This window comes from Furipterus horrens, unplaced genomic scaffold (assembly GCF_987537825.1).
Source record: "Furipterus horrens unplaced genomic scaffold, mFurHor1.1.pri manual_scaffold_3, whole genome shotgun sequence".
Lineage (NCBI taxonomy): Eukaryota > Metazoa > Chordata > Mammalia > Chiroptera > Furipteridae > Furipterus > Furipterus horrens.
Genome location: NW_028327173.1, coordinates 78985929 through 79130107, shown reverse-complemented (window position 1 = coordinate 79130107; position 144179 = coordinate 78985929). Strand labels below are relative to the sequence as shown.

At 40.2% G+C, this 144179-nt stretch overlaps 3 protein-coding genes and 1 pseudogene across 4 annotated transcripts; 1 reads left to right on the top strand and 3 right to left on the bottom strand.

The window, feature by feature from the left end:
- Positions 1–19436: 19436 nt before the first annotated feature.
- LOC150015366 (glyceraldehyde-3-phosphate dehydrogenase pseudogene) lies at positions 19437–36744 on the bottom strand (annotated as a pseudogene).
- A 22606-nt stretch (positions 36745–59350) lies between these two features.
- Positions 59351–62152, bottom strand: NHLRC1 (NHL repeat containing E3 ubiquitin protein ligase 1). The gene has a single exon (XM_090271749.1). The coding sequence runs from the start codon at positions 61985–61987 to the stop codon at positions 60800–60802; it is 1188 nt and encodes a 395-aa protein (XP_090127875.1). The 5' UTR covers positions 61988–62152; the 3' UTR covers positions 59351–60799.
- An 8851-nt stretch (positions 62153–71003) lies between these two features.
- On the bottom strand, positions 71004–92703 carry TPMT (thiopurine S-methyltransferase). The gene is made up of 10 exons (XM_090271748.1): positions 92568–92703; positions 91628–91704; positions 90424–90622; positions 89184–89276; positions 84741–84873; positions 77651–77703; positions 76945–77019; positions 74045–74130; positions 72646–72690; positions 71004–71929 (listed from the first exon to the last, which is right to left on the bottom strand). Exons 3-10 carry the CDS (start codon positions 90561–90563, stop codon positions 71817–71819), a joined length of 738 nt encoding a protein of 245 aa, XP_090127874.1. The 5' UTR covers positions 90564–90622; positions 91628–91704; positions 92568–92703; the 3' UTR covers positions 71004–71816.
- A 285-nt stretch (positions 92704–92988) lies between these two features.
- On the top strand, positions 92989–142791 carry KDM1B (lysine demethylase 1B). Of its 2 annotated transcripts, XM_090269779.1 has the most exons (22): positions 92989–93117; positions 93433–93689; positions 96735–96834; positions 97576–97703; positions 98875–98964; positions 99818–99929; positions 102155–102271; positions 115388–115426; positions 118803–119007; positions 120676–120860; positions 123189–123365; positions 123735–123809; positions 125946–126083; positions 126968–127139; positions 129791–129918; positions 130916–131047; positions 131623–131697; positions 134819–134935; positions 135605–135730; positions 136584–136706; positions 138472–138624; positions 142215–142791. In XM_090269779.1, exons 3-22 carry the CDS (start codon positions 96748–96750, stop codon positions 142296–142298), a joined length of 2463 nt encoding a protein of 820 aa, XP_090125905.1. In that variant the 5' UTR covers positions 92989–93117; positions 93433–93689; positions 96735–96747; the 3' UTR covers positions 142299–142791. The 2 variants fall into 2 exon arrangements, with proteins under 2 accessions (XP_090125905.1, XP_090125904.1); XM_090269778.1 differs by lacking the exon at positions 93433–93689.
- Positions 142792–144179: the final 1388 nt, after the last annotated feature.

The following is a 144179-nucleotide window of genomic DNA, read 5'->3' as shown; positions in this document are numbered from 1 at the left end:
ATAAATGGTAATTTTTATGAACTTCTACAGGCTGAGTGTGACTAGTTTGGCAGTGAGAAATCCAAGGGAGCCCAGTCTAGGGAGACCCCATACTTTCAGGGATTTTACCTCCAGGAGCCCCACCAAATTTTTAAGATGAAACTTTGAGAAATGTCCCCTTCTATTTCTGGCAGGGGGAGGGAAAAAGTAACATTTTTGAAAATCACCTAGAATCTTCTCCTTAACAAAGTCTTGCTCTCTGAGGATAACAACTTTACCAGAGCCTGATCAACTTGGGGGGAGGGAAATTAGTCAATTACAACCCCCTCTAGTCTTCCGTTTGACTCAAGGGGAAGAAAAGAGGATAAGAAACATTTCCAAAGGTCACAGCTCAGGGAGTCAGGCCAATTGAAAGACTGAGATTTAATTATAAGAAGATTACAGAGCACCGCCCCTCCCCCACACTTTATCATCAAGCCAGCAGGGCTCCAGCATAGTAACCTTTGGTTATAACTAAAGGAAATGCAAGACACAGACTCTATTTAAATTCTTAGGAAAGCCCCCAAAAAATAGGAGGGAAAGAAAACACAAGACAGCAAAAGAAACTGAAGTCTCTGGCACCTCAATCTACAGAAAACATAAAACATAGCCCAGTTCTTAGTCAAATTAACATAAGCTCTCACAGTAAACTTTACTATATTTCTTATTATGTAAAACATCGTATTTCACTTTAAATAAAAAATATAAGCACACTAAAAGACAAAGGAAAATAGTCTGAAGAGATAAATAATCAAAATCAGACTAAATATGATATAGATTTTGGAATTATCAGAGAGGAAATTTGAAACAACTATGATTAATATAAAATGGATTTAATAATAAAAGTTGACAGCGTGCAAGAATAGATGAGTAATGGAAACAGAGAAATGGAAACCTAAAGAAAGAATAAATAAGAAATGCTAGAAATCAAAAGTGGAACAGAATAAAGCTTTTGATGGGCTCATCAGTAAACTGGACACAGCTGAGAAAAGAATCAGTGAACTTGGCCCTGGCTGTGTTGCTCAATTGGTTAGAATAACATCCTAGTACACTGAAGTTGTGGGTCCAGTCCCTAGTTAGCACATGTAGAAGAATCAACCAATGAATGCATAAATTGATGTTTTTCTCTCCCTTCCTCTTTCTCTCTAAAAATCAATAAGTAAATTAAAAAAAAATTTTTTAAAGTCAGTGAACTTAAAGATATGCATATGTTCATAAAAACGTTCCAAACTAATATAGTAGTCCCTCTCTATATCACGGTTCACTTATCGCGGCCTCACTGTATCGTGGGATTTTTAAAAATATTACATTTAATTATTTATCATGGACTTTTTGCTATATCGCAGGATTCTGTGGTACTGTGTACCTATGTTGTTAAAGTTATGTAGGTTTAAGAGTGTAGAATATGTTTAAGAACATAACTAGTGTTTATAAAAGTGTGGAAAAGTTTAATAAGGAAGTGGGAAAGATTAATAAGGAACTGGGAATGGTTTATAAGTGTGTGGGAAGGGCTTATAAAGCCTTAAAATATATATAAGTACTAAAATAAATGTAAGGTTCCTGCTTCACAAATTTTCACCTATAGCAGAGGGGTCTAGAATGTAATACCTGCGATAAGTGAGGGAATACTGTGTGTCAGAGAACAAAATTTTTTAAAAGCAGAACAGAATATTCAGGAACTGTGGGGAAATTACAAAAGGTATAGCATGTGTTTAATTGGAATAGCAGAAAGTGACAAAAGAGCAAAAAAGGTATAATAAATATTTGAATTAATATGGCTGAAAATTTTTCAAAATCAATGACATACATAAAACGACAGGTTCAGAAAGCTTGGAGAATACCAAGCATGATAAATACCAAAAATCTATACCTAAGAATATCATATTTAAATTGCAGAAAACCAAAGACAAAGAGAAGATCTTAAAATAAGATGGGGGTGGGGCAGATCTTACTCAAAAAGAAGCAAAGATAGCAGTTATATGTTACTTTTATTCAGAAACCATGCAAGCCAGAAGAGAATAAAATGAAACATTTTAAATGTTAAAAGAAAACTCCACTAACATATCATTCCATACACAGTGAAGTTATCCTTCAAGAGTGAAGGAGGAAAAAAAGACTTAGACAAACAAAATGAGGGCATTCACCCTGGCAAGTGTGGCTCAGTTGGTTGGGTGTCATCCCACAAAGTGAAAGATCACTGGTTTGAGCCCTAGTCAGGGCACATGCCTGGGTTGTGGCCCTGGTCCCCAATTGGGGCATATGCGAGAGGCAACAGATCAATGCTTCTCTCTCACATTGATGTTTCTCTTTTTCTTTCTCTCTCTTTCCCTCTCTCTAAAGATAAATAAATAAAATATTTTTAAATACAACAATGAGAGACTTCATCACCAGTAGATCTGCTTGCGGATATGTAGTTCTTCAGAGAAAAGAAAAATTATATAGGTCAGAATCTCAGATCTACATAAATAAAGAAAGTATGTTGGAAAGAAATAAATGAAAGTAAAATGAAATAGTATTTTTTAATTTTTATCTAACAGATAACTTTATTTAAAGTAATAACAGTAACAATGTATTGATAAGTGAAATCAATGACAGAAATTTTGTAAGAAATTTCAGGAAGGAATCAGGTACACTCTATAAAAAGCTACCTGCACTATCTACAGAGCTGTATAACATTATTTGAAAGTGAACTTAGGTGAGTTGCAAATATGTTACTAATTCTAGGTCCCCCACTAAAATTTTTTTAAAGGAAGCATAATTGATATGCTAAGAAAGAAGAGAAAATGGAATCAGAATCCAAGATGGCAGAGGAGTAAGTGGAAGCTACACAACCTCCTCCCAAAATCATTCTGGAATTACAACTTAATTATGGAGAAGTCAGCTGGAATAACCAACTGAACACTAGCTGGAGAGAAGCCTTATAACCATCCAGCTGTGAAAAGCAAAAAGTGGCTTTTTTTTTTTTTCCTGGCCTGAGACAGCTGGAAACACAGAGAGACTCTTAAAGGGAAAACGCACAAAACTGCATTTGCACCCACTTACCCTGGGCTCCAGAAGAGGGAGGACAGAGTGGACTAGAGATGTTTGAGGAGATTTTGGTGTGGTGGCTTTGGGGAGAGAAATGAGGAAGCAGCTGATGGGACCCCAGTGCTGACTCATCCCTCATACTGCAAGAGCCATCTAGCTCAGCAAGAGCAGTCTCTTCCAAGTGGCATCAGCCTGAGGGAAAGCAATAGCCCTGCCTGCAGGAATTACTCTATTTAAGCACCTATCCTGCATGCTTAAATCTGACTGCTGATTACAGATTGACTAGATTAACAATTGAAGGAGACAGACAGAGAAGGTAGATCTCTGGTAGTCTTGAACAGGCTGCCTAGGCTCAGACTGGGACATAATCTGACATCACCAGAGGTAAATCCAGAAAGAGAAGAAATGGGTAAAAACCATATACTATGGAGATGAATTCCACCATGGTCTTCTACATGAGTTATTTTTCTCCTGCCCACCTTTTTAACATTCATTTCTCATCCTCCCAGTCTGTGCGGTTAAGTAACTGTTTTAATACTATAGTTTATTTCAAGGATCATATTTCACTCCTAACCTTCTCCCACTCCATTTTACTATCTGATTTCTTCTTATTTTTGCTTTAAATTCTATCTTCTCTTGCTATGTCTCATTTCCATTCTGCATTCTTCCTATTTCTCCCCTATCTTCTCAAAACCATTTTCTTGTCATTAGTCACCTCACATTCTTTTTCCCATTCATAAAATACACTTATTCTCTCTCCACCTTGATAAATCTTTGCTCATTGATTGTGGATATGGTGGTAGTTGTGGCATTTCTGCAATTTATTCATAGATATTGACTATTTTTGTATTTAAAATCTCAAATCTTATTATCCCCTACCTCTTATTCCATTTAGACCTTTCTCCAAACCCTTTCCTTCTTTCATTTTAAATTTAAATTTTTCCCTGTCTTAGGCTTGTTTTCATTCCTGACTCTTAGTAGTCCTTCTCCTTCTATCATTTCAAAATCACTCCCCTTTCCTCTAGATCTCTCTTAAGCTTTTCTTTCTTTTATACCTCTGACTCACATCCCTCCTGTACTAACCTTAGCTCATTGGTTGTTGACAGTGCTGCGGTGAAACTTTTTCTCTAATTTGGTTCCTATTTTTTCTTCTTCTTCTTCTTTTTTTTTTTTGTATTTGTTCTCTTGCTCACTGCATATATATTTTACAACTTCTGTTTAAATCTAATACTATATGTTTCCTTTTTTTGCTTCATTCTGCCTTCTTTCCTCCCTTTTTAATATACGATGTAAATTTTACTTTCTCTCATTGCCTTGTCCTTACTCTCTCTTATTGCTCCTCCCTCTCCCCCCTCAAAAATCATTTTTATTTCAGTTAGTCAACTCTTCTGTTTTTCCTTTCTTATAATAGTCTTAATCTCTTTACATCTTTATTAATAGAGGTTCATTTGCTGTTGATAGTGTGTTTTGGGTGGCAGTTATCTTTGTGGGGGAGTTATCTTTGTTGTGTGGGTTATCTTTGTGGGTTATCTTTGTGGGTGTAGATTTCTTGCCAGGGTTGTGTGTTTTGTTTTGGCAACAACTCAACAACAGTATACAAGACATGGTGAGTGGAGTGACTCTCAGTCAGCTAACTGGAGGGAAGGACCCACCGAACAGCAATACAACAACCAAAACTCAAATGCAAACAGACAGCCCAAATAAATGGCATAAAGGGCATCCCAAGAGCATCAAGCTCAGGAAATCAAGAGACTGAACCACTTAATCTCACAGGATTCCTTCCACAGAAGGTCACACCAGGAAGGCAGGAAGTCAAAGCAGATCAAGCTAAGAAGGAGAAACAAACAAGAAGAGTCACAAAAATGAGGAGACAAAGAAACCCCCCATGGAAAGGAAAGGAGGAATCTCCAGAAAAAGTGCTAAATGAAAGAGAGGCAAGCAACTATCAGATATGGAATTCAAAATAATGGTTTTAAGGAAGCTCAATGAGCTCAGCAAGCTCAGAGAACACTACAAAGAACTCCAGGGTAACTACAAACAACGCCAAGGAAACTACAAACAACTCCAGGGAGACTACAAAGGACTCCAGGAAAACTATGAGGAACTTATTGCAAACTACACCAGCATTAAAAAAGACAAAGAAACTATCAATAACAGCCAGGAGAAAATGAAGAAACAATTTCTGAATTGAAGAACACAATAGAAAGAATCAAAAGCAGGCAAGATGAAGCAGAGGATCAGATCAGCAAGCTGGAGGACATTATAGAAAAAAATTCCAAGATAGTGCAAGAAAATTTAAAAAGACTGCAAAAGAACGAAGAGGGTTTAAGAGAGCTGAAGTGTCGTCGTCGGCAGCCGTCCGTCTCGAGAGACGATGGCGTAGCTTCCTGAGAGTCTATCTGCACCGCCGATAATGGCTGTGCAGTCCGATTCGGGAGTGACAATCCCTGCCGCACTTGGTACAGGTGAAGGCAGATGGCTGTTGTTGCTGCTGTTGACGCTGCTTCCGCCTCGATCTTTTCTGGACCGCCTCCTCGTTGCGCGCAGCCTCCGCGCGTGACGTACCTTGCCTGACCGCGAGCCTCCAGGCTAGGCGGTCGTCTGCTTGAACTTCCCATGTGTTGAGATTGATGGAGCATTGTGTCATGTCCTTTTTGCAGATGTCTTTGAACCGCAGTTTTGGGCGCCCTGTCATCCTCTTACCTTCTGCTAGCTCGCCGTAGAGGAGGTCTTTGGGGATACGGCCTGCATCCATTCTTTTGACATGGCCGAGCCACCTGAGGCGTCTCTCGCTAAGAACTGCATGCAAACTGCTCATATTGGCTCGCTTCAGCACCTCGGTGTTGGGGACCTTATCCTGCCAGGCGACATGCAGGACGCGTCGCAGGCACCTCATGTGGAAGCTGTTGAGTTTCCTTTCGTGCCTTGCGTAGGTGGTCCACGTCTCGCTGCCATAGAGGAGAGTGCTGAGTACGCAGGCTTGGTAGATGCGCAGTCTGGTTTTCTCAGTGAGGCTGGAATTGTTCCACGCTCGCCGGTTCAGTCTGGCCATAACTGTGGCTGCCCTGGCGATTCTCCGGTTGACCTCCAAGTCGACTGACAGAGAGCTCGAGATGGTGGACCCGAGGTAAGTGAAGTCGTTGACAACCTCCAGGGTGTATCCGTCGATGGTGATGCATGGGGGAGTCCCCGTGCCTTGAGCCATAACATTCGTCTTCGTCAGGCTGATGGCTAGTCCGAACTCCTTGCATGCGTGGGAAAGGCAAGTGACTAGCTGCTGGAGTCCCTCTTCGGAGTGTGATGTCAAAGCTGCGTCGTCGGCGAAGAGCATCTCACGGGTGAGCACCTCTTTGACTTTGGTCTTGGCTCGTAGACGGGCCAGGTTGTAGAGCTTGCCATCGGATCTGGTGTGAATGAAGACACCCTCGCTGCAGTCCTTAAAGGCGTATTGGAGGAGCATGGAGAAGAAGATTCCGAACAGCGTAGGCGCGAGGACGCAGCCCTGCTTTACTCCGCTGCTGACTGGGAAGGCCTCAGAGGTTGCGCCATTGAAGGACACCGTGCTGTGCATGTTGTCGTGAAAGGACATGACCACAGCAAGCAGATGTGGTGGACAGCCAATCTTCCGTAGCAAGCTGAAGAGTCCGCTTCGACTGACCAGATCAAACGCCTTCGTGAGGTCAATAAAGGCGAGGTAGGGTGGTTTATGCTGCTCGTGACACTTCTCCTGCAGCTGGCGTAGGGAGAAGATCGTGTCCACTGTTGAGCGGCCAGCTCTGAAGCCACACTGGGACTCTGGGTAGACGCGGGAAGCAAGGGTCTGCAGGCGGGCAAGAGCGACCCGGGCGAATACTTTGCCGACGACGCTGAGGAGAGAGATGCCCCGGTAGTTGTTGCAGTCGCTGCGGTCTCCTTTGTTCTTGTACATGGTGATAATGTTGGCATCTCTCATATCCTGGGGGATGTAACCCTCCTTCCAGCAGCGACAGAGTAGATGGTGGAGCGGCTGTAGCAGGACTGGTTTCCCGCTCTTTAGGATTTCTGGAGGGATTCCGTCGCTTCCTGGTGCTTTCCCGCAAGCGAGGCGGTCGATGGCTTTGCCGAGCTCTGCCGCAGTAGGTGGGGTGTCTAGCTCCTCCATGACTGGTAGGTCTGGGATGGCGTTAAGAGCAGTGTCTGTTACGGTGTTCTTCGTTGCGTACAGCTCGAGGTAGTGCTCGGTCCACCGCCGCATTTGCTGTTCCTGGTCAGTGCTGACCTCACCTGTCTTGGACTTAAGGGGGGCGATCTTGGAGGGGATTGGGCCTGTTGCCTTCTTGATACCCTCATACATTCCTCGTGCGTTGCCTATATCGGCGGCTTCCTGAATGCTTCTGCACAGGTTTAGCCAATAGGTGTTGGCACAGTGGCGGGCGGTCTTCTGGACTTTGTTCCTGGCAGCCCGTAGAGCTTGAAGTGTACTGGGAGTGGGCGTGACCTTGTAAGCCAGTAGGGCCTTCCTCTTAGCCTCGATCACGGGTTCCATTTCTTCCCAGTGAGCCTCGTACCAGTCAGCGTTCTTCCGCTCTTTCTTCCCGTAAGCAATAATGGCGGAGTTGTATATGGCGTCGCAGAGACGTGGCCAATTGGATTCGATAATGTCATCTGCTGCCACTCCCTCGCCGAGTGCATCTTCCATCTTGTTGATGAATTGCTGGGTCTTAACTGGGTTGCTGGCACAACTGGTGTTGATGCGTGGGCGACCCTTCATCTTGGAGTGCTGCAACCTCTTCGGCATTATGCGCACCTTGCTTACCACGAGGGCATGGTCCGTGTCGCAGTCTGCACTGTGGTAGCTGCGGGTGAGGAGGGTGCTGCCAATATCCGTTCTTCTGGTGATGACGAGGTCAAGCTGGTGCCAATGACGGGAGCGGGGGTGCCTCCATGACACCTGGTGGATCTCTTTGCACTTGAAGAATGTGTTTGTCACGCACAGGCCGTGGTGACACAAAAGCTCAAGCAGTCGCTGACCATTCTTATTGATCTTTCCTCTCCCAAAGTTTCCAAGGCAGGTGGACCAGGCCATGTGGTCGGCTCCTACTCTTGCGTTGAAGTCTCCAAGGAGATAGAGAGCGTTACTTCTGGGAATCTTGGATAACGCTTCGTCCAGTGCATGGTAGAACTGTTCTTTCTCTTCGGTGGTGGCGCAGAGGGTTGGGGCATACGCGCTAAGAATGCTGACTGGGCCGAAAGTTGTTGACAATCGGAGGGTAAGTAATCTCTCTGTGCCTCCTGTGGGTGGCTCTATGGAGTTAACAAGCGTGTTCTTCACAGCGAACCCAACACCGTGCTGTCTTGGTTGGTCCGGAGACTTCCCTTGCCAGTAGAAGGTGTAGTTGGTTTCTCTGATAGTTCCGTTGTCGGCCAACCGGGTCTCCTGTAGAGCCGCAATGTCGATGTTTAGTCGTGCCAGTTCCCTATCGATGACAGCGGTTTTCCTGGCACCCTTGATCCACGGAAGGTCTGCAGTAAGTCCGGGGCACATGGTCCTGATGTTCCAGCTAGCGAGGCGAAGAGCCGGAGGCTTCTTTCTTGTTGAGCTGAAGTGTAATAATATCCATATCATAGGGACACCAAAAGGAGAAGAGGAGGAATAAGGGATAGAAAACCTGTTTGAAAAAGTAATGACAGAAAACTTCTTAAACAGAGGAGAGAAAAAGTCATGCATGTCCAGGAAGCATAGAAGATCCCAATGAAGATGAACCCTACAGGTACACTTCAAGATACATCATAATTAAAATGGCAACATTGAAAGACAAAGAGAGAATCATAAAAGCAGCAAGAGAGAAACAGCTAATAACATACAAGGGAGCTCCAATGAGGCTATCATCAGATTTCTCAACAGAAACACTAAAAGCCAGAAGGGAATGGCAAAAAATATTTCAAGCAATGAAAAACAAAGGCCTACAACCAAGGCTATTCTACCCAGCAAGGCTCTCATTTAAAATGAAAGGTGAAATAAGGAAGTTTCCCAGAGAAAACAAGGCTAACAGAACACATCTCCACCAAACCAGCATTGCAAGATATGCTACAGAGACTATTTTAAGAAGATGAAAATGAGAGAGAGAAATGAACACATGTACAAAGGGGGAAAATGACAATGAATAAGTACCTATCAATGATAACATTAAATGTAAATGGATTAAGTGTGCCAATCAAAAGACATAGGGTAGCTGAATGAATAAGAAAAAATGACCCACATATATGCTGTCTACAAGAGACCCACTTCAGAACAAAAGATCTACATAGACTGAAAGTGAAGGGATGGAAAAAAATATTTCAAGCAAACGGACATGAAAAGAAGCAGGGGTAGAAATGCTTTTATCAGACAAAACAGATTTCACAGCAAAGGCCATAAAAAGACACAAAGAAGGATATTTCATAATACTTAAGAAAACAATCCACCAAGAAAATATAACCCTGGTAAACATATATGCACCCAACATAGGAGCACCTAAATATATAAGGAAAATTTTGAAGGACTTCAAGAAGTGCATTGACAGCAATATACTTACAGTAGGAGTTTTTTAACACCCCATTGTCAACAATGGACAGATCTTCAAAGCAAAGAAACATAAAAAATATTGTGACACTGAACAACATTCTAGATCAAATGGACTTAATTGATATATACAGAACCTTTCACCCAAAGAGGCAAAATGTACAATCTTTTCAAATACACACGGAACATTTACAAAGATAGACCACATGGTAGGACACAAAACAAGCCTCAACAAATTCAAGAAAATTTAAATTATATCAAATATCTTCTCAGATCACAATGGCTTGAAACTAGAAACCAACCTCATGGAAAAAACTCAAAAACATTCAAATTCATGGAAAATGAATAACATGCTATTAAATAATGAATGGGTTAACAATGACATCAAAGAAGAAACCAAAAAGTTTCTGCAAACAAATGAAAACGAACACACAATAGTCCAAAACCTATGGGACACAGCAAAGGCAGTCCTGAGAGGGAACTTCATAGCAATACAGACCTACCTAAGAAATATAGAAGAATTTCAATAAATAACCTAACCCTATATCTACAGGAACTAGAGGAACAAGAACAAAGCCCAGAGTGAGTGGAAGGAAGGAAATAATCAACTTCAGAGCAGAATTAAATGACATAGAGACTAAAAGAACAATTGAAAGGATCAATAAATCCAGGAGCTGGTTCTTTGAAAAGATAAACAAAATCAATAAGCCTTTAACCAGACTCATCAAGAAAAACAGAGAGAGGACCCAAATAAATAAAATCAGAAATGAAAGAGGAGAAATCATAGCTGATATGACAGAAATACAAAGGATTGTAAGAAATTACTATGAACAAATATATGACAATAAATTTGACCACTTGGATGAGATGGACAGATTTTTGGAGACATATAATCTTCCATAACTGAATCAAGAAGAAGCAGAAAACCTGAATAAACTGATAACAACTAGTGAAATTGAAGCAGTAATAAAAATAACTCCCAGCACACTAAAGCCCCATACCAGTAGGCCTCATAGGTGAATTTTACAAAACGTTTAGGGAAGAAATAACTCCTATCCTTTTCAAAGTATTCCAAAAAATCCAAGAAGAGAGAAGACTCCCAAATTCTTTCTAACAGGCCACTATTATCCTAATTCCAAAACCAGGTCAAGACACAACAAAGAAAGAAAACTACAGGCCAATATTGCTGTTGAACATAGATACTAAAATCCTCAACCAAACATTGGCAAACTGGATCCAACAATGCATTAAAAAGATCATATAACATGACCAAGTGGGCTTCATCCCAGGGATGCAAGGATGGTATAATATTCTCTAATCAATAAATGTAATACACCACATAAACAAAACGAAAGACAAAAATCACATGCTCATAATAGATGTTGATAAAGCATTTGATAAAGTACAGCACCCATTTATGACAAAAATGCTCAGCAAAGTGGGAATAGAAGGAGCATACTTCAACATAATGAAGGCCATATACAAGAAATATGCTGCCAACATCATACTCAATGGACAAAAACTGAAAGCATTCCCCCTGAGATCAGGAACAAGACAAGGATGTCCACTCTATCCACTCCTATTCCACATAGTATTGGAAGTTCTAGCCAGAGCAATCAGACAAGAAAGAGAAATAAAAGGTATCCAAATTGGAAAGGAGGAAGTAAAATTGTCATTGTTTGCAGATGACATGATAGTGTACACAGAAAACCCTATAGACTCCACCAAAAAACTACTCACCCTAGTAAGTGAATTTAGCAAAATAGCAGGATACAAAATCAATATTCAGAAATCTAAGGCATTTTTTTACACCAACAATGAAATAGCAGAGACAGAAACTAGAAAAAAAATCCCATTTACTATAGCAACAGGAAAAATAAAGTACTTAGGAATAAACTTAACCAAGGAGGTAAAAGACCTGTACAAAGAAAACTACAGAACAGTGAAGAAAGAAATTCAAGAAAATACATACAAATCAATTGTAGCATATACCATGTTCATGGATGGGAAGAGTTATCATTAAAATGCCCATACCACCCAAAGCAATTTATAGATTGGATGCAATCTCTATTAAAATACCAGTGACATATTTCACAGAGCTAGGAAACATATTTCACAAATTTATATGGAACCAAAAAATGACCCTGAATAGCCTCAGCAATATTTAGAAAGAAGAACAAAGTAGAAGGAATCACAATAGCTGATATCAAACTATGTTACAAAACTACTATAATCAAAACAGCCTGATACTGGCATAAGAACAGACATATAAATCAATGGAACAGAATAGAGAGCCCAGAAATAAACCCAGATCTCTATGGTCAATTAATATTTGACAAAGGGGGCAGTTGCATAAAATGGAGTAAAAATAGCCTCTTCAACAAGTCGTGTTGGGAGAATTGAACAGGGACATGCAAAAAAAATGAAATTAGACCACCAACTTACACCATACAGCAGGATAAATTCAAGATGGATAAAAGACTTAAATGTAAGCAGTGACACCATAAAAGTCCTAGAGGAAAATATAGACAGGAAAATTTCAGATATCCCACGCAGCAATATTTTCACCAATATATCTCCTAAGGCAAGGGAAATAAAGGAAAGAATAAACAAACTACATCAAACTAAAGAGTTTCTGCTCAGCTAAAGAAAACATCACCAAGATGAAAAGGGAACCAACCGTATGGGAAAACATATTTGACAATGATACCGCAGAAAAGGATTTGATCTCCAAAATATGTACAGAACTTATATGACTCAACGCCAGGAAGACAGAGAATCCAATTAAAAATGAGCAAAGGACCTGAAGAGGCACTTCTCCAAGAAAGACATACAGAGGGCCCATAGGCATATGAAAGAATGCTCAACATCACTAGCCATCAGAGAAATGCAGATTAAAACCACAGTGAGATACCACCTACACCAGTCAGAATGGCCATCATTAACAAATCAACAAACAACAAGTGCTGGCAAGGATATGAAGAAAAGGAAACCCTAGTGCAGTGTTGGTGGGAATGCAGACTGGTGCAGCCACAGTGGAAATCAATATGGAATTTCCTCAAAAAACTAAAAATGTAATTGTCTTTTGATCCAGCAATTCCACTCCTGGGATTATACCCAAAGAATACTGAAACACCAGTTCAAAAGAACCTATGCACCCCTATGTTCACAGCAGCGCTATTCACAATAGCCAAGTGCTGGAAACAGCCTAAGTGCCCATGAGAAGATGAATGGATAAAAATACTGTGGTACATTTACACAATGGAATACCACACAGCAGAAAGAAAGAAGGAACTCCTTTTCAGACAGCATGGATAGAACTGGAGAGTATTATGCTTAGTGAAATAAGCCAGGAAGCAAAAGACCAATACCACATGATCTCACTTAATACAGGAATCTAATGAGCAAAACAAACAGAGGAGCAAAATAGAATCAGAGGCATGGAAATGAAGAACAGACAGACAGTGACCAGAGGTGGGGGGAGGGGGAGACAGTGGGGAAAGACACTGAAGGGTTTAGTCAAGGAACTAAGATAAATGACACATGGACATGGACAACAGGATGGGGATTGACTGGGAGAGGGGCTGGGGTGGGCAGGGCAGGGGAGAGCAATGTGGGGAAAATAGTACAACTGTAATAGAACAACAATAAAAATAATAAAAATAAAAATGAAAACAAAAGAAAGTAGAATTACATAAAATGCTCAATTAAAATTTTAAAAGGCAGGAAAAAAAGATAACATTTACAAAGAAACAAGGAACAAGTGTAATGAGTAAAAAATAGTTACAAACATGGTAGATAGTAATCTATCACTTTATATGTGAATGGTCCAAGTAACACTAATTGAAGAGACTGTTAGAGTGAATTAAATAAAAAGGCCCAATTATATGTTGTCTATAAGAAAGCCACTTTTTAAAAAAAGGAAAAAGAAACCCACTTTATATATAAAGAGAGGTATAGGTAAAAAATAAAAGAGTGGAGAAAGCTATACCATGTCAGTAGGAAGCTGAAGTATCATATTAATTTCAAACTTCAGAATAAGTAAAATTATCATGGATAAAGAGAGACATTACATAATAAGGGGGTCGGTTCCTTAAGAACCCATAACAATCCATAATACTTATGTGCCTGACAACAGAATCAAAATACAAGAAGCAGAATCTGAAAGACCTGAGAGGAGAAACAGATGACTCTACTATGATAGTTGAAGGGTTCAACACACCTCCATCAGTAATAAATAGGTCCAGCACCCAGAAAATCAGTAAGGACATTGTTCAACTGAACAGCACCATTAATCAACTGGACCTAAGTGACATTTGCAAAATATAGGTTAGCTTTACTTAAAAGAAATTGGAAATATGAAAATACACACTTAGGAAACCAATACATTTAGGTGTGATAATTCAGTATACAAAATAATTCTTTAGTTAACTGAAGTATACCTATTTTTATTCTACCTAATAATTTTTACAGATTTCCTTTAAACATTTGAATTGTGAATTCATTTACAAGTTTCCAGTTTACCTTATCAGAAATGTAATTGTGAAAGAAATCATCATAAACTCCTATATATATTTGGAAAAGTGAACTCCAGAAGCAGCCTCAGATGTCACTGCTGATGTAACCAGCATACAAGCCTCTAAAGAACTCTTGGCAAGGGATTTACCTTGTAATTTGTGGAGGCTTTTTTCTTCATCAAGTTAAAGAAGAGGATGACAGACAAGTAGTGCTTCTTCAAGTCAAAAGGCTCACTTTCTTCTAGTGGCAGTTAGGGAAGAGAGTGCACAGGACAGCTCCTTCTCCAAGGCCTCTCTGCCTGCCAGGCTGCTCTTGCCTGCCCTTTGTTAATCCCTGACACTCATTCATTCCTTTAATAACACTTACTGAGCACCTGCTGTGGACCAGGCACTGCCCCAGATGACTATAGACATTCAGATCAATTGGGGGGTTATTAACATCGCTATGTACATCAAAACAATGATGACAGATTGGAAAAGTGGAAATTCTCACCATAAGTGATCACCCAATTCTGCATCTATTATCAACCATATGATCCTCAGGTGGATGGAACAAGAGTCATAGCAAACCAAGGCTCTTCCTGTTCTCTAGCCACAGAGAAGCAAAAGTACCAGTTAGCTAGTTAGGACTTTTTATTTTTTTCCTGGGAGAATGTCATGAAAGATTCATTAAACTTTTTATTAAAAACTCTGTTTTCATTACACTTGATTAAGTTCTCCTACTGAACCCTTGACAAGCTTCCTCTAGGACTCCAAGTAATTGTACTCATTCATTTGGTACTCACTAAGTGCAAGATGCTAAACGGGAATCATCCAAAATGCAAAAACGAATAAACCTCAGTCATTGTCCTCTAGTAGTTTGCATTCTATCATCTATTATATTTCTTCTAAACAGTTCCTGTAAGGTTTTTACCTGTGTCTTGCACTTCATAAATTTTGTTGGTTACACTGAATTATATTTTGTTCCTCACTTTTCATACCATACATGGTACAGGAATAATATCATAATCTATCTTTATATGTGTATTTATAATTCCATAATCATCAAAAACAAAACAAAACCCTTCATAGACCAGATTTAAGAGTCAGAAGATCTCGGTTTGAGTCCCATCTGTGCCTGCGTAGCCTTGGACCAGCCCCTCAACCTTCTGAGTCTCAGTTACTTTTCCTAGAAAGTAGGACTAAATATTCCTACCATATCTATTGCACAGTTTGTGTATCAAATGTTCAAATGTACAAATAATTATTTTATATACTATAAAATAATTTACAGATGTAAGTTCTTATTAAAAGTTTGTAACAGAATCAAATTCAGAGTTTGCTTATGTGTAAAATACAAATACCATAGATATAGAAACTAAGGGCAGAATTTGGCCCAGGGCACTTAACTACAGAAATTTTTATTGAGGGCAGAAGGAAAAAAATCAAAGACTTTTTATTCAAAGCAGAAAAATTTCAAACAAGAGACAAAACTTGGCAAGGACACAGTTACTAAATGGATCTCCCTGAGATAAATTCGCAAGATGAAGACAATCTCCAGAGAGCAGGAACTGAAGGAGAAAAGTCTTTAATGTTATCATCTTCCTCCTGTACCCTTGCTTAGAATTCCTTATCTAATCAACTGGAGACACATCTTAACAGTCAAACAATAAAAATGGAATGTGGTTTAAGCAGAGATTATTACGGAGCCCAAAAGACATGCATGTCAGGCTGCCCAGAGGGCACCAGTCTCCACTTTCACTTTTAGGGGAACCACAAATAAAATGCCTCTCTCCTGGGTTTCTAAAGTGTTTTGTGGTTAAATCTGGTTAAAATGTAGTGCTAAAAATTACATTATGTTCACAGAACCTAGCAAAAAAGCAAAGTTTATGCTTAGTTCCCCTGAGACAAATCAGCAAGTAAAAGGGAATGCAGTGACGTGAATGGGAAGGAAAGGCTTCAGCCACTCTGAATTTTTTCAGCCTGGACTCCTGTAGAGTAAGAGGTTGTTGGAAGGCTGCTAAGAGATTGGGATAGTTAAAATGAGAAGGGGTGAAGGATATTGCAGAGTACAGTTTCAATTAAAAACAAAGAATATAATCTCACACCCATTAGAAATGGATACAATTAAAAAACAAAACAAACAGAAAATAACAAGTATTGGTAAGGATGTGGAGAAACTAGAGTCCTTATGCCTTGTTGGTAAATTGTGAAATGGTGCAGCTGCTATTAAAACAATATGGTGATTCCTCAAATCATTAAAAAAAGAATTACCACATGATCCAGGAGTGCCACTTCTGGGCATATATCCAAAGTGAAAACAGGATCTAAAAGAGGTATCTGCAGACCCACATTCATAGCAGTATTATTCACAAGTGTCCAGCAACAGATGAATGGATGAGCAAAATGTGAAATTATTCAGCCTGAAAAAGGAAGGAAATTTTGCCACATGCTACAACATGGATGAACCTTGAAGACATTATGCTAAGTAAAATAAGCCATTCACAGAAAGATAAATACTGCATGATTCCACGTATATAAAATACATAGAATGGTCAAATTCATAGAAGTAGAACGGTGATTGAGAAGAACTGGGGAAGTAATGGGGAATTGTTTAATAGGTATAGTTTTAGTTTGGCAAGATGAAAATGTTTTGAAGATTTATTGCACACAATGTGAATATACTTAACCCTACTGAACTGTACACTTGAAATGGTTAAGGTGGTAAATTTTATGTTATGTGTTTTGTTTTTTGCCACAATTAAAAATTAATAGCTGTGGGGGGAAGAAGGTTTGGGGTGGAGGGATTGAGCAAAAAGGAAAAAGTACTCATGGACATGGGCAACAGAGTGGTGATTGTTGGAGGGGAAGGGGGTAAAAAGGGACTAAATGGTAATGGGGAAAAATACAATAAAATATTTAAAATGCTAAAAAAAATTTAAAGTTATTTTAACAATTGAAGACAAAAGAAAGAAAACTCGCTGCCCAGTTAACTTTACAGCTAATGACCAAGTTCTGTGCTTATAGATTCTGATGGTTTCCTATGACTATAAGGTCTGAGCCCTTTACAACAGCATTCAAAAGGACTAAGACCTTCCTGGAGGTGGCCCCCATGGCATATGTCCTCTACCTTCCCTTCTGCCACTTCTCACAAGCTCCATGTTTCACAGTCCCTGCCATGGTTTGCATTCTCATCTCAAAGAAGGTGTCCCTTCTTTGTAGTGCCCTCCCTTCCTCTTTGCAAAAGTCTTATCCACCTGCTAGGTGCAATCACGTCCTGCTGCACGCTCCCTCATCGCCTTGGAGGCAGGGAGTTCCCCCCAGCTGGGTTTGTGGTTTTTAATTTGTCACAAACAGGCAGGGCTTTAGTTGTCTGTGGTTGAAGCCTTAGTCATTTGGCATCTTCATAGCACCTGTAGTCAAAAAATGTTTAATGTGAGTCAAATCATGTCACTCAATTGGCCATAGTGACTTATACAAGTGTTACTGAACAACACTTTGGGGTCCTGCTGCCCGCTGCCACCCTCTAGGCAAAATTCCAGAGGCAAAGGTTTCATTGAAAAAGGAAAGGAGTCCTTAATCAAAAGCAGTTACTTAAGCCTATCAAGCCACAGCTTTACTCACTTAAGCCCATCAATTAAGGCTAAACTCTTAACACCTGAGTTCTCCTAGCATTCCTGTTAGTTTCTGCAGGATTAATTTACAAACTAAAATAACATAACATACAAAATCTACACAATTTTGGCAGAATAACAGGCTTCTGCCTCAGAGCCTGTTCCCTCTAGAGACTCAAAAAATAAACCTGCCGCCCTATACTGTGCCTGGGGTTCCTTCCCATCCAAAATACCATCCATTAGGAAATGCAGGCAGCTGCAGCATGGTCATCCAGGCGTCCTCAAGGAAGAAGAGCCTGAGAGCTTGAGCCAGAGTGAGAGAATGCCAGCTCAGGAGCCAGAGAAGCTGTTGAGCCAAAGCGCCAGCCCTCTTTTTATTTCCATTGGCTCTGGAGGCATTCAGCTTCTCAGCCAATTCTGTCCTAGACTGCTCTCCATTGTCTAGGCAAACTCCTCCTATGGCCCCTCCTACTTCTCCCCAGTGATCCTTCAGATATCTCTGTATTACCAGGGCTGCAAAGACTGACAGAACTTCCCCAAGCCTGCATCCGCACTTCCCTGCTCTCATCTCCTACCACTTTCCCCTCGTTTACTCTGTTCCAGCCTCCTGGTCCCCTTGCTGTTCTCAATTTAAGGCCTTTGCAGGGGTTGATTTCTCTGCCTAGAATGTTCCTCCCTCATATTTCTACCTGGCTCACTTGTTTTTCTCCTTCAGGTCTTTGCTCAAAAGTTACTTTCTGGAAATGTCTTTTCCTAACTGTCTTTCCTACTTAGAATTACAACCCAGTCTCGTCTCTCTACCCCAGCACACCCGACCCCCTTTTTTGTCCTTATTTTTCTCCACTGAACTTACCACCAGGTGACATATATTTTGCTTATTTCTTTGGTCTTTGTCTCTTCACTGGAATGTAGGCCCCATGAGGGCTGGTATTATTTTACTTTCTTACTCACAGCTTAAAAAAAAAAAAAAAAAAAAATCCTCAGCACCTTGTAGAGTGCCAGCAAATAGTAAACTTCCAATAAGTAGTTGTCCAATTAATTAAATGATTGAATGTCAGAAAGCACTTGCAGTATTAGATTATCAAATACTTTCTAATTGTTTGTAGTCCATTTCTTTTTTCTGTGAGCACTCATCCTGGGCTTGGGAAAGGAATTGCAGTACAAGACCTTCTTTGTCTTCAATGCACAGGATTTAACCTGTGCTAGGTAGCAATTGATTGATGTTTTTCTGTTGGCACACTCTTTAATCATTTCCCGTCAGTAATTAAAGCAAAGGTCATGTTGGATAAGCACTCAATTAAGTCTTTAGATGATGGTGATGTGTAAACAGACTTAGTCCATATGTGTAATTAATTCTCACATTACCTTGCAGTTTCCTTTAACACTGTAGAAACTTGATTCCCACTAACTTGCTACCTGTATTCCATTATGAATCCCAGTCTTTTAGTAAGTTCTACTCCCAACACTTTAGTTTGAAAATTTTCAAACATAGAAAAATGAAATATTTTACAGTTAATTTTTATATACCCTAGAATCTATCCCCTAGATTCTTCTAGTAACATTTTAGCATAACTGCTTAACACCTATCTATCTATCCCTAAATAAGTCTCTCTTTTGTGGGTGGCAAGGGGTGGGGCTGAGAAAAGGGCACTTCACTGATGGCACATGATAAGACAGAGCTCCCTAACCCATCCTCTTCTTCAAGGGTCTGGGATGGGAACTGTGGAGGACAGGAGACTCTCAGTGTGTCGGGGCATTGAGCTGTGGCAGGGACTTCCCAGCAGCTTCTCTCTTCCTCTTGTGCTCTTGCTGAGGCTGGTGGTCCAGGGAGCCTTTACTGCTTACTGCCCTGTTGTCATAGCCAAATTCATTGTAAGAACAGGAAATGAGCTTGACAACGTGGTGGTTGAGAGCAATGCCAACCCCATCTTTAAAGGTGGAAGAGTGGATGTCACTGTTAAAGTTGCAGGAGGCAATTTGGTCCTCAGTGTAGCCCAGGGAGCCTTTTAGGAGGCTCTCTGATGCCTGCTTCACCACCTTCTTGATGTCATATTTGGTGGCTTTCTCCAGATGGCAGGTCAGATCCATGACCAACACCCCAGGGGCAGAGAGACAGGGAAAGTCATGCCAGTGAGCTTCCCATTCAGCTCAGGGATTCCCACGGCTTGGCAGCACCAATGGACACAAGGTTCATGTACTGGGCAGCCCCTTTGGCCATTATACCACAGCTTCCCCGAGGGGCCAATCAGTCTTCTTGGTGGCAGTGAGCGCATGGACTGGCATCATGTGTCCTTCCACAATGCCAAAGTCATCATGGATGAAGCTGGTCACTCTTTCTAAACTACATATTTATCCATCCCTACTTTTTTCTCTCTCTTTCAAAGTGTGGCTTTGATTTCAACGTAAATTTTGCAGGGGACCACAAACATTTGGTTCATATCAACTATTACTTAATTCAAAATGTTTTCTGTTTTTTGTTGTAACCTCTTCTTGACCTGTGGGGTTATTTAGAATTACACTGCTTCATCTTCAAGCACTTTGGGATATCCTAGTTATCATTTTGTTAATGAATTATAGCTTAATTGTACTAGAATGAGAGGAATATGTATAATTTTAGTCCTTTGAAATTGTAAAGACTTGGTTTTTAGCCCAGAATATTATCCATTTTGTTAAATATATCATGTGTTCTATAAAAGTTTGTATATATTGCAGGTATTGAGCATAGTGTTTTTTTTAATACCAATTAACTTAGGTTTTTCAGTTTTGTTAAATTGTGTTATTTACATCTAACTTGACTTGTTTATATGCTTGTTCTATCAGTTTCTGAGAGAGTTATGCTTAAATTCCTTATTATATTTGTAGATCTGTTCATTTCTCTTTTTCATTCTGTCAGTTTTTCTTTTACATATGTTGAAGCCATGCTTGTAAAGTAAATACAAACTTTAGGTTATTATATCTTCTTATTGATCTGGCCATTTTATCAGTTTATGAAATGTCCCTCTTTATCTCTAGAAATAGTTCTTGCTTTAAAATCTGCTTTGTCTGGTTTAGTAGAGCTATTCTAGATTTATTTTGGTTAGTGTATGCATAGTATAACTTTTCCATCATTTTTTTTCAATCTTTCTATCTTCTTATAAAGTGAGTCTTATTTTTTTATCAGCATATACCTGTTTTTTAAATTCAGACTGAAATAATTGCATTTTAATTTGAGTATTTAATCCATTTACACTTAATATAATTACTGCCATATATGAGTACTGGTGTGGGGTTCATAGAGCTTCTTGAATCTATTGCTTGATGCCTTTATTATTATTATTTTTTTAAGATTTTATTTATTTATTTTGAGAGAGAGGGGAAAAGGGGAAAAAGGGAAGGAGAGAAACAGCAATATAGAGAGAAATATCAATTGGTTGCCTCTCAAATGCACCCCATCCAGGGACCAAGCTTGTGACCTAGGCGTGTGCCATGACTGGGAATTGAACCAGCAACATTTCATTTTGTAGGACAATGCCCACACCAATCAGGGCTATTGTTTGATGCCATTAATTAGCTTAAATTCACAACCATTATTTCTGTAAATATTGCTTCTGCTTATTCTCTTTCTCCTCTCCTTCTAGAACTTTGAATATATATATATATATATATATATGTGTGTGTGTGTGTGTGTGTGTGTGTGTGTTAGATTTGCACGTTTCACATGTCTCTTATGCTCCTTTTTTTTCCCATTATTGTTTTTCCTTGTACTTCAGTTTGAATATTTTATACTTATATATCTTCTAGTTCATGATTGTTCTCGTTTGCTATGTTTATTCAGTTTGTTTCAGTTTATAATTACAATTTGATTTTTCTATAGATTTCATTTTTTAAGCAAATTTCTCCCTGTTTTAATTAATTTCTTGATCATGTTAATTATGTTTACTTTAGAGTCATTCTCTGATAACTCCAATATCTAGTTGTATGTAGGTCTTTTTCTGTTTTGTTTTGTTTTGTTTTTTTCTCTTGGCTTTGGGTCATTTGTCACTCACTGTCTCGTAGAATGATTGCTGAATATTAATTAAATTCAAAATACTGTGGGTGAAAAATTATAGAGGATCTGGATGTCACTAAATCTTAATTTTATTTCTAGCATACAATTAGACTAAGAGTCATGTACCTTTGTTCAATCAGAAAATGAAATGATTAAAGCTGAATTTCGAGCTTTGGGAAGGCCATTCTATTTCTGGTTTTCTTTAACTCCAGGGCAGTAGTTGTCAGCTGAAGATAATTTTGGTCCTCAGGGGACATTTGGCAATGTCTGGGGACATTATTGATTATCACAAGTTGGGGATGGGAGCTGCTGACATCTGGGAGAGGACAGATATGTTGTACACATTGTGCAATACACAAAATGGCCCACACCCCCAACACACACAAATTACCTAGCCCAATAAGTCAATAGTGCCAAGGTTAAGAAACCCTGCCCTGGATCATAGTTCTTTAAGATTCTCAACTGAAAACTCTTCGGCATGTCTTGATCTCCAGCTTTTCTCTCCCCAGCACTTTAAGACTGCCAATCCTTTGTTTACTTTTATAGCTTCCCAGTAGTTGCTTTCTGCTTGGTGTTTCATACACAGTTTTGGAATTAGCCAGTGCTTTAGTTGAAATAAGCAGTGTTGAATGTTGGTATCACCTATCCAGAGTCTGGGCCCCCTCAGAGCCTGGCTACTTTTGTTGATTTCTGATGCCTTAAAAAAGAGCTGTGATTATTTGCTTGTTTATTCATTTTGTTGTTGGAAATGTTTAAGGACCTTGTAAAAGTAGATGCCCTGAAGCATTTGTTAATCAAAAGTTGATTGAATGTCTATTGAGTGCCAAGCACACTGTGTCTGTAGTAATTGCTAGGGTAACAGTTGTGAACCAGACAAACACTGCTACCCTCAAAACCACATAGAGAATATGCTGTCAGCCCAGGGGGGTATGAGTCTATGAAAGCTGATAGGACAGATGCCTAACCATATCTTTAAAATAATCCCCCAGAGATGACCCTGGAGCTAGGTGACTACTGTCCTAGAATGAGTAGGAGGTAGCCAGGAAAATAATACAGGGAAGGGCACTTCAGAAAGATAAACTAGTATGTGCAAAGACATGAGTGATCATGGTGCGTTTGCACAAAGGGGGAAAAGATGTGAGTGGAGGAGGGGAAATGAAGCAGAGAGAGAGAAATGGCTTAGAACCTAAAGGGTGTTCATGCTGCCCTAAATATTTTAGACTTATCCAAAAGAAAGTGGTGTCCAAAGGGGAGTATAGAGTAAATGTTAGAAATTTTATTTATATTTATTTACGTCATCCTTTTTCATTTCTTTCTGTTTTTTTTTCAGGTTGCATAAGTTATTTTTTTATTTCTGAATCAACTGTTTCTTTGGCTGTTGGGGACAGGGAGGCTGAAGTTGGATTCTTTGATTCCTAGGCATTGAAGTTCGGGGAAAAAATTTCAACTTCATGGATCTTGATATGTGAGTCGTCATAATGGCCCTGATCTAGGCTGCAGGTTTGGTCACAGGTCAGGATGCATATGGGAGGCAGCTGATTGATGTTTCTCTCTCTCTCTCTCTACCTTCCTCACCCTCTAAAATTGTATACATTGAGCAGTCCAGTTGCTACTTCACTCCATAAATATTCATTTATGGCTTTTACAGTGTAGTATCCATTGTCCTTCAGTGTGACATTCTAGAACAGCAGGGATCCATTGGATATATTGTCTCTTAACTGCTGTATGCAGGCCTGGAGGAAATCTTTTGAGTTTTTATATAATGCAATTTGATGCTTTCTGTCCACATTTTCTCCTTTGTACCAGACAGCCTAGAAGATTTTCAGGCAGATTGTGGACAAGGAGAAGAGCATCCTCCCTTTCAGCAGCACTGGTTGGCACAATAATGAGTTGGGCAGCGATGGGCAGGTTCCACAACATTAAAAGTGAGACAGTCTGCATAGATATGGTTTCCATAATTCCATAGTTATCAGACTTCCATTCAACTCAATTTATGACAGTTCTGCGTGATGGTTATTCTATATTTTAGTAGTAATGTTGATGTAGTTGTGTGAAGGGGCAAGCTATATCTACCTATGCCACCATCTAGACTGGAGGCCTTTTTCTTTTCATTTCTAATATTATGTTTTATAATGTTCATATACATTATTTGCATACTAGACCATGTGTGTAAATATATATGGTATATACATTTGGGGCATGCTCAGACATTTTTCTTCAGGGGAGTTGGAGTCTACTGTTATGGTTAGTGAAGAGCAGGAGAAGGACCTTAAGCAGAGGAATGATGTAATCAGGACAACATTTTGGAAATATCCCTTGGTGTGGGACATCACCAGACTAGGAAGGGGTTTCTCAAATTGTGTTTTTTGATTAAGGTAAATTGAAGTTTTCTTTTCCTCATTTTTCTAGCAGGTTGCATTTCTCCCCTTGTTTAGCCTGTAGTTCCCAGTGAACTCTGTTTTCCTGCTTTTTCTCGTGAGCTCCTACAGAAGGGCTAAGGGAAGGCAAGCAAGAGGAGGTGCTTTTGGAAGGGAAAGGTTGGGGACAGGCCCACAGTCTGTCACCTGGTGTGGCAGTGTGGAGATGCACCATTCAGGTCTCCCTTTAAAAGAACATGTGGGAGCTGCTGCTTGCGCCAATGACAGAGTATGCAGGATTTCACAACAGGCAGCATTTGCTTGGGGACTCCCCACACACTTGCTGTAGTCTGAGGCTCTTCCTACCCAATTCTTCCTTTTCTGTCTTACTCCACAGATGTCAGACCTGCATTGTAGTTTGAGGCTCTATACCTTCTTCTGTTTCCTCTCCCATTTTTCCTTCACAGGCACTTCCCTCAGTAAAGTTCTTGCTCATTTTCTCAGGCTGACATAACAAATATCACAGGCTGCATGGTTTAAACAACAGAAATGTATTCCCTCACAGTTCTGAAGGCTAGAAATCCAAGATCAAAGTGTTGCCAGGATCAATTTTTCCTAAAGCCTCTCTCCTTGGCTGGTAGATGGCCATCTTATCCCTGGGTCCTTACCTGCTCTTCCCTCTGTACCTGTCTGGGTTCTAATGTCCTCTTCTCTTATAAGGACACCAATGATACTGGATTAGGGTCCACCCTAATGACCGTATTTAACTTAATTACAACTTCTAAGTCCCTATCCCCAAATATAGTCACATTTTGGGGTAATAGGGGTTATGACTTCAACATATGAATTTGGGGGGGGACATAATTCAGCTCCTAACACTCATTCAATTGTCTTAGCACCTTACTTCTTGAATGCCAGGCTAAACTAATAGATGTAACCATGTGAAGTACTCAACTTGACCAGTGAATCTCCAGCTCAGCCTGACTCCTAAAGAATAATAAATATACAAAAGCATTGAAAAATATGTCTCAGATATTAAATAAATCTCTGGTTTCTTGGGTAAGCCCTAAGTCCTCAGAAATCCATGAAAAGGATATCGTAACATGGAAAGCAGAAGTGACAAGAAATAAATAAGGCTCTTCCTATCAGTGGCCAATGTAAGTAGAGCACGTGGCCCTCAAGTCAGTAGTACCTCATGTGTGGTTGACATGAGGAAAGCCACAGGCCTGTCCCTTTGAGCATCATACCACATTCAATCACCAGCATGAGAACGGTGCTCCCTAGCCAAGATGGCAGATACAAAGTTTTAAAAGCTTGGGTTGGCAAGAATGTGAGTGAAAAATAAAGTAGCAGAGATTTGGTGATGATGGCATTTTTTGGCTGACATCCAAAATTATTAGCAGTGTTGTAGGGCATATTTTGCTTTAACAAATAAGGAAAATGCTTTAATTGGTGCCCTTTATTTGTAGTTTTCATCATTCATGCTCATGGAAAATGCCAACATCTTCCAGGTTCATTATTTCTAGGGGTTTTGGCAGCATACCAGCTCAGCAACTGCTTCAAAAGAAAGAAATCTCTTCTCTCACTCAGCAAAGATGATTTATTGCTTAGAATATTGCTCTCCATTAATACTACCTGGTAAATCTTAGTATAATCCTTATAATTGCTTTTTCTATCATGCCACCTTTTTAAGGGTTAGTCAATCCTTAATAAGTGAGTGTTCGTGGATGTCAGATTCCATATGAGACAGGACCAGGTTTGCTCAAGGGTGATAGAAAACAGATAACAGTCTTTGTACATAGTCTGTTATTACTATATTTTTTTTAATAAGAAATTCTTAACTGTACCAGAATAACCTGGTTGCTTTTATTTTATATTTTATTGTGGTAAATATGTATAACATAAGATATGCCATTTTAACCATTTTCAAGGGTACAGTTCTGTGATATTTAATTACATTCACAATGTTGGGCAGCTATCACCACCATCTATTTCAAACTTTTCTTTTTATCAACCCAGCAAAAATTCTGTAACCATTAAACTTCCCATTTCCCTCTCCTCCTGTCCCTGGCAACCACCATTCTACTTTCTGCCTCTATGAATTCTCCTAGTCTAGATATTTCATATAAGTGGAATTATGCAACATTCTTCTGTGACTGACTTATTTCACTTAGTGCAATGTGTTCAAGGCTCATCCATGTTGTGTCATGTATCAGAACTTCATCTCTTTTTATGGATGAATAATATTCCACAACTACATTTTGTTCATCTATCCTCTGTTGATGGGCATTTGAGTGGTTCATATTTTTCAGCTATTGTGAATAATGCTGCAATAAACACTGGTATATAAATATCTTTTTGGGCCTCTGCTTTCAATTGTTTGGGGCATATACCTAGGAGTGAAATTGCTGAGCCTATGGTAATTCCATGTTTTGTTTTTTGAAAAACCTTCAAATTATTTTCCATAGAAGCTGTACCATTTTTCTTTCTCACCAGCAATGTATGATAATCTCAATTCTTTTTATTTTTTTAAGCAATATGTTGTAGTTTTCAGAGCACAAATCTTACACTTTATTAGTTTAATTTATTCCTAAGTATTTTATGCTTTCTGGTGCTATTGTAAATAGAATTTAAAAAATGTATCCCTATTAATGTACAATTTGATAAATTTCAGTAACTTTATACTGTTGTGCAACCCTGATCACAATCCAGATTTAGAATACTTACATCACAACACTTATTTATGATAAAAACACTCCACTAAACAAAATGGGAATAGAGGAAGCATACCTCAACATAATAAAGGCTATATATGAGTAACCTGAAGCCAACATCATACTCAATGGACAAAAACTGAAAGCATTCCCCCTGAGATCAGGAACAAGACAAGGATGTCCACTCTCTTCACTCCTATTCAACATAGTATTGGAAGTTCTAGCCACAGCAATCAGACAAGAAAAAGAAATAAAAAGCATTCAAATTGGAAAAGAGGAAGTAAAACTGTCATTATTTGCAGATGACATGATAGTGTACATAGAAAACCCCATAGACTCCACTAAAAAACTACTCAACATAATAAGTGAATTTGGCAAAATAGCAGGGTACAAAGTCAATATTCAGAAATCAAAGGCATTTGTGTACACCAACAATAAAATATCAGAGATAGAAACTAGAAAAAAAATCCCATCTACTATAGCAATAAGAAAAATAAAGTACTTGTGGATAAACTTAACCAGGGAGTTAAAAGATCTGTACTCGTAAAACTACATAACACTGAAGAAAGAAATTAAGGAAGATACAAATAAATGGAAGCATATACCATGTTCATGGGTGGGAAGAATCAACATCATTAAAATGTCCACACTACCCAAAGCAACTTATAGAGTCAACGCAATCCCTATTAAAATACCAGTGACATATTTCACAGACCTAGAAGAAATACTTCAAAAAATTTAAATGGAACCAAAACAGACCCCAAACAGCCACAGCAATCTTGAGAAAGAAGAACACAGTAGGAGGAATCACAATACCTGACATCAAACTATACTACAAAGCCACTGTAATCAAAGCAACCTGGTACTGGCATAAGAACAGACATATAAATCAATGGAACAGAATAGAGAGCACAGAAATAAACCCTGGTCTATATGGTCAACTAATATTTGACAAAGGGGGAAAGAGCATAAAATGGAGTGAGAAGAGCCTCTTCACCAAATGGGGCTGGGGCAACTGGACAGGGATGTGCAAAAAAAAATGAAAACTAGACCACCAACTAACACCATACACCTGAATAAACTCAAGATGAATCAAAAACTTAAATGTAAGCTGTGACACCATAAAAGTCCTAGAGGAAAACATAGGCAGGAAAATTTCAGATATCTGACATAGCAGTATTTTCACCAATACATCTCCTAAGGCAAGGCAAATAAAAGAAAGAATAAATAAATGGGACTACATCAAAGCAAAGAGTTTCTGCTCAGCAAAAGAAAACATCACCAAGATGAAAAGGGAACCAACCATATGGAAAAACATATTTGCCAATGATACCTCAGAAAAGGGATTGATCTCCAAAATATATAAAGAACTTACACATCTCAACACCAAGAAGACAGACAGCCCAATTAAAAAATGGACAAAGAGACTTCCGGCCAAGATGGAGGCATACACAGAGACGCTGCATCACCCTCCACAACTAAGAAGGAATACAACTACCTCAAAACAAGAAACAACCATAAATTCCAGAAAATCAAACTGCATGGAAGTCCAGCAAACAAAGATATAAAGAAGAAATACTCATCCAGGCAGGTAGGAGGGGCAGAGCCAGGGTGGAGAGGATTCGGTGTGGTGGCAGCAGCAGCAGCAGCAACTGCAGGCTGGCAGAAAGTGCAGTTACACGTTTTAAATAGTCAGGAGGGACACCTGGGGAGCATTCCCAGCTCCTCACCGGACCTTGAAGCTCACAATCCCAGCACTGGGGAAAATCAAGCCTCATTGCTTCTGACTGTGAAAACCAGTGGGGTTGGGGTGAAGGAAGAAACTGCCAGTCTCTCAGCAGAGTCTGCTTGTTTAAAGGGCCCCACAGTCCGAGAGCGTCCACAGACCCACCCACTCTGGGAATGATGGCCGGGCAGCAGCTAGAGGGGCACCAGTCTGGTGTGGAAGTGGGAGAGGTGCCTGGAAAAAGGGCAAGTGTTGGGCAGACAGCATTGTTCCCTCTTGGACCCCTCCCCCACATACAGCGCCACAACATGGTGAAACAGGTCGCCCTGTACTGACTAATCCCTAAGGCTACGCCCCTTACAATGTAATAGGAGGGACAGCTCTACCTGGGACGTGGAGGCAAACAAACACAGGAGCCTGTCAGAATGAGGAGACAGAGAAGTATGGCCCAAAAGGGGGAATGGATCAAGGTTCCAGTGAGAGAACTAAGTGACGAGGAGATAGCCAACCTAACAGATGAGGAAATAGACAACCTAACAGATGCAGAATTCAAAACACTGGTGATAAAGGTGCTCACAGGCTTGACAGATACACTTGAGTGTGGCAAGTGCGTAAGAGAAGAAGTGAAGTTTATGCTAAGTGAAACAAAGGAAAATCCACACAAAACCAATGGTGAAAGGAAGGAAACTAGGGTTCAAATCAATGATTTGGAAAATAAGGAAGAAAAAAACAGTCATCCAGTGCAGAATGAGGAAGCAAGGATTAAAAAAAATGAGGAAAACTTCCCAAATTTTGTGAAGGAGATGGACATACAGGTCTGGGAAGCACAAAGGGTCCCAGGCGAGCTGGATCCAGAGGGAACCACACCAGATTGCATCATGATTGAAATGCCAAAGGTGAAAGATAAGGACAGAGTCCTGGGGGCAGCGAGACAGAGGTGGAGAGTTGCGTACAGCAGGGTGCCTATAGGACTATCAGCTGATTTCTCAGAGGACATTTTGCAGATAGGAAGGGACTGGCAAGCCGTATTCAATGTGATGAAAAGCAACCTACAACCAAGATTACTCTATCCAGCAAAGCTATCATTTAGAATGGAAGGACAGATTAATTGCTTCCCAGACAAGGTGAAGCTAAAGGAGTTCATTATCACCAAGCCATTATTTATGAAATGTCAACAGAACTTAAGAAAAAAAAGATCAAAACTATGAACACTAAAATGACAACAAACTCACAACTATCAACAACTGGATCTAAAAAATTAAAACAAAATCCAACTGAGCAAACAAGAATAGGAACAGAATCATAGGTATGGGGATCATTTGGAGGGTTATCAGCTAGGAGAGGGGAGGGGGAGAAATGGGGAAATGGTGCAGGGACTAAGAAGCTTAATCGGTTGGTACAAAATAGACAGGGGGAAGTTAAGAATAATATAGGAAAGGGTGAAGCCAAAGAACTTATATGCACCCATGGACATGAACTAAGGGTGTGGCATTGCTGGAGGGAAGGTGGTACTGGGCAGAGGGGAGCAAAGGGGAAAAAATTGGAACTACTGTAACAATATAATCAATAAAATATACTTTTTAAAGAAGTGCTCAAAGGATCTGAACAAACACTACTCCAAGGAAGATATTCAGAGGGTCTATAGGTATATGAAAGAATACTTGACATTACTAGCCATCAGAGAGATGCAAATAAAAACTACAATGAGATACCACTTTACACCAGTCAGAATGGCCATCATCAACAAATCAACAAACAACAAGTGATGGCGAGGATGTGGAGAAATGGGAATCCTACTGCACTGTTGGTAGGAATGCAGACTGGTGCAGCCACTGTGGAAAGCAGTATGGGATTACCTCAAAAAACTAAAAATGGAACTGCCTTTTGAACCAGCAATTCCACTGCTAGGATTATACCTGAAGAATCCTGAAACATCAGTTCAAAAGAACGTATGCACCCTTATGTTCATAGCAGTGCTATTTACAATTGCAAAGTGCTGGAAACAGCCTAAATGCCCATCTGTAGATGAGTGGGTTAAAAAACTGTGGTACATTTACACAATGGAATACTATGCAGCAGAAAGAAAGAAGGAACTCCTGCCATTTGTGATAACATGGATGGAACTATAGATAATTATGCTTAGCGAAATAAGCCAGGCAATGAAAGAAAAATACCATATGATATCACCTAATATGGGAGACTAATTAACAACAAAAACAAATGAACAAGATTGAGCCAGAAGCATGTAAACAAGGTACAGAATAACAGTTACCATGGGGGAGGGAGGAAGGGAGAGAAGGGGGTAAGTAGGGGCAGGGTGTAGTAAAGGAATTCATATGAATAACCCTGGTCATGGACAACGGGGTGGGGATTGACTGTGTGAGAAGAGGTGGGCTGGGTTGGGGGGAGCAATGGAGGAAAAAGTGGGACAACTGTAATAGAAAAGCAATAAAAGTAAATTAAAAAAAAAAAGAACACTTGCATCACCCCCAAAATTTCCCTTGTGCCTATTTACATTCAATCCTTGCTGTCTCCTCCCTGTCCCAGGCAACCTCTGATCTGTTCTTTGTCTCTATAGTTTCTCCTTTTCTAGACTTGTCATATAAGTTGGTGCTTACATTTATGTAATATGCATTTATAAACAACACACCATCTCCTTCTCTTTTTCCATTTTCCTTCTCTCTCACCCAGGACAAAAACACATTTTAATTTGTCTAAATCCTGGCCACCATTGAGCATCCACTAGTTACACAAAGTTAAGGATAAAAACCACGTGATCATATCAATAGATGCAGAAAAAGCATTTGATAAAATAAAAAGATACATGGAATGGGGAGAAATAGGACATTTTAAATTAGGAAATATGAAATCTCTAGGGTACTGTTATCTATATAGTATCTGGCATATTATCACTACATTGTGCCTGTATCAAATTGCAATGATATTGCAAACTTTAAAACATTCAGAGGGAGAAAATTGTAAATAACAGGATGTTAAAATGAGACTCCCGCTGGCTCAGTTTCAGCTGAGCTCCCTAAAGCTGAAGGCAATACACAAGTGCCAAGTGTCACCCAGATGGTTGAAGAAGTGCTCTGGTCCTCTCATGCAGGACATGTTAAGAGAATCAGAAACCAGATTGCCAGCATTAGCTGATCACCTGGACTTACTGTTTCAAGATTGAATTTGAATAATCTATACTAGAATAATTTTTTGGTGAGAATTTTCGGTGTGCTCCATATATCAACCCCAGAAGCAGGAAAAGAATGGATTTCAAGTCAAGGAAAGGGAGTTTGAAGAGAACCCCTTGCAGAGCTTGTGGTTTGGGGTCACACACACTGGTGTCTGACTTGCCAGGGCACATCTAGAGGTGAAAGAACATCCTGGAACTGCTCTGGTCTTGGAGTGCAGTGAAGACAGAATGTCTTGAGGAGAAGCTGTCGTGGAATTTGTTTAATAGTTTTGTAACTCTTCCCAAAGTCCTGCCGACAGGGAGAATGTGACCCAGCCAGAGGGTATAGACACCAGAGTCCCAAAGATCATGAGCAGCCAGGGGGAGGCACTTCATCTGCATTAAGGGGTGGGTGGGCAGATCTCTGAGGAGTCTGCAAAAGTTCTCCATGATAGAAAGCACCTGCCATGCAGAGGGACCAGAGGCAGGATCACAGCAGTCTAGCTGATCGAGGCTGTGTCCATGTCCTTAATCCCTTCTCCCCAGCACCCCACACTGCAGAGGCTATAAACAGCAGGTCATAAGTGGGGAAGAAGAGGAAACAGGGAAAGAGACAAGAGACAAATTCTACCCTCAAGCCTGTCTCCTGGCTGGGGTCATGTCCAAACCAGAGAAGGAAAGAAGACTTAATTGAATAAAATCTAAATTTCTGATTTTTATACTGGACTAGATGAGAATTATAAAGTTATCAAACTGGCTTTATTTATTAATGCCAAAACAAGGGGCTTTTCATTTATTTTCTAAGGATGATTGGGAAAGACATGGAACAAGCCCATGGTTTCTTCCTCAGGCAAGGAAAAATCAGACCATGGAGTGATGTGAACAGACAGTGGAAGAAACAATAAAGTTATTTTATGCTTATACTCCATCAAGTCCAGCTCGTTCAACAAATGACTGCAAGTGTTTGTGGGAAAAGGAAGGGAGGGTCCTGTTGCCAGGAACCTGCCTCAGCTACAAAGGATACATGGATCACTAAAGATAAGAGTTTTCTAGTGAAGCGTTAGACATTTAACACGTGACTGGAAATGATGCTGACCCCAAGATTCAGGTCCAACAGAGAACACTGGGCACACAAACTCCTGGCCCCACTCAGCAGCTGCTAAGGAAATTTTACCTCAGGTAAGGAGAAGGATTCCTGTTCCAGGAGGGCCGGCATCTCTCCACCGAATCCAGGACCTTATTGGTCTACAGCCAACATCACTGTTTTCAACAGTGATTCCACAAAGCGTGACATCCATGGGATATGAATAGGTATTACCAAGGCAAAGGGGTTCTGTGGTCAAAAAGTTTGAAACATGCCAATTCAAACAAAGCGAAAGTTATCTTTCGTGCAGGACTTCTCAGAGCCTTTAATAAGCTCAAGCATGCTCATCATGTTTCTCTAAGGTGAGACCACATTGTACAGTATTTCTTGTGGCTTCTTTTGCTGTAGAACACTTTGCTTAATTTCCAGGAGCACACTTTAGGAAACACTGATTTAGAGAGTTGTACCCAAAAATGGTACTAACCAGATGACCCACAGCTGCTGGAGAGTAGATTACAGTCCTGAGGTAACAAGGCAACAGTTTTCTTGGCACCCTCCTTGGTTTGTGGACCAGGTTCCCTGAGGGATTTGCTCTTCCCACCCAGCCTCTGATGTTGTCCTGCTGTCCTCCCTCAGTTTCATGACTTACCTCTGATTTTGTCCCTTACTGCATACCTACCCAAGATCGAGGCCTGTTCACTGATCCAAGCCTTGCGTCGTTGTGTCTTGGACATCCACTTCAGCCTGCTGGGCTGGCAAAGCTTTGAATAAAGAAGAAATCTTACCTCCCCAAATATCATGTTTATGCAACATGTATCGCTAGAAATTTAACCTTCAGGTGATAATCTAAGATTTTATGTTAAATCGCTGCTTAAATGTTTCCATGCCGCCGACCTTGTTCTCATGCCAGACTCTAGCCAGCAAGGTCTGGCTCTGATTACCTCCTAATCCTCCCAGCTTTTTGCCCCTCCAACCCTGTTCTCTAAGCCCTGGCCACATTAGTCTATTTCAGCTCTTTGTAAGCACTTCCTCTTTCTTGTCCTCTTTTTCTCTCTCAGTCTCACTCACACCCCTTAGGACACTGGTGCATTTCCCTCTTTTGGATACCTCCTACCTATTCTTCGTGTTTTACTTTGGCCTATTCTAACCAAATTAGGTGCCTGGTTTTGTGCCACGAGCCACTCTGTGATTACTCTTGTCTCATGTCTCTTATCCCTCTGAGTTAGGATTGCCTGTTTTCTTGAAGGTATCTTTCTTTAGAATATAAGCTTTTTGAAGGCAGGAATCATGTCTTACTCATTGCCGCATTGTGTCTGGCACATTGTAGGTATACGGTAAATAAATGAATGTGAACCGTTTTATTTTCCCTGGCTGGTTTGGCTCAGTGGATTGAGCGTCGGCCTGCGAGCTAAGTGTCGCTGGTTCGATCTTCCAGTCAGGGCACATCAGAGAAGGAAAACTCTGACTCCAAAAAACCTCCGCTGCCTTGCGGCATACCTCTTCAGGGGAAAGGCTAAGGGAGTAAACCCTGACAGAAAATCCGGAGCCGGAGTCCCTAAGGCGGTTTGACGTTGTAGTCAACACCGGCAACTCCTGCGGCGCACCTGAAGCCAAGCTGTATTGACTCCGTCTTTCCCTTGGATCCTTCAGCTGCGAAGAGAGGGGGGGTCTGCTGCATGGGCAACAGCAGACCCTCCATATCACCCTGCCCAGGCTCTGTAGCTTCATCGCAAGATGTCGATTCAACACGGGAGGAGACAGATACCGTGTCACTCCCGAGTCGGACTGCACAGCCATTCTCGGCGGTGCAGATAGACTCTTAAGAAGCTACACCATCGTCTCTCGAGACGGACGGCTGCCGACGACGACGACCGTTTTATTGGATAGATGTAAGCAGAAAGCAACGTTATTCCCTCTTTATTCCACTCCATTAAAAGTTGACTGTAGAGCCATCCCTAAGTGAAATTCCCAGGAAATAACAAAATTTTTTTGTCATTTGTTTGAATAATAAGAGGTCCACAAGTCACTGGCCTAGAAGGCAATCCAGTCGAATAACCATACAACTTCAGTCTAATACAGTTTAATATCAAAACTCTAAAATCATTTAATGTTCAAATCTCCCCCGTTTTCCACTGATGCCTCCTTAGCTTGAAAGCCTAAAGTAGGAAATAAAGAGATGTGCCTGTCTCCTGTTCTCCTCACTTACTTCCTTACTAAAGAGATGATGTTTCTGAATGTGCTTCTATTCCAATCTCCCCCTCCCCCCTCCTCCTGCTGCCCTGTCCACCCCCACCCCCAACCCCAAGATCTGGCCCAGACCTAGGGGAAGAGGAGATGAGTGGGAGAGGCCATGGTTTTATGTAGCTGCTCGAGTTGCGCCTGGCACTGGGGCCCCTTCAGAGCGGTGCACATCTAAGGCTGCAGCTGTGGGCACGATTCCGGGTTCCTGTCAGATTTTCCTACTGGTGAACCTCTAACATAGACTAGTTCTCTATTGCTGCATAATATATTACTCCAAAGCCTAGTAGCTTAAAACTATAAACGTTTATTATCTCACACAGTTACTGCTTAACTAATTGGTTCTGACTCAGGGTCTCTTATGAGGCTGCAGTCAGATGTTGGTAGGAACTATAGTCATCTGAGGGCTAGACTGGCGCTGGAGGATCACCTTCTAAGATGGTTCTCTCACATGCCTGGCAAGTTAGTTCTAGTTTTTGACAGAAGGCCTTAGTTTCTCACCACTTGGACCTCTCTGTATAGTTGTTTGCTCCAGAGTGAGTGATCCATGAGAAAGAGTAAGGAGGAAGCCATGATGCCTCTTATTAACCCTGGCCTTAGAAGTTACACACCATCACTTAAATTAGTGACTGCCTTTGTCAGAGCAAGCTGTCATACACCATACCATAGACTAGATGGCTTAAACAATAGAACCTTATTTATCACAATGTTAGATGCTGGGAAGTCCAAGAGCAGGGTGCCTGCAAGGTCAGTTTCTGGTGAGAGCTCTCTTCCTGAATTATAGTTGGCTACCTTCTCACTCATGGCGCAGAGAGTGTCCTCTCCTAGTGGAAAGAGAGCAAGTTTTCTGGTATCTTTTCTTATAAGGGCATTAATCCCATCATGAGGGTCGCATCCACATGACTTCATCTAAACCTAGTTACGTCCCACAGGCCCCTCTCCAAACACCATTTCATTGTGAGTTAGGCCTTCAGCATATGAATTTGGGGGAGATACAATCAATCAGTCCATAGCAGTCACACAAACCAACCCTGATATGATATGGGAGGGGACTGCATGGGAGTATAAACACTGGGAGATCATGGGGGGCTATCTTGGAGGTTGGCTACCACACAGGCAAATCCTCTCCTCCAGCTGGCCCCTTATGACTCCCAACTCAGTCCCTGGGCTTTCCCTTAAATCCCACTGACCTCCAAAATCCACTGTCCACTGGAGGCTCTCTGGTCTTCTAGGTGACCTCTTGGTGAGATTCATTACTGCAAGCTGGCTCCCTTCTACAAAATGACAGGTCCCCATATCATCCCTGGGAAACATGCATCTTTGCCCTGTAGTGGTTAGAAATGCAACTCATTCCCTGTGCAGTGCCCTCCTCCCGGTCTGTCAGCATCAGCCAGACTCTTGCTTTTAGCTTTCTCAGTTGTGTTTTAGAAACCAACTCTGTGATCTCTAACTCCAAAGAAAGTTGTCAGGTTCTTTGAGTGCTCCTCTTGAACTCCCATTCTCACTTAGTTTAAGGTGAAAGATAGAACCCCTTTGTCCTCCAGTTTGGAGAGGAAATTGGAAATTTGCTGCACACTGAAAATTTCTCCAAAATGTCCCATTTTCCTCCAGCTTCCTCTCCCATGACTCTTGTATAACATGGGTATGACTAATACCCATTTTTAAATCTCTCCACATACCCTGAAGAGGTGGCTGTAGCAGACGCTTTTGGTGTCCTGTCCCTTGGCCCTCATGGTTGCCCACCTATGGTTGCCTACTGTTAGGGCCTGTGACTGCCTGGGGAACATGGTCAGCCTGGGGAACATCAGAATGGGAAAAGGCAGAATGCCCGGAAGTTAACACCCTCTGGAGTAGCCATTGTCCAAATACGAGTGGGAGTTCGAGATTGTATTACCCAGCTTCCTCAGATGGGACAACTGAGGTATATTCTACGCTGTCTCCCAGAAGTTCCCAGTGGGATCAATCTGTAGCTGAAGACAGTGGAAACATGCCTATTAATGCACTCTAAATTGGCTTCCTACCTTTCTCAGATCCACTTTCCCACACTCCTATGGATGTTTCCTGAAATCACCTCTCAAATAAACTACATTCTTAGGGTCTGCAACAGGAAGAACCCAGTTAGATGAGAGTGTGACCTGTTAGGGGACCTATTTCTGGCTTAATTCTCTGCTGTTGCCATCTTGAAATTATTAATAATTTTTAAACAAGGAACATCACATTTTGATTTTTGACTAGGCCCTGCAAATTGTGTCATTAATGCTGAACTCAACCTAAGACAGTGGCCTAGCCCCTCCAGTTAGGATTGAGGTACTTCATAACTATTTTATTATTCCTGGTCTTTGATATTATAGTTCGCTATTCTATTGCAAATCATGATTGAGAATTCATAAAACCACTGGGTTTTACACTTTTGGAAGGAACTACATTTGATTTTGTTCTATATGATTTTCATTGGTAATCACATAGCATGGATTGTGATTATTCTTTAAAGTTCAAAAGAAACCTTATTATATTTGTAATGTGTTATTATTAATCCTTCACCAGGCCTGTGTTCACTATTGCAATTTCACAGGCTTTTACTTCCATGACTTCTTATCACTTTCCTCAGATTTTTCAATGAATTACTAAACATGGGAATAGTCAATAGGCTCAGATTTCTCTGTTTCTCATAATATTTGTAATAATATAGACTCTAAATCCACAGAAATCTGTTCTCATGAGGAAGTGATTAAAAGAAATATGGGAGAATGTTTCTGTGGAGCTGGGCATGATCTAAAAGACAAATTATGTAGCTTAAAATTCCGACTTAGACAAAAAGAGGGAATACTTCTTACTTGTTATTGATTGGCTATGCCACCGCATTTCATACCTCAACAGGGTTGTTTTGCATTAAAGGGAATTTCCTTCATCAGAGAGCCAATACACCTATTCAAGAAATCTCTCTACTTTCCAGATATAATATCACCCCATAATAATCAAATAAGAGAGTTTTGGTCTTTTCAACTAAAAATATCCTTCCAACAGAATGGCTAAATATCAAGAAATTATTGAATGCAGGTGGAACGTGGAATGTTAACTCCTAAGCCTGAAATGGAAAAGACAAAATTTCTGCATGGGAAGGAAAGGTGGACCAGATGACTCTGACCTCCCTCTTAACTCTAACATTCCAGTTTTTGTTCTAGGTAGTGAATCAATTGTGTGTTACATGAATTCCATTTTCATTCACACTTGACCTTGTTGTGTAATGATAATTTAATGGGAAAGCATATGGGTAAGTATAAGAATAACAATTACCATTCACTGAGTGTTTAATATGTGCCAGTCATCTGCCACAAGCATTCTCTCATCTATTTAAAGTGGATACTAATGCTCCCATGCTATATTTGAGGAAAGTGAGGCTCAGAAAGTTTAAATAACACCACTGGGTGAGTATCTAGATTTAACTATCCATGCTCTAAGTTATAATACTTGCTTGCAGAAAAAATACTTCTAATGTCTGTGGTATTATTTAAAAGCCTTGTTACAATAATCTTCCCACAGCTTGATTTCTTAGGAGTCCAATCTAGTTTCCATTGTGTCTTAAGTTTCTACTAATTTTAGAGTTAATATTCTGGTTAGGAGAAGTACAAACAGCAACAACCAAAAGACCTTTGGGAAAATAATATCTTTGGGAAAAATTTGCTGAAAAATAACATGCTGCTTTAGCCATATGGAAATAGTTGCTGGAGGTCTCTGTGGTAGATGCAGCTGAATACTGTTTTATTTTTCTTCCTTGCCCTTGCTCATGCTGTCTCCTCTGCCAACCCCCTTCCTCTGCCCTCTCCTACTCACCCCTCTCAGTCTCTGAGTGGTCATAATTTTCTCCAGGAAGCCTACCTTGTCCTTTCCCCACTGCCCAGTCCTGGCTTGTGCCACTATGAGTAATCATTGCTCCACAGTGCTCCCCAAACTCATTGTGCATATTTATGACTTTTGATCTGCTTTCCCCACTGAATTGTAAGCTCCTTGGGTGCAGATGTGATAACTTATTTACCTTTACCCTTTGCATATAGTTGCAACTTCTTTTTCTTGACTTTTAATTTTTTTATAGTTTATTTTTTATTGTATTTTTTTCATTACCATTTATCCCTCCCCCTACCCTCCTCCATCTCCACTCAACCCATCCATTGCAGTTTCTTACAGACCTTTGTGGAATGAACTATGTGACTGGCTCACTTCCTGATAGAACACAGGATCTTCCAAGGAGCTTAACTGCCAGAGCTTTGTGCAGGGGCAGAGTTTGTAATGGAAGAGGCATTGACTGCACAAAGAGTTCAGAAAGCAGAACTCTTCCTCATGAATGAAAACAGCAGCTGGTCTAAGCCAACTCTGATCTGAAAGGGAACATTTGCTATCAGACCACACCCTTGCACTTGGGAAGGTCTTCCGTATTTGAGGGTGTGTCGCTCCCTTTTGTCAGATGTCACACCCCAGAAAGAGGAGTTATTTGCTTCTATTTTAAATGAGGAAAGAAATAGTACCCTGCGGGTCTCTTAGCCTCTTATTGAATGAAAGATCTTCATTACAGGTATAGTGGCTTCTCTGAATAATGGACTTAAATGAATACAGGGCCTGAAGTTAGATATGAGACAGTCCTTCAACTTTCATCAGTTCATCCTCTAAGCTCTGCTGAGAGACGCAAAGTAGACAGATTCAGGGAGTTGACATCATATTCACTTTCAGTTAGACCTGATTTCAAGTTCCAGTTCTTGGAGTTCTTAAAGAAGTCACCTAACCTGGCTCAGTCCCTTACTGAGCAACTTTAAAGTAGAGATTATAACATACCTAATTTTGTACAATATAAGAGTGGACAATAAAGGAAGGGTGTGTAAAAGAACCGCTGGGCTGCTCCGATTGAAACAGAACCCACTGGCCGTTTAGTTAGGTGCCCGATTGCCCGCCGCCAGAATTACAACTCTCAGTACTAGAGTTTAGTGAAAAGAAAAAGAACTGTTTATTTAACAGTTAAATAGATATAGATTATTTGTGGATTTCTGCTCTTGAGTCTTATGTTCTTTAAAATACCCACAAACACATAGTTCTGCCTCCCCGTACCAAACCAGGCCAGCCTTAGAAAAGGTGGAAACACCGTTTCCCTACTTCCTAGGCACAGTTCAGCTTTACCAGTAGCTGCCAATCACTCAAATCTGATTGGGGAGGTCCTTTCTGTGCTGTGGTGCCCCCCGCAGCTCTCAATGCAGAACCGCCTGGATTCTCAGCCTCCTTGTAAACTGTCTTCTTCCTGCAAACCGTGTGGATCTCCTCTCCTTCTCAAAACTGCATGGTGAGAGCTTCATAAAGCAGCCTGGAGAGAACTCTCAAAACCGCATGGAGAACTCAGCTTCTTTAATCCACATGGAGAAGGCCCCTTCACCAAGCTGCATGGAGGGGGCGCAAGAGAGAGAGCGAGCTAGAGCGAGAGCGAGCGAGAGAGAGAGAGAGAGAGAGAGAGAGAGAGAGAGAGGGAGAGTGCGAGACCCAGTAAGAGAGAGAGAGACCCAGAGAGTGTGAGACCCGAGACCCAAGACCCAGCTAAAATGTCCACAGCTGCTTATATATCCCTGACTGCATCCTCTGATGCAGTGGGTGTTGCCACCAGTTCTGACCATTCACAGAACCCTAAGCAGGCTCCGTAGGCTCCTTCCGCACCATCCCACAGTTCAAGACTCCTCCCATTTTCTTGGGCCTTGAAAGTATCAAGCTATTTTGCATAACAAAGACACTAGCAACTAGCCCCAGGCATGCAAAGGCGTCTTAAAAGCTGCTTCCTTTCCCCATCCCGCAGCCGCAAACTCTGGGGTTTGTTTTTGGACACCCCTGTTTCTGTAACAGGTGGGCACGTACTAAACCTGACAAGCTCAGGGGAGGCCAGCATGGTGGCCTTACAAGCTCAGAGACTGAAAGTATCCACCTAGGATGATCAGAACATAAAAATTCCTCACTAAAAGCGGGTCATGATGGGTAGTCATGTCCTAGGCCTGAAGCTTCTTTGACAGAAGTCAGTCTTTACCTTAAGGGAGCCCATCTACTGTCTCTTTGCATCTACCATAACATACCTTTGAAATGTCAGAGTAATCTTCTTTTCCAGACCCTCAGGGCACAACCTCCACCAGAGGGGGAGACCACAGAACCCCTACGCATACCATCTCCATGCGCTGTAAATGTTCATTGTTAACTGTTCGGTACTCACCGATGTAAAAGAAGTCATGTGTTTCTTCTTTTCGCCTTTTTATACAATCCCAGAGATTTCCCTGCTTTACTTTCTCTCACTCCTTAATCTACCACCAATGGATTTCATGAGCCCTTCTTAGGTCTCCCCTTTTGATTCCAATGTATAAAATAAGCCAAAAAACTGCCATTCTCTAGAGCATTTTTTCAATCTGTTGAGATTTTGCTTCCCGGCAATTGTTGTTAGTTTGGCTCAAATAAACTACAAAATTTCCTGCAGGTTTGGATATTTCTTATGTTGACACAAGGTACTAAAAGGAGGTCATCAATAAATATTTCTTCCTTTGCTTCTATACTTGTTTAGCTCAAGTTCATTCACCTGGCTGCTTATCTTGCTTGGGCAACCTTCCTTTGAAGACTGCTTCTCAGTCCTAAGTGGTTTAAGAATAACCTGAGATCCTTGTTAAAATGCAGCCTCCTGGCCCTACCCCAGAGAGTCAAGTGCTCTAGGTCAGGGTTACCGCCCAGGAAATTTCATTTTTAACAGTTGTTCCAGGTAATTCAGAGTCACTTCCGGAACATGATTTGAAAACCGAAAAGTGTTTATCTTAGACTAAGATGACTTTCCTTTCATCAGCAGCAGGCCAAAGAAAAACACCTTTAAGCTAAAATATTTAATTGCATACTCTGACCTGGAAGGTGTGTAGAAAAACAGACAGTAAGCTGAGGAAGTGGTGGAGGTGATGGTATAAAACAGGGAAAGTTGGCGTTTTTCTTAGGCCTGCAGGGCATACTCCTTGGGGAGCGATGAAGGGGAAAACCAGCAGATGGCCTGTATTGGAAGTGGGGATGCAGGAGGGCAAACTGGTGGGATTGGAGAGCTTCCAGTTTGTACCAAGTCAGCACTTGGAAGTACAGCTTTATTATCTTACTTTAAGGGCTCTAAATTCCCTCTACATCAGACCCATTCAAATTTGTAAGCATCAGTACTCATATATACCCCTAAGCCAAATATAAGAAACTTTGCTGTCACCAGTGGTTTGGGGTGGCCCGGTCTTGCAGCTTCATTAGAAAAGAAAAGGGAGAGGTGAGTAGCCATCTGCTCAAACTGCCTCTTGCAAAATCCCCGCTGAGGCCTGACATAGTCAGAGCCTTAGTCTCCCTCACCTTCCCTGGCACTCGGCAGGGCATTTTGCCAAAGAATACTTGGCAGGGGCTCCCCCAAGAGGCTGATAACTGAGCAGGTGTGGGCTATTCCTGGAATTTTTCTCCCAATTCTTATTTTCCACACTTCCGTCTTGTTTAAAACATCACTGGAATTTGGAATTCATGGATCTTTAAAGAAGTGCAGTATGTTGCCTTCGGGATTCTCCTGTCCTCTATAGTGCCCTTGCTTTTGTCCTGTCACCACCTAGTCACTGGAATGGAAGACAAGTGGTTTTCCCAGCTCTGCATCTATTCAACAAAGATTTTTTATTTTTAATTGTGCATGCTCAATGAAAGAAGCCATTTCTTACCACACATAACATCAAATTTACTATCTTAACCATTTTTAAGTGTACAGTTTAGAGGTATTGTTATTCATCATTGTGCAATTGTAAGAGAACCCCTGGGCTGCTCTGATTGAAACAGAACCCACGGGCTGTTTAGTTAGGGGCCCAATTGCCCGCCCCCGGAATTATAACTCTCAATACTAGAGTTTAGTTAAAAGAAAAAGAATTGTTTATTTCACATAGTCCTGCCTCCCCCTCCCAGACCTGGTCAGTCTTAGGAAAGTCAGAAACACCATTTCCCTACTTCTAGGCACAGTTCAGCTTTACCAGTAGCTGCCAATCACTCAGTTCTGATTGGGGAGGTCCTTTCTGTGCTGTGGTGCCCTCCAGCTCTCAATGCAGAACCACCTGGATTCTCAGCCTCCTTGTAAACTGTCTTCTTCTTACAAACTGCATGGATCTCTCCTTCTCAAAACCGCATGGCCCAGAGCCTCTTCTTAAAGCAGCCTGGAGACCCCCTCCTCCAAGCCACCTGGAGAAAGCCCACCAGCTAAAATGTCCGCAGCTGCTTATATATCCCTGACTGCATCCTCTGATGCAGTGGGTGTAGCCACCAGTTCTGACCATTCACAGAACCCTACGCAGGCTCTGTAGGCTCCTTCTGTACCATCCCATTGTCCAAGACCCCTCCCATCTTCCTGAGCCTTGCAAGTTTCAAAGAGGATCTTTGTGCAACAAAGTTTTCAGCCACTAGCCCCAGGCACGAAAAGGCATCCTGAAAGCTGCTTCCTTTTCCCTATCTCCCAGCGCAAACTCTGGGGTTTGTTTTTGGACTCCCCTGTTTCTGTAACACAATTAATCTCCAGAACTCCTCATCTTGTAAGACTGAAACTTCGTATCTATTAAATAACAACTCCTCGTTACCCGCTCCCTCCTAGATCTCGGGAATCAATCCTCATTCTACCTTCTGAGGCGATGGATTTGATTCCTCTAGCTACTTGGGAGTCAAGTGGAATTGTACAATATTTGTCTTTCTGTGATTGGCTTATTTCACTTAACATAATGTCCTCAAGGTTCATCCATATTGTATCATGTGTCAGGATTTCATTTCCTGTTAAGGCTGAATCATATTCCATTGCATGCATATACCACATTGTGTTTATCCATTCATCTGTCAGCAGACACTTGAGTTGCTTCCACCTCTTGGTTATTGTAAATAATGCTGCTATAAAAATCAGTGAACAAATATCTTCAAGACTCTGCTTTTAATTCTTTAAGGTATGTACCCAGAGATGGGATTGCTGGATCGTATAGTAATTCTACTTCTCATTTTTTAAGGAACCTCTGTACTGTTTTCCACAGTGGCTGTACCATTTTATATTCCTACCAGCAGCACACAAGAGTTCTAATTTCTACCCATTCCAAGAACGTTTCTGTTATTCTTTGATTTTTTTTTTTATTGTAGCCATCCTAATGGGTGTGAGGTAGTTTTGATTTTTGTTTTTCTAATTATTAGTAATGTTGAATATCTCTTATGTGCTTGTTGGCTATTTGTATATCTTCTTTGTAGAAATTCAACATTTTTTGGTTGTCTGTGGGTTGCCTATCCAATGGCCATTCTCTCTCATCCTCGTGGCTGACCGCTGATATCATTTCTCCCTGATGTGGCTCAGGGATACGTCCTAATTAATCTAAGTCAGTGGTTTTTAGTTCTGGCTGCACATTAGAGTTACCAAGGACAGCTTTTTTAAAAAAATCCCCATGCTTGGGCCCCATCCCCAGACCAATTAAAAATCAGGATATCTGGAGCTGGTCTTGGACATTGGTATTTTTAGAAGTCTCCTACTCAGCCCCAGATAGTCACATATGCTGCCAGGAGTATCAGCCATGACTCAAAACTAACCATGCTGGTCCCATTCCTCTTGCAGTGAGAGGGTTAGGGTTGGTTATATGCCTTGATTCTAAGCAATGTGATATGATGGCTCCTAGGAGTTACATTTTCCTAAAATGAGACATGGGACAGGGTAAGAGGTGGAAAAATTATTTCTTTTCTTCCATTGAGTATGACTCTTAAAACTAAGACAGTCAGTCCTCTTGATACTTTGAGAGGCACTAGCCTGAGAATGTCAGAACAGGCAGATGTGACAGGACATGGGTTCCTGATGATGTCACTGAGCTGCTGACTTGACCCACTGTGGAGCTAGTCTACTTCTGATAAGTGTCCTTCTACTTTAAGCTATTTTTGAGTTGGGTTTTCTGTTATTTACAGCAGAAAATTCTCTAACATTTTACTTACTATGTGCTGGGAATTTCAGAAAGACATAGGGCTAATCTTTATGGAGTACCTGTTATGACAGAAGAAAGGAACAGAGACACTGTCTTGAATAGACTTAAACCCTGGATTCTCACATTGAGAGTCTGAAGCTCTGCTGTCCAAGGATTTTTAAGGCTTTATTCGTAACCCAGGGCAGACAGGAATCCAGGAACGCAGGGTGTACTGTGCAGCCAATAGCCAGACAAAAGTGAAGGCATTCTGAACTTAAATCCTGCCTCTGCCTTAACTTGCCCTGTGTCCCACAGCAAGTCCTTAAATCTGGGTCAGTCATACAGTCATGCAGTTTGAATGTAACATGAAAAGGAAAAGAAATCATATACTTATGAACATTCTGAGTCCAAATCACATAAGTCTTTAGAGATTATATTTAACACCCTGGTGTGATACCTGAGCCCACAGAAGTAACTTATTTAAATTAATGGTCAGGTTACATGATTCTCAGGTTTATAGCAGGAGTAACCTTCATTCGCATCTTCTTTCCTGGACCCAGGTGTTATCAGATCAGGCCTCCCTTCTGCCAGTTTCCTTCAGTTGTACCTGTGAGAGTGGCTTACGGATACCACCGCTTAGTGAGTCCCAAAGGCAAGGCTGGATAAGAGAGGACATGGGCTATTCTGCTGGCTGGTCAGTTTTCTGCCTATGTGCTGAATCCCAAGGTCCACCAACATGTTTTAAAATGGCAAATGATTAGCTCTAGCTAACAGCACTGTGTGACAAGAATCAGCCATTGGAAGGTTTGGTTCCATTAAAAATAGTGAAAGGGTATGTATGTCTCTAAGAAAGCCATTAAAGTGGAAAATAGTGAAGACATACTTATCATCAACTGTTCTTGTAAATAGTATTAAATTTTGAAATGAACATTGATGAGTATAAAGTGTGTCCAGATCTTTACCTATCAATAATTCACAATTGGCCTTTGAACTGGCTTGTTTGACATTGTGGTCTCTATAGTGAAGGCAAAGGCCTGATTAGTATTCCTGAAACTGCCCAGATGAGATATTTATATAAAATGCATCTCAGTTTCTAAATGAATGTGGAAAATGTTGGGGAAAAAGAGTGTGAGAAGGAGAAAAGTCGGGGGTGGGGTGTTCATTTAATTGGATCGGCATTAATGCTGCTTCAAGATGGTTTTGCCTGTGAAAGATGCACAGTAATAGTCCCAACTCTGCCATTAGGTCTGAGAAAATAAGGGGATTTTGAGTGTGAAAACTATAAATGAAGATAAATCTTACTCATGTGTAAAATGTATCAAAATTCCTGCTAGAAATTCGAGTACACAGCAAGGCAAAAGTAGAAAACACAGAAGAACCCTTTAGAAAGATAAAGACAGCACCATACTCAGTGAAGTAGCTGTGAATCTTAATAGAGGAGGCTGATTCTCCCAGTCAAAACACAAATGCCATCCTGGACAGACTGTCAGCTCCTCAGGAGAGAAAAGGCTAATGCTGAGCTGGGAACTGACTTGCTTGAGAAACCGGAAGTTAGATGAGAGGCTTCTGAAGACTAGGTAAGTTGCAGAGGTCTTCTGCTGCTGGCCTTGTCCCTGGAAAGATGGGTAGACTCAACGAGAGGAGCTGTGGCTTTCATGGCACTTCTGGGCACGTTCTTGAAGGCATCTGCATGTACTACTCTTCCCCAAAGCCCACACTGGGGTGTGGGGATACTGAGATGCAGTTAAGTCAAGGCCGACCTTGCCCTTCTGAGATCCCAAGCTGTCCATTCTGCCTGACAGCTGCTGGGGACACTGTCCCACCTCCTCTTTACCTTCAAAATAAAGGCCACACATAAAGAGACCAAGCATGAGCACCACAATCAGAAAAACAACAAAATACAGAGACTTGAAGAAACAGAAGGATGAAAGGGGGTATGAGGATGGAGGGAAAGAATTTAAAAATAAAGACCCAAAAGAAGGACATTCAAAAAAGGGACAGAACTAAACCACTGAGAAAAGTGGCTCTTGAAAAAATGTGAAAATTCAGCCCTCCAACATCTCATTCTCCAGAATACTAGACCTGGGGGGAAATAAGTTTGGAAAACACTATATCCTATATCTAACCACCATAGTTTGCAATTTGTAATGCAAAATGTTCTAGCATTCCCGAGAACACTAGAAAACATTGTATCTTATACCTAGTGATTTATAATGCAAAATAGCTTATTAATGGCTCTGAGAAATACTGCAATACAGAAGCCCATTTAACTTATAAATTTATTTAAATACAGAAACTCTTTTCCACATTCCTCCATTTTAATAACAGCCCGCAGGGCTAGAGTTTTACACATTTGCTATATGCTGCTATAGTATATTAAGTCAATATAGCAGCCACAGGAAATTGGATAGTTAGAGGAGTCAGGAGAGCTGACACCAGCAGCTGACACTCTTCAAGTCTGCATATCTATGTAGGAAAAAAAAAATGGTATGTGCAGCTTATATTGCTGAAAATCCAAAATCAGAGAGAATTCAAGTGACAGCAAGGTTAGAATCCTGGTTTTTCTCCTAAGAAGATTAATCACTTGTCCAAGTTACTTTACCTCTCCAGGCTTCAATTTACTTGGAAAGTAAAGGAGTTAGACATCAAGATCTCTATGGTCCTGCCAAACTTTAAAATCTTACGTAACAAAGGAGCTCTGATAATCCACAAACCTCCTTTCAGCTGGTACCAGGCAACTTTCCTCCCACTTGTTAAAAAAGTCAAACAACTTATTAGCAGTTTGATGTCCCACTCAAAACTCAAGGGAACCAAATGATTTTCTTCTATTGCAGAACTCTGGGCACAGACTGAAAACCAGCTTCGTGCTGCCTTGACATAAGGTGTAAAGCAAAGTCCTTGTAATGTGTGATGTTTTCTAGAAGTTTCTACTTTGGACTTTCTTAAGGCTTTTTTAGGTGACAGTCACAGACACTCAACTCAAATTTATTTAAGAAGAGTGGAATTTATCAGCTCAGATAACTAGGACCTCCACGGTTACATCCAGCTTTGGGAACAGAAAAATTTGGAGACCCACACAATGTTAAGTGGACATGGTCTTCTTCAGTCTCTCAACTCTGCTTTCTTTTCTGTGGGATTCATTGTCAGGCAGGCTGTATTCATTCGCATGGGAACAAGGGTGGTTTCCTGTAAGTCTAAGCTTCCTGGTCTTCACCTTCTTGCTTAAAAATAGAGATATTGCTTATCTCCAAATCATTCAGGTAAAACGGTGATTGCTAAGAATTACTGAGCACTTACCAGGTACTGATCCAATACACATGTGTAAACTTATTTAGGCCTTGCAACAACTCTAGAAAGTGGGTGCTATTCAAGTTCCATTTCACAGATGAGGAAACTAAGGCTCAGAGAGGCTAAATAGTTGGCCTACCTTCTGTGTGCCAGACCTTGGGCAAATGACTTAAGCCCTCTGTGTCTCAGCTTCCTCATCTGTGAAAATGCCCATCACGAGTATTTCCTAGGCTTCAGTGAGAATTAGATTAGAATATATAAGAATTGAGTCACTGTATTCAACAAGAAGCCGATCATTCTTGGTGCCATTTCCACTTGCTATTCTCTCGTTCCTTTGTTGGTTCACAAACTGGCTCCTGTACACAAAGGGCAAGGAGGGCCTGAAGAAAGAGGAAGACCACTCCAGATTTGTAGGTGGCAGCTTTAATAAGCAGCCACAAAAGATATCATTATCTGAAACCTGCCCACTAGAATCTTCAGAGTTTATATAGAGGATTTTACCAGGTTTAGTCACGCATTAGTCCAGATGATATCAACAACACATTGCTCTCTCAAAGCTGCATCCTTGAAAACAGTTTTCACTGTGGGAAGAGTGAGCAGAATGTACACTCCAAGGACAGGGGAGGGGATGAGGCGCCTCTGATTGCTCAGGTCCAGCTCCCAGGTCAACTTGTGATCATGTCCTCTCGATGACCTCCAACACCCCTGCCTCTTCCCTGGATTGGTGCAAAAAATTCAACTGTATATAGTCCATGGTCTCTAAGAGTATTAGATCAGATAGACAGTTTCACAATGGATCACAGCTATTGATAGAGGAAAGAAAGCCCAAAACAGCAGACCTAAGGCAAAGTTGGGACCTAGGTGTTGCATCCATATCAGAACAATGAAGTTGAGGGTAAGAACAAGGTCAAGGCTGCCAATCTAGCCTAGGTGGCAGTGAGTAACAAGGCCTATACCCTAGGTGGCAACCCCCGGGCACCAGATAGGAAATCCTTTAACTGGAAGCCTCTTACACTTGTCCTGTTGGGGCAGGAGCCAGATACAGAGTGTGACAGCAAGAGAGCTGCAGGTAGGAGCCCATTCTCCCCATGAAGGAGATGATAATGAGGTAACTTAGCTGGAAGAGAGAGTGTGAAACCCAAGTGAAGGTCATATCCTGACAGGTAGCCTTTCATTGATGGCGATTACATGAAGACAGAGTGCTAAATATTATTTATAGATTATTTGACAAGTTTCACAACAGAGACAAAAATCTCACAGAGAAAATCTTAATTTAACACACATCCTGACAAAAAACACTTTTTAATTCAGTTGTAAAATATCTTGTCAAAGCAACACATTATTGAGGGTGGTTTCTATTGGAACTAGAGAAGCTATTCTGGATTCCCTGACCAAGTAATGTGTGTTGGGAGTCAAACTATTCCAAGACTCAATATTTATTCTACATTGTTCTTTGAAATTAGATCGTGTTTCTGACATCTTTAAACATACACTTTCTAATCATTAAACAGAGCTACCAGATGAAATCTTGCAATCTCTTTATCTTGAATATTGTGCCTCTCCTTGGGCCTTTGGTTAGTGTGCGGGAGCTATGCCACCTGAATAGCTGAAGATGGTAAGGGAAGGACTCAGGGCAACCTGTCAGTGCAAGGTCTTGATTCTGCAGTGCCCGTTGGCATGAAGGGAGCATCAACAGATGTCAGAGCGTAGAAGACCAAAACACACCTTCAATGACACAGCTCTGAACTAGGGAGGTATTTGTTGTATCCATTTTACTCCTCCTTCCACAAAATTTGTGGTTGCCATGATGATGGAAAAGGGGTACACACAGGAGAAGATTATAAAATATATCACTGTGGGAACTATTTTATTGAAATATCAATAAACTTTATTCAAAAGGAGTACATTTGACCTGGGCCAATATTAATAAATTTAATACTGCGGTGCTTAGCTAAATGTGAAAATACCAGTAAAATGCCCTTCAATGTTCTGGAACACAGCTGTCATCCTGACTGTCCATACGGTTACAGAAAACTAGCTCCTGATATTGGTAACACAAAGAATCAATGCAGGCTTAAACAAAACTTTTTTTCCCCTAGCTTGTTTTGGATGAAGCAACCAGTATTACAACATGCACATTCTGTAATTCTAGGGTGACATCATCTTCTCCAGTGTTTCTTTTCTGTTGTGGCCATTTGGGGTTACCTCTCCCAGTCTGTAGTGCCTTGAGCACACCTGTGCAGAGCACTTACTGCTCTATTCTGTAGTCTTCTGATCATCTTGCCCATCTCCACACCAGACCATTAGTGTCTTGAGAATATCTTTGTATTTCCACTGCTTAGCAAATTGCTTAAAAGATAATGAGCACATAAGAACCGTTACTGGATAAACACTTACCAAAAAAATCAAAGGAATTTTAAAAAAATCTTTTTTAAGTGATAAACTTCCTTTTCCAGTACAGTAGAGTAAGTTCCAACTGGCCAATCTTTCTACAGAAAACAACTATAAACTCTGGACACACACTAACACATCCTGGACCAGAAAATTTCCCTGTGAACTTTATCAAACATTTAAGAAGTAGCATCAATATTACACAAATTGTTTCAGAAAATAAGGGAGAAAGAAACATTTTCCAACCCACAACACAACTCTACTGCCAAAACTGGACAAAGGCATTACCAAAAATAGTCGTCGTCGTCATCATCGGCAGCCGTCCGTCTCGAGAGACGATGGTGTAGCTTCTTAAGAGTCTATCTGCACCGCCGAGAATGGCTGTGCAGTCCGACTCGGGAGTGACACGGTATCTGTCTCCTCCCGTGTTGAATCGACATCTTGTGATGACGCTGGAGTGTCCTCTCCAGTGAAGCTGAAGCTACAGAGCCTGGGCAGGGTGATATGGAGGGTCTGCTGTTGCCCATGCAGCAGACCCCCCCTCTCTTCGCAGCTGAAGGGCCCAAGGAAAAGACGGAGTCAATACAGCTTGGCTTCAGGTGCGCCGCAGGAGTTGCCGGTGTTGACTACAACGTCAAACCGCCTTAGGGACTCCGGCTCCGGATTTTCTGTCGGGGTTTACTCCCTTAGCCTTTCCCCTGAAGAGGTATGCCACAAGGCAGCGGAGGTTTTTTGGAGTCAGAGTTTTCCTTCTCTGATGTACCCTGACTGGAAGATCGAACCAGCGACACTTAGCTCGCAGGCCGACGCTCAATCCACTGAGCCAAACCAGCCAGGGACACCAAAAATAGTAAATTGATATATTTTCTACATGTTTAAAATATATTTGGATATTCTCATGTGTTTCACTTGTGCAGAGAATGAGTCTAGCAAATTTAGCAAATTCATACAAAGTGGTTCTTATTGATTTGCCAAAAAAAAAAAAAATTACCAATTTTAAGATAAATTTATTTATTTATTTTGGTGTTAACTAGGGGGTTGGGGGTGGGGGCTGGAAATTAACTCCAAATGTAACAAAATCACCCTCCTGTATCATCAATTTCATAGCCAGTCTACATATTTCAATCAGTGGTTTGAAAATGGAAATAGACTGGGAAGGAAAGTCGTTACACTGAAGTCTATTTTGGAATAACTTGCTCATCAGAATGCAGACTGGGTAGAGAGCTCAAAGGGCTGACACGAAGAAACTGGAGCAGAAGCTTTCTCTGATTTTACCACAGATCCCTGTGCAACCGACTACACAGTACCCCACGCAGCGCATGGCCCTGCTGCTAACCTTTGATTTCACATATTTACTGGAACTCTTCTCCCTTTGGACAGCAATAGGGGCATGTCACCCTCATGGTTGGTGGAAAAAACATCCTGCAAGCATACATTAAACGGAATATACATCATGACCTGGTTATAACGCTAACTTTGGTATGATTGAAAAGACTAGAAGCTAAATTAGACTCAGCCTAAATTTTACTTTATAAAATCTAAGTACAATATTTTATTTCTATAAATTATGATACTTTCACTATGAAACTCGAGGCCTCTGTTTCACCTCAGAAAAGCCTGTATTTTCACTTTTTCAGTCTGCTTATGTCACACAAATTGTACTGCTTCATCCTGGGTTCTGTTCACAGCTAGAGCTTGTCACATGGCTGTGAGAACCGCAGGAGGCTGGGAAGCCTGGAGGGCAGATGGGATATGGTGAATACCTCTCTCTGCCATGGAGTTCCTTCTTTTTAAAATCATCTTTTTATTGTTATTCTATTATAGTTGTCCCAATTTTTCCCCCTTTGCCTTCCTCTGCCTATCACCCCCCCCACACACACACACAATCAATTCCCACACTTGTCCATGTCCGTGGGTCCTTCATACATATTCTTTGTCTAGTTAGTCCCTTCCCCTTCTTTCCACCGTTATCTCCCTGCCCACTCTGGTCACTCTCAGTCTGTTCCTTGTTTCCATGTCTTGGTTCTGTTTTGTTTGTTAGTTTATTTTGTTCATTAGATTTCTTTTTAGAGGTGAGATCTTATAGTACTTGTCTTTTACTGAATGGCTTATTTCACTCAGCATAATATTCTCCCATTCCATCCATGCTGTCGCGAAAGGTTGGAGTTCCTTCTTTCCTTCTTCTGTGTAGTACTCCATTGTGTAAATGTACCACGGTTTTTTGATCCACTCATCCACTGAGGAGCACTTAGGCTGTAAATAGTGCTGCTATGAACATAGGGGTGCATAAGTTCTTTTGAATTGGTGTTTCAGAATTCTTAGGGTATATTTCCAGCAGTGGAATCACTGGATCAAAAGGCAGTTTCATTTTTAGTTTTCTGAGGAAATTCCATACTGTTTTCCACAGTGGCTGCACCAGTCTGCATTCCCACCACCAGTGCACTAGGGTTCCCTTTTCTCCACATCCTCACCAGCACTTGTTGTTTGTTGATTTATTAATGATGGCCATTTGAACTGTGTGAGGTGGTACCTCATTGTGGTTTTAATTTGCATTTCTCTGATAGCTAGTGATGTTGAGCATCTTTTCATATGTTTACAGGCTATCTTTATGAACAAAGAGGGTCACTCCTTAGTACTTAAGGGAATAGTCCAACAAGAAGATATAACCCTTGTAAACATATTTGTCATGGAACTTCTGCTGCTCGTGTTTTGGGATCTCCAAAATTGAACTTCAGCTGAATGCTACTAAAATTTACTTTACAGAAGAGCTGCCAATTTATGTGATTCATTCACCATTTTACAAAATTTAGATTGATAAAGTGATTTCCAGGAATACTGATTACACAGTGATGAGTCAACTCAATTCAAAATGATAAAAATAGTTTTCTCTAATTAAAGGTGATTAAATAGCTTCATGCTTATTTCTGTTTTTCAATTCTACTATGAATATATGTTATTTCTACAATTCGGGGATCTGGAGGAATGACAAAGAAACTAGCAAGGCAAGGGCACATAACAGGAGAGAGGGATGGCAGAGAACATCCAGGCCTTGGTTTTGAAATACATGGCCTTTCACAGGCAGGCTTCTGCCACTTGCCACTTGGTTCTTGAAGTCTCTCCCCGCCTTCCTTGTGAAGCCTTTGCAACACTCTGGATGTCGGATCGCAGAGCTACAGAGCACAGTGCACCAGGCAGCTAAAGAGTTACATCCTCTCACTTTGGAAAATAATGGGCATATTCTTTCTTTTTTTTTTTTTTAACAAAAGCATTTAGTTTAAGGGAAACAGAGCTTGAATCCCATCACTCTGAGCCCTCCTAAGACCTAGTCACAGCATTTGCTGTTGTCATGGAAACAGGCCTCTCTCCACAGCACCTCCAAGAAGCCACTATGTGTGGAGCAGGTGGCACTCAGAAACTGATAGGAACGGTCTATGTTATACATGGAAGTTCTGAAATCTGAGGAGAGTGGCAACGTTTCTTCCCAAAGGACATTTCCTAGTGCTGAGATCAACTGATGTGAAGGATCGATGTAATGAAGATACCACCACAGAGGAGTAGCTGGCATTTGTTTGTTCTCTAGAGCAGTGGGACCCAACCCTGGATGCACATATTGTCACCTGGAGGAGATTTTTTTAGAAAGACCTGCTCTCCCCCTACCCAAAACACAACTGGATTTGGTTATATAATCTTGGGTTCTGCTCCATCTCTGTCAGTCTCAGTGTCTTCACCTGTAAAGTCACCCTAATAAAATCTGCCTTATCTCAGAGACAGTGTAAGGATAAAATAAATAAACATCTCTGTGAAACAATGTTCAAGTTTCGTGAAAGCCTTAGTTATGTTTAAGTTTTATTCATGCTCCTTTGCAACCAGAGTCTCCTTTTTATAATGGACAGGTGCTGCTAGAGTACATTTGATGGTCATGGCATAGAATGAAGCTATCTGGCCCCTATAGGGACAGAGCTTCATGACTTTGGACTTATTAGGGCTTACTTATGACTAAAGAGACTGGCCTCATGGTTATAGTCTAATTGGTTAATTTGGGAATACTATGATGTTATTTGAGAAAGAAATAGTAAGACATTCCAGTAGATGCTGTGAAACAATAAAATAAAAGTTGACCTAGGAAAGTTGGGGCAAAGATCTATTTGTAAAGAATGTAAGAAATTTACCAGTAAAAGATCTAGTGCCAGCACATATGTGTGCACATATGTGTGCATGTGTGTGTGTGTGTGTGTGTGTATCCCCAGCCTTTGATCTTCAAATCCTATCCCACTAGAGGGATCAGTGTAGAACATGGAAAAGTCCAGATTCTAGTCCTGGTTCTACCCTTAACTACCTGTGTGACATAAATTCATCCTTTTACAACTCTGAAGGCCTTAGTTTTCCTTTGAGTGCATGGTAATTAGAAATTTCGAAGTTTCCTTCCAGTTCTACCGGAGGCTGATTTACTGGCGGGTGCACCGGGTGTGCGCCCTGGGCCCCAACTTCTGAAGGGCCCTGCAAAAACCCAACTTTACACTTTTTTCTAATGACACCAAGTTTGGTTTCACATGTGCAATTTTAATTACGTACAAGTTCACAATCGGCAGTAAAACCTGATAGTATGTTTATATTCGCTTATTTTCATTATTTCATTACTATGCTGCTTACTATACACATACTACGCTGCATAGGCCCCCCGCGGCTGCGCTATTGCTCATCAGAGCAGTAGAATCATATTTGTTGCTTTGTACTTACAAAGGTTCTCCTGCAGTGCAGACTTACGGTAAACACAAATACGCAGGGATGTAAATTAGTTTGTGGATATGTATTTGTTTCATTTATGGTTTTAAAAATAGTTTTCTGTGCATATAAATAAATATTCAGGTAAGTTGAAGTTATATTAAAATAAAATTAATTCCTATTGTTGAAATTATATTAAGATAAAATTAATTCCTGTTGTTATATAAGCAAGAAAAAATTTATTTAAATATTTTAATATTTGTAATTTTAATTTCAAGCAAAATTCTATGATTTTTTTGTTCAAATTTCTGATACTCCTATTATACGTATACTATCATTAATTATAATTATACTTTTACATATGTTCAACTATTAGTTCAAAACTTTGTAATTATTATTATGCTATCATTAATTATATTATACATATATTATATTCAAATTTTATTGGACATAAAACATTAATAGTACATAATATTTTTTATTTATTTTTAAATATGGTTAATATGAATTTTTATTTTCCCTGTCTCTCTCTTTTTTTTAAGAGGCCCAATATTTTCTTCTGTGCCCGGGGCCTCAACCAACCTTAATCCACCTCTGAGTCCTACAATTTATGGCTTGAAGCACAGTTTCATATTATCATTCTACATGGTCTGACAAAAGAGATGACTCATGAAAACTCAGGCAATGCTCCTACCTCAAAGCCCCGTCTGCTTGGCAAATTGGGAATGTAGCGACTAAGAACATGAAGTTCTTCACCCAATCCCAGCCCTGAATATCACTAAGTCACCATAATGCTTTTGTGTTGTCTCTGAGTCACTCAGCAAACCCATCACAAATTGTTTTCATTCTAGACCAGCTTCCCAAACTACCTAGCTACCGACAGCATTTTCCTTTTGGTGAAAGAAATATACAGTCTAGAAAAGTTCCTTGGAAAAAAGCATATAGGAATCCAACAAGTATTTCTGAATGCCTACAACATGTCAGGCAGTGTTCTGGATGCTACGGATATAGCTGTCAACAACACAAACATCTTTGCCTTCATGGATTTTACATTCTAGTTGTTAGAGGTTGACAAAAAAACATACTTTTTAGGTTCCTTTTCAGGCCTTTTAAACATATTCCAAATTATCATGAACTTTTTTAAAACTTTGGCACCCCAAAGTTGAGCAAAAACTCCATCCAAGTATTCTAAGTGGAACCTGGCCTTCCAGATTGTAATGAAAACATATTTTTAACTTTGGGATTTACCTTCATCAGGGTGGAAGGATTGAATATATTTTATTTAACAGTTTGGTGGCTTGACTTATTATTTAAATATTTAGATCTTTGGTATGTGGGCCTTTGCTTTGACTCTGGTCTCTGGTCTCTGGCCCCACCGGGGTTAGGGGTGGATGTGTTGATGGGAATGTGCTGAAACTCTCAGAATTAGTTTCTTACTCATGGCATCAAAATCCATAGGTTTAAGTTTAAATTTCTCCAAACAAATCAGCAACATAGTATAATTTTTATTAGGCACTTCCTGCTGCAAAATACCAAACCCGCACAGATAAGCTTCTGCATTTTCACCTCCCATTTTCACCTGGGTTCTTCATAGTGGTATCTTCTCCCTGCTGCACAGCTTCTTCTCATTCATAACTTTGGTTTGCTCACCGCTGCTCCGTGCTCCTCTAACTGAGTATATGCTTTCAACAATCCCCCAGGTTGCCATCTGCCTGATTTGCTCCATATTTCTCAATTCAAAATTTCAGGGACAAGAATCTGCAGTATTGCACTGCATCACGATGTTTTTGTCAAGGATGGACCGCATGTATGACAACAGTCCCTTAAGATTATAGTGAAGCTAAAAAGCCCAGTCACTTCATGATGCTATTATAACTGATATAACATGCTACTCACATGATTGTGGTATTGTTGGTATAAACAAACCTGCACTGCCAGTCATATAAAAGTATAGCACATACAATTACAGTGATAGGCTATACCATCTAGGTTTGTGTAAGTGCACTCTATGATGTTTGCACAATGACGGAATCACCTACCAATGCATTTCTTAGAATTGGATACTATGGCTGTGATTTGATCTCCTTGTCCCTGTGTGGGAAGCCTGTTTACCCCAGGCCAATTCATAGGCCCGTCCTGTTTTAATTAATGCATTTGATGTGACATTGATGAGTAGGCTGTTATTTAGTTAGGTGTGTACCCTTATCAGTTATTTCTAGAGAGGATCGTGTGAGAGAAAATATGGTGGCTTGGGGCAGGCTTGTCAGTAGGACCTGTGCGCCAGTTTTCCTCGGAAGTATCTAAGGGCACCGCGGACTCCATGAATGTGTAGTGTGGTAGTTGTGGGGAGTGTTGGAAGCCTCCCTGACATATTTTATACATACTCTTCAAGAAAAGAGTTCCTCTCCTTATTAACCATGATACACCACCATAGTGTACTACTATTAACAGAGCACTAACCATCAATATACGTATCTTCTTTTTGTGGCAGGTATAAGGATGTTTAATCAGCTATCATCAGTGGTTCTTCTTCATTTTGTGAGGTGCATGGATATACTGCTTGTTCCTCTAAAGGTGCATAACTCACCTTGCGTGAGGGTTGCACCCACTTAATAAGGGGCCAGGAAAGGTCTAGATAAGGCCCTAGCAAAATGGTAATGGTTGGGTCCTGGCTGAGACTTGCAAGAAGGAAGATTTATGAATCTGAAGCAAAGTCCTTAGAAAATGTCAAGAAAAAAAATTGAGAAAACCAAGTCCAAGTGGCAAATCCAGAGGGCAGGACAAGGGCAAAAAACAGGAGACAATCCGAGCACCAGGAATTGGGCAAAACTAGAGCAGATGGAAGGTGAGGGACTGCTGAGAGGGAGCCCAAGTGCCTGCACTGGCTCTCATGGACTCACTAGGCGGCGTGGGTTGGGTGGTGTTGGCCTAGAGGCACATGATTGAGGGAGACATTCAGGAAGAGCCTTTCTTCTCCTCCATTTACTCCCAGTCACATTCTTTTGTCTCTTGTCTCTGGAGAATCATTCCAACTCTCCTCTATCACCTTGAAACCTTTCACATTCTGCTGCAATTTTCTCTTCCTGCCAATCTCAGGAGATCAAGAACTGCCACCACTGCATCTTCCCCAGGGAAACCCTGCCTGTTCCCCGCTGCCCCTCAGTATGCCATTCCTGGGAAGAGCTGCTTTCTCTTTATATTGCATATCCTGCCCCACCGACTTCCAAGCTGATAATGACCAAGGAGAAGTAGCAGTTAACAAGGTCACTTGTTATGACCTCTTTGATATGCTGTCACATCATCTCAGGGACCCACACCACATTCTTCTGGTGGGGAAATCCACAAGAAAGAGGTAATACCATGGTCACATACTTTCATACATGCTGCAGGTTCCACACCTTTCCTCCCAGTGCTGCCTGAAAAAGACATACGCACAGCTCTATGGCCAATAATTACAAATCGAGAAAGTCCCTTGAATTGCTCAACTGACCCTGAGGCCAATAAAATGTCATTATTCCTAAGGCAAGCTTTTTAAAGGTCAATGGACAGCGGGCCTATGTGCAAATGACCAAGTGTGAACCTGTATGTTCACCTGAGATTTATCTAGTTACACAAGGCAGAATACCTGTGAAGTCACTGACCTAAGGGTGACTTCTATGGGTGGGGTGAGTTTGGGGAAGGGGGTTGTCCCCAGAATCCCTATTTGGAATGCACTGACAAAGTTGATCCAGGGTTCCTGAAAGCTTGCTATTAGTGCTATATGATGAGAACATTGAAGCAAAATGGGCTTTTGTGGACTGGCATAGGAACCAAGCTCTGGACAAACTTATAATCTTTTGGAACATATTTTACTAATAATTTTGGGGCTGTCTCTAGTGTGTACATTATGTCTATTAAACCTCTTGGTATAATAGAATTCTGTTGTTGATAAAGCATCAGCTACTACCTGAAGCAAACATTCACCTTTTTAAAAAAATATTTTATTGATTTATTTTTAGAGCAAGGGGAAAGGAGGGAGAAAAACATGATATGTGAGAGAAACAGTGATTGGTTGCCTCTCTCATACCCCCAACTGGGGACCTGGCCCACAACTCAGGCATGTGCCCTTACTGGGAACCGAACTGGCAACCCATCACTCTGCAGGCCAATGTTCAATCCACTGAGCCACACCAGCAGTGGCAAACATTCACCTTTCAAAACCATTATTTTCTCCCTGAGAAAAATTTTTGCTGCTTCTGAGGTGCCAGTTATTTGGAACTATTTCAACAACCCTAATCTCTGAGATGTTTATACTAGTTAAACAATTTATAAAGAACTGACTACTTCGCCTGAAATTTCCATTCATTGACTCAATTGCAACATTAAGCAGGTGTTATCTTGGTCAAGGCTATACTTCAACTCAAGAAGTATTTCAGTGTTTACCAGTGGCCTAAATGATGACTTAGGATCAAGGGAAGTATTTATTGAGTATAGTGTTTGCAAACACATGGAACAAATTCAGATTGCACAGAGAAAAACCCCATCAGAAGGTGTTCCAGGTTACCACTGATTATGAAAAGGCCAGCAAAATCATTTTTGCCACAAACTGATTGTGGTGACTTATCTCTGAGTTAACATAAACATATAACAGGAATATTATCCAGCCCTCTAAAACTTGTATAAATGTAGTGTGTTCAACAGTACTTTAGAACTTACACCAGCATAGGTCTTTCTCAACCAATCAAGCACTATTTCCTGAGTGCCTAGACAGTGGGGGAGATACAGGTACTAAAAGGCATGTCTCCCTTCTGAACAAGCAGTCCATGTTTTTCTTAGTCAAGTAACTCAGGATCCATAGTAACTGCATCCAGAGTGCCATCAGAGGAGCTGCAGGTTGAACTAAACTGATGTCCACCACAAAACCCTTTTTCTCTTGAACTCTCTACAAAGTCTCCTATCTCTGTGCATCCAAGTAAAATAAAACGCTACTTATAAATAGTGTACACTTAGCAACAATATACATTCACATGTTTTTTCCTACCTTTATTATCTTAATTAAGAGAAAGGGGACTGGGAGCCAAAATAGAATTTTTGTGGTGATTGTCACAATAAGGAAGTGTCACTTTGGGTAAGTCACTTTAGCTCTCTGGGTCTCAGTTTTCTCATATCTAAAATGGGATCAATAATAGAAATTACCTTACTGAGTAGTTGTTAAGGATTAAATGAGCTATTATTCACAAATTTCTTAGCACAGGGAGTACATACTCAATACCTGATAAGTTCATTATTTCTCTTTAATAATTACCTCAACTTTTGTAAGTCTGCCAGGCAGTTATATTGACCCCTGTTGGACAGAGATTAAGTAATTCATCCAGGGCTAAACAATTCATTAGTGCCAGCTCCGAGGTTTCTGATCCAAGCCCCAGGACCCTCACCATGCCCATCATCCCCAGTCAACCTTAAAGACTTTTATAGAATGGGCTGCGCTGTCCAGCACAAGAAGAGAATTCTCCTTGGTGAAGGTCAGTGCCACAGGATGGGAAAGACCATGGGTGATGATGGGCTTCAGTACTGGAAACTCCTCGGGTTTGCCTAAGCATAGGACAGCCTGACTGGAAGTATCGGCGACAATCACATTCCCCTTGTGATCAAAGGTCACAGCAGAGGCAGTTATTTCGTAGGGGAAGAAGAGGCTCAGCCCGAAGGTATCCACCTGGCCGATGAGCTGCATGCTTGCGCTGAACACTTTCACCGTGGTGCTGCAGGTCCCGGTCCCCATGGCCAGGGGGCGCTCTAGGACAGCAATGGCCCCAGTGCCCCAAGACACTGCCACCCCTCTGGGACTACGCAGATGCGCCCGCAACCTTTCTGTTTTCCGAAGGATTCCTTCTGGAAAGTCCACTTCCAAAAGGTGCAATGACCCTGCCTCCGCATCAGTTACCACGACCCCATTCTGAGGGGTGGTCTCCACACCCCAAGGCAAGGAGAACTGGCCTCCTATGACAACCTTGATCTGGCCAAAAAAATCAAACACTTTGATGGAGCGGTCGCCGGCGTCGGTGACAACCACATGGCAGTCGTTGGTGACGGTGACATCGAGTGGGTACCTAATTTCCTGGGCAGCGTCCCCCTTCTGTCCAAACTGATGAACACATCCTCCTCCGGAATCAAATATCTTGACTCGCCTTTTGCCGTCGTGCACCACTACGACCCGCCCTGTCTTAGGACATAGAGCCAGCCCGGTGGGGTTAACCAGGGTTCCCCAGCCCCCAAAGGCGTGGTGGCAGGTGACGGTCCCAGGGCCGCAGGGGGCAACGCCGTGGGCGGCCGGGGCCGGACGCAGCGCGGAGCCCAGGAGCTCCAGGAAGTGCAGTACCGGCAGGCAGTCGCTAGTGTCGCATCCGCGGCAGGCTCGCCGGCAGAAGGGGCACTCGAGGGCAAGCGTCCGCGGGTGCGCGAGGGCGGCCACACAGGCCAGGCAGACCACGTGGCCGCAGGGCAGGTTGCGTGGACGCCGCTGCTGGCGAGGGCCGAACCTCTCAAAGCACACCTTGCACTCGAGCAAGCTGGTCTCGGCCTCGCGCATGAGCTCCCGAAGCGCTGGCCCGCTCTCCGAGGCCTCGGCACCCATCGCGCAGCCACGGGCGCTCCGGCCCACCCACCAGCCCGGGGCAGGACACGGCGCCGCGCGCCGCCCCGGGTCGCGGTCAACGGGCGGGGCGCTGGTCTTGACGTCGACCGCGGCGGGTTGCTCGGCCGAGACCTGCTGCTCCCTGGTGGACGTGTGTGGCACTACTTGCTGAAAACCTGGTAGTGGGCATTTGCAAGCTGTATACACAGCGCGTGGTCAGAGGTGTCATCTCTACATAACGCTTGAGGAAATACACTCATTGAGAACAAGAGAGTTCCTCCCTATTGCCCAGTCTGTTAACAGCAAAGCAAGAATTAGAACAACCCAAGCTTCCAACTCTGTTGCCCTGCAGTTTCCAATCCGCGGTGCTGCGTGCTTGGTGCTAGGGCTGGCCTGTCTCATGGTTCATGCCGCTTATGATCAGACTGAGAAAACACAGACACAAGAGGAAAGTTAAACTTCAAGGGGGTGAGGCAGGTGTGTGTCTTCTATCACACTCACAGTTAAAGTTGATAATGAATACATGTAAAATAAGTTCATGTATGAACAAAGGAATGTTATAGGACAATATGTACAAGAAACCCACTAGGTGAAAGAGTGTCGGATGCGGGAACCATGGCTGGTTATGTCTTCCAGAGGAATTAATATGAAACACATGAACTGTTAATCATAATTGCTACAGAACATATGCCATGCCTGTTTTCTATTAAGTGCTTTACCTAGATTGTTGTATTTAAACCTCATGACAATCCTATAAGAATGTTATTTTCATCATCCCTTTTCTACAATAGAGTCCATAGAGGTTAAGCATCTTGTCAAGGGTCACATGGCTAGGCAGTGGCTGTGCTTGGATTTGAAGCCAGGCATTTTGACTGCAGAGCCCACACTCCTAACTATGCCAGTGTTTTTCCAACCTGTGTCTCATTCCTAAGGTTTAATTGGTCTGGGGTGTGGTCTGGGCAGCTGGAATTTTTAAAGCTACCTGGATGATTAACGTGCAGCCAAGTCTGACAAACACTAACAACTGGACTATGACAATTCCTTCAAATGGTACCAGGTTAAATAATTCCAACCTCAGTCAAGATTGAAAACACAGAGAATCTACCCAATGTTCAAAAATCTTCAAGTAGGTGATAGCATAATCTCTCTCAGGAATCTCTCATTTTCAGGAGTCCTACCTTCCTCCACCCCTCAATACCTTACATGAACATTCTCTTTATAAAACCAGGTATCAACTCGCTTATCTTCATTTAGAGATCATAATCATTATCATTCACCCTCTTACTTGCCAGACTTCTGGGAAAACAGAGAATTTTTATTCTGTGTTAAAACCCCTGGAGGAGCTTTAATGTAAGACAAGAAAGAACATTTTTAATGTGTTATATAATTCAAAGATTATCTGTGTGTTGGGAAATAATAACCAATTTAATATTATAATTTCAGGCTATAATGCATCTTCATTGCAAATAAAAAGCTAAGTAAAGCCTAATAAAATAGAAATTACTTTCTGAAGTAATCTTTAAGTCAAGAAATACATTCAGGAAACCAAAAAATGTAATATTTTTAGAACTAGTGTCTATTAGTAATATAATAAGAGCCACATATATTAGATTTTTTAGTACCCACATTTTAAAAATTGAAAAGAAATTGGTGCTATTATTTCCATTATATATTTTATTTAACCCCAAATATACAAAATAGCATTTGGACATGAAAGCACTATAAAAATTATTTATGAGATATTTTACACTTTTTTAGTACTAAAATTCAGTGTGTGTTTTACATACACAGTACATCCCGACTCAGACCGGCCCCTCCCTCATCAAGCGCTCAGTAACCACATGAGACCGTTGGCTGTGGCATAAACAGTTCAGGTCTAGATCAAGTCTGTGCTATGAAATGTTGCCTTCTCAAGGTGCTTTCTGGACTGATTTTATTGATTCTTGACTTGCTTCTAACTTGCCTCTGCTCCAACATTGTTTTAAAATGTACCCAAAGACCCCAACTCATTGTTGATTGTCGGGGAGCTCAGACCTTTTTACGACCTTCGTTGGTTAGTCTGTCAGGAGAGATGAGAGTTGCAGGGCTCCCGCCCCCTTGCTCCGCCCCCTGGTACAGTATTCCCTCAATTATCGCTTGTATTACGGTCTAGACCCACCCCCGATAGGTAAAAATCCGAAAAACCTTACATTTATTTTAGTATTTATGTATATTTTAAGGCTTTATAAACCCTTCCCACACACATAAACTGTTCCCAGTCCCTTATTAACCTTTTCCACACTTATATAAACACTACTTATGTTCTTAAACATATTCTATACTCTTAAACCTACATAACTTTAACAACATACGTATACAGTACCGCAAAATCCCATGATAGAGCAAATAATCCGCAATAAATAATTTAATATTTCTTAAAAATCCCGCAATTCAGTGAGGCCATGATAAGCGAACCGTGATATAGAGAGGGACTACTGTAATCCTACCACCTTCTTCTTGATCCTTTGCTGCCCCTGTGGGGCAACTAGTAGTAGTGCACCAAGAGGTGAAGTAAACCAGAAACAGCTGCAATAAACGTGACGTTTTTTTAAGGATGATCATAATAATTGCTCTACCTCTTGGTAGATAGCATAGTAGTTCTGGAAAGCCTTGTGGCACATACACAATCACCCTCGTGAATTCTTGTCAAGACTCTAATGGTAAATTTAAAGTATGAAAATATTTTTGGGCACATGACTGGGAGTTAAGGTTTTCTTAATTAAACAAAACTCCAGAACTAAAGACATGCAAGTTTGAGTCTTTCGCAATTCAGGATCCCCACATTCTTGCTCAGCATCCACAGCAATCATTTTCTTCACTGTTTGCTGACTCTACAGGAAGTGAACACAGATTCTGTTCCAGCATTCTTGTCAACCCAACCCAGCCACTCCCTTTCTTCACATTTTGTCCTTTTTGTACTTTATCAAGTATATGGAGTTCAATTTCACTTTTTATCCAATCTTTTTTTAATGTTATTAAATTTATTGAAGTGACATTGATGAATAGGTTCATGTAGGTTTCAAGTGCATATTTCTGTGATACATGTATTATTGTGTGCCCACCACCCAAAGTCAAATAGTTTTAAAAGTGTTCTTTATCTTGATCCCTCCTTTCTTTTGCTCCTGTCTCTGGAGAGAGAAACTAAGTTCCAGAAGAGCAGGAATCACATCTAGGGAACCATGTCCCCAGAGCCTAGCATGTGCTTGATGAACAAGTAGTTGCCAATAGCAGTTTTTAAATGGATAAATGAATAAATACATGGAAGGACACTACTTACAAGTAGTAAATCCAAATGTTATACCTATTCTTTGATGATTCTGTGGGATTTATGAGACTAGGAAAGTAACATTTAGCCAGGAACAGTGATAAGCATTTTGCCTATCTCTAGAGTCAATGCTAATGGGCTTCTCAGATACCTTGTAGAGTATAATCCTCAACACATATATACACACATTGATTAATAAAAGAAATGCCCTGAATCCAACTCTTAACATTTTGAATTTTTGATGGTGAATCTTTCCATGGCAGAGTCTCCATGGATTTCTTCTGTTTCCCTCCAGCACACCTCTCTTGGAGGGTCCTGGAATCACCTGCCGATCTCGTCATGCTTCCACCAAGAAGGTTATGGGGGGCACAGGGCTTGAAGAATAGAACCTTTGACTAGTGGCTAGACCTAAGTCCAAAGTACCACCCAGCAGAGGAACGAAAATGGAGATCCAGCTCTCGTGGTTACAGCAAAGAAGAGGGAGCTCAGGGGACAGGCTAAGGAACTTGGGGAGGGTATTAGCACTTAGGTTTTGCAAACATGGCAAGACATGCAATGTCCATGCAGTTTAAAAGGCATCCCAAAACAAATCCAATGACACAGTTACCTCCCAGACTGTACCTGACAGTGATGGAAGAGAAAAGAGAGGGGCAAGCCACACAGAATGAAACCATCTCAATTAGGGAGGAGAGTATGTCCTGGCTGGTTTGGCTCAGTGGATTGAGCGTCGGCCTGCGAGCTAAGTGTCGCTGGTTCGATCTTCCAGTCAGGGCACATCAGAGAAGGAAAACTCTGACTCCAAAAAACCTCCGCTGCCTTGCGGCATACCTCTTCAGGGGAAAGGCTAAGGGAGTAAACCCTGACAGAAAATCCGGAGCCGGAGTCCCTAAGGCGGTTTGACATTGTAGTCAACACCGGCAACTCCTGCGGCGCACCTGAAGCCAAGCTGTATTGACTCCGTCTTTCCCTTGGACCCTTCAGCTGCGAAGAGAGGGGAGGTCTGCTGCATGGGCAACAGCAGACCCTCCATATCACCCTGCCCAGGCTCTGTAGCTTCAGCTTCACTGGAGAGGACACTCCAGCGTCATCGCAAGATGTCAATTCAACGCGGGAGGAGACAGATACCGTGTCACTCCCGAGTCGGACTGCACAGCCATTCTCGGCGGTGCAGATAGACTCTTAAGAAGCTACACCATCGTCTCTCGAGACGGACGGCTGCCGACGACGACGGTGCAGCTTCTTGAAAGAGAAAGAGCAAAGACAGTAGGTGCTTTAGCATGAGCTTATGAGTTTGCAGAGCAAAAAAATCTGCTTCCTTTGCTAAACTGAATTCTTCTTGGGTTGGTCAGTTTTGAGTTTCTTTTTCTTCTTTTTGTAAATTAACTTTTAGAGAGAGTGAGGGAGAGATGGGAGGAGGAGGGAGAGAGAAAAAATATTGATTTGTTGTTCCACTCATTCACTGGTTGATTCTTGTATGTGCCCTGACCGGGGATGGAACCTACAACTTTAGGGTATTGGGATGATGCTCTAACCAAATGAGTTACACAGCCAGGGCAGTTGTGAGTTTCAGGCTAGCTTCCAGGCACCTCCTCAACAGGTGAATCTGTAGCCTGTGTGGTTCCTTGGACTCTGCCCTGGGCTCTGGTGACATCTCTAGCTTTGCCCTTCCCCCGGGGCATCTTGTTTCCTCAGTGCTCTCTCTGACCATTTATCTCATTTTGTAACATCCATATGCTTGGCTTCCCAGGGATGAGGGCTTTAGTGGAGAGGGGAGTAGTGGTTCGGGCCTGAATGTTTTGATTGCCCACAGAAAAATGAGCTGGAGTGTACGGCTGGAAATGGGAACCTGGAGATTTTAACATTTCTTGAATTTAAAAAAATTAGAGTGTTGCTCAGGGTGCCACCCTTGGTCTTTTTCTCTTCTCTTCCCACCTGATCTCACTGAACAATGCCATCCTCACTTGTTGATGCATTAAGTGGCCACTTACAAGCTGACAGCTCCCTGTGTGTTCCCCTAATGCAGTCTTACCACCCTATATAATAATGGTCAATGTCCAGTCTCTGTCACTAGAGTCTAAGATTCCTCAGAGTGGGACTGTCTTCAACCATCACTGAATCCTCACTCAGCACTTTTAAGAGTACTACTTAACATTTGCTGAATGACTCTAAATAACAGGAGAAAGATAAAATGATTATAGCATGGCCATATGACAGAACATTAAACAGCTTTAAAAAATCTTGTTTCTAAAAAATATAACATGTGGCCCTGACCAGTGTGGATCAGTTGGTTGGGTGTCGTCCCACAAAGTGAAGGGTTACTGTTTTGACTCCTGGTCAGGGTACATGCCTGTGTTGCGGGTTTGGTCCCTGTATGGGGTGTGTGCAAGAGGCAACTGATCAATGTTTCTCTCCCACATCAGTGTTTCTCTCCTCTTTCTCCCTCCCTTCCCCTCTAACAATTAAAGGAAGGAAGGAAGGAAGGAAGGAAGGAAGGAAGGAAGGAAGGAAGGAAGGAAGGAAGGAAGGAAGGAAGGAAAGAAAGAAAGAAAAGAAAGAAAGAAAGAAAGAAAGAAAGAAAGAAAGAAAGAAAGAAAGAAAAAAGAAAGAAAATAATAGTGACATGAGAAAGGGCTGATGAAATACTAGGGAAGATAGTAGATAATGTTGTACACATAATATAATCTTAACTTTGCAAAAACACACGTGTATGAGCAGACAGAAAGATAAGAAAACACATCATTGGTTTAGCCGTAATTTTCTCTGGTGATAGGACTTGGCTGCTTTTGTGTTTCTCTTTTAGACTTTCCTGTACTTCCAAAATTTTCAGTGAGAATCTATTATTTTATTATTTAAATATAAACATTAATACTTTGGGGTATGTTTGATTCTTAAATACGTCCCTTCATTATCCTATTTGCTGTTGAGAGTTAACACCAATATTGACACAAGTTTCTATTAATACCCAGTGGTCAGGTATAACAGATTTTCAGACATATGTTTTCAGTTCATATGTTACAGGTGCACACAATAAACAAACCTGGGACATGATTAATTGCCACAAACCAGCAATGTGACTGTGTTTAATGTATATACATGGAATTCTACCCTATCCCTGTCACCTTTGCCACTTCAGTGAATTTGTGATATAATGTTTTATAAGAATTAAAGCACATCGGTTAAGAAGTGATTGATTAATGTCAGGGTCACCCTGGGAAAGTATCAAGACTTGGAGTCACACGCAGGCCAGGAGAAGGAAACGAAGCCACTAAGACCTGACCAGAAAACCAGGAAAGCTGGGTGCATACGTGCCTTGATGCTACAGCCAGTGGGCCCTGGTGGGAATTGGGCCATGAGAAAATCTTTATGTCCTTTGAAACTTGCCCTGTTCTTTCACTTTGCTTGACTGCTTTATTGTACCAGCGGCAAAGGTTTTAACCTTAACACAAAATGGACTTATACTCCCTATTTTATGGCCATTGGAAGTCTTTGTGTCCAACACATCTTGACCTGAGGGAGATCTCAAAATTCCTTCAATTGTTATCCCAGAACAATATCTGTGTTCTGTAATCAGCACTGTTTAACATTGGTTAATAAGCTTTACATGCATGCTATATGCCCTTAAGCTTACTGCACTCAATAAAAAACCTTGGAGGAAGGCAATCTAGGCATTTGTCTCTCAGACATTTGCCGGCCTTCTCTCCCCTAGCACAAGCTGCCTGGGAAGTCTTCATTTCATCTGCAACATTAGGGGCTCTCTGCGGGTTGGGGGCCCCAACAGATTAAAGATAATTTTGATTTTTTTAAAAAAGTAGTCAGAAGAAATCTTTTTTTAAAAAAGATCTTTGAGTGTATGTCGCCTGGCTGGTGTGGTTCAGTGGAATGAGCACCGGCCTGGAAACCGAAAGGTCTCCTGTTCAATTCTCAGGGCACATGACTGGATTGTGGGACAGGTCCCCAGTTGGGGGTATCTAAGAGGAGACCAACTGATGTTTTTCTCACACATCAGTGTTTCTCTCCCTCTCATTCTCCCTCCCTTCCCTTCTCTAAAAAGTAAATAAAAATATTTTAAAAATAAACGTGTGTCGTATATTCATATATATATACACATATATGTGTGTGTGTATATATATATATATATATATATATATATATATATATATATATATATATATATAAAGTACACATCTATATCACAACCTGTCATTAAAATAAAATGACAGCTATGCACTATAGTTGTGATCAGGAAAAATTATTTGGATTAATTTCTCTGTGGAAGGTTTATTTTTGTCACTTCATTCTTCTTCCCAGGAATCCCCTTTCATCTGATAGTATGTCTCACAAGGTACAACCTCCAGGCTACTTTCTGTGGTCCCTAAACCATTAACTGGTTAGAGAACCAAATCTTTAGCTTATCAGGGAAGGCATTAAAGCTTTGGTTGTATTCCTTTGCAGGTTTTCTCTTCACATTCACCTGAATAGACTATTATTACACACTTCTTGTTTCATCCTGACCCTGAAATCATTAAGTGTCCCATACACTAGGGGATGCATGCCTGTGTTCAGGCAGGGCAAGACATTTCATAAACCACTGTGTCAGAGGCTCAGGTAATCCGTTACTTAAATTACAAAGCTGAATAAGAGGCATTTCTAGGAAATTCTGAAAATAATAAAATTGCTCTGAAATAATTTATATGTAGTATATCTTCCATCTTGAGACATTTTAAAAGATCAGTATTCCCCCAAGGAGGACACATAATATGTAAGACCAACTACATAAGCTACAGAAGCTAACTCCAGCCAGCAAAAGAGAACAGAGTTCTCTCTCACAGGTGCTCCCCCTCCAGAGCAGCTGGGCTTCAGGAAGGATGAAAACGGAAACCAAAAATATCCAGGGTTCTCTCCAGCGCTCCTCTCGGCCCTTTGCAGACAGCATTCTCTTTTTCTCAGTTCTTTAGAGTACAATGTGGCTGCCTCGCTGCTCATGGGCTCACCTGTTAGTTTCATCCCCTCTAAGCCGCTAACTTGCTTTTCTCACCCCAATTCTTAAAATCTATGAAGAGAATCAGATTGGCCCAGCTCAGGTCAGCTGTCCCTTCTGGGTCCACTGAAATGGTGACAAAGGTAGAGCCAGATAGTCACGGCTTCTGAAAGCCCACACCATGAACTGGGGACAGATCTCAGAGAAGCAAAAACCATTATGAGCTAGGAGACACTCCAAATTCATAACCTTATAAGTGTAATAGAATAAGACCAGCATCAGAGAGCATCTACAGAAGCAGTTCCTAACTGGTGGCAGAAAAGGTGGAAAGGTCCACAACTCTGAACCCTAAGAAAGTTTTCACTGTATCCTGCTTCTGATATACTTCTAAGGACAGTATCTATAGTTTTCATTGATATGCAAGGGGTCTAGAAACATCTCCCCTTTAATCCAGCATACACATACACAATTAAGTAACTTATTACTTAATAATAAACACATACCATCCTATTAACATACTAAACAATCTAAATTATTGAGGTATTAGGTAGTGCAGTGTTAATAAAACTCTGAAAAATATTGAATCTAAACTTGTAGAGAACGAGTAGTCCTGCGTCCAGCATTGAGTATACCGCACTTCATGAGACTGTAATTTAGACAAGATTAAAAATTTTTTTAAAAAACTGCCAAACTCAGAAAAAAGAGCTTTAAAAAATTTTTTATTTTTACAGATTTGGAACAATATTTTGTTGCATATAGATTGGTTTATTTAATTAGTTTTAAAATTTGTTTCTTGATTTTGTTACATACAAAATTATATAAGAGAAAAATGTGAAAAGGAGTGCCAGAACTTAAGAATAACATGAAAGTTTATAGGAAAAGCTAATATCATATATAATTTCTTAGACAACTTTCTTTTACCTTGAATCCTATTAAAGTGTTCAATGGTTTTAAATTTCATAGATGAAAATTTTTCTATGTCTACTGTATTTGTTATATTCATTGCATTTCTCTTTTATGTTTTTAAAGTATTTTTTAAAAGATTTTATTTATTTTTAGAGAGAGGGAGAGAGAAGGCGAAGACGAGAGAGTGAAACATCGATGTGTAAGAGAAATACTGACTGGCTGCTTCTCGCACATGCCATGACTGGGGACCAAGCCCACCACCTAGGCATGTGCCCTGACTGGGAATCAAACCAGGGACCCTCCACTTCGTGGTTCAGCACCCAACCAATTGAGCCACATTGATCAGGGCTCTTTTATTTTTTAATTATAGAAATAATACATGCTGATTGTAAAAAATTCTTGCAATTTTTAAGTAAAACACAAAGGGTATAATCTTTTGCCCTTAATTATACTCTTCTTCCCAAAGGTAGCTACTTTAACATGTTAGTATGTTTTTTTCCCTTAAACATTATACACATTTCTGTGATATAATACATGAACAATTTTTTCCAAAGTTCACCCATTATATTTTCATGCCTTAGCATAATTTTCATTTGCTCAAGAGCTCAAAACTTGATGTTACTTGCTTTTACTTGTCTCATTTACTTTTCTGTAAGTAGATATAACTTTTCAACAAGGTAATCAATTCCCCAACTTTTATGTCGTTCTTCAAACGCATCTACCTGCTCAAGACACTGACTATTGCATACCGAACCTGAAACAAGAAGAAAGGGTAACAAGTTAAAACTTTAGGAAGAATGCAATCAGAAGTTCTTCTTAAAACATATCAAATGTCTTTAAATACTGTGTACTGGAGAATTTTGACTTCTTTTAACGAACACGGGAAAATACTGAGGCAAATTTTCTGATTAATCATCATTTGTAACTCCTAAGAGCCAAAATAAACATACCATCTCTCCAGAAGAATTCAAGTGGTTTCAAGATAAGAATGCCACTTAACTAAAAAGACAAATTATAAAGATCTGTCCCTTTTCTTTCTTTAAAATTTTCACCGAGGATGTTTTTTCCTTGTTTTTTTAGAGACAGAAGAAGGGGGTTGGGGAAGAGAGAGTGTGAGAGAGAGAGAGACAGAGAGAGAGAGAGAGAGAGAGAGGAGAGAGACATCAATGTGAGAGAGAAACAGTTATTGGTTTCCTTGTTGTATGCACCCCAACTAGGGATTGAACCCACAAGCTGGGTATGTGCCCTGATGGGAATTGAACCTGCGACCTTTTAGTCCATGAGACAGCACTCCAACCGAGTCACACAAACCAGGGTGAGATCTGACCCTTTTCTAGGATAAAATAGTCTTCAATAAAATGGTTTTTAATCTTTAAATTTTATATTTCTAGATAGTAATAGTTTTGTAACAGCTCAAAATAGTTAACTATGGACTTTATTTTAAAAGTTAAGCACACATCCATAACTTACCAAACAATCTTTTAATTTCAGCATCTGAAACATAAAATGGTGGGCCTAGGTAAAAAAGAAACATGGTTAGATCTAATTCTAAAGAAAAACAAATACTCAGGGCCCACGTCTCAGCTTATTTCTAGTGACCTAGGTATACCTGTTCTACATACAACTTGATTAGCTAAACAAGTGAGGATGTGACAGGTTCTTCTGCTTTTTCTTTTCTGCCATCTCAGACCAAAGACTGACCCATTGTGGGGAAAGCAAAGGTAGGTCCTCATCTCCTGCAGAGATGAGATGGCTGAGCAGCCATGAGATTTGAGAACATGAATCAGAATGGATTTCATTAACAAATTCCCTTGGGGTTTCCTTCATCTTCCAGGGTACTGATTTTCTACTCCTACAGCACACACCTACATTCTATACACCCTCCTACTTTGCTGAGGGCCGTTAAAGGAAACATAACTTCTGACCCTTTCTAAAGCTCTCCCTTCTGGGCTCCACCCTCAGACAGAGTTCGCTGTTCTTCCCACAGGCCTGTCCCTAAGCCTGCTGTTCAGGAATGAAATTGATATCAGATTAGCAGAGCTGTTGTCTGTCTCCATTAACTTCTATTTCCATCTGATTGTCCCAGACTTAATTAGGAACAGTAGATCTCATCTTTTTATGAATTTTTAAGATGATTTATTAAAACAAAAAAAATACTAACATATGTAGATGTTTATAAAACACAGTACTTTAAAAAAAATTAAATTAAAAATCAAAAAGGGCCTTTTTACAAATTAAGAATCTACATATGTGATTTTCAAATCTTCCTGAAAATGAAAGTTCAGCCATGACAAAGGTTAATCTTTAATGTTCAAATACATCAAAATGGGCCCAGAAGAAAATAACACTTTCATAAATTCAAAACAAAGATAGTTATAAAATAATGCAATTATTAAATTATAAAATTTCAGAAGTTAAAAAACAGCAATAGTTGGATTTTCCCACACACCTCCTACCACCCCACTGCCACATCTCCCCCATCATCCTGAGAGGGTGACTGTATTCGTAGGCATCCGCCCAAATCACCCGGACACTATTGATGACAGAGGTATGCTCTGTCTACAGCAGAGCAGCCAAATCTCTCTTCCTCCTGATCACAAGATTTCTCTTTTATATTAGGGCCATCCATGTCCCCTCTCTTTTATATTTTGAGCTATGTGTGAACAAAATGGAAATAGAATATGAGAAATATATGTGTCAAGTGGGAAGATTAAAAAATGTTTATTGTTTCCATTAGCCAAAACTAGATTTATCTTCATGCACGTGTATAAGCAGTATACTTCCTATGGGATTAATCAGGAGAAAATTAATGCTATTCATGTCATAGAATTAAATTATGAAACAATTAGGAAAACAAAAAAGACTTTACCTGCATGTTTAGTTGGATCATAAGACAAAACGCACAAGAAATACTGAAACCCTTTTCTGATTAGGGACAGTATTATATCTGCGTAACTAAAAGAGAAACACACAAAAAACCTATGTGTTAGATTTCTCTACAAAGGCAAAGCCTGGAGGGGATAAAAGGCAGGAAGGTAAAGTAACTTTTACTTTTATCTACATTACCAGTTAATTTCTCCTAACCCTGTGAAGTCGATTTTCATTCTTAAAGCAAAAATGGGTTCAACAAATTCTGTCACCTGCCTAAACTGGGAAATAAAGATGGGAGTCAAAATGAGACCTAATTCCGGAGCCACTCAGACCAGAACAGTTCACAAAAAGACGAGCAGAAGCTCCTTCCCTGTGATGTACTCAGAGGCCTGGCCACTGGGAACACATTCTTCCCAAAGGGCCACCGCACTTCCCCATGCTCTGGTGCAGTGACATCTCCTGCTCAAAGAAAAGGTGCTTGAACTCACAGACCGATTCAGTAGGTTTACTGTGGGGCATGGGATGCTGCACTGTAACAAATTATCTTGGGTGAGTGAGACCTCTCCAGGGGCATAAGTAAGGGGTACAAAACACAACCTCTTCCCTCTATTTAGCTGGACAGAGACAAGACTAACAGGAAAAAATTCAAAGTGGAATGAAATTTAAGTTCTGCAAGTATGGCATAGACTGAGTGCACTGGAACAGTTCTTTGTAGTAGATGGCTTGGGGAGCAGGCGACACCACCTCCCAGCCATGTCTGACTGGTTCAGAGTGAGGACCTGACCCGGACGGGGCCCATCAGTAGACTGACTAGGAGCCAGGACTGGGCCCAGTACAGAATGATGAGTTACACCAGTCAGATTACTCCACTGGGGAATTGAGTTAAGAGACCCAACGAGTCCCTAGTTAGCTGTGGTCATTGCTGAGAGCTGGAGCTGGGTGCTGTGTGGTGGGTGGAGCTGTGGAGTCTGAGGGTGATGAGCAAGTCAGATATGTGGGAGCAGAATGGAGCAAGCAGAGGAAGCTGAATGGTCAGGGTGGGAGGGCAGAGGACACCCACACAGGGAGGTAGAGGGTCCATGAGAGACAGACAGATAGAGATGGACAGACTGCCCAGCTCTGAGGGAAGAGCTTTGGCGCTTGGCCAAGGGCATGGTCTGCCCTTATAGTGAGCTTTGTGACTTCTAGTTTGTTCCCCATCGCCTTGTGGATTTTAATCATGCAAACCAAACCCCTAGGAGGGACTAATCTCAAAACAGGTGAGCATCCTCAGGGAGTGAAAGACACCTACAAAGTTAGACATTTAGCAGAACTGAGTTTAGTATACAAACATGGTGTTTTATGGATACAAAAGGGTCTCAGGTGAATCTCTGAGTGGATCAAGAACACTGACGTCACATGGGAAATGTCAGTAAGACCCTGGAAATGTGATGTGCATGTTTGGGACAAAAACAGAGCTAGAAATATAAAAATGGTAAGAGCAAATAACATGTACAATTTGTCCAGTTATTTCCCCAATATCTGGTGTAGAATATATTCAGAGCTTCATAGGAACTTGATATGTATTTAATAACTGAATGAAAGTAACAGGAGAACTAAAGTGTCATTCAAGGAGCAAATATAAGAAAAAAGCAAAGGGCTAGGAGGGTCCCTTTGGGAATGACACCTTACGCATGGGAGGAAGGTGAAGATTTCAGAAAAGAAATAAAGAAGGAGTGATGAGAGAAGAGGAGGGAAGACAGGAGCATGAATTATCACCAAAGAAAAAATATATATTAAGAAGATGTGGTATGGCCTAATTTTAAAAGATGAGATTTGACAATAAACCTCACTTATGAAACCATTTTAAAAAATTTTAATTTCTCTGATGTGAAGTCTAACATTTTTTGCCATGTGTTAAGAGTCTGTCTCCATACAACTAAATAATTCAATATTTATGTGCCATATCCAAATAAGTATGTGAATGATATTTGAACTGGAAAGTACATAGGTGTGGTCACATTTTACACAGTATGCTTTGTCATGTTATAATTTTATTTCCTAATAAGGCTAGATACAATAAGCATGGTCACCAAAACATCATTACAAAAGCTTTAATATAATAGCAGCAAATTTTTATACAGTGATTTAGAGTTGACAAGGCCCTTCTAACACATATCATTTCTTTCAATTCCCATAACAACCCTATAAGGTAGCATAATGTAGGGATCATGAGTGTGGGCTTTGAAGCCAAACTCACTGGTTTGAATCTCAGTTCTGTCATGTACTAGATGTATAACTGTGGACAAGTAACTTAATCTCTTTGACCTTAGTTTCTTCATCTGTACAATGGGAATAATGACAGCATCTATCTCATAGGGTTGTTTTGTGGATGAAATGTGTTGATCCATATAAAGTATTTCAAACAATGCCGGGTACATGGCAAATGGCTAACAAGTGCCACCTGGTAATATTAGTGGACGTGGTAATGGCAGTATTAGATGGTATCAGACAGTATTACAATTTCCAGAGGAGTAAACTGAGACTCCAAGAAGGTAAGTACTTTGATCAAGGCAACACACCTTAGAAGTGAGTCACAAGCCTTGTACCAGGTTCCTATGGCCAAACACTATACTTTTTAGAAAAAGATGGTATTGGATTTAGGTCTTCTAATTCCAAATACAAAAAGCTATGTCAACTCAGTAATATTCTAGCCAATTTTCTAGAATCCAGAACAAGCACAGCACCCTAAATTAGGAAGGAAGGAAGGAAGGAAGGAAGGAAGGAAGGAAGGAAGGAACAAAAGAAAGAAAGAAAGAGAAAGAAAGAAAGAAAGAAAGAAAGAAAGAAAGAAAGAAAGAAAGAAAGAAAGAAAGGAAGGAAGAAAGAGAAAGAAATGAAAGACACCAAATTACTAACCATTTACGATCACCTGGGTTAACAGCAACTAATGCGCCTCTATCCCAAATCCTGTCAAATTTGCCAATATTTGCTCTATCGGAAAGAAAAAGAAAAATGTACATTTTATGTAAGAAAAATAAAAATTTTTAAATATTTTATTTATTTTTAGAGAGAGGGGAAGGGAGGGAGAAAAAGAGGGTGAGAAACATCAATGTGAGAGAGAAACGTTGACTGGTGGCCTCTCGTGTGCACCCCGACTAGGGACCAAACCCGCCATCCAGGCATGTGCCTTGATGCAGAATCGAACCAGCGACCTTTGGCTTGTGGTTCGACACCCAACCGACTGAGCCACACTAGTGAGGGAAGAAAAAGTAAAAATTTTAAGACAGTGTTCCCCATGGTACATGCTGGTACTTCACCAGGTGTTACAGACCCAGGTGTGAAGGTGACACCTGTCTTGCTCTTGCTTTCTTTTCCTTACCTCTCTAGGGTCATAATAATGCTTTCCATAGTTTGGAATTTAACGAAGAACAAATATATTGGGAGGTAAAATGTGTTCAATGACTGCTGGCCTCACTAATTTTTTGTGAGACATATAGCCTGAAGTAAAAATAACTACAGAACAGACTCAAACCAGTGCTTCGTGGATGCTACTACAAATTGATGGGAGGGAGGAAAGTCACTGCTCCCACCCCCAGTACTGCCAGCAAGCACTCAGTCCTACCTGGGAAGATCAAAAAGGTTGCAACAGTACAATGAGATGTTCCCCGAAGAACTCTGTAATTAAAAAAATCAAGAAAAAAAAAACCTACTTAATTAGGAGATACCTGAGTAGTCAAGGAAAGAAAAGATGGGCAAAGCAAAGGTGATGAAAAGAATGCATAATTAAATATAAATGATACAATTTTACTGCAAATAATTTTTTACTGCAAATAATTTTTAAATGGCATTACATTTTTTTAAACCTGTTCTTTTTGATCAACTCAAAGAGTAAAATAATAAGAGGTTAATCTCATTAACTTATTAAAAAATTTAAACTTATTTAACTTATTAAGTCCTGATTTAGACTCTACTAAAGTTAAATACAGAGGTCAATCAATACCAGGCAGGCTGATAGAGAAAGGTCAGATATGCTAAAAGTTACTCATGAAAAGTGTAGTTGGGTTGACTTCCTCTTTTCTCTTTCATGCATTAATCTAATGTGCATTTATTTTCTGAGCACCTCGTCAACAGGACTACCCTGGTTCTAGATAGTGGATGTCAATTTGCCATGGTCTCTGACCACAGTGGGGATGGCCTGGTAGAGTGGAGATGCATGGGTACAAACGTTACAATGCAGAACGGCCTGTACTGTTCTGGTTGTGTGCCCGAGAACTATGGGAACAGAGGACAGAAGAGGGAACTGCCTGGGGAAAGGCTGAACAAGAGGCGGCCTCTGAAAGGGTGTTGATGCATCTGCTAACATTACAGGGGTTGGGCTGGGGGTGCAGTCCAGGGGGAGTACCATAACATGGACTCTATCATGTCCCAGGATGTGAGAAGTCTGGGAGGTGGGGTGGGGGTGGGGTGAAGGGCAAATTAGGAAAAGTACATCAGGATGCGAAACTCTTCAGATTTTATTCTGAAATGAGACACCAACAGAGGTGTACAGAGGAGGGGAGGGTCTTTGAAGACCAGTTCGGAAGTAACCTGGATACAACCCAGAGAAAGCTGGGCCTGGAGGCAGGGAGAACAGATAGTAAATTTTAATTTTAGTTGCAGACTGGAATCACTGGGGAACTTTCAATAATACTAATGCCAGCCCCACCCCTAGAGATTCTGATTTAATTGGTCTGAAGTGAGACCTCACACTGGGAACTTTACAAGATCCACAGGTGAATAACTTCCAGGCAAGACGGTGGCATAGGTAAACACAGTACTCGCCTCCTTCTACACCACATCAAAATTACAACTAAACTACGGGATAACCATCATTCAGAATGCCTGAAATCTAGCTGAATGGAAGTCCTAAAACTAAAGAATTTAAAAAGCCACACTGAAACTGGAGGAGCAGGAATGAGAAATGGACTGGTTCCATACCCACTTGTGGCAGATATTTTGACTACAGAGGACCATCCTGAGGAGTGAGGTCTCTCAGCGCAGGATTCCAGAGTCAGGAAGTGAAATCCCCATAACTTTTGGCTGTGATAACCAGTGGGGGTTGAGGCTGAGGAGACAGGGCTTCTAGAGTCCCAGGTAGTTCCTCTTAAAGGACCCACGCATGGACTTACTCAAGACTCACTCCCTCTGAGCTCCAGTGCTGGGGCAGTAACTTGAAAGGCATCAGAGAAATACAGGAAGAAACTGAATTGTCTGGCAACAGGGTGAGAGCTGGGGAGGGGCAGCTTTCTCCCAGACAGAAGTGCTGGTGAGGCCACTGTTCCTTTTGCGAGCCCTCCTCCACAGAGCTGGCAGTCAGGCACCATATCTGAGTCTCCATCAGCCTGGCTCACACTGTTTGCCCCACCCTGGTGATTCCCTGCGAGTATTCCCCACCAGACTTTCAGGCCTGCCCAAGCTATTTCCATTGGCTTTTCTATTAAGTGGACTGACCTGGCTCATGTTTCAACTTTTTCTAAAATGTCTCAAACAAGCAGCATCTGGCTTCAGCGTGCCCCTACCTCTCACTACATGTACCCAGGCCTGTTACTTACCAGCAGCCAGCCTTGGTTTGCAATTGGCCTTGTCTGTGCACCTCCAAGCCTAGCACAAGTAGCAGCCATTTGCAGACTGCTTTGTTGCTCATGCCTGGTGGCCCTGGACAGAACACCGGTGGTAGCTGAACTTGGCCTACTCCTCACTGGAGGCCCCACAATCAGTGCACCAAGTGGACAGCTTCAGACCATGTCAAAGCACCACCACCTAACCACCTCCACAAGCAACACACTCAAGCGGCAGACTCAGCAAGCACCAGAGCCCTGCTAAGTCCTGTTCTGTGGAGTGGGTGCCTACACAGCTTATCCTCCATGATGGTCAGAGCTCCGTTGTGACAGCCAGTCCTTACAGCTGATTAGCATGGAGATAAATCCCTCCCACTGATGTATCAACAGCAATCAAAGCTCAACTACAATAGGAGGGTGTACACAGCCTCCCCTTGCCAAAGTGGGGTACATCAAGTGCCCAGCTTGAGTGATCAGGGAGGCTGTGCCACTGGGCCCTACAGAACACCTGCTGCATTAGACCACACTATCAAGCCTGGGAGTCATAACAGCTCTACTTCATATATAGAAACAAACACAGGGAGGCAGCCAAAATGAGGAAACAAACATGTCCCCAATAAAATAGTACAAAACTTCAGAAGACTAAATAAAATGGAGACAATTTACTAGATGCCGAGTTCAAAACACTGGTTAAAGGATGCCCAAAGAAATTAGTGAGAACCTCAACAGCATAAAAAAGGACCAGTCAGAAATGAAGGCTACACTAACTGAAATGAAGAATAATTTACAGGGAACCAACAGTAGAGTAGATGAAGCTGAGAATCAAATCAGCAATTTAGAATGTAAGGAAGCAAAAAGCTCTATCTGAACAGCAAAAAGAAAAACAGATCCAAAAAAATGAATGAGATACTTCTGGTCAAGATGGCAGTGTAGGCAGATATGGCTCGCCTCTTTGCACAACCACATCAAAATTACAACTAAAATATAGAACAACTATCACTCAGAACCACCAGAAATCAAGTTGAATGGAAGTCTGACAACTACGGAATTAAAGAAACTGCATCAATCCAGACTGGTGGGAGGGGCACAGACACAGAATGGGCTGGTCTCTCACCCACATGAGAGATAAAAATTTGGGAGGGTTATCTTGGGAGCTATGATTCCCAGTCCCACACCAGGCCCCCCAGCCCAGGGTGCCACTGTCAGGAAGATAAGTCCCCACAACTTCTGGTTGCAAAAATCAGTGGGGATTCAGTTGGTGGAAGAAATTGCTGAGGCCCCAAGCAGTTCCTCTTAAAGAACCCACACATGGCCTCACCCACTCAGACTCACACCCTCTGGGCTCCAGCACTGGGGTAGCAGCTTGAAAGGCACCAGTGGTTTACAGGGAGGAACTGAAGTATCCAGCATCAAGGTGAGCAGAGGCCATTGTCCCTTTTCTAAACCCTCCCCACCACAGAGCCTGCTAGCTGGTGCTATATCTTAGACTCCCTCAACCTGGCTAACACTGTTTGACCCACCTTGGAGATCCCCAGAGACTCCACCCAACCCAGTTTATAGCCTACCCAAGCTGCTTTTCCATATGAATGGTTAGTCTTGGCTCTTGCTTCACAACTTCCTAAATCCAATCAAACAACAGCTGGCCTTAGTGAGCCCAAGGCCCTGCACTAACAGCAGCCAGCCTAGATTCACAGCTTGGCTTCGCCTGGTAATCTCCAAGCCCAGCACAAGTAGCAGCCATCTCAGATTGCGTTATAGCTCATGCAGGGTAGCCCTGGGCAGAACACAGGTAGGGGCTGACCGTGGTCTGCACCGCCCAGGAAACCCCAAGGGCAGTGCACCCAGCGGACAGCTACAGACCACATCAGAGTGCCACCACCTTGCCCCTTGCAGAGCTGATCCTCCACAGAGGGCTGAGTTCGGTGGTCAGTGGTCACAGCCAGTCCTTGCAGCTGACTGGCATGGGTAAATCCCTCCCATTGATCTGCCAATAGCAACCAAGGTTCAACTACAAGAGGAGGGTGTACTCAGCCTACATGAAGGGTGCACCTCAAGTTCCCAGCTTGGGTGACAGGGGAGGCTGTGCCACTGGACCCTACAGGCCACCTACTACATTAGGTCACACTACAAAAACACAGAGTCAAAGAAGATCTACCTGATACATAGAAACAAACACAGGGAGGCTGCCAAAATGAGAAGACAAAAGAAATATGGACTAAATGAAAGAACAGATCAAAATTCCAGAAAAAGAACTAAACAAAACGGAGATAAGCAATCTAGCAGATGCAGAGTTCAAAACACTGGTTATAGTGTGATCATTATTCTATATTTTGGTTACAAGGATGCTCAAGGAAGTTAGCGAGGACCTCAGCAGCATAAAAAAGGTCCAGTCAGAAACGAAGGATACACTAATTGAAATAAAGAACAATTTACAGGGAAATAACAGGAGAGTGGACAAAGCTGAGAATCAAGTCAATGATTTGGAACACAGAGAAGCAAAAAACAACCAATCAGAACAAGAAGAGGAAAAAAGAATCCAAAAAAATTAGGATAGTATAAGCAGCCTCTGGGACAACTCCAAGTGGCCCAACATTTATATCATAGGTGTGCCAGAAGGAGGAAAGAAAGAGAAAGAAATTGGAAATATATTTGAAAAAATAATGAAAGAATATGCCCCTAATTTGGTGAAGGAAATAGACATGCAAGTCCAGGAAGCACAGCAAGTTCCAACCAAGATGGATGTAAAGAGGCCCACTCCAAGACACATCATAATTAAAACGCCAAAGATTAAAGATAAAGAGAGAATCTTAAAAGCAGCAAGAGAAAAGCAATTGGTTACCTACAACAGAACTTCCATAAGAATGTCAGCTGATTTCTCAACAGAAACTCTGCAGGCAAGAAGGGACTGGCAAGAAGTATTCAACGTGATGGAGAGAAAGGGCCTACAACTGAGATTACACTATGCAGCAAAGCTATCATTTAGAACTGAAGGACAGACAAAGAGCTTCCCAGGCAAGAAATAGCTCTTTAAGAAGAAGAAGAAGGAAAAAAAGATAAAAAATATGAACAAGAAAATGGCAATAAATACATATCTGTCACCAATTGAATCTAAATACAAAAATAAATGAACAAGCAGAACAAAAACAGACTCATAGATACTGAGAACATTTTGACAGTTGCTAAATGGAAGAGGGTTGGGGGGATTGGTGAAAATGGTGAAGGGATTAAGAAGTAGAAATTGGTAAAGAAGTACAGAAAAGTCATGGGGATATAAAGTACAGCACAGCGAATACAGTCAATAATATTCTAATAACTATGTATGGTGTCAGATGTGTGCAAGACTTATAAGGATGATTACTTAGTAAGATATGTAATGTCTAATCTCTGGGGTTTACAACTGAAGCTAATATAATAATGTATGTCAACTGTAATTAAAAAATAAAAATGATTTAAAAATGAAAAAAAAAAAAAGATCCATAAGTGATTTCAAATGTGCCACTAGGGCTGAGAACCATTGCTCCAAGAGGAGTCTGGAAGCCAGACAAGCCTCTTTGGATTGAGTAATCTGTTGGGATTCTTAGATGATTGTGAACAGGGTAGGAGGAAGCTGTAAAATAAAGTACTATCAAGCCTTGCAATGACTGAACAATTAATTTCAATAGTTAGAAAAGAGAGTACTCTGTGAGAGACTCAATGTATAAACAGATAATGGCTAGACCATGTAAGACAAGACCTCTGCAGCAACCACCCTGGAATTCCAAACCATAGCCTCTGTGGCCAATGCATGCCAGCCTCCCTAATTTTTACCCCTTACTCAAGACCAACCTGAGAAAGTTAAAGATACACACCAAACCCATCACATAGTATGCTCTCCTCTAGGCTCACTCTGGCTTCCCCAGGCCAACAGCCCCCAATCAGGTCATATCTGAATGAAGCCTTTGTGTTTTTCACTAGAAAGCTTTCCCACTCTCCTGTCTTTGAGCCTCTGCCAAATGCAAGTAGCTGACTCCCTCTGAATAAATAGCCTCTGCTTGTTCACGCTTGAGTGGTCTTCATCATTCCCACACTATTACTCCAAGCTGGTGAAGCAGTTCCGCGGATCATTCTGGTCATAGGATGACAACTCCCAAACCTATTATTTCCAGCCCAAGTACTGTCCCATGCTTCAGAGACATAAAACCATGTGCCGGCTACACCTCTGCCATTCTGTAGGTCCCTTAAACTCATCTCCAGAACAAAACTCATTTTCTCTGCTTGTTTTCAGCTTGCTTTATTCTCTGCCATTCAACCTAAGCTGGAAAGGTAAACTCATTATTACCTTCATCTCTCAGTTAATCGCTAAATCCTCCCAGTTTGGCATTCTAAACATTACTTTAACCTACCTGTGTTCCTCTAAGCACCCCTATCATGCTCCTAGTTCAGGTCTTCAAGATCTCTTTCTTAGACCACTGCTCACAGCCTCCATCTGGTCTCTTTGCTAGGAGGTTCCTTCCCTTCACATTTACTGCCTGTGAGGCCACAAGGGTCTTTGGCTCAAAAGAAAATCTGGCAGTTTCATGTTCCCACTTAAAACTTTGCTGCACAGGCTGAAGTATCAGCTTCCTAGGGCATCTGAGACCATGAACCTGACTCCCTGCCTGCCCCAGCCCTATCAGTCACCATGCTTCAGGAAGCTCCCCAAGGTTGGGTTAGGTAATTTTTCTCTCTGTTCCCTTAATACCCCATGCCATTATATTTAGTTCCGTGTATGACAAACAGCTTTCTCTGCATTTCTCTTTTCTCTCATAAGCTAAAGGATTCTTTAGGGCAGGGACTGTGTTATATCTTCCATGTCTCATGCAGGGTGTGGCACAAGACAGGTTTTCAGAAATGCTGATTTATAACTTTAAAAAATTACACAAACCCACACCAAAAACATGAGTATAGACAGGCCTTGACCTCAGCTTTTATATGTATTTCCATATCTAGCTGTCCATCTATCTTTTTAAGCTCTAGTTCCTTACACTATTAATATCTTGGTGAATCTTATATACTCTTGCATAATATCCTCCTTCATGCTAAGAAAAACTTTTTGTGGGGGCATGCAAATCATTATTTACCAAAAACAAAACAAACCTTGAATACTTTGGCTCCAGGAATTGCCACAACTGGTTCTTCTGTGTAAGAAAGATTCTGCTCTGTAAAAAATTCTCGTATCCCAAGTTCACTGATTTCCACACCAATTACACTGTGTCCTCGATCTGCAAACCTGCATAAAGCAGATATTTATATGTAAATTTTTATTTCAAATACAATACTCAATAAAAAGATATGTCCCAATAAGCATATATTTTTCCTTAACTTTAAAGGATTTATATAAATTTAGGTTCATAGGGTTTCACAGAACATGTAGATTCATAGAAAGTGAATCTCTGTATTCTCAAACCTTTATAGTATATGGAATTCTGAAAAACTGATTTATATGACCTTAGGAGAAAATTTTAAATTCTGATTTACTACAAATGGATTTGACTAGAGGAGTTTCTAATTTAAAAGCATCCTAGAGGATTAAAACTGCTTTTCAATTTCTCTAAATCAGCTCTGTCCATTACAGCCCCCAGCGATGATGGAAGCGCCCACACCTATGCTGTCCAAACCAGCAGCCACTGATCACACTGGCTTTTGAGCACCTGAGACGTGGCTAATATGACTTAGTTTAAATAGCCACATGCGGCTAGCAGCTACGGTACTGGAGCATACGGCTCTGGAACACTAGCATCAATTTTTATAAAAATCTTATAATTTTCATTTACTTACAGTACACACTATCCAGAAACTTCTTTAATTACTATATACAAATAACTAGTATTTTCCTAGTAAGTTTTATAATTACAGAATTCACACACTTGGATTTTTGAACTCCAAACACTACTAGTAGCACAGTATTGATTTTATATGAAATTAAATAAACACATACAGTCAGTTCTGCTATAATGCAACATGTGGCTACCTAAAAATCACTGCACTATGCAAAATCATGCAATAAATAAGGCTCCTGGAGAAGGATTGGGGCACAACATTAAAAACTTTGTCAAAATGGAATATTATTCAGTCATAAAAGAACAAAATGTTGCCATTTGTGACAACTTGGATGAACCTTGAGGGCTTTTGCTAATTGAAATAAATCAGAAGAGAAAGACAAATACCTTATGATCTCATTTATATGTTGAATCTAAGAAAAAAAACTAAACAAATACATTCAAAGATACAGAGAAGAGATTGATGGTTGCCACAGGCTGGGGTAGCGGGTTGGACAAAATGGGTGAAGGGGGTCAAAAATATAAACTTCCAATTATAAAACAAATAAGTCATGGGGATGTAATGTACAGTACGAGGGCTGGAAGTAATCATCTGTGTTGCATACAAGGTGGGGCAAATGTAGGTTTACAGTCTGTATGGAAATTAATAAAATACAAAAATAAACTGTTTCACATACTCACAAGTGTAAACCTACTTTTGCCCCACCCTGTATTTGAAAATTGCTATAAAAAGGTCTTAAACGTTCTCATTACAAGAAAAATAAATTGTATAATTTTGTATTTTGATGGATGTTAAGACTTATTGTGGTGATAATTTTGCAGTACAGATAAATATCAAATCATTATGTTGTACACCTGAAACTAACATATGTCAATCATACATATTAATTAAGAGTTCCAGTGGGCTTTAATTGAGATAACAAAAATCAAGATTTTATCTACCATCTTTTCAGATATAAACTCAGCAGAGACTCTGGTCCATATGTGCACCAACAACATAACATATCCCAACAAAAACAAAGCCCCATTGGAACATCTGCCAATTAATAGAAAGCCAATTTTTCCTTTCCCCAAATGTTTTCAGTTTTGAGTTCCCACTGTTCACTTCTCAGTGGAACCAGTCTCTGGGGCTAGGGACAGTAAAATTCTATCCAATTTTTAATGAATAAAATTATTTTTTCAAGTTTTAGTTTTATTTCAAAAAAGGGAACAGTGATTTTGTTTTCTCCAGGTACCCCTCCCCCATAACCATTTGTTAAAATACAGCGGTCTGAATCTTAATAACCCAACCCTACACCCTCCCCTGCCCAGTATTGTACGCTTCCTGCTGGAACCTCTCAGCTGAGGAGGGGCAGAGTGCAGGTGCCAAGCTAGCTCCCTCTGACCTCACGAACTGTTATAACCTTGATTTGGACCCTTAATTCTTTACCCCAAGGTGACTTTTTAGAACTGGAGAGTGGATTTTCTTTGGGCATTTAATTTTTTTATTTTTTTAAAAAGATTTTATTTATATATTTTTAGAGAGGGGAAGGGAGGAAGAAAGAGACAGAGAGAAACATCGATGTGAGAGAGAAACATCAATTGGTTGTCTCTCACATCCACACTGACTGGGGACCAAACCCCAAAACCCAGGCATGTGCCCTGACCAGGGATTGAACTGGCGATCTTTTACTTTGTGGGATGATGCCCAGCCAACTGAGCCACACCAGTCAGGGCTTCATTCTGTGTTTTAAAAAACTATCTTTAAGGATATACAGTAGAACTACAAGCTCACCAAAGTCCACTGAAATTCACCAAAAGGTTGACTGACTTCAGCTCCCACAAGGCCAATAATTTTGTTTGACAAAGATGTTTTGCCAGAAAATGATTTCACAATAACAATTTTTAAAACACATAGAACACTGACAAAGTAGCAAATTAAAATAACATGGCTTAATTTCATCTTTTTGTTACTCATCTATAAGGTCAGGAGTGTGGATACAGGCAGATTCTGATGAGGTATGAGCTTTCCAAGTGTTTCTAAATCCTTAGTACAGACACCCTCCCTTTTGGGGCAGTCACCTCTCTCCCACCCCTATTTTCAAAAAGAAAGAAAAAAAATGAAACAAAGTGATCAGAGTGAGATGTTTTGATTCTAACACTTTACACTCAAGCTTTCTACTGCGTTGCCTGGTTCTAACCGAAGCCATGAGGGCATCCAACATGAAGCACGTAGCAAAGGAAGGATGCTCCCATCTCATGCTGAAAACAAATATTGATAACCAGTTCCCTCCCCATCCTCCCCCTAGAATTATACTTTAGTTTAAACATAATGTTTAAAAAAAAGCTGTTACACATTGGCTGTAACTTATCTCTGTGAACTGAAATTTTCTCAATAATATACAATTAAACAAAATTTAGAAATAAACTGGTTAAAAATTACATTAAAAAAATAAAACTTTGTCAGTGTCACATTAAAAAGAAAAAGACCGGAACTTAAACAAAATGGTGGCAGTTTTACACATGTTAAATCATTATATAATATACAAATACAACAACATGGCACTGACCATGAGAAAGACCAGATGCTTACTTGTAGAACTGGGTGTTGGCAGGGCTGCAGCTTTCAAGTTATTGTGAAGTGATGGACAGAGGATTATTGGGAATCAAATTTAAAGTCCTAACTCTGACTGTGGATGGGAGTGTCTCACAGCACACTGGGTGAACTGAGGCATCTGAGAGAGGTTTGAGGTGTGTGCCTGTGTTTTTTGTCTGTTCATGCACAGCTTAGTCCCACTGGGCAAAGTTATTTGTTTTTCACTGCATGTTTCTTGCAGGCTAAACAAATGTAAAATTCACATCGTGCTCAAATTATTCCTTAACATATCAATAAACTTAGAATGAAGTTCGCATTTTTAAAACAAGAGGTAGAGCAGAAGTGATTATACCTATTACCACACAAGACTACACACTTTCAATGTGGTCAGAGCATAAACTGTTTATAGTTCTAAAATATCCATATTAATAACTTGTCTTTCATTTTCTAGGAATTTTGTAAGTTAACATGAAGGGATTTTTTTATTTTTTTAATTCTTCATTCGTTTTTTAAAGTTACAAAGCATACATTAAAAAAAAAGTCTAAACCAGCTACATGAATTTTTATTTCCATTCAACATATGGAAAAATGAAACAGCCCACTATAAAGTGGTATAAGCTGGGTAATGGAATATATTGCCCTTTAAGAAAAACCTAAGGAAATGTCTAAAACATTTTATTTTATTGCTCTTGGGCCTCAGCTCATAGTTTATTCACATCTGATATCTATATAGACCTCAATATACAAATTAGTTGCATAAATGAAAAATTCCCTAATACAACAGCTTATATGCAATTATATATAACAGTTTAGTTCTGGTATTTTTTTTAAATTAGAAATGACTTTCAATCCCAAATATTTAATAATCACATTTAATTGGTTGTTTCATCATACTATTTCCTAATCTTGTCTCAAAACCTCTGCTAAATTGCTATTATCACTATGACAAGGCAGTAAGACAATCTAGTTATATAGTTAATTATTTTCTTACAGGTAGTTTCCAAATTAATTCTTTCTTCTGGTTCAGACAGTTGGTTAGGATAAACTCCAATAACATAGTTTAAATGTCCTCAATTTCATGACCACACCAAAATCTTAAGCTATAGCAACCATTTCACAAACGCTCTCAGCTACAAGTATTTTTCATCAAGACAATAAAGTATATTAATGCTTATCTGCTCATACCATTTCATCTCAACTGCTTTTCCACAAAGAGGGAAAAATACTCTTAGTTCACTCTCGCCTTTAAGGAAATTATCCAAATGTTTCTTTAAGAGCCTGGGGACAAAAAAAATGTATTGTTTTCATAAGCCAATGTATAGAGGAAAGGACTACAATTGTATAATGCTAACTACTTGTCATGCATTATTTCACTTACTATTCCCAACAAGTTTACAAAACAGATAACATTAAGTATTATAATCTCCAATTGACATAGGAAGAAACAGGAAGATTAAGCAACTTGCTCAGTAATATAGCTAGTGAATGGTTAATCTGACTCAAATCTGGTCTTTCTTGGTGGGTAATTAAAAATAAAATTTTTTTTCCTTAATTGATATGTTTTAAAAATTCTTCATTAATCTCCCAAATATATATGTATGTGTATGTGCATATGTGTGTGTGTGAGATGTGGGGGAGCCTCCGGATGCACTGAGTTTTTCCACATTCATTTTATGGCTAACTCTAAATGTGTACTCAGGTCTCAGAAAAGTTGTAGTTATATTTGTAATTTATTCCTCTGTAGGGATATGGCTCTTCTAAGGCCATCCACATAACAGAGATAACCCATAGAATGATTCTGGGATGATGCCCCAACTGCTATTCGGTGTGCATATGCAATAATAATAATAATGTATCCTGGGAAGGTAGGGTGGCTGCCTGGAACGAGGAACATCTGACGTGACCACTTTATGCAGCACTGGCCCATGATTTATTATTGCTGCTTCAAAGCCCACTATTGCTACTAATAATGTGGCTCAATATCTTGGCTCATTTGCTAATTTATTTCATTTTCCCTTCTTCTACCACATAGATAACACTTTAACATTCGAATGTTTAACAATAATATTTACTATTTGAAAGCAAAGTCAGGACAACACCACTTTTTAGTTTAAAGAGTTATAAGCATTAATGTCGCTCAAGCACGTACCATGTGTATAAGCATAGCCATTACATAGATGCTACAGGGACTTTCCCATTTCATAAATCTAAGATGCCTTCAATTGTAAGTCGTACAATTATTTATACTCCATGGAAAGAAAGAACATGTCACAGATGCAATCTGATTTCAGAAATTCTAAAATGTAAAAAGCTAAAAATGTGCATCTTAAAACCTGTCAGATAATGTGTACCTATTTCATTATTTCTATCTCCAAAGTCAGTTTCTGATAGATCTTTTCTCTGTTATATACCAAACATTTCTTACTTGTGTCCTTGCTCCTGATGAAATGTAATTTTGCGGTCCACCCACTTTTCTTGCCATTCCTCCAGAGTTAGTACTCGGTTCTTCTGTACCTCAGCGTCGGGGTACTCTTTAACATCAAGTGAAGTTCTTGTATCAGCCATTGCTTCGTAAATACCTTTGCCTCACAAGCAGATGTCTCCAATGCCTTAATGGAAAATACCTGCAAAGTTTACATTTAAGGGCACTGCAATTCTATTGAGGAATGAAATAAAAACCATTATCCTCAGGAGTATGGCTTTAAAAAAATATTTCAACATCCCAGAAAAGTCATACAAAAATTACTTTTCAATGAGTTTGACGATAGAGGCAACCTCATATTATACATTAGGAAAAATCTTTAAATAAATCGAATTAGTGTATTTTTTAACATTAGAGTAAAAGGATTTGTTTTTTTTTAAAGGAGAAAAAACAAACAGGAATGTCACACTTTATAACTTCCGTAAACTTAGATTTTTCTAGCATCTGTTACTTTAATTTTAAAATTTTCTTTTAATGTTTACTTCATATTCTTTTAATCAATGTTATAATGCACACAATTTAAAGAGTTTAACAGCACTATAAAAATAACAATTTCCTTTCCATAAGAGGCAACCATCTTTTAACTTTTTTAACTGAGTCTTGAAATCTAACTCTGTATATCAAAATAACAAGCTTATTTTGTATCTTCTTGATTTTTCATTTCTAGGTAGCTTCTAGAGAAGATAAGCACTTACCTATCTTTCAACTTCCCAACACACACACACACACACACACAAACATACACACATCCTTCTCATTTTTTTATCCTTTAAATAGAGGCATAGTAGATTTTTGATTAAATATGTGGAGTACATGTTGTTGTGACTCAGTAAATACTACTCACAGCTAAGCCACATAGCCTTCTAAGATTAACTTTCCTTTGCTGTACACGATTTTTATTCTGTAGTTAATAACTGTCTTGCCTTTTTGTAAAATAAAGTTTCTATATAGTAGTTTGGAGTATACTAGTATGTTACTATTGCTGGTTCTAATTTAATGATTTACTCATGAGAATAGCAAACAATGCATAAAAGCAGGCATTTCAGGAAAAGTTTCCTTCATTGCAAAATTTGGCTTTGGTGTGCTTAGGTTTTAAGGATTTGGAAATATAAATTTACTTCTCAGCAAATACTTGTTAATAACTTACTTTTGCAAGGCCCCTGATGATGTCAGGAGGTGACTCTCAGAGTTTTCGGAGAGGTTAGCGGGAAGTACCTGATGATACTGGGTACAAAAAAGCAAAAGAGAGTTACTTTTTCCCCGTGTCCATATCTAACTGAAATTTTGGAACGTGGGCTTAAGACTTCATTAAGTATATCTCTACTTAAAACAAAGGAGAAGCATAATTTTATCATAGAGGCAGGGCAACCTGGGTCATACAATTCTATCCCTCTCACACAAACTTGAAATGTTACTTAGTACTACAGATATAACTTAATCACTTCAAAGATGTTCTAACAACTTCTTAACGTGTTCATGACCTTTTCTGGAGAAATAAAAGTTTCGTTCTAAACCAAGATAAAAGTGCAAATTATAAGAATCAGGAAAGGGAAGTTTCACCAGCATTCCTGCCCATACACAGAAAAGGTGTGCTAGTTTGGCCTCTTAAGTCCTCCGCGGGTAGACCTCCCACTTTAAGAAAAACAAAACAAAACATATTTCTGCTTTATATTTATTTTTAAATGCTGCTAAATTGAAAAATAACTTCCCTAAAGTGCACAAATTTTAAGAGTATGCTCAGTGAATTTTTACGTAGACATACACCTGTGTAACTACCACGGAGCAAGATAGTATTTAAAGCACCCCGGTTGCTTCGCCCTCCGCCGCTCCTAGTGCATCATTCACTATTCTGGCAAGTACTTCTTTTAACAACCACTAATACACAACAATGTTTGGGTTTCTCTTTAAATCATGGACTCACAGAAAGGTCATTCACTTTCCGACCTGGTTATTCCTAGATGCCACTCCACTCTGCTCCCTGAACTCAATTTCAGGGCGCGAATTGCTGGGCTGTTCACCCTTGTTAGGCTGTCCGATTCTGGAATCCTATCACGGGTTCACACCTAGCGAATCATTCCATTTCTCACCTGTACGGTCTCTGCGTCCAGGGGAACGTACCTCGGGAGCCGCCGGCTGCCTCTGGGCCTAGCTCCTCACCGTGGGCGGGAAAGTAATGGACGGCTTGCTTGCCACCTCCCGCGCTCCGCCCCCGGGGCCAGCCCCCTCTTCGGCTTCCAGACTCCGCCACTCCCCAGGTACCCCGCCTTCGTCCCCGCCCCTTGCCAGCCCCCCTCCTTAGACGCCCCGCCTCAGTTCCTACCCTAGGTTCCACCCCCGTACCAGCGTCCAGACCCCGCCCCTCCAGGCGCTCCGGCTCACGCAGCGGCGGAAATGGCAAAGGCGGGGCGAGCGCTGCGGCGAAGGCTAGGGCGGGGACCCTACTCCTGCCTGCTCCCACCGGCTCCTCCCACTCCGGGTCACGCCGTCACAGGGGCGGAAGCCGCGGCGGCGGCGGCGACTGGAGAGCAAGGGCTGCGGTTCGCGGCGCGGATCCTGCAGTCCTGTGCGCGCGGCGCGCGGCTCGGGAGAGGCGCCCGCGGCCGGGGGCGGCGCGCACCGTCTCGCACGCGCTCTGAGGTGAGGCGCACGCGGCTCCGGGGGCTACAGTAGGTGCTGCGGCGAATTTCGGGTGACAGCTTTGCACAAAGCAGCTTGGCAGGGGTGCAAACCCTTCTTGTCCCCCAGTGCAGCGCCCTTCGCCCGGTTGGGAGGTGGACGGATGCCCTGAGGACTGATGATACCTCTCTCTCCGGTTTGGAAGCGGGCTGCGCGGTGGGATCCCTGTCTAAGGAAGAGAAATTCCCGGGCCGGGGTGATGCGGCGACGGGGTTCCCCGATTCCTCGTGGTGTTGCGAGTCTCCTAAGCCCCTACAATATTTCCTTTCTGTGCAGTGCTGCCTTCTCCCCGCGACTGCTTGCACCTTTTCGGCGCTCAGGTGAGCCCCAGAGGCTGTTGCTTCTCCGACTTCGGAGAAGAGACTGAAAAGCCTTTCGGAAAGTGGGGCGGCTGCAGCTGGCTCAGAGAACGTTGGAGCTCCCGTCTGGGGACTGTTAAAGCCCTATCACCTGGGGAATGTGTGCTACGTGGGGGAAAACCCACAGCCCGGAGTAGGAACTGCCTCTCTTGTTCTTTTCAGCGGAGTGTGGCGGTGAGAAGCCCGTACAGCTCGCAGGTGTCGTAGTAATGCTTTGAAGCACGATAGGCATCGCCAGGTTGCTGGGGTAACTCCTCCGGGGCTGGGAACCCGGAGCGGGCGGCCGGATTACGATAGCTGTTAGTCAACAACAGCGTGGCAGCGGGCAGGTGAAACAGGAAGGAAGAGGAAGGCCCAGCTGTAGAAAGTTGGGGTTCGGTGGTATGGAACCTAGCCAGATAGGGGCCCAGCCTTCTCTTGGGTGAGAGAGCAGGAATCCACAGACCACTCCATTTGGGAAGATCCATCACCCTACATTCACGCGTAACTCCAGGCTTTTGCACTTTGTTTGTTTATTTTTAATCTATTTTAGTGGGAAGAAAGGCTAGTGGGAGAGAAGGTTTCTTAAGGAGGTACATCAGAAAATGACCATCAATAATTAGCAGTCTTCCAGGCAGGGAAAGTAATCAACAAAACATTCAGGCAATTGAACTGGGTCCATATTTTGGGAAATTTTATTAGTGTGGGTGCGATAAGGTGCTAGTCCTTACTTATTGTAAGTGTCCCAGAGAAAAATTCCTATTTCTGTTGTCTAAAGAAATTTCTAGTAGTTTGTCTTATAAATGTTGATACCACTATACATTTTTATTCCAATCTGGAGTCATTTTGATTCATGTTTTTATGAAAATTGTGTTTTAAAAGAATATCTTTTTGAATAAGCTATTTCAGAAAAATTCTGGGAATCGTTAAAATAGAAATCTAGGCACTGCTTTATCCACTTACTTATTTACCCACCCCAAACCAACTTTTTTTTCTTTTGTCACATTAAAAGAAAACCAAAGCTATGAATTTAAAATTAGGGAGATATGTGCTTATAAAATTGTATTGCACGTGAAACAAATTGATTATATTTAAAATTAGGTGTGTTTATTAATGAAGAATCATGTAGGAAAGCATTTTCAGTATATTTGTTTTAATGACACTTTTCATCAGTATTTCTGAGAATATATTTAAAAGCACAAAACTATAATTCTTTAACTTAAATTTTTTCCTCCATTTTAAACCCCAAGAACCCAGCAACAGCAAAAATACAGAAATTACAGCATGTGTCAAAAAAGGATGAGGGTACATAAATATTTATTATATAATTAAATGTGCAAATGTACTACCATAAAAATCCTTAATCGTATTTTTTCCAAGCAACACAAATTTAATAATGGCTTTTATAGCTTGTGTATTTATTTCCTCATAATTATTTCTTGATTTACATCATTCTCTATGGCAATTAAATACATATTTTCCAGTATACAGTTAGACTCAAACGTTTGATGAAATTTTTGGAATTTGTGTATGTTTGTCTGTTTGTTTGAGAGTGCTGGCATTCCTAGGGTCAAATGTTGCATGATCATATTTATGTTCCTAAACCCCACTTTAGACTCAAATATTTTTGCTGCAATACTGTTACATACTATACAATTACAGATCTGTATTTATATATGCCTTATTTGTGGTTCATTTTATGAATAATGTGAGATATACGTTTTATATAAAGAGATTTGTTAGGTTGGACAGTCTTTTGAAAATATAAATGTCATCTAGAAAGTCTTCTTTTGGTTTAACGATTATAGGTAGACAGTAGTACTTTTAACATTATTAGTGTTTTATCCATCTGTATTCAGAATATATAGAACTAAATAACTTATTTAATTCTTAAAGAACTATAATGCATTTCAAAATTTGTGTAGAGTTTATGTGTTCATAACTAGCATAATGGTTTTGAGAAACTGAAGAGTGAGTTAAAGGAAAATCATTACATTGGTGTCAAGATTTCTTAAAGTTGATGTAGCTAGAAAACTGGAAGTTTTCACATGTGATGTCAATAATCCATTAAAAGTGCTCTTAGGAGTGTTAGTAGAATTTATAGATAGGAAACAATAGGATAACAAGCCCCTCAAAGCTTTTCTTCGAGATTAAGATTATGTACAGGCATACCTTGCTTTACTGCACTTCACAGATGTTGCAATTTTTTTTCCCAATTGAAGTTAAGACCCCCACCAGAAAAAGATTACAACTTGTTTTGTTGCATACTCACTTCATTATGGTGGTCTGTAACCAAACCCACAACATCTCCCGTATGTGGAATTTGTATCTTATGGTAACACTTTTCCACTTCAAAATTCCTCATCTATTGGTATGTCCTATTTATTTTGCACGCTATTTTGTGTGAATGTATGTGTATGTAGTAAATACAATGGATCGGGGAAGGGGGTGTGGTAATTGTAGAACACATATATTGAGTACTTCTGCTAAGCATTTCTTATTCTTTATCTAACCTAACTGAAAAAATACTAATTTGATAACTCAATCTTTCATGGTTACTATGCATTATTTTTCTTGTAGACTTTTGGTTCTTAATGTTTAACCATGCTGTTATTAGACTCGTTTGAGAACGTATAAAATTTTCCAGTAGAAGATGCAGTATCTAACCCAGATTCCTATATTTGGTAGTGACTAGATGGTGTGCCTGAAGTTTATTTGTTGGGTTTTACTGAGAAAGTGTGAGTTTTCTTTTTAAAGTGTGATAGAGATAAAAATTCAGGAACTGCTAAGAAGACACAGTAAGATGGACAGAAACAGACAAAAACTAGGTGTTTTTATTCATTGAATTTTACAAACAGTGTTATTTGTTTATTGGTCACTTGTGTGGTGTTTTTCTCGATTTTATATTTTTAAATGTCCATACTACTAATGGATAACATTTATTGCATATTTATAACATGCCATGCCTGGTGCTTCAAATAGGTTGTTTTACTTAATGCTCACACTGATGCTGTGGTATAATGGTGCACTCTTGCTTTGCTCACTTTATGTATTAGAACGCTGAGGTTTTAAAGATGTTAAGTAACTTGAAAGCAATAGCTTCACATGCAGGCAATCTAACTGCAGGGAATATATATTTTACCTAGTATTGCATAATAACTTTGCTCCAGAATATTGAAAGTACTAGCAAATGCTAACATTTAATGGTTTAATTTTTTTTTATTTTTTTTTTTTTTTCAGATTATCTGATACAATGGCAACCCCACGGGGGAGAACAAAGAAAAAAGCATCTTTTGATCATTCTCCAGATAGCCTTCCTTTGAGGAGTTCCGGTAGGCAGGTATTACTCTTTTGTTCATTCTCTGCACCTGTTTTGAGCACACAGAATTATTCTGATTGGGACTAAAGAATTAGAAATAAAAAAAAATTAATTCTGGTCCTCAAGGAACTTGCAGTCTAGTAGAGAAATTAACCCTGGAACAATTACAGGACAGGGTGATGAAGTGACAAAATGTAGACAAAAGCATATGACAGGGGGAATTGCAAAGATAAAGACATGAGGCATGAATCAACATGGGGTGCTCAGAGAATTGCAGCTGTGTGATTGCCTCCAGGATGTGAGCTGGGGCCAGATCATGCTTGGCTTGCTGTCATTCATAGGAGTTTGATGTCATCTTGTAGCTGGCTGAGTGCTGTTGATGGGTTACTTGCTGCCATCTCTTTTGTAGGGGTTTTTTTGTTTGTTTTTCATAAAGAAACATCTTGAATGATGTAATTCTTTTTCTAGAATTTTTCTAGGTCTTTTAAAATATGCAATACTGAAAGGATATAACTGCTCTAAGAAAAAAATATCCTAATTTGAGAGTAGCCTTTATTGTTTTTGATGCAGCTTTTTCCCAAGAAAGGTTTGCATGCATTTTAGTTCTCTGGAAAGGGCTGATATTCGCACAATACAGTTTCAAGGAAATTGCTGTACTGTCCAGGTGTTGTTGATCTTCACGTTTAGAACTTTTCCTAACGTGGAAGTCATTCATCCTTGGCCATTCTGGTGAAATCTTAACCTCAGCTGGTTCTTCCTCAGGCAAAGAAAAAAGCAACAGAGATGACAGATGAGGATGAAGACGGTGGGTCAGAGAAGAAGTACAGGAAATGTGAAAAGGCAGGCTGTACAGCAACGTGTCCCGTGTGCTTTGCAAGTACTTCTGAAAGGTCTGTTTAGATGACATGTCTTGGCCTCACATTCTTGCCTGTGACAACATCATCCTCAAAGATAGTTTTACTAAAGATGGATATAGATAATGTAAGTCATCTAATACTAGAGACATTGCCTGTGCATTCTGTACACACCACACTCTCCCATATGCTCCCCCGTTGGACATAGCCATATCAGCTCTGCAATGTGGCCAATCAGTGTCCTCAGATCCCACCCACCATAGCTGTACTTCTCTTGGGGATTGAGCGTGGGATAGGGTCGGGGATGGGGACACAGCAGAGAGAAACATGGAGCTCCCTGTGGACCAGCAGATGGTTACTTTCCCTAGGCTTCTTTTCTTCCTCATATAACATATGTCCTCTTCCAGTAGACATAAATAGGTCTCATTGAGACTATGAGGCTAAGTGCACTTGCTGTTTTTATTGGGATGACACAGGCATGACCTTTTTACTTCCAGAGAAAAATCTTCAGTGAAGGCTTAACACTCAGTACAACCTGGAACACAAATCCCTTTTTTTTTTTTAATCACGAAGAGTGCTGGTTGTTAGTTTTCTTTGTGGCATTAGAGTTCATTCTTTTACTACATTATTGCCTGTTTGGCAGGTTTTATTTGCCAGATTGCCTGCTCAAGGGTCAGATTCCAGCTGGCCAGATTCATTTACTGTTTAGTATTGGGCCGGTTGTTATTACTAGAGACCACACTTCTGTCCTTCACCCATGTGCAGCTTGTGGCAAGCACAGTGACATCCTTTGCTTCATGTCATTAGACCCTATCATGGCTCCAGGGAATCTTGATAAAACTCCTAAGCCCCAGGCCTATTGATATGCAACAAGCTAGGTTAAGTCCTCTGGCCTAAGTCCCTGTGTCCTCACCATGTGTTATCACCCATCAATCATCCATTCCACTTCCCCTGTTATTAGCTCCTGGTTATTAGGATTCTAAGTGGAGGGAATGGAACATTGGCTCATAGGAGGTGCTTGAAAGATGTTTGCTTGTTTTTTTTTAAGTGAAGGAGGTGGGGAAGGAAGGGGGAAATTTTATTTTTTGTGAAACAGAGGGAAGGCTTTATTGTTATTTTTGGTAAAATAAAGGAGTCAAACTTAAAAAAAAAAAGGTGAGAAGGAATGTGATTTATTACCAAAGCTACACGTTTTTGCTGTTTTCAGATGTGCCAAGAATGGCTATACCTCTCGCTGGTATCACCTCTCCTGTGGGGAGCATTTCTGTAATGAATGCTTTGACCATTACTACAGAAGGTCTGTTCTCTTAATTGTTGGAGGTTTTCGTTGTGTGTGGTGGGGGGAGGGGGGCAGGGGCGGGGCAGTGGAGTGGGTCAGATGGTTAAAGCTGAGCTCACAGGCTTACTGAATTATGCCACTGCTGCAGTCATGCCTGTGTTGACTACAACTGTGTCAGTCCTTCATGATGTAGTTTGTGTGTGCATGCTTATATGTGTGCACTTAGGGTTCAAAAATACCTGCTATGAGACAGTAGTTCTCTTTAGTCTACAAGTTTGGAAAACTCTAGGGGCTGCTTTACTGTTCTGTGACAGTGCATAGGAGGATGAATGCCAAGATTTGGGGGAAGATGGCTGAAAACTAGAAGGAGCTTGAACAGATCACAGCTGTCCCTTCCTAACAGTTTTAGATAGTAAAACTGATAGGAGCCCTTGCTGGGTGGCTCAGTTGGTTGGAGCTAGACCAAAAGGTAGTGGGTTTGATTCCCAGTCAGGGCATATACCTAGGTTGCAGGTTTGATCCCCGATTGGGGCGCATACGGGAGGCAACAGATAAATGTTTCTCTTGCATCGGTGCTTCTCTCTTTCTCCCTCTATCCCTCTATCCTTCTCTTCCTCTCTTTCTCCCTCTCTCCCTACCTCTCTCTCTAAAAATCAATAGAACTCATATCCTTGGGAGGGTTAAAAAAAAAAAAAAAAAACCAATAGGGATACACCCTTTCTGACAGCGTCTTTTATGGGTACCATAATAACTTCCTCCTCCTTATGATATGGCTAGTTAAGTCCTTTGATATAAGATTTTCTAAACTGCTACCTGTTTTCAAAACCCAGTTAACTTATAGCTTAATATATTTATTTTTATTCTTTTTCAGCCATAAGGATGGATATGACAAATATACTATGTGGAAGAAAGTATGGACTAGCAATGGAAAAACTGAACCTAGTCCCAAAGCTTTCATGGCAGACCAGCAGCTCCCCTACTGGGTAAAGAGGGTGCTTTATTTTCTGTAAGGCAAGAACAATGGATGAAAATACCCATTTTTAGGAAATTTTTCTTTTATTAATTTAAAGCAAATCATATTTTTTATTTCTGTAGGAAACTCAGATAATTGAACATACTATAAATAAGGAACTAAAGACTTATCACCAGCTGGTGATAGCCATTGCTAAGCTTATATATAGTTCATCTTTTCTTCTGTTAATTTTTTAAGTGTATCTTTAAACACAATTTCTTGCTTCATATACAAATCCTAATAAGGTTTAACATTATACTTTGAATATAAATTTTGTTAATTATTTTTTCATTTAGCGATTCTTTGAAAATAAATTGTGGTGTTGCATATATTAAATAAATATCCTGTCATTTAATAAGTGATTTGCTAAATTTGAGCGTCTCTTGCATACTTCAAGATTTTTATTTACGTGAAACTCATAATATAGAATTAACCATTTTAAAGTACACAATTCAATGGCACTTAATACATTGACAGTGTTATGTAACCACCACCTCTTATCTAATTCCAAAGCATTGTCATAATTTACAGAGTATAAACTTGTGTCCATTAAGCAATCACCTCTCATTTTTCTCTCCCCTTAGTCCCTGGCAAGCATTAATCTGATTTCTGTCTTTATGAATTTATGTATATTTGATGTTTTATATAAAGGAATCATGTAGTATGTGACTTTACACAACCGGCTTTGTTCATTTAGCATAATGTTTTTGAGGTTCATCTATGGCACAGCATATATTAGTTCTACATTCCTTTTAATGGGAGAATAATATTTCAGTATGTGGATCGCCAGATTTAAGTTATCCAGTCATTTGTTCATGGAGAGTTAGTTTGCTTCCACCTTTTAGTTATCGCAAATAGTGCTGCTTTGAACATTTGTGTACAAATATTTATTTGAATACGTGTTTTCCATTCTTTTCAGTATGCACCTAAGAATAAAATTGTTGGTTCACAGTCTATATTTATCTTTTTGAGGGACTACCAAATTATTTAGCTTAGCAACTGCTGTAGCATCTTTCATTTCTACCAGCAGTGTATAAGGGTTTAAATTTCTCCACATCCTCATCAATTTATATCTATGTCCACCTTTTGTTTTTTGTTCTAGCTATCCTAGTGGGCATGAAGTGGTATATCACTGTGGTTTCGATTTGCATGTCCCAACTAATGCATCTTTGTGTTTATTGGCCATTTATATATCTTCTTTGGAGAAATATCTGTTCAAGTCTTTGCCTGTTTTTAAATTGGGTTGTTTGTCTTTTTCTTTTGTTGTTGAGTTGTAAGAGTTCATGTATTCTGGATACTAAACCATTATCAGGTATATAATTGCAAATATTTTCTCCTATAGGTTGACTATTCACTTTATTGATAGTGTTCTTCACACAAAAGTTTTTAATTTTGAAGTTCAACTTATCTAGTTTTTCTTTTGTTGCATGTGCTTTTGGTGTCATATCTAAGAATCCATTGTGAAATCTGAGGTCATGAAGATCGACTCCTATTTTTTAAATAAAATGTCTGTCATTTTAGCTCTTATATTACAGTGTTTGATCCATTTTGAGTTAATTTTTTGATATGTGAAATAGGGATCCACTTTATTCTTTTACATATGGATATCTGCATGCTTTTTTAAGAAATTTTTTATTTTGGAATAATTTTAAATTTATAGAAGAGTTGTAAGAATAATACAGATTTCCCATATATCCTTCACCTAGTTTACCTTAATGTTATCTAAAACACCATGATTTTTTGTTAAACTAAGAGAGTAACATTAATACAGTACTGATAACTATACTACAGACTTTGTTTGGATTTCAAAGTAATTTTTACTAGTATCTTTTTGCTATTCCAGGATTCTATTCAGGACCCACATTACATTTAGTGTGCATAGTTTATTACTAACTGTAACTAAATTAAACTCTGATTATTTCTTTAGGTTAAAGCTAGAAAACCTTTTTAACAAAAGTAAGTCAGATCCTGTTTGCACCTCTTGATGCCTGAGCTATTATTAAATCAGAAATTACCCTAATGGGGTAAAAGTGGACTATACGAGTGGTGGTCTTGCAAGGGAGAGAAAAAGTAATTAGAGGTACTAAATGGTTGGTCAAATCGTATGGCAAAGATGGCGAAGTGAGTGGTGGAGGAGACAAGTGCATGCTCAAGAACAGCCAACTGACTGACCTTGACTTGTTACTTTCCATCTAGGTTCAATGTACAAAACCAGAGTGTAGAAAATGGAGGCAGCTTACCAAGGAAATCCAGCTTACTCCACAAATAGCAAAGATCTACCGCTGTGGTATGAAACCAAATACTGCTGCTAAGGTAAGACCTCTGCTTTTTTTGCTGTTGAGGTCCTCACTAAGTTCCTTGAGCATCCTTATAACCAGTGTTTTGACCTCTGCGTGTGATAGATTGCTCATCTCCATTATGTTTAGTTCTTTTTCTGGAGTTTTGATCTGTTTTTTCATTTGGGTCATGTTTCTTTGTCTCCTCATTTTGGCAGCCTCCCTGTGTTTATTTCTATGTATTAGGCAGAGCTGCTATGACACCCCGTCTTGGTAATATGATATAATGTAGTAGGTTTCCTATAGGGTCCAGTGGCACAGCCTCCCCTATCACCTAAGCTGGGTACTTGAGGTGCCCTTTGTGTGGGCTAAGTATACCCTCCTCTTGTAGTTGAGCCTTGATAGCTGTTGATCAATGGGAGGGATTTACCCAGGCAATCCAGCTGCAAGGACTGGCTGTGACCACTGACCACCATCCTCCACCCTCTATGGAGGATCTTCTGTGCAGGCAGGATGGTGGTGCTCCCACATGGTCTGTTGCTTTCCACGGGTGTGCAGGCTCTGGGTTTTCCCAGGTGGTGCAAGCCAAGGTTATACACGACCTGTGTTCTGCTCAGGGCTACCCTGCATGAACTATAAAGCAACCTGAGTTTGTTGCTACTTGTTCTGGGCAAAGCCAAGCTATGAATCTAGGCTGGCTGCTGCTAGTGCCTGGCCTGGGGCCATTTAGCTAGAGGTATGGGGGATAAGGGGTTACTGAGGCTGGCTACTGCTTGTTTGATAGAATTTAGGAAGTTGTGAAACATGAGCCAAGACCGGCCATTCATATGGAAAAGTCACTTTTAACAGCTTGGGTGGGCCAGTGAGTTGAGTGGGATGGAGTCTCAGGGGAATTCCAGGGCATGGCAAACAGTGTTAGCCAGGTTGATAGAGTCTCAGATATGGCACCCACCTGCCAGCTCTGTGGCTCTGTGGAGGGAGGGTTCAGAAAAGGGACAATGGCTTCTGCCTATCTTTCTTTCTGGGAGAAAGCTGTCCCCCGGCTCTTGTCTTGATGCCAGAGACTTCAGTTCCTCCCTATGTGCCACTGTGCCTTTCAAGCTGCTATCCCAGTGCTGGTGCTCAGAGGGAGTGAGTCTGAGTAAGTCTGTGTGTGGGTTCTTTAAGGGGACCTACTTGGGACTCCATAAGTTTCTCCCACTGACTCAATCCTTGCTGGTTTTTGCAGCTGGAAGTTATAGGGACTTATCTTCCTGGCACTGGAACTCTGGGCTGGGGGCCTCATTCTTGAGAAATCTCTCCTGAATTTTTATCCACCACATGTGGATGTGGGACCCGCCACTCCACATCACCACCCCTCCTATCTGTCTGGATGATTGTGGTTTCTTTAATTCTGTAGTTGTCAGACTTTCATTCAACTCGATTTCTTATGGTTCTGAGTAATGGTTCTATATTTTTTTGTAATTTTGATGTGGTTGTGTAAGGCAAGCTGTCTTGATACACATTTCTACTACCCTAAAAATACTAGTTATTTCCTTCCCTACCACTATTCTGATTCCTGTGCCTTAGAGTTTTGCCTGCTCTTGAACTTCATAAAAATGGAATCAGCCAATGTATACTGTTTTGTGTTTAGTTCCTTTCACTGAGTATAATTTTTTTGAGATTCATCCATGTTGTCGCATGGATCAGTAATTTTTCCTTTTTATTGCTGTAAATAGTATTCCATTATATGGATATACCATGATTTATTTAACCATTTTCCCTTTGAAGGGCTTTTATGATGTTTTAAATTTTTTGCTATTATGAATAAAACTGTAGTGAACATTGTGTGCAAGTGTTTTTGTGGAGCTGTGGTTTCATTTCTTAAGGGTAAGTACATAGGATTGGAATAACTAAATTATGTGATAAATTTGTTTCATAAACTGCCATATGGTTTTACAAAGTTGTAGCCTATTGCAACATTTGGTGGTGGTATTCTTTATTTATTTATTTATTTAAATGTATTCTAGTGGGCATGTACTGGTATGTCATTGTGGTTTTAATTTTCATTTCACTGATGACTAGTGATGTTAAGTATCATTTCATATGCTTATTGGCCATTCCTACCTCATCTTGGAATAATATCTGTCCAAATATTTTTTAAAAATTCATTTGATAATTGAACAACAGTAAAAAATAAAAAAATAAAATTTGGTTTGTCTTGTAGGCATTTCTGTGTAATCTGGATATGAGATGTGATCTTGAATATTTTTCCCAGCCTTTGTCTTACCCTTTCATTTTCTTAATGTCTTTCGATGAGAAGGTTTTAATTTTGAAGCCTAGTTTATTAATTTTTTTATGTTTAGAATTTTTTGTATCTTCCCTGAGAAATCCCTGACTACCTCTCAATTTACACAGAGTCTCATAGTTTTCTTTGAGGAGCTTTTTAGTTTTAGCTTTCACATTGAGGTCACTTGTCTATCTCATGTTAATTTTTGTTTTGGATGTGAGGTATAGGCCAAGATTCCATTTTATTTAATATAAAAATTTAGTTGTCCAGTACCATTTATGGAAAATACTTTTTTTCCCATTAAATTATCTTGGCTCTCTTAACAAAAATCAGTTGGCCATACATGTTGGTCTGTTTCTGGACTGTTCCATTGATTTCTTTATTTATTCTTACTCTGATACTTTGCTGGCTTGATTATTGTATCTTTATAATAAGTCTTAAAATCAGGTAGTGCAAATGGCTCTGTGTTTTTGTTTTTCAAGATTATCTTGGCTATTCTAGGTCCTTTACATTACCATATTAATTTATTACCAGCCTATCAATATTTATCTACAGAGTAGCCTCTGGGATTTTTTTTTTTTTTTTTTGTATGTGTGTATGTGTGTGTGTATAATGCATTGAACCTACAGATAATTTTAAGAAGAATTGACATCCTTACATTTTGTCTTTTAATCCATGGGTCAGAAAACTGGGTCAAACTGGCCCCCAACCTGTTTTTGAAAATAAAGTTTTATTGGAACATAGCCATGCTCATTTATTATGTATTGTCTATGGCTGCTCTCATTATACAGTGGGGGAGTGGATTTGACAGAGACAATACCATCCACAGAACCTAGTACTTACTATCTGGCTCTATATAGAAAATATTTCCCAATGCATGTTTTGACCCATGAGCATGGTGTATCTCTCCATCTTTTCAGGGTCTTTAATTTCTCCCAACAATGTTTTCTAATTTTCACTGAGGATGTCTTTTGTTAAATACATTTTTAGATATTTTGGATTTTTTCTGTGATTGTAAGTAGAATTTATTTTTAACTACATTTTCAGGTTGTTTGTTGCAATTATACAGAAATCCAGTTTTTTAAAAATGTTTATTTTATACGTAGGGGCTTTGTTAAATTATTAAATTTCATAGATCTTTCTGTAGATTTCTTTGGGTTTTCTGTAGTTGTATCAGCTGTGAATGCTTTTTTTACATTGTAAAAGCATTCGTGTAAAATAAAAATTCCAAAGTTTGTCTGTTATTACCTTAGGGATCTAAAAATTGTTTTTTTCAATACCTGAGAGTTTTCCTGGGAAAGGTCTTGCGTGGAGTTGTTGGGTTCTGCTGGAGTCATTCATAAGGAGTTACTCAGTAGAGAAATTCAAATTGTGGAAATAGAAAGAGACAAAATTTATCATCTGATTGCCTTCCTGTTAGAATCTAGTGAAGAAATGTATGGGTGGTTTGTAGTTCGTTTTAATACTGCCAACATGTACCTTTGTCTTTCCTTATCTAGGGAATTTCTGTTAAAATTTTTTAGGCAGGATGGGTGAGAATTTCAGGAAAGTTTTAGTACAGTACTTCCTAATCAAATAAAAACAGTTGAAGTGATTTCAAAGGCACATTCAGAAATATACAGGGAGTAGGATGAATCTTTCTTACTATTTATTTTATCAGAGATATTAGACAATGGATACTTTTTTTGAGGGATAGAGTTGCCCTGAAAAATGATCAATAGTATTTTCTAATTAGAGCAAGAGTGCTGTCTTAAATTTTTTGAAAATGCAAACTGCCTTTTAAAAACTGATTTGTTCCAAGTATTAGGACCTCCTCCCCTTCAAATAATAGCTGTCACTTCACTGAGCTGCTATATGGTAGGTGATTTACCTACAAATTCTCATTTTATATTTCACAGGTTTTAGAGAGGTTAAGTAACAAGTGTTAAGAGTTGATATTTGAACTCTGCTGGGTGGTACTCCAAAACCATATCTTTTACATTATGTCAAGGAGGTAGCTTTATGATCTATAAGATAGAACCTGGGAAATATATAGCACAAAATTGCATATGCCTAGTTTTTGAAGTAACTCTTGGAGCTATCTGGTGAACATAATTGCTTCAGTTTACTTTCAACCTCTGGAGCTGGCATAGTGTGGCAGGTTGGAGGGAAGGAGTGCTGCTTAAATTGGGCAGTAGAGATGGAGGTAGGAGGTGGTGACTGAATTCTGATAATAGACTCTGGCCACCCTCTTAACGGTTTGACCCTTGAAGCAGAGCAGCAGTCTGAGGAGAGGTGGGTTAAATTAAATATTGGCAAAGGAGAAAGGTGCTCTTCTGGTCTCTAGAAGGGCTCCATTTCCTGGGATGTCAGGCCCCTGATGTGCCTATTCATGTTTCCCAAAGCTCCCATCCCTCAGAGCTATCATTCCCTAGAGTATTCTTGCTGTAAATTAATCTTTCTCATTACCCCCTCCAAAAAAACTCCAGAAAAATAAAAACTTTTTTCCCCTAATGCAGCACTCTCAGCTAGGTGTGAAAAGGGATAGTAGATGTTACTAAATTATACTGAAGTGGATATCTGATAGCTTCCTTTCCAAGTATTCTTGTTTCACTCTAGTGAACTTTCAGGTAAGGTAGAGTGAGACAATTTTCAGATTGCAAGTCTTCATAACACAAACTGGACCATTTACTTTTCTTCTCAGACTAAAACTGGAAAGAGAGAAAAGGGAAAAGGAGAGTCTTTAAAATTTTTACTTATTGATTTAAAAAATATATATATATAGAGAGAGAAACATCGACTTGTTCCACTCATTTATGCACTCATTTATGCTTTTTGCATCTGCCCCCAACTGGAGATCAAAATCATAACCTTGGCATCAGAATGTCACTCTTAACCAACTGAGCTACCTGGCCAGGACAAAAGGAGAGTCTTTTAGACTAACTGGAGATTACTGCCATTTTACGGCCTCAGTGAAATGTAGAAATCTTTACTAGAGAGGATGTGTCTGCTTTATATAAAACTTTGTAAACCTCATGTGACTCAAATTCCAGGGTTCATCTAGATCAGGCTGCCACTTTCTAGGTGTCTGTCAGATGAACTTGATGCCATAGCCTTCATTAGGGATCCAATATCTGAAAGTCCCTAAATTGAAGGTCTCAGGAAACATAGAGGGTTGTTCCTATTCTGCTGGATTCCTACCCAATTGCTTTATTCCTTCAGGGTTAGAGCTAATCATTGGCTCTTACGGAACTCCCCTTTTTTTGAGTATAAGGCAGCAATTTTCAACCAGTGTGCCACAAGAATTTTTAAAACATGCAGTACCTGACTAATTAGTCAGGGGCACTTGCCCCTGGCTAGTTTGGCTCAGTGGATTGAGCGTTGGCCTGCGAGCTAAGTGTCGCTGGTTCGATCTTCCAGTCAGGGCACATCAGAGAAGGAAAACTCTGACTCCAAAAAACCTCCGCTGCCTTGCGGCATACCTCTTCAGGGGAAAGGCTAAGGGAGTAAACCCCGACAGAAAATCCAGAGCCGGAGTCCCTAAGGCGGTTTGACGTAGTCAACACCGGCAACTCCTGCGGCGCACCTGAAGCCAAGCTGTATTGACTCCGTCTTTCCCTTGGACCCTTCAGCTGCGAAGAGAGGGGGGGTCTGCTGCATGGGCAACAGCAGACCCTCCATATCACCCTGCCCAGGCTCTGTAGCTTCAGCTTCACTGGAGAGGACACTCCAGCGTCATCGCAAGATGTCGATTCAACACGGGAGGAGACAGATACCGTGTCACTCCCGAGTCGGACTGCACAGCCATTCTCGGCGGTGCAGATAGACTCTTAAGAAGCTACACCATCGTCTCTCGAGACGGACGGCTGCCGACGACGGGATCAGCTGTGAATAAAGACTGTTTTGCTATTTAAAAAAACTAGATCTTTTTACTCTTTCTTTCTCCTACCTTATTACATTGGCCAGGAACCACCTGTACCAAGTTGGAGAACAGACATCCTTGTCTTGTTCCTGACCATAGGAGGCCTGTGTTTAGTATCTTATCATTATATAAAATGCTGGCTGTAGTTTTTCACAGATGCCTTTTACCAGATTGAAGAAGTTCCTTTCAATTCCTAGACTGCTGAGAACTTTTTATTATGAATGGATGTTGGATTTTGTCACATACTTTTTCTACATCTTTTATGATGATCTTGTGGTTTTATTTTCCCTTTCATCTGTGAATGTGGTGATTCTGGGATGTTGAAACAACCTTGTATTTCCTGGGGGAAAAAATCTCTTTGTTCTTCATTTATCATCCTTTTGATGAATTGTTAGATTTATTTTGCTAATATTTTGTTAAGGATTGTTACATCTGTGTTCATGATGGATACTACCTGTCATTTTCTGTTTCTTGTAATGTTCTTAATTGGGTTCTGCTGAGTTAGACTGGCTCCATAAAATGAATTTAGAAGTGTATCCTCTATTTTGTTAAAGAATTTAAGTAATATTATTTCTTCTTCAGTGTTTGGTATAATTCACTGGTGAAGTCACTTGGGCCAGTTTTCTTTGTGAGAAGTTTTAAAATTACAAATTCAGCTTCTTTAACAGATACATGGCAAGTTAGGTGGTTTATTCTACCAGTTTTAGAGAGTTGATTTTATCCTAAGAAATTTCCCCATTTCATTTACATTGTCAAATTTGTTAATGTTGTTTGCACAGGTTCCCTTATTCTCCTTTTAATGTCAGCTCAATGGTAATATCTTTGTTTTTATTTTTGATGTTGGTAATTTGAGAGTGAAGGGTGGAAAACACAGATCTAAGCCTGGGACCCTGTAATTAATGCCTTGCTCTGAAACGTTTCAGTTTAGCCCTTAATTGATTCTTGAGCTCAATCTTGGGAGTAGGAAGTCTCTCTGAGGGGTAAAAGAGAAAACAATGGGAAGGACTGACATTGAGAGGGTGGGTAATTCATTTTCCAGTTTGAGGTTTGAGTAATTAAGGTACATGAGCTTGTGTGGCAAAAGGGAAGCTAGTGGAAACAATGTCATGACTATGCTGAACTTACCTAGCACCTGTGCCCTAGATTGCTTTTCAAGTCAAAAGGAGACTCAGTGGCATTTCATTATAATATTTAAAGGAGGGTTCAGCCAAGAGCAGTCAAAAATAGCAGACTATATTAATAGTTACTAGCCTTTGGGCCATTTTCATTCAACCTATTTCTGTAAAGTTTCTTTTCTTTTTTTTTTTTTTTTGTTACTTTATTTTTTATTTTAAAATTATATTTAATTGTACATAATATTACAGTTGTCCCAGTTTTTCTCCCTTTGTCCTCTTATACCCAGTCCCCTTCCACTCCCTCAGGCAATCCCCACACCATTGTTAATGTCCGTGGGTTGCGCTTATATGTGCTTTGGCTACTCTATTCCCTATGCTGTACTTTTCATCCCTGTGGCTCTTCTGTAACAACCAATTTGTACTTCTTAATCCTTTCACACTTATTGCCCATCCCCCAAACCCTCTCTCATCTGGCAACCTTCAAAGCATTCTCTGTATCTGTGAGTCTGTTTCTGTTGTGCTTTGTTCATTTATTTTGTTTTTTAGATTCAGTTGTCAGTAAATATGCATTTATTGCCTTTTTATTGTTCATATTTTTGATCTTCTTCTTAAAGAAGATGAAGATCGTAACATTTCATATAATACTGGTTTGGTGCTTTTAACTCCTTTAGCTTTTTCTTGTCTGGGGAGCTCTTCATCTGTCCTTCCATTAGAAATGATAGCTTTGCTGGATAGAGTAATCTTGGTTGTAGGTCCTTGCTTTTCATCACTTTGAATATTTCTTGCCAGTGCCTTCTTGCCTGCAAAGTTTCTTTTGAGAAATCAGCTGACAGTCTTATGGGAGCTCCCTTGTAGATAAGTAACTGCTTTTCTTTTGCTGCTTTTAAGATTCTCTCTTTGTCTTTAACCTTTGGCATTTTAATTATGATGTGTCTTGATGTAGGCCTCTTTGGGTTCATTTTGTTTGGGACTCCCTGTGCTTCCTGGACTTGCATGTCTATTTTCTTCACCAAGTTAGGGAAATCTGTCATTTTTTTCAAACAGGTTTCCAGTTTCTTGCTCTCTTTTCTTCCAGCACCCCCATGATGTGAATGTTGGCATGCTTGAAGTTGTCCTAGAGTCTCCTTATACTGTCCTCATTTTTTTGGATTCTTTTTATCTTCTTGCTGTTCTGACTGTTTTTTTGCTTCCTTTTATTCCAAATTGCTGATTTGATTCTCAGCTTCATCCACTCTACTGTTGATTCCCTGTAAATTGTTCTTTATTTCAATTAGTGTATTCTTCATTTCTGATTGGATCTTTTCTATGCTAAGTTCATTGAGCATTCTTATAACCAGTGTTTTGAACTCTGCATCTAGTGGATTGCTTGTCTCCATTTTGTTTAGTTCTTTTTCTGGAGTTTTGTTTTGTTCTTTCACTTGGGCCATGTTTCTTTGTCTCCTCATTTCGGCTGCCCCCCTGTGTTTGTTTCTGTGTATTAGGTACAGTTGCTATATCTCCCAGGCTTGGTCGAGTGGCCTAATGTTGTAGGTGTTATAGGGTCCAGTGGTACAATGTACCCTATCATCGAAGCTGTGTACTCGAGGTGCATGCACATTTGGGTTGTGTACACCTTTTTCTTGTAGTTGAGCCTTGATTGCTGTTGGCATGTCAATGGGACGCATCTACCCAGTCTGATCAGTTGCAAGAACTGGCAGTGACCACTGACCACCAACCTCTGACTACTGACCACCAACCTCTGACCACTGTGGAGTATCAGCTGTGCAAGGAGCCCACTCCACAGAACAGGACTTACTCCAGCAGGGCTCTGGTGCCTGCTGAGTCCACCCCTTGAGTGTGTTGTTTATGAAGGTGTTTCAGTGGTGGTATTCCTATGTGGTCTGAAATTGTCCACTAATGTGCTGGCTCTGGAGCCTCCCAGGAGGTGCAGGCCAAGGTCAGCCATTGCTTTTGTTTTGTCCAGGGCCACCTGGCATAAGTTACAAAGTGATCTGCAGGTGGCTGATACTTGTGCTGGGCTTAGAGATATCCAGGCAAAGCCAGGCTGTGAACCTAGGTCAGCTGCTGCTAATGCCAGTCCTGAGACCAGTTAGACAAGTCATTCATATTGAAAGACCACTGGAAATAGCTTGAGTGGGCCCAAAAGTTGAGTGTGGCAGGGCCTCAGGGGATGATTAGTGTGGGGCAAACAGATGAGCCAGGTTGATAGAGTCTCGGTTATGGCACCCACCAGCCAGCTCTGTAGGGGGACAGCTCAGAAAAGGAACAGTGGCCTCTGCCAGCACTTCTCTCTGGGAGAAAGCTGCCCCCTAGCTTTTACCCTGATGCCAGACACTTCATTTCCTCCCCATGTATCTCTAATGCCTGTCAAGCTGCTGTCCTTGCGCTGGAGCTCAGAGGGAGTGAATCTGAGTAAGTCTGTGTGGACCCTTTAAGATGAACTGCCTGAGACTCCAGAAGTTTCTGTCTTCCATAGCCTCAATCCCCCCGGATTTTATGACACTGGATCCCTGGGCTAGGGAGTCATATGTGAGGCTGAGACCTTTGTTCCTGAGATACCCCTCCCAATTTTTATCTGCAACATGGTGTGCGTCCTGCCCATCCTGCATCTCCGTCCCTTCTACCAGTCTTGATGTGATTTCTTATTTAATTTCACAGTTGTAGGACTTCCATTCAGCTCGATTTCTGGTGGTCCTGAATGACGGTTTATGTAGTTTAATTGTAATTTTGATGTGGTTTGCAAGGAGGCGAGTGCCACGTCTACTTGCTCTGCCATCTTGACTGGAAGTCTGTGTGAAGTTTCTAAACAATTGTTCTAAGTAATTAAATATTTTGGATGATTTGACTACTGATATATGTTACTAAAAACTAGGTATGATTTTACATAAAAACGTTTATATTAAAATCATTTGCTACTGTGCTTTGACTAGCTTTAGTTTAATTATAATTTGGAATTATACCTAATCCCTCCTCTCTTTTTATCTGCCAACAATGGAATGTACAGCTTTGAATTAATTCTAATTGTTCAAATTATTCATGTCCCTTTTTTTCGTTTATTTGATTTTCCTTGGATGTTAATTGTCCGTTTCAATTTTTTCAGTTTGAGTAGTTTTTGAAATGTCTAAGGTTTTCTTTAGAATGACTTTATTTTTAGACAACTGACATATATTCATTTCCAAAAAATTCAAGCAATATAGACAAGAACAAGATGATAACAAAAAAAATTCATAGTCATCAGCATGAAATAACCATCATTAATTGAGGTTTATTCAAGAGTATTTCTGCATCTGTTTCAAGAAGAAGACCTGACTGATAACTTCATGTTAGGAAATAGTACTATGCAGGCTGGTTTTATGCAAAATAATTGAGTTCTATACAATAAAATTTTCAGAAAAAGAAGCCAAAATGAAATAAGAAATTGTTGAATATAGGATAATCTTTTTCTTCATCTTCAGAAATAGTAGTTTCTAAAAACTCCCTGAAAGGTTATGAAAATATGCCATGAGAATGGTATGAGGTTAGAATCACTTTTTTTAGTTGCATGTTTTAATTTTAAATATTAAAATGAAAGTGGAAGAAGGAAATAATGTCACACTTTATCTCACCACCCCTTTTCCCTCTCTCAATTTTTGTTAATGTTTTGTTGTTTTTTAGTTTAGGGAACTCTGTCCGAGTAAATGTATCATTTATTTTCTATAACCACAGTCCCTCCATTGCTTACTCTTGCTTCTGTTTACATGGGTTTACTGCTGCCCACAGTTTCTCTTACCACAGTTTCTTCTATCCTAAGTTCTTCCATATTTTGATTCATCACATGGTTAAATGTACTTGAACATCAAGAACATTTTTCCAGGAGGAGTGAGAGGTATCAGATTCCTTAAGCTTTTGAAAACTTAATTGCCTTTCTCTCCTTCCCTCCATATTCAAGTTGAAGTCTTTATGGTCTTCTTAAATTCCAGCTTCTAAGTAGCATATCACATGTTTTACACTTCTTCCCCCACCTCCCACAATCCTTCTTTGATTTGCCACTGCTCCAGTCTATTACTGTCTATAGTCTGAAGTTTTGAAATATTTAAATGGTGTTTATTGATTCAAAGTCCCTTTAGTTTTCAGCTTGGTATTCTGTCAAGGACAAAGTCTGGAAAGGTTTATTTGTGCAACAACATGAAAAAGAATGGTGGCAAACTAGCACACTGTTTTGGAGCTTGCTTTTGTCATTTAATATATCTTAAAGATGTTCCCATCACAGGACCCAAAGATCTCTTTCTCTTTAAAGACTGTATAATAAATGGTCTACTGAATGGGTGTATTATGATGAACTTTGCATGACTGAGAGCATTTAGGTGACTTTTAAGTGTTTGCTGTTAGGGACAGTGCTGCAATGAATAGCTTTATATTTTTGCCATTTTTCAGTATATTTTTAGGATCACTTTCTTGCAATAAAATGTCTGTCTCAAAGAGAATATACCATTGTTTTAATATGAAATAAATCTTAGACACAGAAGGGGATTTATAACTTGTGTATAAAGAGTAAAGAATTAGAGCAAACACTCATGTATCCAGCACTCAGTTTTAGAAACAAAGCATTACTAGTGCCTCTGTCATTTCCTGTGTGCCCTGGTACTTACCTTTCTCCTTCGCCCCTGTGAGGACAAACGGTACTCCAGATTTTGTATTTATTATTCCCCTGCTTTTTGTTACAGTTAATACATATTTGCAAAACCCTAAACAACATGTCAAGTATTTTGCATATTTTTGTACTGGTTATAAATGATATCATATTGCTTGTATTCTCCTGCAACTTGCTCTTCTCACTGAGCATGACGTTTTCTACATGTATCCATGTTGATGCCTAGAGCTCTGAGCCCTTCATTTCCCTGCCGTATGGTGTTGCATTGTGTGACGTACCACAATGTATCTGTTTTCCTGTTCACGGGCATGATGGTTTTTTTGGGTTTGGGGCTGTTGCACACAGTGCTCCTGTGAGCATTCCTGCATGTCTCTTCTAGTGCACACATGCAAGGGTTTCTCCGGAGTATATTCCGAGGACCAGATCTGTCAGGCTGTATGGTATGCCAATCAACAGAAAATGCACAAATCAAAATGCATAGCCCAGTGGATTTTCACAAAGTCCACATTTAGCTAGCTTCCAGTAAAGAAATGTAACGCTTACCAGCCCCCGAGAATCCCCCAGGACTCCCTTTCACTCAAAGCCCCCATCCTTTGCTCCCCCACTTAATTGTTCTGACTTACAACACTGGATGTTTTGCTTGATTTTGAACTTTATGGGAATGGAATCACACAGCCTGTTTTCTTTTGGGTCTGACTGCTTTCTCTCATCATCATGTTTGTGAGATGTATACATGTTGTAGTGTGTGGTTGTAGTTTGTTCATTCTCACTGCTGTGTAGTGACCGCTGTTTGACTCTGATACAGTTTATCCATTCTACTCTTGATTTACTTCTGAGTTGTATTTAGTTTTTGCTATTTCAAAGAATCCTTCTTAGAACATTTTCTACTTCTGTTGGTGGATATGTATGAGGGCCTTTCTCGAAAATATAACAAAGGTTAGAATTGCTGGGCGTATAGTTTGTACGTCTTCAGTTAAACAAGATAATGCCAAATTATCGTTCTTTTAAAACTTTCATATTTTCACTTGTTCTCCAGGATTGGTACTCCTTTAGAGTTCCACCTGGGACGTCCCTGTGAAAGTAGCTGTCCTCCCCACACCTTCACGCATACAGTGTGTATCATGTTTTTTTCTCTTCATCAGTCTCATAGGTGAAAAGAGCTATCTTCTTGAGGGGAATTGATACCGAAGACAATATTTTATAATTAAAGCTAATTAACACTTGGTTTTCCTTTGCAGCCCGAGACTCCAGATCAGTGTTCCCTCCCAGAAGATCTAGTGAGTATTTCTGAATGTTCTAGATTGGAGTTCATTGCACCTGCAATGATAAGTACTATGCTTAAATGACAGTAACAGTTTTGTGAGTTTCTGTCTCTCTCTGGTTGCTGATCAGAGGCTTTTTAATCTAACGTGATAATGATATGATAAAAATGCTAGCAATAGTGGTGTTATAGGTAATCCCCCCTGACGTAAAAAAGAAAAGTTATATTGCTTTACATTAAAAGGAAATAAAAAGGAAGAATCAGCTACCTTGCTTTACTGTAAGGATCAGGCTTGTAATACTTGTTTCCCACGGGTGGCTTTATGACCTTATCTCTAGCTTGAATCCTTCGAAGAAAAATAATAAGAGGCCCATAATTTGATGGTCTTGGCCCGGATTCAGCTGTGGGGGTGTTCTTGTGTGTTCTGACCTCGATGTCACTACTTTGTCCTGACCCAGCCGGGAAAGCAGCAGCTTCAGCTGGCAAAGCCTACAAAGCTTTGCTACCTGAGCTGGCCAAGTCCATGGGCTGTATAACAAGATCCAATGGCTGCTTCAGAAAATGACTTTTTAAAATTCTTGAGTTTTTGAAATTCTGAAGTTCTGAGTTATTCTGCATTTCAGTAATTCAGCATTGTTAACCTGCAGTTTTTCTAGTTCTCTGAAACTCAGGGACTGGGGTTGATTTTTAGACAAAGGGAGAATTGACATCTAGCAAATCTATGTTAAAACCATTCTGTTACATAAAGGGGTGTGTGAGACATACATATGTACACATTTTTAATAATTAGTTGGATCCTAAAACATTTCCATGGTAAACTAGTGGCCCAAATAATATCTGGATTAGAGTAGACAGGATGATATAGAAATTAAGGAAAAAATAACTTAAATACAGTTATAATACCTTATGAAGCTATCCACTAACATTTAGACCATTTTGCATTCAGAAGAATTTGAGCTTAGAACAAAGGCCATATTCTTGGGATATATGAAGTTTTAAAAGTTTGAGGGATCCCTGGATGTTCATCTGCCAGTTATTTATTTTTGCACTTCATTAAGGAAGGGTCAGGAGCAGGCTTATAGCCATATTACCTACCTACCCTTTTTCTATTCCTATGGATTCTAGGGTCACTTTTAAAGCAATTTCTAAATTTTGAGTGCCTGTAATAGTTTCCTAGGGCTGCTGTAATAAATTACCACGAACTGGGTGGCTCAAAGCAACAGAAGCTTATCAAGGAGTTAGAAGGGCCATCCTCCCTCTGAAGGCTCTAGGGGAGGGTCCTTCCTGCTTCTTCCAGCTTCTGGTATTGCCAGCAATTCTTTTTCTTTTTTTTTCCAGTATTTTTTTTTTTTAAGTTTTATTTATTTACTTTTAGAGAGAAGGGAAAGGAGGGAAAAGGAGAGGGAGAAAAACATTGACGTGCAAGAGACACTTAGATTGGTTGCCTCTTGCACGCCCACAACCGGGGACCTGGCCCACAACCTGGACATGTGCTCTGACCAGGAATCAGACCAGTGGTCTTTCAGTTAACAGGAAGACACCCAACCCACTGAGCCATGTCAGTCAGAGCTGTTGGCAGCAATTCTTGGCATTCCTTGGCTTGTAGATGCATCACTCCAATCTCTGCCTCTGTCATCACATGACCCTCTCCCTGTGTGTTGCCTCTGTCTCTCTGTCTTTTCTCCTCTCATAAGGATGCTAGTCATAGTGAATTTAGGGCTTGGTCTCTCCAGTATGACAAGATATCCAAAAAAGGTCACATTCTGAGGTTCTGGGGGAATACTATTTAACCTAGTATAGTAGGATATTTTATTAAATTAATAGACTGACTATATCAAGTACATTTTCTTTATTGGTATGTATATTCAAGGTGAGAGTGGAATTTTTGATAGCATATGGGCAAAATTATAGCCAGGTGTCCAGTAATGGTGTGTTAAGAGAACGCACTTGGAATAGCAAGATCAAATGCTAGTTTATTAGTCACTGTTTAAGTTTCTCATGTTCCAATGCAGAGGCTGGTTGGAGCACTCTCAAGAGGACTTCTACGGGAGGGAAAGACTAGGGGGAGGTATTGGGATGGCAAGCGCTGTCTTTTGGGCCCAGACTCAATTTACCAACACAACTGCAAGACCCAGGAGGTAGAAGAGAATGGAAGAGCTTGGGTTCATGTTTTCTGAGGTGCCTACATTCTGCCCTCTCTATCTATGGTTTATTTGGAGTGTCAGGATCTGAATATTCAGTTTGCTCTCCCCTTGGGGTGAGCTCAAAGGGCGTCCATGGAGGCAGCCCTGGTATGTTGGGGAAGGGACTGAAACTTCCCTTCTTTTCGGTACAGCACAAGCTGGTCAAGGGTAGCCAAACCTAAAATAAGCCTTGAGAACAAAGATAGCACCCTGAAATGCCTTCGGGGCAAGGCACATACAGTAAATGTGGGAAGCCCCAGGAGTGATTTATAGGGGGCGTTGGGACTTTTAGCAAACTGAAAACTGCTTGTCCCAGAATTGGATTCTGTGAAATATGAAGGGCAAACAAAATACATCTCCAAGCTAGATTAACCCCGTGAACCTGTTCACAAACCCCTGCTTAATGGCAGGTGGTATTTACTGGGAGCCTAGAGAACGAACATCAGAGGGGCCCTGAGCTCAAGGTTCTCCTGTATCAGATTCTTAGAATTCTCAGAGCATACATTCAAGTTCACTTTTAGAAAAGGCTATTTAACATAGGATTTGTGGACTGTTGCTTTAGAAGCCAACGAAATTTTATTTTTATTGCAAGAGTTAGTCATCATGGGGATGCTTTGATCCAATGAGTCCATATGTTAAATCAACTCTGCAATGTAATCACATATTTTAAGACTGAAGAAAGCTTTTCTGCATTTAGCATCTGTTTTGATGGTTGTGTTGTACTTTTCCCTTTGAAAAAATTTCAGTAGCTTCTGACAAAAAGCAGTAACGCTTGCCTACTACTTAGGATAATTATCTTTTTCTGCCCTGTTTTGCAGTTTCAACTTAGTTTAGATTCTAAGTAAAAAGGGGGGATTCATGATAAATACTGAAAAGAAAAATTTGTCATGTCACACTTAAACCTAGGCTTGCAGTGCAACCAATGCCTGCAGCTTTATGACTGACTTGGAGTAGGTAGGGTTGCTTAGGAGGGGATGCGAGGGAGAGAGGCAGAAGCTGTTGCTGTCTATCTGAAATGCCTCTGCCTTGGAAACATGCTCTCTAGGTTTTGCCAGCAACTCTGGTATAGGACTGTTGAGTAGGAGAAGGCAGAGAGAGTAGCAGGGTTAAGGGTGAATACCGTGAAGAGAATCATCTGTGCTTGGCTAAATCTGCATGTACATTTCTTGTCTGCCATTGTCCCTCTCAGTCTTGCTCTGCCCATTTCAGAGAGTGTCGGAAGTTTCCAACCATTGGTGGTACTCCATGCTCATTCTACCTCCTTTGCTGAAAGACAGCGTGGCAGCACCCCTGCTCTCTGCCTACTACCCCGACTGCGTTGGCATGAGCCCCTCCTGCACCAGCACAAACCGCGCAGCCAGCGAAGCCAGCCCGGGGAAGCTGGAGCACCCCAAGGCAGCCCCCTCTGTGCTGGGTGAGAGCTGGTCCTGGCACTCCCCGCTTTCCCCTCCCCCTCAGTCCCTGGAGTCCCTGGAAATGTGTGGGTGAGCAGAACGGAAAAGACTTTTTTAATGTGTGCAACGTGTGGTATAAAGCATCTCGTTATATCACGGACTTGGTGATACTGTGGACATCATGCCGTTGTGTATATTGTGCAGTTACTGTTTCCCTCAGTAATTGGAAAGCCTGTAACACTGTCCAGGAATCATGTCTACAGAGTTTAATGAGTATTTATTTGAAAGCTGGATAAGTGGACAATAATGCAAACTCTTAACATTCCGGAAGAACATGTGACTATATGAGCAGCCCTTTTATTTTCTGTGAGTCTTTCTCTTCTAATTATGCCATTGAGAATCTCAGCAAAATGATCCACTCTTGAATTCAAAACTTCAGGGCAGAGCGGGCATGCTGTTGATCATATCTTTAAAATTGCACATCAAAATTCTTTGAGTAGAAATTTGGACAACTAACAGCATAATCAATAAAGCATATTAAAACAAAACGAAAAAAATTCTTTGCGTACAAGCAAGAAATCTAGATCTGCCTGAACACTAACAAACTTCATTTTTTTAATGTTATTTTTCAAATACAAACATTATTTTTGATAGTGCTAATAGATTTTGACATTATGGCCCTATCTTAAGGTTTTTAACTTGTAACACTGGGTCCTCTAAAAATCTAGCTATGGTAGAAATCAGAGCAGAAGTGAAAAATCCCAGTGTTAGTTCAAGGAACTCAAAGTAGTGGTTTTGTACATTTACAAAAGACAATTTGGCAGTGTGAATCAAAAACCTTAAAGTTAATACCTGTTGACCCTATGAATTTATCCAAAGTAAATTATAAAAGTAAGTCCAAAGATTTATGTGCAAAGAAGGTTGTGTGGCGTTGCTTATAATAGTGAATAATTGGATGAAGTTTAAATGCCTAGCATTAGTGGAATGATTAAATGATAAAATATTATATGTCCATTGAAGTCCTATTTAATGACATAGAAATATGTTTTTTATGTCATGAATTTTAAAAAACAGGTTAGAAAATATTAGAAAATGGCAATTTTCTGGCTTTGTAAAAACACGTATCTATAATATTGAAATTCTCCATTCATAGAAACAGCACTGGTAGTCTGTGAACCCCCACTTAAGAATTATCAGGAGTTAGTGATTGCTGTTTACTTCTGTGAACCTGTTCATTTTATAATTAGAAAAGTTCCAATAAGAGATACTTATATATTTCATGGGGAGTTGGTGTTCAATAGCTACAGAGTTTGAGTCTTGCCAGTTGTAGAAGTTCTGGAGATCAGTTGCACAATATGAATATACTTAAAACACTACTCAACTGGACACTTAAACATAGTTAACATGGTAAATTTTATGGTATGTTTTCCTTTTTTTTTTACCACAATTATGACTTAAAAAAATAATTGTCCATACCATGGAAATTGAATTTGTGAAGAAAGAATGGGAAAACCATTTGTTTAATTTGCACATATGTGTATGTTGTCTTAACTGGATGGAAGAAGCAGAAATATAGTAGGACAGGCTGGAGCTTGCCTTGGCTGTCCTTGCTGGTTTGATTTTACTCTTTAATTCACCCACATTTGGAAGTGACAGCTGGAGGATTTGCCTGTTTGTGCTTCTGTCAGTTCCAGGCATGAACCGGTACTTCCAGCCTTTCTACCAGCCAAATGAGTGCGGCAAAGCCCTGTGCGTGAGGCCAGACGTGATGGAGCTGGATGAGCTCTATGAGTTCCCAGAGTATTCTCGAGACCCCACCATGTACCTGGCCTTGAGGAACCTCATCCTGGCCCTGTGGTACACTAACTGCAAAGTAAGTGGAGGACATGTTCGCTCTCAGCTTGCAGATAGACACTTCCCTTGAAAGATAGGAGCTGCTTTACCTGTGGATGGAACCTTTCAACCAAGCTTTCTCCACCTCAGCTGTGTTGACATTTTAGAGGAATAGTATTTGCGTGAGGGGCTGTCCTGTGCATTGTATTATATTTGGCTGCATCCTTGACCTCTACCCCCTAGATGCCACAGCGTCCCTCAGTTGTGGCAACCAAAAATGATTCCAGCTATTGCCCAATGGGGACAAAATCTCTCCTTCCAGAGAACAACCACTTTGGACCATGTGTCACCAGAATCCTTGACTCTTCAGTGAGTGAATGAAAGGTGCAAAGTTTGGTTCAAACAGTTCCAATGGCAACACCAGGAGAAAAAAAGTGAAGCACTAAAGGCTGGATTAAACCCATTGAGGGGAGAATTCATATTCACCTCATTATTCTCCAACTAACTTTGCTCTCTTTTGGGACTGAATAAATGTTAGGGGCCTTAAACATACAGTACCAACCTTGAAAGGGGTGAAGATAAATTTGGGTGTAGGGATGGGAGTACAAGTTTTTTTTGTGTGTTTTTTTTTAAACAAAGCCTTTTCTGATCCCAGTATTTTTCTGATTTATTAATTTCTTCTGCAATTACCAAGTGACTCCTCAATGCAGAACATTTTGCAAGGCCACCAAGAAAGATATTCCAGTTCCCCCCTGGTATTCCACTGGATTAGACTCCAGTATGAGGTGGCCTGATTAAATGATGGCTGTTAATGCCATTTGTATGAATTACACCCAGGTGAGTAGGCTGGATAAGGTAGAATTACTCGTTTCCTCCCCAGCAGGCTTGAGGTAGGTGCTCAGTAAACCTTTGCTGAACTGAACAAAATGGTGGTCAGAATTTCCTGTGAATAATTATAAAGATATACTTTTCAGAAATAGCCTTGGATTCATTTTTATTTACTTTTTAAAATTTGACTTTGAACTTTAACTTATATAGGGGAAGAATCTTACAGAAAAACTCCTGATATGTATGTATTGAATACTCCAGTGGTAAAACACAAATGTTTTCTACAGAAGAATCAAAAGATTTTGAAATGATTTTTAAATTTCATAAACACAAACACGTTTTATCTTCTGAAGCAATGAAGGTCACTGTTTTATGTGTTATTTTTTCAATGCTTTAAGTGTATAGAACTCAAAGTGCTTCCTGTGTTTGTTCAGGTTCTGGTGGAGCTGGGGTTTGGTGTCAAATAAAGGAGAGGCCAAGGGTAGGGGGCCTCTCACATCCACCGCCTGTTCTAACTTCACCCCAGGCCAAGGTCGCATTACTCTGGAATCTTTGAAATGGCCCATGGCTTTGCCAAAGCTGGGCCAGGCAGAGAAAGGCAGTGTTGTCTTTTTTGTTTTTTCCTCAAGTTCTTCAGTGGTCCTCCCTCATCTTATCAGTGATAAGAACCCAGTTTTTCCTGTTGCCAGTACATGGAGCAGCCTGGGTTTCTACAGCGGCCTGCGTTGTATGGTTTATTGAGTCAGGAATATACTTGTGATGTGGTGTTGCCCCCATACTTCCTGGAGCAGTCATTCTTAGTGAGCGGATGTCTATATGATACGATACACGTTGATGTATCTGCCTTTTGTCCCCTTCTTTTACCTCTTCACCAGGCGACCTTTCCTTTGATCTTGCTATAGCTTAGCAATAAATGATGAATTTTAATGATCCGTGAGAGTTCCTTTTTATTGTGATAAAATAAAACGTAAAGTTTACCATTTTATTCTAAAATGTATAATTCAGTGGCAGTAAGTACATATACAATGCTGTCTAACCATCGCCACTATCTAGTTCCAGAAATGTTTTATTACCCCAAGAGAACTGCCCCACAGTTCTTAGGCAATGGCTCCCCATGCCCCCCTTTCCCCAGCAGCCACTGATCTGCTTTCTGTCTCTAGATTTGCCTATTCTGGACATTTCATATAAATGGAATCATACAATATGTGGCCTTCTATGACAAGCTTCTTCACTTAGCATTGTGTTTTTAAGGTTCATGCATGTTGTAGCCTGGATCAGTACTTCATTGCTTTTTATGGATAAATAAAATGTGGATAGACCACATTTGTTTATCCATTCAGTCATTGATGAACACTTTTTGGCTGTTTGAACAGTGGTGCTTTGAACCTTTTGTTTGAATATCTGCTTTCAATTCCTTTGGGTATGTACCTAGGAGTGGAATTGCTGGGTCATATGGTAATTCTATGTTTAACTTTTTGAGGAACCAATAGTTGCTTTTTGTTTATTTGCCTTAACAGTTTGATTTTATTTCCAAACACAGGAAGCTCTTACTCCTCATAAATGTATTCCTCACATCATTGTCCGGGGTCTTGTGCGCATTCGATGTGTTCAGGAAGTGGAAAGGATACTTTATTTTATGACGAGAAAAGGTCTCATCAACACAGGCGTTCTCAGCGTGGGCACCGACCAGCATCTTCTTCCTAAAGATTACCACAGTGTAGGTGACTGACTCCCGCAGTAACACCACTGTTGGTCATGATAAGGGCTAGTACGTTGTTGTTAATAATACTATCAAAAGTCACATTATTACCAGTTATAATACAATACTTAAGACCATATGTTTCTCTGGAGAGGATACTATCAGACATTGTTTCCCTGGACTGTAAAAAAGAAGAAGGAATTACTTAAGAAAAGTTCTGTAGGATGCTTTAGGAAAATAACTTTCTGCTATGGACATCAAAAAAATGTAAATGAACATTGCTTGGTATTTAATACCATCCAGAATAACTAAAACAGCACATTGTTTTCATTGCTTTAATTAGATTTTGTTCTTCCCCTGCCCTGCCCCCCCCCTTTTATTTTAAAGAAATCAGTCATCATCGTCGGGGCTGGTCCAGCAGGATTGGCGGCTGCTAGGCAATTGCATAACTTTGGGATTAAGGTAAGATTTTTGGCTTACGGAGGCAGAAACAGATGGTTAGCTGCTCCTCAGGTCCTAGTTTTCTAAGACTTAGAATCCAGTTCATGATTTTAGCAAATAATGCTGAATACATGATGATATCTTGATATCTTTACAATCAACCCTAGAAAAGCTACAAAAATTGAAGTTGGTTTAATAAAAGAAAGGTAGAGGAATATAGAAATTGCCACAGCTTTGAAGAGTTTTAGACTCCAGTGGGCAACTCAGAAGAGATTTTAAGTTGGTATCAAAGCAGAAATTCCTGACAGGTTGTTGATGTACTAGAGGGGTTGTTGAGAAAAATCCTTTATTTCTGCAGTAGTTTGAGACAACAGATAGCAACTTGGAAATTTACTTTCTTTTATAAGTTTCTGAAATACCCAGTTGCATTTTTTTATTCAAATTAAAGGAACCTTTTGAATCTTACTCTGAGAAACAAAAATCTTTGGTTTTGGAAGCAAGGCTGAACGAGTTAATTCATGGTTTAGACAGAATTACAAGACTTTTAAAGTACTGTACATATTTGAGGTTGCTTGCTTTTCCAAGGTAGGATATTTTTTCTTTTTATCTGGTATGTTGCCTTATGTTATGTTGCCTTATTCCGGTTGTTCAAAATTAGCCAAAATAGAAACTATTACAAAAAACCATTTGTGCAATTCAGTATTTAATTTATTACATTCATTCAAATTAACTAGCCCCTAGATTTCTGGGACTTCCTAAATCTGACATATTTCTCCATTTTAAAAAGTTATTTTGTGAGGACTTTGGTTTTCACTTAAACCAAACATGAAAATTAATTTGGTAAATTGAATTAGTCTCTTTTCTCTTCTCTATCTGACTAAAATGATAACTTCTTTTTTCACAACATCTTCTCTGCTGGAGGGGTTTTGGGGACAAGGAAAGTTTTCAATAGCTGTGCCTAGGAGAGGCTTTCCTCTTAATTGAGTGGAGAACCTAAATCTTGAATTACATTATGTTGCCAACAAAGCAGAAGAATCTGAATTGGATTTATAGGAAGTGTGTTTGCATTTGTAAGCATTTTCTTAGTGGTATTAAGCTTTGAGGTGTTTTAATTGATTGTTTATTTATTTTAGTGTTAGATATTAGGGCCATGGCTTCATGTTTGTTTTTCACTTGTGAAACCCACAAATTATGTTACAGGGGAGATTGTTACTGTCCAGAATCTTTAATGTTGAGCCTTCCTCTCACACTGAAAGGAAACTAGAAATGGATGGTTCTGTATTAATCTGAAGTCAGAGATGAAGGGCGGGGAGGGCGGAACCACCAGTTACAGCCTTTCTAGGTGGAGAAAAGAATATTCAGAGAGTCTCTATGACTCTTTCCTTTCTCTTGCCAGGAGATGAGGGAGAACCCCACAGAGACCACCCATCCGTCTCATGAGTAGAGAATGAGTCACCTGAGAGATGGGTAACTCAGGGAACTTTCTTGAACAATTTGAAGGAATGCTTCTAGGGACCCAGAGATGAAATGACTGACCTTGCACTGAACAGGACCCACATTTTCAGTAACTGCACCCCCAGGAAGTATAGAGTAGCATTTTGAGTCACAGGGCCATCCACACGAGAGCAGCTTCTCGTGCCACCTGAATGAGAGATTTGAAGGCGTTAAAATAGCTGAGTGTGGGACCAATCTGCTTAGGTCAAGCCCTGAGGTGACATATGATTTTTTTTAAGTGATAGTCATATCTTGGGGACATTAAGGCGTATGTGCATGTTCAAAGAATTTTGCTACATACATAGATATTACATAGTACAAAACCTCCTCTTTTACCTAATTTTTAATAGTGCTTTTTAATAATGGAATATGGTTTAGTAAAAGCTTTCCAAGTGCATTTCATGTGCTAGTTCATAAGATCTTATTACCATATTTGAGAGGGAACAGTTTGAGGATTTCACCAGCTGACCATTCACTTTTTCCTTGTTAGAATAGGGGTTTAACAGCCACTTTGTTTTTTCTTTTCAAAGTCGTTTCTCTAGTAATACAATAAAAAAATTAACCAAATATGGAACTTATTTAACTGTATTGTTCTACGTTTATAGTAGTGTATTTGATGTGACTTTTCTCTTATTTAGCTTCCCCAAATGTCTATCTTTTTAGGTGACTGTGCTGGAAGCCAAAGACAGAATTGGAGGCCGAGTGTGGGATGATAAATCTTTTACAGGCGTCACAGTGGGAAGAGGAGCCCAGATTGTCAATGGCTGTATTAACAACCCAATAGCACTCATGTGTGAGCAAGTGGGTTTCTTTCTTTAAGATTTGTATTGTAGATAAAGAAAAGAAAAAATTCTCAGTTTGCTTCTGTGTAGTATTAATCTGCTCCTAAATAATAGTTAACAACTCCAGAATGATTTCTTGCCTCTTCTTCTCTGAAAAGTAAATAAAGACAATTATAGTTCTTCTTTTCTGAGAAGGTGATACTAGAGGACTTAAAATACTTTTTTCTTTTTCTAAGATCTTTAATTATATTTGTATGTTATTTTCAGGCCACTGGATTAGCTCATAGTTTTAGGGTTGCCAGATTAAGTAAATAATAATACAGAATGCCCAGTTAAATTCAGATAAATAACAAGTAATTTTTTAGGATAAGTATGTCCCAGGTATTACACGGGACATAATTATCCTAAAAAACAATTTGTTACTGTTTATCTGAGAGTGAAATATAACTGGGCATCCTTTTACTGGGCAACCCTGCGTAGTTTCTCTGAAGGCTTGGTAGGCCCAATGTTTTTCCTGAAATATTTATTGACAGTAGATTCAGTTTAACTTCTGTGAGAGTTTGTGTGTTTGTGTGCTCATGTATGTGAGAGTCCATCGAGGGGACAGGCTGTCAGAGCGAGGAGAGGCAGTGCAGCCTTAGTAAACACTGGCTGCAGTGCTGAGAGTGCCTGGCAGAGAAGCCGCTGCTGTCACCTTCACATTCTCATAAAATGAAGCCTTAGAGGTTTTGTGCTCTTTTCCCACTGCCTTCCTTTGCTGCCATTTTCTGTTAAGAATACTTAGTCTTTTCTGAGAGGTACTAGACCACTTTCTCCATGAGAGCTCTGTCTAATTTCAGCTTAGAACCTGTACAGATTTTTTCCAGGGAAAATTTTCACCTTCTTATTCTTATTATTTTGAAGCTTGGCATCAGCATGCATAAATTTGGAGAAAGATGTGACTTAATTCAGGAAGGTGGAAGAATTACTGACCCCACTATTGACAAGCGCATGGATTTTCATTTTAATGCTCTCTTGGATGTTGTCTCTGAGTGGAGGAAGGATAAGACTCAGCTCCAAGATGTTCCTTTAGGAGGTATGGGGAGAGTGATGTTCTGATTGTTCCACCTGAGTCTCGTTCTAACCTAAGTTTGGCCAGCAGTAGCATCGTCCATCCATGAGGTTGATGTATGCACTAAGAATAGTCCTTCAGAGCCTTCCTTTTGGACTGATGGGTTCTCTGGACGGTTCTGCAGAGGGAGCAGAACTTCCTCAGTGACCTTTAGATGCCTATATGCACACACAAATCTTTGCATGATAGCTGGTGTTTCAAAAACTATGTGAACATTTAATTTTCAGTTTCCCAGAGGAGCTTCCTTTTAAGTTTGATAAGCCCTATGTGAATAAATAGTAACCATATAATTTATTTTCTAGATAAGAGTTTCTATGTGCCAGGATCCTTTTTCTGTTTGGGGGCAGTAGTTTAAGATTTTTTCAGTATATTTTGTTTAAGAATACAAGAATGTATGTTATAGTTTAATAATTTTACTTCAAATTCTTTAGGCTTTGGTCCTAAATGGACAAGATTAATTAACCACAACCCTTTAGAAAGCTTGACTGTATGTATCATGACTCATTTCCATGATGGTGCCAGCTGAGATTTTACTACAGTGCCTTTTAAATTGATACTCATTCAACTTACAGTTCTATGACCTGAATGTATTTACTTATAATTCTTGGAAGCATGTCAGAATTTCTTAAAGTATGAACATTTGAACTCAATTTTCAAGATATTAATTTGCTTCAACTATATATTTCTTTTGAGGGTTCTAAGTTCCTCATCCTGGTATACACACACTTTATCTCTGTTTGGGATAAACTTCTCAGTAGCAGGGACTGTTTGTCTCTTGTTTTATATTTGCCCTCCCCACCCCTACCTTCTGAGACTGACCCACACTGTAATCCCTTTAGTGTTGACAGACAAACCATAACAGAACATTTTCTGATATTTATTGGGGTCAACAGGGATCATTTAATTATATGATGAAGTGTCCAGACCAAGTGGTGAGTTGTTGAATTTTCTGGAATTGAAGATAGTTATTAGGCTGACTTTCAGAGTGTTCTCAGAATTTAGTTAGTGTTTTTCACACGTGTGGTAGTCACTGGATAGCATTTTCTTTATAGCTCTTTCAGTTTCACTAAATAAAAGCGTAATACTGCTTCGTTTGGGCCTTCCTTAAAAATAAGGGAGGATCAGCAACACTTACTGTGTAGATAGTTATTTCATTATATTAATATATTTTTTGAAGAACTTTAATAATAATATATACATCTCTATATAAGGTTAGTTATAGCTGTCCTAGCAGTATCTCAGCTGTCTGAGATCTCACTTTGTTACCACGTAGCTGAAAAAAAAAATGTAAATATACTAAGAAGCTAGAATTAATTTCACAAAGCATATGTACTAAAACTTTTAAACAGTATTTACATAGAAATCACATTTAGACTTTTCTCTGTTTATATTTAATTTTATATACTGTTCCAGCAATCTTGGTTCTTGATGATCCTCTACAAAATCTAAAGGAAAAGAGAAGCGACAGGAGGCAGGAGTGGGATTTCTACAAGAAGGTTCCGAAAGTGGTAAAAAAGCCCAGTGGTCTAGGGCCCACAACCTGGCGCACATCCAGAGGTCCTATGACATCCCCACATTACAGTCTAGTAGATGAATGGAAATTTTTAATGAGAATCTTGAGTTGTCTAAAAAGCAGAAGTTTGCTGACACTTAGTTCTGTTGCTAGTCAAGCAAGTTCACAGTACTTTGTAGAAGCTTTGTGTCTGCAGTGTGCGCATTGGATGGTCATCTTCCCCGAGAAGTTTATAAAGAAGTGACCTGGACTAAGATTCTTACACTTTGTTAGTTGTGAGCCTCCCCTACACCCCAAAAACAGAGTCTCAGACAGTAATTGGATCACATCACTGCGCTATGTATACGTAGCTGGAAGTTCCAGCTGAGTGGGTTGGTAAATGCTGGTGTTGATAACAAGATGTGATTTCTGAGGCGTGTGGAGTCCGGGTGCTGCTGCGTTGGGAGCAGGGTGGGGTAGGCCTTCAGTGAGGGGGAGTCGCCGACCCGGTGGGGCTGGCGTTGACCTGCAGAGCCTGTGAGTGGGCAGATGGTGTTGCCAAGTTTGGAAAGGCTAAAAATGTGCTGGCACAGTCTGGCTTTGGGTTTGGGATTTATTACAACAGGCAACAGCAAACCAGTAATTAAAGGTCCTGAGGCAGAGGGTTGCCGTGATGACAATCCTTAATGGAATGTTCTTGTTGGGGAGAGAATATATCCAACAGTCAGTGTATCACAGATCTCCCAGTTGAGGTGAGATGCTATGAAAACTTGGCTTAACATGATGGCAGTGAGACCAGAAAGGAATGGGAATTCTCTGTATGTCTGTATATGTACAGGGGGTGCTTTTCTGTATTTTGAGCAAAATAAGAAACAGCTTCTCAACCACACAGAAATGAAACATGGCTGAAGATACAACCTACATAGCTTTGTTTCCAGTTAAGATAAGCTTTTACTTCCTGAGAGAAACCAACATTATCAACATATTTTTTCCCCTGAGTTGGTTTGGGAAAGTCCTTCATAAGTTTGGGGTTTTGCAGTTGAAGGAAGTTGAAAGCAAAAGATAAGGAATTAGAGAATACTGCTAAAGCTGTTTTTTCTGCTTTGATCCATTCCCATTACAGAAAAGATAGAGGAGATCTACAAAGCTTTTATTAAGGAGTCTGGTATCCAATTCAGTGAACTGGAAGAACAGGTGCTTCAGTTCCACCTCAGTAACCTGGAATATGCCTGTGGCAGCAACCTTCATCAGGTGTGACTGGCTTTCATGAAATGTGCTTCGAAATGCTTTTTTTATGTGTATGTGTGTGTGTTTTATATAATCTCAATACCGGTTTGGATAAACAGGAAACAATGGTTCTGCTGCTGAAAAGTTCGAAAACCACGATTTCAGAGCATATTAACCCCACAGTGGTTTTGAAAAAAATGATTTTTTTTTGTTAGAAAAACGCAAGAGAAACCTTCTTCCCAGTCATGCCTGTGAAGAAGTTTAGTGTGTAAACCTAATACAGCAGTGCTTTTGAGGCGACCTGGGGAGAGGTCCAGAGTCTTGAGCGTTCCTGCCCCTCAGGAGGCCCTGGAGGCCCTTTTGTGGAGCCCCGCAGGGCCTGAAAACACTGCTCTCAAGAGACCAAAAGAGAGTATCCTTGCAGTTGTGGTCTGTTTCTCTTGCTAAAATGAATTTAAACTTGCCTAACTTATCCAAGGTGATTTTGATACTTAAATATTCAGTATTTTGAATGGAGGCCCCTGACTGAATTGTCCTCTCTGGGGCCTCTCCCTGTTTCTTTGATTCTTCACGGTGATTGGAATAGCACTGTTTTCCAAAATCAGGCTGCGTTTCAGCCTCTGTAGAGTTTCCATGCGGAAGACCAGTAGTTGGCATATTTTTATATAGAGTTGGTCAAATGTTTTACTTCATAGAATTCTTCTTCTCCAGGGCTGTTGATACATAACATGTCTTTTATGTTTATTAAGGAGTGGTGCCCACAACCAGATCATACCTACCTTTTGTTCTAAAATAAGCTTTCCTGTGCGTTGTTGAGCAATTCCTTCCCCAACAGCGGCATCTGCCTGGGCTGGTCTGTGGGTTCCCTCCTTCCATCATGTTTTGCCCTGTTCACGGAAGCCCTGCCCTCCTGCTTCAGGTAGTTTTTCCTGTGCTGGATTCCTTTCTTGTCCCCTAGGTGCAGGCTCGAGAAGAGGTGGGAACACCTCTTCTGTTCCCAGCCTCTCCTGTTGTTTCCCAGGTGTCTGCTCGTTCCTGGGACCACAACGAATTCTTTGCCCAGTTTGCTGGTGATCACACTCTCCTCACTCCCGGCTATTCTGTCATCATTGAAAAACTGGCTGAAGGACTAGACATTCGACTCAAATCTCCCGTGAGTACGACAGCAGTGGGAGGCTCTGGTCTGGCCTTGTTCTTAGAGTATATGAAGTTTGGGGCATGTGGATTACACAGGAGACAAGTACTTGCTGTGACTGTCAGCCGATGCCTCCAAATATTGTTATGATACGGTTGTAGCATCATCTATGTCAATTATGTAGCTGCTGATGTTTGGAAACAGTAGTGGCACAGATGCATTTTCATTAATAATAAGGTGTTTAAGTTTCTCACATCTCTGACCCAAAGCTGTTATTTTCATTTAAAAATTTTTCCCTCATGGTTTTGTCCCTGTGAGTTTGTATTGTTCATTGTTGTAATCATAAAGGCAATTATTTATATTACACTTTACACTGTATTATAAAGGTTTTCCATATTTTAACATAATAAATTTATAAATTTTAATGGTTGAGTGATAGTTTCCTGAAATAGGCTATCACTGTTGCTTTGATCTCTAAATGCCAAGAAATGATTTCCCATAGCCTTGGAGATGTAAACTGACATATAGAATTGCAAAGGGTCCTGGATCATATGATTCCATCACGTTTTTTATAATTGTTTTTTCTTGAGCAGGTACAGAGTATTGATTATTCTGGAGATGAAGTACAAGTTACCACAACAGATAGGACAGGGTACACAGCACAAAAGGTGAGTGCTAGAATTTCACTAGCTGTGTCAGGATCTGGCAATAAGGGAAAAGAATCTTTTCCACCAAGAAGTTGGCCTTTGGCAATCTGCCTGCAGCACCGTGTTTGACTTCTGAAGAGTTACATATGTCCACTGAATTGTGCGGTGGATGTGCAAATCCGATTTAACTAATCCAGCACTATGTATATTCATGGCAGATGGAAATCTGAATAGTGTTCCTTAAAGTGGGTTCTATGGTACATATGGTCATGAGAATTGAACAGAAAATAGTCTTTGGAGACATATGTTTGAAAAGTATCGTATACTACAGTCTACTTTTAGGGTTAAATGGGAGCATATTAAAAGTCCTCCATTAAAAAACATTTTTTTTTTTTACTTTAATTTAGTGTTCCAAATTGGTAGGGTTTTTGTGTCTTTTTATGTTTATTTCTTTTGTTTTTTTTGGTGGTAGTTGTTTGTTTTACCATGGAACCATTTTTCAAATCAAGAAAGCTCTGTTTTCATTCCGAAACTGCAGAAGTACTTTTATGTTATTTGAATTTTTTGTAAACCACTTTAGTAGGTGGACAGTGAAAGATGCTGTAATGTAATATGTTAAATCATACTGAGATTTCTATAATGTTGGAGAACAAAGGTGCTTACTTGGGGAAGAGGGCTATTAATAAACCCTGTAAATTTATTTAAATTTAGTTATGTCTGAAATGATTAACAATAAGTATATTTGATGAACTATCATTAGTTCCTACTAGATATGTTTCAAACTTAAAAGCATTTCATAGTCCTTGATATTCATACAAAAATAAAGGATTGCATGTCGAGTAGAAAGATAGGGTATAGTGTATGAGTCCAGGGGAGGGGTCCTGATATTATTCCTGCCTTTAACTAGCTGGGTAGCAAATAGTGGTCCTATAGACTTGGGACTAAGTGGTTCTCAGTTCTGGCTGCATGTTGGAATCACTCGGAAGGTGCTTTAAAAGAAAGACTGCAAAACCTCACCCCACAGGGATTCTTTCTGGATTGGTCTGGTCATGTTTGTAATGCTCCCCAAGTGATTACAGCCTGCAGCCGGACTGGAGAACCACTGGGCAACTGTCCTTGTCCATGAGCCCCGAGATGAAAATCAGACTAATCTCTAAAGATCTTCCTACTGGTAAAACTTCTTTTAATTCCTCTTTTTAAAATTGCAAGTCAGTGAATGGCTCAGCCTCTGGTATTTTGTAACTTGGCCTTTGGCATCCGGGATAACATGCTTGTTTGACTCACCCCGCTGGGCCACCTGCTGCTGACCCTGAGCCAGCACGTTTGCACTTCCTGCTTTGTTTTCTGGCTCTCCAGAGGCATCAGGGCATAGTTTGAGTCTGTGTTTCAATGACTGCTCAGAATGTTGAAAGCAAACATTTTTATTTTTATGGTTGTCAACATGCATCACACAGTTTGAATTGGAAGTTTCCCCAGCTTATATGTGAAAGATAAACATCTGACAAACTGTAATTCAGTCTAGGTTGCTCACGCTGAGATCTAGCTTTAGTTCTTTACCAGGGTATGTTTACATCTTGTGGCTATTGGTTTTGAAAGCTTTTGTTGTTAAGGAAATCTCTAGATTTTATATTCTTGTGTTTTTTATTTATATATCCAAGAGAATAATATTTTTTGTTACATGGTAGCTATTTTCTATAACCAGATTAAGGATAGAGTACATCTTTTTTTATTTTTTTTATTTTCTCATTTTCTTATGGCAGAAAACAACAAAATCCCAGGAAGAACCCTAAACTTCCTGTGATCATGGAGTTTGGGGGTTCACGCCAAATACACTAAATCTTTGGTGGAGGCCATGGTAGATTTGGTGCTTGGCATTCAGCTTCATTCCACTCCCATCTTCTTGTTATATTGCACCGTAGATGCTAGAAAATAAGCATGTGCACACACATGCACACCCCTTCCCAGACTCTTTTGCAGCTGAGACTCAGTAAGAAATGGTTCAGTCACTCAGGTGCACTTGCGTGATCTGGAAGGTAGAGTCTGGCTTTTACTTCAACTTCTGCAGCATCTGCTGACAAGGATAACGGTCAAGGTGTTGGGTTATTCAGCAGAGACAGTAGAGGGTCCCGTTCACTCATTAACTGCAAGGGAGTCAAGACGCATGGCACGAGGAACCCGTTGTGCTGGTGCAGGTTGTTCTGTAGGTGGCAGGGTTCTGATAGCAGCAGTGGGCGCTCCTGCTTGTGGCAATGGTAACATGGCTCTGGAGCCAGAAATTTCCTGGCTGTGTCAAGAGACAGCAAGTTTCTTCGATGGCCTGGTTTTGTTTCCCAAAGGAGCTTCCTTTTAAGTAGAGTATGATAAGTCCTATATGAATAAATAATAGCCACATAATTTCTTTTCTAGATAAGAATTTTTATATGCCAGGATTTCTTCTTTTCCTTTTTGGGGGCAGTAGGTTGAGATTTTGTGATGTAACTTTTAAGAGTCGTTCTTGAAGGCTTTGTTAGCATCTGTTACTTCATCTGTTAACTAAATGAATGTACAGTATAAGCCATTTGGACCCTGCAATAAGTTGCTTCCACCTTTAAAAAAAATTTCATGAGTTTTACATGATTGTAGTCATTCCTAGTGCTTGTGATGTGCTTTTCCATTTATGAAGCATATTGATGTATATTGTAAGCGTTTTTGTTTTAAGCAATTTCCTAATCCTTTGAGGTTAGTAGGCCAGATATTACCTCAGCCACACATTATAAAGTGTGAGGAATGATACACAAGTCTTGTTCTCCTGATTCCATATTTAGGTACATTTCTTCTTATAGCACTGCTTTTCAGGGTTAGGACCTGCTGACTCTTCTTAATCTGGGGTTATTGTAAATCATAAAGACTGCTCTGCAAGTTCCTCCATGTGGAGGCTACTTCTGCCCAGACAGGCACCCTTGTGCAGTGAACAATCTGTGCAACTGAGTGGCCACTCTGGTCCTTATGAATAGAATAACATGGAATGTTGACTATCTCATGACGAGCAGTAGGGAGTGATGTTCCTTAGGCATTGAGATTTTCCTGGAAATGCACCCAGTATGTTGTTGTGGTATTAGGTTCAGTTGCTGGTTGTGTATTAACTATTAATTGTTTCCCACAGGTATTAGTCACTGTCCCACTGGCCTTACTGCAGAAAGGTGCCATTCAGTTTAACCCACCACTGTCAGACAAGAAGATGAAGGCCATCAACAGCTTAGGTGCAGGCATCATTGAAAAGGTGACTAGACTACCTAAGCCCCAGAATTATAGATATTAACGTCAGATGACAGGAGTACCTTTGCCTGTGATATTGAGAAGTAGTGGGTAACCTTTGAATCCAAATAAAATTTGAAGATTCCCTTTTCATTTGAATAATTGTTCCTGCAGAATAAGAGAGGATATTATGAAAACATAAGGAAGAGAGCTGGCTGAGGTCTGTAAATTTTAACTTCAGGAGGATAAATCTTGTTACTCAAAATTTGAACTTGTTATCTAAATGAACAGTTCTTTGTTTTCTGCTTTTCATCTCTGCCTCCATTAATTGGCCCCAATGAGGAGAATGTTTTACTCCCTCTGCCTTTGAAATCTCTCAGCAGAATCTGCCAGTGCAGCAGTAGATACCGGCGGTCGTATGAGGAGTCAGAATGTATCCTCAAGACCCATGTCTCAGGAATGCTTTGCATTTTCAGATTAGCCTAGAGGTTGTCAGAGGGAATATGGGACTGAGGGACATAAAAGGCCAGATGCTCATGGAGAGAAGAAAGGAGGTGGGAGAATGGAAAGGGAGTAGTGAGGTTTGTTTGTTTTCTAACATGATTTTAGTTAAGAGCTATAGATTGCTTCTTGGAGATTGCTGTACTTTGGATTCAAGAAACTCTTAACCATCTTTCTCCTGTTTACTTTCCAGATAGCCTTGCAATTTCCTTACAGATTTTGGGACAATAAAGTTCAAGGGGCGGACTTTTTCGGTCACGTTCCTCCTAGTGCCAGCAAACGAGGGCTTTTTGCTGTATTCTATGACATGGATCCTCAGGTAAAGTCGTTGGTGAAATGGGTTTGAATTTTATTATTAGTTTAAAATTTGATGTTGTAATTTTTAAATTTTTTACATTTAAGCTCAGAAACTAATGGACATTGTGGACACTCTGGATACATGTTTTTCTGTAGCATAGCACCAATATCTGCCATACTTTCTCAAAGTATTAATGTTGCTCCCCGAGAAATGAATTAGTCACTTGTGGAAGCTGATAGGGGAATTCTTCTCAGGGACAGTCCAAGACAGCACAGCAATGAGTGGTACCTGAAGAGTACTCTCCAAGGGTCCGCCAGTGGTGCTGTGAAGGGTGGAACATGATTGGCCCAGGTGAGGGTGGGTCTTGGTGTCAGCAGATGTGATTGGTGGGGGACAAAGTGGGGCGGGCATACCTGTAACTTGAAAGCTATGGTAGTGCTGATGTCATGCAAAAGAATCCCAATTTCTTTTTTTTGTCTCCATTCCAAAAAAAACATCTTAAAAGGTTTCACATGGGAGCCTAGGGCACAATTTCTTTACCATGAGAAAGTTCTTTCCATTATTTTATCCACACACTTCCCTTCTCTACCTTGTTCCGTTCCTTCTAAAAAAGTTCTTATAGGGGAAGAGCCAAGGGAACTCTGAATTTGATATTTACATTGCTTCCTGCATTCTTTGAACATGGAACAATAAAGTGGACAGATGAATAATGAGTGTTTGTGAGGAAAATGGGCTGGTGATTGAAAGGGGAGGGGACAGTAGGAAATAATGAAATTTAATTTGTGAGATTGAGGTCATCTCTTCGGAACCATGCATTCAGAGATTCTTGTACCAAAGCAAAAAGTGTAGCTGCTTTTTTCTTCCGTGTGTCCAGAAGAAACACAGCGTGTTGATGTCAGTGATTGCCGGGGAGGCGGTGGCCTCCCTCAGGAGCCTGGAGGACAAGCAGGTGCTGCAGCAGTGCATGGCTACCCTCCGGGAGCTGTTCAAGGAGCAGGTCAGACACACCCTCTCTGAAAGGGGAAAGACATGCCTGTCTGGGTGTGCTCTTCAGAGTGGGGTGGAGGCAAAGCAAGCCATCATCACTGAGCGTGAAAAGAATAAGGCAGTAGGCCACATTAATCCTTTCAATGTCTTAACTGTCCACCTAAATTGCTGGATTAGTTTGCTAGGCCTGCCATAACAAAATACCATGGAGCCTGGGTGGTTTAAACAATGGAAGTTTATTTTCTGACCATTCTGGAAACTAGAAGTCCAAGATTAAGGTGTTGACAGGTTTGATTTCTTTGCGTACAGATGGCTGGCTTCTTGCTGTGACCGCACATGGTTGCCCTTTTGTTGTCTGTGTCATCTCCTTACAAGGACACCAGTCATACTGGACTAAGGCCCTCCCTAACAACGACATTTTAACTTTATTACCTCGTAAAAGGCTCTTTCTCAAACAGTCTCATTATAAAGTAGTGGGGGTTAGGGCTTCAACACAGATTTTAGGGGAACACAAATGTAGCCCATATCAGTACCCCATCCCTCCTCTTAAACTGTTATCTTCCTTCACCTTTTCCTCAAATCACGCATACCCCCTTTTCTTTGCTCAGGATGTACAGATGTTCCACAGATTCTGTGTTTATCCAAAGCCTAGCAGGCTGTGGTGACAACTTTCCTTTTAAAGAGACATTGTCCATAATTTTCTCATACCCTACATATGCAGCTGGTCTCTTTTTTTTTTCTTTTCTCCAAGGAGCTCAAGGTTCTTTTTATTTGCCAATTTACCAAATCTCACAGTCTCTGCAAATTTATAAATGGCATGGCTTATATCTTTTTCAAATAAAGGAACAGAAGTTGAGAGAAGTGAAATAACTCAAAAGTTACATAAATTAAGAAAGAGAGGCCATCCAGGGGTGGTGCTTATTTTGTGTGATGTCATATCTCACAGTCCCTAGCTTTGGGATTTTGTCCAAAAATTTGTTTTCAAATTAGTTATTTAGAACTGAGGACGTAGTTTCTATAGAAATAATTTTCATGGTATGCTTGTCAAAGACCATCCTATAAAACGATTTGATCCCTGGCTGGTGTGGCTCAGTGAATTGAGTGCCAGCCTGTGAACCAAAGAGTCGCCAGTTCGATTCCCAGTCAGGGCACATGCCTGGCTTGTAGTCCAGGTCCCCAGTTGGGGGCACGTGAGAGGCGACCACACATTGCTGTTTCTCTCTCTTTCTCCCTCCCTTCCCCTCTCTCTGAAAACAAATTTTAAAAAATCTTTTTTAAAAAATAAAATGATTTGAAATTTAGAGTGTGTGAAACATATCCTTGGATAGCCATTTTGTGGAGGACCCTGTTGAGAATTTCACCTTGAGGTCCAAGAACTCCAGCCTTCCCTTTCCTACTGTGGCCCAGAGACCCTTTTTCCTCCATCTCTCCGGCACAGGCTAGGCTGTGGGAAATGGAATGCCTGAACTCTTAGCCAGTGGTGATGGCCCCATGTGGGTGGGGGAAATATGTGTCTAGCAGAAGGATAAATGGTAAAATGAGAAGACACGTGTTGGGGGAGGTTGCAGAGTTGGGGCAGGAGGTACAGAAAGGTACACAGATACAGGGTAGTCATAAGGGGCTCAGAGGAACATACTGAGAATGGCTATTCCATAATGCTACAAGAATGAACTCGATTTCTAATGGGAGGGAGGACTGGATATTTATTACTTGGGGTAACATGATATCTCAGTCCCTTCTTGATCCTGTTTTATGATTCCTTCAACTTGACATAGGAAGTCCCAGATCCCACAAAATATTTTGTCACTCGGTGGAGCACGGACCCCTGGATCCAGATGGCATACAGTTTTGTGAAGACAGGTGGGAGCGGTGAAGCCTATGACATCATTGCGGAAGAAATACAGGGAACCATCTTCTTTGCTGGCGAGGTGTGTATCATGATCCTGAACCCAGTTTTATTTTGATTACCTTCTTTTAATTCAAGTGATATATGTCCAGAGTTTTAAAATAGTGTCAAATACTTTCAAGTGTTAGGACAACAAACAGCACATGTTCTCTCAACATCTTCCTCAAACTTCCAGAGCATCCATTTTTAACTCTTTCTGATGTTTCTTCTGGAATTTACTTCATTTTAAAAATACTTATATTGTCTTCAGATATAACAAGTTAGACATTATCTACTGACGTCCTTTTAGGTTAAAGGTTTAGCCCATTTAGTGTCTTCGCAATGTGGTTATTTCATAGTGAAGCTGGCATCAGTGTTCACGTGATGTGGCTAGGTCAGTGTTGCTGCTGCTGAGCCAGGGAGTTCATTCTGTTCTTACACGGCTTTCCGGGGTCCTTGTCCCTCTGCTCCTGTCTGCACTGGTTGATCTCTAGGACTCCTCCAGAGCTGTCCTCCTGGGCACGTCTCCTCCTCACCTTTCCAGGGTTGGGGGCTTTATTTTCTAGATTCCTCTCTTTTTAAATATTATTTTAATCATGATAAACTACACATAACAAAATTTACCATTTTAACTAATTAAGGGTACAGTTCAGTGCCATTAAATACCTTCGCATTGTTGAACAACCATCACTACTACCTTCTCCAGAACGTTTTCATCCTGCAGAACTGAAACTCTGTCCCCATTAAACAACGTTCCTCCCCCGCCAGCCACTGGCAGCCGCCACTTTCTGTCTCTATGGATTTTTCTGGGTACATCGTATAAGTGGCATCACACAGTATTTGTCCTTTTGTGACTGGCTTATTTCACTTAGCATAATGTCCTCAGGTTTCATCGGTGTTGTAGTGGGTGTAAGAATGCCCTTGCTTTTTAAGACTAGCTAATATTTCATTATATGTGTACATCACATTCTGAGTTGCTCCCGCCTTTTGGCTGTTGTGAACAGTGCTGTGTGCAGGTTCTCTCTTCAGGAACTGATCTCTTCTTTTCGGTATTTACCCAGAAGAGGCATTGCTGGATCATATATTCACCCTATTTTTAAATTTTTGAGGAGCCACTACACCTTTTTCCAAAGCAACTGTTTTACATTTCTACCACCAAGGCACAAGATTCGAATTTCTGCATGTCCTCAGCAAAACTTTGCTTTTCGATAATAGCCATCCTAATGGGTGCAAAGGGGCCTTTCTTCTTTCTTGGTTTACTTCTGTTGAAAAGTGTTCTGCTGTTGTGATTTCCAATCCTTTCTATGCCATTTTTTTATTTCTTGCATCTAGAAACTCATGTCCTTCAGCCCTGGATTTTACTTATTTTCACTTTTCTTATTTCTGATCTCCTGTTACATACATTGGAACTCTTACATTATCTAATTTTCTTTTCTTTGCTATTATTCACCTTTTTATCGTAGTTTTGTGGTGGGGAGATTTTCCAACCTTTACACTGACTTAAAGTTTTGGCTTTTACTTTATGAGCACTTTATTCTCAGTTTATTCCCTTTTGGTAGCTTCCTCTTCTTGCTTGGTAATTAATTGTTCCTTGTATGACTCTTCAGAGTTCCTATTTTGTCTCCTTTAGCCTGCGCCCATTATATGTCCAAATAGCCAGTCCTTGACTGTCTGCTTAGATTTGAGTGAGGCATTTTTATCTGTATTTTTGAGTCGTTTAAAAGAAGCCAACTGAAAGATCTAGCAAGCTCACCCACTAGTGGTTGAATTCCCAAATCAGTATCTATAGCTCTTTTCTGTGGGAACATGTAGTTTCTGTCATTTCAAGGCGAAAGTTTAGCTCCTGGCATTCTGGGAGCCGGAAGCCTCTCAATTATGAATACTTTACTTAATCCCTGGATTTTATTTTTTTGCCTTTTTCTATTGTTATCCTTTTATTGTCCCAGTTTTTCCCCCGTTGCTCTCCCCTGCCCTGCCCCCCCAGCCCCTATTCCCAGTCAGTCCCCACCCCGTATCCATGTCCATGGGTCATATACATGTTCCTTGTTAATCCCCATTTTGTTCGCCACCTTACCCCTACCCTTAGGGGTTCATAGCAGGTGAGAGTGGGGAACCTAGTGAGGGATCAAAATGCTCTTTATAATCTTTAATTCCATTTTCACCCCCAACCTCTGCCTCCATGGTTCCTGATGTCCCCAGTGGCTGAGATTTTTAAGGATTCTTTGGGGTGAATGGCTTGCTTTTGTTATCACCCCATCCTGCCCTACTCCCCAAACTTAGCAGAGTAAAGTGAATTCTCAGCACTCTTTCATTTCATACTTTGTATGTTATAGTTTGGAATTACCCAAGTCTCCTAGCTTTATCTAAAATAGTTAGTGTTTCTTATTTTCTCTCTTATTTGTGAGCAATCACAAAAGACCGTCATTGGAAAACAAGCGCCCTGGCTGGTGTGGCTCAGTGGCTTGAGTGCCAGCCTGTGAACTGAAAGGTTGCCAGTTTGATTCCCAGTCAGGGCACATGCCTGGGTTGTGGTCCCTTTGGGGACATGCAAGAGGCAACCGATCACACATCGATGTTTCTCTCCCTCTCTTCCCCTCTCTCTAAAAATAAATAAAATCTAGGGAAAAAAAAGAAAGAAAACCCAGCAATCTTTGATAATTCCTTGGCCTGTGGAGAGCCGGTGTGGTGGGGAGAGCACGTTGGCCGCATGCCAGGCGGCAGCAGCCTCCAAGAGGTGGCTGGATTAGGCCAACATGCCCTAGGGTGTGAGCAGGGTGTAGAACCTCTTTTGCTTTGCGTCTTTGATGGTTACTTTCTCATAAAACCCATTTCTTTGCGGTTTCTGCCACTGTCACGCTCTCCTCCTACTAGTAATTATATTCCTGCTGACCTAATCCTTTGTTTATTGAAGTTTTTGTCACATCTAGGATCCATGTCACTTTCCTTCCACCCCAGCCATCAATTTAGGTGACATGAAACCTTAAGCAGTTCACATGGAACTTGGTCTGTTTCTCATCCTTCTCCATTTTCTGTGACCCGCTCACTCCATTCGAGCTACTCTTTTCCATAGTCACATCCCAAGCTTACCTTCCTGTCCTGAATGTGCTTATTGTTCCCACTACAACCTCCTTGAAAGTGAGCTTGGCCCATTGACAGCACTCAACCTTTTGACTTTTCCCTTCCAGCTGAACTAGTCTGTCCTTTGAGTACCTCAGCTCTATCCTTTTGTTCTACCCATCTAGCGAAACACCAACTGCGGTTGAATTGTGACTCACTTTTTGTGCTTGTTTCATTTATTGTTGATTTAACAGCTAGGTTACTTGTCTGAGGAGAGGCACTGTCTTACTCATTGTGCTTAATTCCAATACCTGGCATGTTTAAGTATCTTATTGAATGCCAAACCTTACTTTACAGGAGTGCTGAATAAATTGTAGAATGAATGCATTTGACAAAGCATGGAAGAGAATCAGAAAAGGTCAAGTGCTCTGATGGGCGAGTATTGTTAACATGAACACATAGGAGTGGCACTAGTCTTCATTTTAGGAGGATCAGAGAAAGCATAAGCTTGTATTACCTTTCATATCATCTGAATTCCTTATACATGATTTCATATTACGCAATTATTTTTTACAGGCAACAAACAGACATTTTCCACAAACTGTTACAGGGGCATATTTGAGCGGTGTTCGAGAGGCAAGCAAGATTGCGGCATTTTAAATAGAATTTGTCTTGACCCAGCTTTCTTCTGTACTCCAAATTGGAAAGTTTGAAACACATTAACCTCACTTTCATAAAATCAAACAACAAAACCCTCTCTGGATAACAAAACTGAAATATTTCCAAGGTGGCTTGTTAATGTAAACCCATGTTACCATTCTGAAAGCAATAGCCCTAAAAATCATTTTATAAGCACTTATAATTTAGTTGTATTGTCCACACGTGTAACTAGTGCTTAATCTTCTGGATTTCAGAATAAGAATATAACCTTAAACTAAGATCTCAAATATGATTCTTCTGTGGTTGGAAATTCCCTTTAAAATTGACTTTTGGTTTGGCTGGTCAGTTTTCACACATTGAGAAACCAAGGCAATTAAGCAGAAATTAAAAAACCAGATACAGCCTTGTATTTTTCTTCTACAACAGTTTATCACTGTCTCTGCCAGTGAGCCTTAAGATTTTTATATAGCTCCAATATTGAGCTTTTACTTAAAATTTAAGTAAATTATCTTTGGATAGAGCACAAACTCTTCAGTCAAAAGTAAATGAAGCTTCCAGACTATTTTCTATTATACTTCCCATTGGGTATTCAAAAGAAATTTAAATTCAGGTATCTTTTGTGACAAAACATTTTAGATTTGTGTACTCATTGGCAAAAGAGCAAAATTTCCAATTCTTAAACAGTACAGGTTTGTACCGTTGAAAATGGGGTAGAGAATGTGATCTTCATACTTTAGACATAGACTCTAAGGGCTATTTTTCTTTGAGTCAAGTTTGGGCGGATGACACACTTTATAAATAGCCTTAATTTTGGCAACTACTAGCAAAAATATCTTGTCAGAATAACTTAATCAAAGCCTCTTAAAAATAACTGATTCAATCTATAGGAATACTTTTTACAGTATTATGTTTTCAATATTCCATAGGCAGGTCCACTGGAAAACTAGAAAAATGTGATCTCTTGGTAAATATTACATATTTTATAAGCCATATTATAAAAGCCTAAGAACATGGCAAATGTTCTTTTTTCACTCATGACCAAAAAAATGAGATTTAAAATCAACACTGGTTTCACAGTCCTCAGGATGCTTATCTTGCCAAGAAATTTTGATTTACAGGTAAAAACATGGATAACTTAAGTGCTTTTGTTTTAGTCTTTGAATAATTTTTTTCAATTATATTGCTCTGCTTGAAAAAGGACTCAAAAAGGGGGACTCAAAATGACTTTACTTTTCAAAATATTATTTTTCAAATTTTAAATCAGCTTATAAATACAAGGTATCATATGCAAAGAATGTGTGGTGAACTTAAGACATTTCCTTTCCCATCAAAGTATGATACAAATGAAAGAAAAATACAGTATATTAGTTTGAGTTAACACAGGGAAATGTTGGTATTTAGGTTATCTGATAAGACTCGTTGGTACTACTTCGGAAGTATTCTACTTTAAAGTGTTATGTATTAAAACATTTAAAGAATAGTATGTGTTAAGTGATAGATGCAAAATATTTTACGTTTGAAATGGTTCCCAGTAAATTATTACTTTTGTTTCTGGGCACTTAAAACTTGTATTACAAAGGAAAAACCTGCTTACTAAAGTATGGTAGATGTGTTTTTTAAAAATCCTCAGTTCTTGTCTCAAGTGTCTACATTTGACAGTTTTTTCTTTAAGGAACCACGGTACTTTTCTTTAAAATTCTTGAGTTATTTTGAATATGTTTTTCATTGTTCTGAAGATTTTGTAATTGAGCAGCTGTGAATATACAATGTTTAACTGCAGATTGTGAACAGCTCGTTGTATAAAACTACTTAATAAAAATTAGATTTGTTTTTCAAATACATTCTGCAGTGTATTATTAGTTACATGTTCATCACAAACTT

Bases quoted from the DNA above. Each gene is read 5' to 3' on its own strand.
- TPMT (XM_090271748.1), bottom strand. From the start codon at position 90,563: ATGGCTGATACAAGAACTTCACTTGATGTTAAAGAGTACCCCGACGCT. The intron at 84,874-89,183 runs GTATGAGCAGAT...TGCTTTATGCAG, and splicing joins AAAGCAGTTGAGATGAAATG to GTTTGCAGATCGAGGACACA. The intron at 74,131-76,944 runs GTTAGTAATTTG...TTTCTCTTTTAG, and splicing joins AACCCAGGTGATCGTAAATG to TTACGCAGATATAATACTGT.
- KDM1B (XM_090269778.1), top strand. From the start codon at position 96,748: ATGGCAACCCCACGGGGGAGAACAAAGAAAAAAGCATCTTTTGATCAT. The intron at 126,084-126,967 runs GTGGGTTTCTTT...ATTATTTTGAAG, and splicing joins TAGCACTCATGTGTGAGCAA to CTTGGCATCAGCATGCATAA. The intron at 131,698-134,818 runs GTGAGTGCTAGA...TGTTTCCCACAG, and splicing joins CAGGGTACACAGCACAAAAG to GTATTAGTCACTGTCCCACT.
- NHLRC1 (XM_090271749.1), bottom strand. From the start codon at position 61,987: ATGGGTGCCGAGGCCTCGGAGAGCGGGCCAGCGCTTCGGGAGCTCATG.